This window comes from Eretmochelys imbricata, chromosome 5 (genome assembly GCF_965152235.1).
Source record: "Eretmochelys imbricata isolate rEreImb1 chromosome 5, rEreImb1.hap1, whole genome shotgun sequence".
NCBI lineage: Eukaryota > Metazoa > Chordata > Testudines > Cheloniidae > Eretmochelys > Eretmochelys imbricata.
In genome coordinates, this window is record NC_135576.1 from 84,234,445 (window position 1) to 84,378,623 (window position 144,179).

Sequence of the window (144,179 nt, forward strand, 5' to 3'; positions counted from 1 at the left end):
CAAGCCGTGGGGCAAGGGTGTTCGGTTTTCTGCAATTAGAAAGTTGGCAACCTTACTCCCAAGTCTAGGATTACAAGGGGCCAGAACAGCTAAACAGCTAAACAGGTAAAATACCTGGATGCGGGACTGGAAGAGTCCCATCCAAATATGAACAGGTCCAGCCCAGCTCAGTGCAGGATCCTGACACCATGCTGTTTTGGCTGCTGTCTGGTGGAATCCTCAGCTCTATTTTCAGGATCATGTTTATCAAAGCTCCCACTAGTTATAGATATTAGAAGGAGCAGGAATGAAGCTAGCTCTAGAGTGCTGCAGAGAATGGCAGAAAGCCAATGTGAGGAGATGCTGATCTGGGTTGTCAATACAGATGGGTTCTGTTCATAGAGGAAAGAGAGGGGAGGGTTTGCTAGAGTTTTTCAATCCAGTAGCAATATAGGGCTTATGAAACATGAATGTTTAGTCCTGATTCCACTCTTTGGTGTGATTTAGTAGTTAGAACAGGAGGGAAGCAAGGAGTCAGGACTCCTGGGTTCTCTTCTCAGCTGTTTATGGGGAGCGAGCTCTTACATGATAAACAAGAGGGTAAGTCAGGACTCCTGTAGCTGCTCTGCCACAGTTCCTGTATGACCTCAAGCAAATCACTAAAGCTTTGTGCCTCGGTTTCCCCATGTGTAAAATTGGGCTAATCTTATTTTCTCCCACCCAATAGACCAAATCCAAGCTTAGTTATACCAGTGTAAATGTGCGGTAACTCCAGTCAAGTTAATGGCATTACTCCAAGTTTACATATCAGTAATTGACCAGAAAAGATAGCCCTTAATCTACCATGTCTATTTAGATTATGAATGCATTCCTCCCACACCTACCTATGCACGCTGTAGAACAAGGGTTCTCAGATGTCCTTACACCACAACCCCCTTCTGACAACAAAAATTACTATACGACCCCCAAGAGAGGGGACTGAAGCCTGAGCCCTCCCAAGTCCTGCGGCCCTGGGTGAGGGTGCCAAAGCCTGAGCCCCAATACCCTAGGTGTGTGTGTGTGTGGAGCTAAAGACCAAGGGCTTCAGTCCCACGCAGGGGGCCTATAACCTGAGCCCCACCATTCAGGGCCCCAGCAAGTCCAATGCCAACCCTGGTGACGCCATTCAAACGTGGTTGTGACCCGCTTTGAGGGTCTAACCCACAGTTTGAGAACCAGTACCTTAGAACAAGAAGAGAGAGTATTGGCAGTGGGTTAACATGCTGTTGGGAAAGGCTAGCCCCTGGCCTCCCCTTCTGGCCAAGGGCCTGCCCCTGCCACCTATCCCCGCTGAAGCCCAGAACACACACTCCTCCATGCCTGCTGGCCCCCCGCGCAAGCCCCCAGTGGTGGGCAGGCGGATGGCATGCCGGAGCACCCTCCAGTCCCAGACAGGTGGTGTGGTGGGAGCACCCCCAACCCAGAGTGCGGGATGGGTGGCACGGTCCCAGAGCCCAGCCCTGGGCCTTGTGTGCACCGGCCCCAGCCTCTCAGCCACAGAAGAATGGGAAGGGAACTGAAGCAGGCAGAAGGGAGCATGGGGGACACGGAGCGTGGGTGGAGCCACACCAGGCTGTTTGCGGAGGCACAGTCTTCCCCTGCCTATGCTACCTGCCGCCCATGTGGGCGAGCCAAATCACAGCTGGGCTATGAAGAGCAGCAGTCCCAGCAACACAGAATCCCCTATTAGTCATCTAGGAAGGCAGGGATGACCAGGGTATGAAGTGATGCACTCGAGGAATCACAGCACCCCCTTAGCATCTGTCTGGGGAGAAGCAACAGGAGTGGGTGGAGAGGGGAGTAATGCATGCAGCACAGTGCTCCCTGGTACGAGGTTTGACAGATGGCGCACTGCCAAGGTAATGAGGGTGGCACCTGTAGCTTCACAATGCCCCCTTGTGTTAGGCTGTGGTGACAGGGCACAGCCAGGGTGGTGGCATGCCCAGCTACATAGTGTCCCTTCACAGCCAGGCTGGTGAGACAGGGCATGACCAGGGGACAAAGGAGGCTTATTGCCATTTTTTTCCTGTCCCTCAGTGCAGGCAACTTTACAGGCTTCAAATACTTCAGCTAGGATATGGGATACAGCAGGGGTTCTCAAACTGGGGGGGTCATGAGGGTATTATATGGGGGGGGGGCGCAAGCGGTCAGCCTGCACCCCAAACCCTGCTTTGCATCCATCATTTATAATGGTGTTAAATATATTAAAAGGTGTTTTTAATTTATAAGGGGGGGGTCACACTCAGAGGCTTGCTATGTGAAAGGGGTCACTAGTACAAAAGTTTGAGAACCACTGGGATACAGCATGTACCAACCTCCTTTGAATATCCTCCTTCATTACCCACATTCACCCTCTGGCATGACAGTTGACTCTAACCCCATGTGACTTCCCCTCCTAAACTGGGGGAAGGTGTCATGGGTGTTAGGAAGGGGAGGGGCAGTAAAACTTTAGTTAAGGAGGCAGTGGAGTCCTGAAGGATTTGAGGGGAAGATTTCCCCTGGGGCTGTCATTGCTCTCTGCCCTCTAGCCCCGCCTGGTCTGGTCCTCTGCATGTATCCAATTGTATCCTGCTGTGGAGCAGAGAAACATTAAATGCAGGGGACTCCATTTTGCGGGAGGAGCAGTCATGGAGGGTCTCCCCTTTGGCATGCGTGAGGAGGGAATTGGGGACTCCTGGTTAGCGTAGGCGGGAGGCCTGGGGCAATATGTTAAGATAAGGAAATGCACAGAAATACCTAAACAACCTTAACCTGCCCTGTAGTGACAAAACAAAATGGGTGTGTGTCTCATTAAAAATAAATTAAATCAACTCTGTAACCACAATCACTGAAAGGCCTTAATCATAATCATATGGTTAGTGCATGGTGTCACTACAGGGCAGAGTTAAGGTTGTTTAGGTGCCATAACTGCATTTCCATACCTTAACACATTTGGATATCTTTTAATGTCAAAGCTTAACTCCAAATTTCACAGGTTTATAATGTTTGGTTTAGGAATAATTGCCACAGCTCTGTAACAGATTTTAGCCTACATGACTGATACCTATTATTATTAATTTATATTACTCTAACACCCCTAGTCACAGGACGTCATTGTGCTAGACCCTTCACAAACTGAACAAAAAACAGCCCCTTCCCGAAGAGCTTATATGCTCTCAACCTTAACTCCATCTTTACATAGTATTTGTCTGCAAATAGAATCTGAATTTTAAATATTTTATATGTATAAATATATTAAATACTTTTCAGTTACATTTTCAGTCATGGTAGAAACATTACCTAGTTACTATAATCCTAACCTATGTAGTTAGGGTTAATTAACATACAGTTGTAAAGTGTTTTGAGATTCCCGAGTGCAAAGATGAGAAGACCCATGTATTTTTCTTGGAGAAAATATGTAGTAGAGAGAAACACGAACAATATTTCAAAATAGTAGGGGAAATAAACTAAGAACATATGGAGGAAAATACAAACCTCATCCTTGCATTTTATGGCAGAACTCTGAATAGTCAGCACACAGCATCTGTCCTCAGCGCTGCTTGTTTTAGTACGTTATGTCCTGTACAATACTGCAAGCAAAGTACATGTACGTTAAGAGAGATGAGGACATTATCCAAAAAAGTTATTGTACCAGATGAAACAATCATAGAACATTCTCTTGTCACTTTGTTTTCCAGGGCAAACCAGTGTTTTGTTTATGCAGTCAGCAGGCAACTGCAACAAGTATAATATTTCATAGCTACTTTGTTGGCTCTCTTATTTGCTTCCTGAAACAGCTCTGCTTCCCTAATATTGTACTTAGTGTTCAGGAGTCAATGTGACTCAGAGGCTGTGGGACTAATCAGAGTAATAGCATTCCCCCACATAGAGACCCATTGCCCCACTCTCACCATTGCCCCATTCTGGGTGGTAATGGTAGAAGCCATCCCCATAGGGCATACCCTCAATGCTCTTTGGGAAGGCTAGGGCCTCCTTCCTTTCCAGCCCAGTGCTTCCTTTCTTCCAATGGGCCGCGAGCCATCCCAGAGGAGAGAGGCCTCAGCCCCCCACTCCCCACAGAATACAAGCAGAGAACTATGGGTGAGTACGCCCTCCTGACACTCCAGCAGAGTGTTCTGTGTATGGGGGCCTTTACAAACGACCTCTCAGTTTGTGCTCTCTTTCCCCACTATGGTGGAGCCAATCTGTGAGGAGATCCCTTCAGGAACTACAGAGGGAACCTCTGTCATAATTGCTCCTTGCCCGTGAACTGTCACTCTTCCCAAGTGATAGAGACTCTTCTAGCATCACACAGACCTTCTACCAGCTGGACTGGTAAAACCATTTGGACAAAATTCTACTAATGTCAAGGGGAAAGGGAAACACTAGAACCCCAGCTGTTCCAGCTCTTCTGGATTTCTTAAAGGATGACCATGCAAAAACTCTGCTCTTAAAGAAAAAAAACCCAAAAATAATATTCTGAGGATAATCTTCATATTCTAGTGTTGTTGGTAACTAAGATTTAACTCTTTCTTCCACACATCACAGAAAAGTCTCTTTTTGCCTTGGCTTACAGTGGCAATGGCCCTCAAGGCCCTGAAATAAACTTGTGAATAAAAAAGCTGATCATAAGAAACAGCATCTTCTTTTGTCTCAAAGCAGAAGAAAGCTACAAATTTGACTCCTACAGAAAACATTTAACTCCCCCCCCCCCGCAGTTCTGCTGAACACAGCAAGTACAAAACAGATGGAGTTCACATCAGCTATTAAATTTCCAGAAATATAAATCAGAGGTTTGATTTCAGGATTACTTTACAGCCTGTATGCATTGTATACAGTAGATACTGTCACAAAGTATCTGCTGAACAAATTGAACAGTTAGGAATTTAATATACAGGTATACAATAGTCAGATTTTTGAAGGGAACAGTTTGGATGCAACAAAAAAGAATTGCACAATAATTTCCTGGTATAAAGTTATGTAAACAAATTCAAGAGGGGTTTTTTTTTGTTTTTTTTTTTGTAAAAAAAGCTTGCACAGAAGCAGCTGTGGGAGCTTTGGGAACAAATTGTGAACTTTGTACTTGTGTTTGTGTGTACTGCAAGTTCTGTTTGGCATTAAAATGGATACAATCAGACAATTGAGGATGACTTTCTGAGGCATGACTTACTCCATACTTCATCCATCCTTTAACCTAAATTGTGCCGCACTGTATCACTAAGACGAATCAGTACTTGTTCTACTTGCTCAATATATGCAAAAACTATGAATGGGTCAAGAATGCCAGACTCACAATCCCTAGTGTCAAGCCCTTTCACTCTCTGTGAGTGGATGGACAGAGTCAGAGTCTATTGAAGAATTTAAAAATAGTACCGGAGCCAGGCAGGGTTCTGCATTAGCACAGCAAGGATAGAGCCTACAATTGAATATATAAAGAAGAAAGGGGCTGTCCTAGCATTCTAAAAGACAGGAGCAGCCATGCAATATACAATATCTTGTTTGGCCTGGATTTTTACAATTACATTGCCAAGTGTCGTACAGTCGCTGTGTATTGCAGTGTGCAGAACCCCTACCTGATTTTTTAAAAAGTGGTTGCTAAATGAAAGAGGGCAAAATAGAAGGGCAAGCTTTTGGGTTTTTTTTTTTTTTTTGGGGGGGGGGGGCAAACTTTTCAGATACACAGTGGGCACAATTCAAAAGTTTCCTTTTACCTGGTTTTCCATTCAGCATGAGCGTAATGGTTTTAGTGATACTGCTGTTGTAGAGAAGGAATATTGCACAAACTACCACATTATTCCAAATGTGGAAAAGAAAACCATTTATGTGCACACACAGTAGTGCAGTCATGTCTTCAAAACAGACATGTAAATGTGCATTCAGAGAAGCAACTGCTCTCCTAATATTGTAGTTTTTGTCTGTGTGCCAAATTACTTGCTGTGCTTTTAAACCTTTATTTTGAAAAGGGGAAGGCAGCCATTGCAACACCTCTTCCATGTCCCTTCCCCACCATCTGGCGCTGGGCAGAAGCACTGGGAGGCTAGTGCTGCATCCTCTCCAGGGTGTTCCTCTAGCCCTGAGGGACATTCAAGGAGAGTGAATGTGGCTGGCCTTTGTGCAGAGATGCCAGGCTGAGGGAGTCTTGCACTCATTCTCATTCTTGCAGGGACAAGCTGCCACTGAAGTTGGTTACTCGTATGGCAATGTAAAGCATTTATTTTGATGGGCAGTCTTTGGTATCTGTATATTTATACCAGCTGGCTGTAAAAGAGTTCATTGAAATGAGAGCTATGAGTGTGATGGTCCATCAAGGCATTGCGCTCTGTGGAAAAGCTGAGGTGACTGAAGGGAAATGGTGAATGTGCCAATCTCTCAGCCATTCAAAAAGGTAATGACTAGGCTCAGTGAAGATTTCAGTGTATGTTAAGGTGTCTAGCTGCTTTTCACCTGAATAGGTAGGGCTAAGGCACAGGGGAAATGTGGGTGATTGCTATAACTATTACCCTAACCTGAGATAACATTCTATCAATTTAGTATAGATATTTAATACCGTTGCTTTCATTTATGTTTCTAGAGGCAAGCTAAGCTACCCGAGACAGACAGGCCACAGCATTGTTAAAATTCATGAGTGAAGCAACATTGGATAGTGCTTGGATGGGATGGGAGACTTCCATGGAACAACTGGATGCTCCAAGCAGGGAGGTATTGATTTAATAGGTGACATGCATCCCTCTGAGTCAGTACTCAAGCCCTGAAGGCTAGCTGTAATCCTTGAGGTGCTTTCCTTCACTGTGGTCATTAAAATACCCCAGGATACTTTTTTCAAGAATTAGAGGTGCATTTTCCTGGACAAAATTTATTGCAGGAAATTACATACAGTTAGCCTAAGATTTCCACTCTCATTCATTTGGTTACAATATCCTTTTCTTCTTGCCCTAACTTGTGCAGTGTGTTACTGTGTGCTCTTCAATAGCTGTCATGTTTTATCCCAGAGTTGGCTGCACTTCAATGGTAGGGGAAGTGATGGATTTATTTAATTACTTATTTTTTTCTAAATATATAATCAAAGTGAAAATGCAAATTAAATTAAAGGTAATTACAGAAAATAAGAGGTAAGGTGTTTAGAGAATGAGAGAGTATTAACAGCATTAAATCTATTCAATCACTGCCATCTGCTGGCAAGATGTGTTTCTTACAGCTGGATCAGCACAATTCTAAGTGACTAATGGATTGAGGAATATCATTATTGACCTTTTAAAAATAAAAACAGACAGTTTCAGGCGTTTAGCCTGAACCTGTTACCAGTTCTAGCTGTAATTATTTTAGTTCATGAAATTTATGGGTATTATTTTTGGTTCCAAGTTTAAAAAAATCTTCACTTGGTATATTTCTTGGTATATTTAGGGTTTATCTACACACTGGTTCTTTTCAGTTTCTTTAAGTAAGCAATGAGTGGGGATGAGTGAGTGGGACCACAATACAACTAAGTACCAAGATGCAAATGATTAAAACAGATGGCAACTGACATGATATTGAATGCTTTACATAAATCATAATCTTAAGAGATTATACTTTTTCATCAATGTAATAAATACATCTCTTCGAGAGGTGGTAACTAAGTGCACGGAAGAATTCCTCCAGCAACCTATCTGCATGTACAATGGGCGTTAGGTTGACCTAACTATGTCTCTCAGGGTGCAAAATTTTGGCCCTGAGCAATGCAGCTAGGTCAACCTAAATTTTAAGTGTAGACCAGGCCTGAGTAAGGGAATCACAATCAGGCTCAAAATAAACAATCACAGTAATTTGACAAATACATATTCACTACCTTGTATCAGTAATGGTTAGAAGACAGTAAATAAAACATAACTATATCACAGTCAAATATATTTTTAAAAAGGATTCTTATTACAACCAAACCTTTTACAAAAGAATACCTTTAATTTCAGTTTAATAATATATTCATTTAGGTCACAAAACTTTATATTCATACGCTGTAGGCTTTTAGAGCAAAGCTAAAAAACAATAAAATAATACTAATCAGGATCTTTCTTCACTTTTAAAAATGTTTTAAAAAAGAAATGGGAGGAGGTTGGGCCTCCCCAACTTTGTCACATTAGGCCATGCTCTCAGAGGGTCCGAGAGCATGTGGAATTGTAGCCCTTCTTGGTGATGGGATTTTATACTCAAATCTCACTTGTGCTTGATTTACATCCAGTTTCATGCACAGGTGGATTACCGCACATGGAGATTCTAAATTGTCTGTGCAAAAGTGAGTGCTCAAAAATCAAATAGAGGCCACTTCCGGACAACATGGCCATGCAGAAAAACAGATGCTGAGATATCTAGCTTTTCAAACCAACCAATTTATATACTGGTCCCACTTGGATAAAGATAAATAGCCTTCATTTTCAAAAGCAACTCATGGTTTTGAGTGTCTTTAAATATCAGGTACCTTTACAATGTCCTCCATTGGACACCTCAAAACTAAGGCATTGAAAAATCACTAGTCACTTTTGAAAACATAGGCCATTTATCTTTAATTTAGTAAAAAGAAACAAATGATCTCTTACATTAGATCTACAGTACCTACAAATATTTCACAATGGAAACCAAACTTCTATAACCCTCTTCTATGTTTGAAACGTTGGCCCTGTGTAATCAATTTCTTTTTCAAAGGACAAAAATACCATCTAAATTAACTTTTAAAATACCCAGTTAATGCCATGGTAAAATACATATGTTCTGAAAATACATAGAAATAAATATATCAAACCTTAAACATTATTCTTCTTTGCATACCCGTATTTCATGTAGTAAAAAAATGTGCATCCATTTATGTGCATGCCAATAAATTAATTTTGGGAACTAGTTATCTTATAAGAATAGTCTACATATATTTGGAAGGTGTAAACACCAATAATTATTTAGGATTGAATACAGGGCTCAAAAACAGTATTGGAGTATGGGGCTGTAATTAAGAAAGGGAATGAAAATTTAGGCTACATATCAGGATAAACATGGAATATTTAAAATGAGACTGGAGAAAAGTGGCAATAGGGAACAATCAGGGGAACTGAATGATTTGTTATCTTTATACACTGCCAGAGAGAGTTTGGTGCATTGCAAACAAACAGAAAGACAAAGACTCCTTCCTGAAGGGTTTACAGTCTAATGCAAGATGAAAGCTATAATGGTAGCACAAACACTAACATTATGGGAAGGGCAAAGGTAATGAAATTGAGGCAGATGGATCCCTTGGGATAAAGGGATTGGGGCTGGGGGAGGCTCTGATTCCTGCAGAGTGAGAAGTGAAAAACTGGTTGCACTTCAAATGTCTTGAGAGTTCCCTTTTTATGCAATGACGTTATTATAAAATATTAGAGTGCTGGTGCCCACATTTCAAGGAAGACATTGATAAATTGAAGGGGGTTCAGAGAAGAACCATGAGAATGATTCAAGGATAGAAAACATGCCATCTAGCTCAATCTATTTAGTTTAACAAAGAGAAGGTTAAGAGGTGACTCGATTAAGTATCTAGAGAGGGAACAAATATTTAATAATGTGCTTGTCAATCCAGCAGAGGAAGGTGTAACACAATCTAATGGCTGGAAGTTAAAGATAGACAAATTCAGACTGGAAATAAGGTGTCACTTTTTGACAGCGGGAGTAATTAGCCATTCGAACACTTTACCAATGGTCATGGTGGACCCGCTAATCACGGACAATTTTTAAATCAAGACTGGATCTCTGTAAAAGGTATGCCCTAGGAATTTTGGGGAAGTTGTATGGCCTGTGTTGGAGCTCTGACTAGATGCTCACAATGGTCCCTTCTGGCCTTGGAATCTGTGGAAGCGCGTTGTGGAAGAGAAGGAATTTGAAAGAGGAGGTGGTAGCTGTTTGGCATACAGCATCAGGAAGTCTGTTAAAAGACATAATCCATAAAAGACATCGGAGGAAGAGGACAAAGGTAAGACAGAAAAGGAGATGCTTCCACTGGCCAACCAATGCTCTCTCAGCTAATGCAGGCACAGACAATAAGTTTAATACTGAGCAACATTAACTGAGGCATTGTTACTCCCTCTTCTAGCAGGAAGCATGCCCCAAGGACTCCTCTTGTATATATGACTATTCCCCTAGACAAGCTGGAGAGTCCTGAATAGAAATGGGGGCAGGTCGGGGGAAGAGGAGAATTCAGAGGGGAATGGATGCTTCCTTGCCACACTGTAGGGATTCACAAATTCTGTTTCCCCTCTCCTTGCATTACTGCAGGGGAGTGTAGGCTTTTTACTTGAGAGGATTTCAGTGGTCCAGGTAGAGTACATTAGGATATAAACTAAGAATTAAACAGTCAAAGATCAATACCTTCCTCTCCCTGGGAGAAAAAGCTTTATCAAAGCTTGGGGACTTCTGAGCAATTTTTAGCGTAAATAACAGTAGTGAGAAAATTAGTGGCAAGGCTTTTATGCTGGCTCTGTATTCAAATATATGCATGAGAGGAAGAGAGATGAAAGAGAGAAAATGGAATTTGCAATATACATCCCTCCCTCCAAAGACAAGAAGGCTGTATGTAAAATAAAACAAACTTAATTTAGTAGAATTCTAAAGATCTATTATGCTGTCTTTGCTGCACACAGTGTAGCAATGTCTGCTTTTGAAAAGATATTTCAGGGCCGGAAATTGCACTGAAAGCAAGTAAAGGCATCTATTACAAAGGGCTTTGCTTTGAACTTTGGTACTGCTGAAGCTCTTTATGTTGTCGACACTGAAGTCATGATGTTTTCTAAAGCTAAAACTTTTGGATTTCATTTTCAGAAGGGAGCTTTCAGCAGACCAAAGTGAGCATAAGGTCCATAGTATCCACATTGTTAATGTGAAATGTCATAATAGTAGTTACGTAGTTTGAGTTCAACAGCAGAAAATCCTGGTCGGTCATCAATCCTGTAAGAGAAAGAGAGATATGACGGTATAGTAATTGGAAAGCTGTGAAAGGAATGACTTTTGGACCACTGTTCCATCTCCTTATACCCCCAGACTTTGCTGAAGGTTCATTAAATGGTGAAGATATTATTAGAATTACCACCAGAGAGAACACCAAACGGTGATGGTCACACTAAAGTACATCCAGATCAACTAACCCATCATTTCATCTAGACAATGCAATATATTACCTATTACTATATGTAGCCAGAGTCAGTGATACACCAGTGCACGAAAGGATAAAACTGCTCCCCTTTACCTTCTACCTCATTTATTTCAGATGTAAGGTGTGGAAGATAGTCCATACAGTGCACCATCTGACTCATAATGAGAGCTATGACCACAGCCCTGGAGTTGCTTCTGCTCATCTCTGAACGTGGTCCTGGATACATGGCTAGAATGAGTTTCTTTTACCCACTATTAATTCATGCAACTGATTAAATTGAGAACAAGTCCTTATGAAATTTACATTATACATGGATCCATTTACTTCATATGGGTATAGAATTCCTTTTCAAGCACAGGTGCACTGTCCTTAGCATTTGCCCTGGTACATTTATTTCACGGATATAATAATTAGTTTTCTCATAATATATTTATTCAATGATGTCATAATTAAGTGTTTAAGACTTTGCAATTAATCCTGACAGAAGTGATTCTGATGTGATCAACAATTGTTTATGGCATTCATTGAATTAATCAGGGAAGAAAGTCAGGCTGATTATAAGAAAGAAATTATATTTCTGTGAAGCTCATTATGTTTGTTGTTATTTCTAGAAGCACTGTGCTCACGAGGACTGTATTCCTGCCATGACATACCATCCACCAAATTCCGCTTTCAGTTATTTACTGATGTAAATTGAAAGGAACTTCTCCCAATTTATGCCAATGTAACTGAAAGCAGAGTTTGGCCCACTGCTTTCATATGTAGAAGACTGTTTCTTTTTGAAATGTACCTGTGATGCATACAATATGATTTTTGTCTTGTCTTGCAGGAACACTGAATTTGTAGTTGTTGTTTAAGAACCCGTCTTCTCACCATGGCTGATTTTGAAGTGTAAAAAGCATAAATTTAAATAATTTGAGTTTAAATTTGAAGACACCAAAAGACTGCATAGCCATTGTAGTCCCCATACAGTCTGATATTTATTTTATAGGCGGTAGACAAAATATAGGGAGGAAAAATCAGAATTTTGAAATATTTTGCAAGTTGTTTCTATTTTACAGAGTTCTAAATAAAGAACTTTTTAAAAAACATTTTTTCAAAGTAAAAATATTTCACATGTCAAATTTTTGAATATTTATCACACAGTGCAATAAAAGGAGTGTCCAGGTTAGGGTGGGTTTTTGTGCTTTACATTTTCAAAATTTCTTCAACTTTGGAAAAACTATAGAGTGGAAAAATGAAATTAACTTAGCCATTCTGTAACTTTTCAAAACTTCAGTCTTAAAAAAGTTAGTTCCCCCCGCCCTTTTGCCTCTTAATAACTTTTCCAAAGTTGTGGATGTTTTGAAAAGATGGGGGGGGGGGGGAGAAAGAGAGAGAGAGAATATAATGTAGAAAAAAATCTAGACTTCAGTGATTCTATTGCATTCAAGGGGGAAGGGAGTGGGAAAATATCTGATAATTGGAAATTTTCTTGTTTTCAAAAACTGAAATGGAACAAAAACTCTGTTAAAAATATCATCAAAAGTGACATTTGCCTGTGAACAATTTTGATTTTGATGAAACCCTATTTTTTGGCCAGAACATTTTTATGCCTTATTCTTGTTTAAGCAGTGTGGAAAATATCACATTTGAAATCAGATACATTTTTTGTTTGATAGGTAGATAGTAAGGGCATATAGTTCCACAGCAACTTGTGGTTATTTGAAAGCATGATGGACTGCCTGAAGATTATAGCTCATTGTTTCTAATTAAAACATCAGCTGAAAGTATATGTTTTCAAATGTCTCTTGTTTTCTTTCTACATATAAGCTAAGCTGCCTAAGAAATATCAACAGGAGGTAAAATGTCACATTACACTTACTTGTATGTCCAACACAGTTTCATCAAGTCATAGACCTCACTTGGACAAGCCTCAGGAGATTCCATTCGCTCTCCTCTTTCAATCATCTGGGCAACCTCACTTCCTTTCATTCCCTAAAACAGAACGATAAAGCCTCAGTTGCAGCTAGAGTACATCATCCGTGCTGTCACTTAGAATATGAAAGGTGTAGACACAGCAAACTTTGGAGCCACACTATAGCCCATGTGCTTCATCAAGCTTCCACAAATGGGTAGCTGGGGATTGCCCTGGCATGGGAGAATCACTTGTTGCAGCAGAATGGATCTATCAGATATGTGTGTGTGCACGCATGTGCACATATACATGTGTGAGGTTATTACTTTTCACTAACTTCGACAAAAACATAACTGAAAAAAAATACTCACCTTATATGGCTTTTGCCCAAAGGAAAAAGCTTCCCACATTAGAACCCCAAAGCTCCAAACATCACTCTTGCTAGAAAATTTGTAGAAGTTCATGCATTCTGGAGCATACCACTTGACTGGCCATTTCCCATGGCTTTGTGCCTAAAAATGAGTCACAAAAGAAAAAGCAGGCAGTGGAAACAATTACAGTTATCATCAAAATTCAAATATGCCATGTTAACTGAAGAAATGTAAAGCAATGCCATCAAATTGCTTACACATGCACACACACACAGAGGAGTTATTACTGTGCTATTCACAGTATTCCACACTCTATGTTCTAGCATAGGAATACCAGAAATACCACAGTAAAGGTAAATTTATCTGCAAATTATTTTTGGTCATGTTTTTAATGGCATCTGCTGCATGCTATTGTTTAATTTAATACTCAATCGTTTTGACACTTTTTTCAAAATAAAGGTTTTCATATCAAGTCTCAGTTGCACAACCTGAGACATACCAATTAACCTGAGGCTCATACTTGCTTCAAGGCAGAACTCGGTCTCAAGCAGAGATTCCCTTTTGCCTCAAACAGCATAGGGACTGACAGCATTGCATTATGATACTGAGTTGCAATCTAATTAAGTTATTTCTTAACACTATTCTGTGGCAATACCAAGTTATCACAAGGCAATGTCACTGTGAAACTCCACTCTGCTTTTCAGTGGGAAAGAGGAATGCACCTTTGTCATCGACTCTCAGGGCTGGTCTACACTACCGCATAAGTTGATGTAACTTATGTCACACAGGGGTGTGAAAACAACACCCCCCTGAGCGATATAAGTTACATCGGCTTAAAGTGCTATCCACACCTTGCCATGGTGGCCTCTTGCAGAAGTGGAGTAATTATGCTGATGTAGTGGGGTAGTGTAGACATGCCCTCAGTTAAGGTCCCCTCTTCACTTGAAACAAACTGTGCTTTTAAAGAGCTCATCCTGATCCCAAACATTTTACTTGTAATTAAAAACATATTTCTACTGTTTGTGGCTCCCCAACACCAATTGTAATGAGCATCCTCACACTTTTCTTAATGCTACCGCTCATGTAGCATTGCCCTCAATGCTACCACTCATGTAGCATTCATGCAGGTTGGCCCTAACTTACCTATGATGATAAATCGATTGAGTAGGACGAAGAGGAGGAGAGGACAGGGGCAAGGAATGATTTGAATTGCAAAGCCTCACATGCATATCTGGCTATTCACCTAGCCTTGGAGATGTTTTGACAAGAAAGACAGAGCAGTGAAAAACATGAGGAGAGGCTGGTATCATAAGTTCATCCAAAAATGCTTCCACAGAGGACTTGGATCTCATTTTAGCCCTAGATATTCTGCTCTTCAGGAAATACAATAGACCAGCTCCAGCTTAAAAAGGACAAAACCTTCTTGTGTTGGGAACAGGGGGAGCAAAATCAGAATATAAGATAAGGGAATTAAAAGAAGATATGATGGGCCCAAAGGACTCTCTTGACTCTCAAGGACTGTTATATTTTTATGAAACTTGGCAGTCATTTCCTTTCCTTTGGATGCAGGCAGCATAATTCACTTAAAACTGAACTGAACAGTCCCTCTATACAAGGATTTATTTAGCCATCATTTAACCAAACTGTTTTCATTCAACATCCTCCCAAAATGAATCATCATATTTCAATAACAACAGTATTAGGTTTAGTTTTGGTTGATGATGTTGAAAGAGTTTGGATGCAAAATATATGCAAATGGATTGACACTATTCTGTAGTAGAATCCATTTCTAGGGCTGGGCAAATGTTTTTAATTGAAACTGTTTTTCAACAGTAAATTGGGCTTTTGACTGAACAAAAATTTTCAAGGAAAGTGTCTGCTTTCCGTAGAAAACTTTGACTTGTAATCAAAAAACAGTATCTGAAAAGTCTTTGCCTTTAGGCCAAAACCAATCTTTTTGGCTGAAAATTCCCCGAGCCCCCTTTTTTTGTGTGTGGAAAATAGTAAAAAAAATTTCCATTGAATTTTTGTTCCCAACCAGCTCTATACAGTTCAGTAAGGCCATTCCTTTGTTTTAATTACCTACTAACAGGCAACAAAATAATAAAATGTGTTCTGTATTTCAACTTTTAGAATAACTACTTCCACTGAAAATCATTCCATAAAAAACAAAATCACATCACTATCAAAGTCATATACCTTGTACTAATCTTACCTTGTAATAATTCTCATCAGAAGCAAGAGCTTTGGAAAGTCCAAAGTCACTAATTTTGGCATAATGTTGGGTAACTAGCAACACATTTCTTGCAGCCAAATCCCTGTGTACAAAATTGTTTTCCTCCAAGTATTTCATCCCCATGGAAACCTGATGCACCAGCTCTGTTATATTCTTTTCCTTGACATGTCTGAAAGTCATAATTGGGTCTGTAAGAGGTCAGTAGTTCATTTTCATGACTTTTAATGGAGCTACTGTACAAATTCATTAAATGACCTTCCTTGCATCATATGGGTCATCGTGTTCATTTATGTTTTAATAAACTTTAGTTAGAACTGATGACAGAAGTGGTTCCTGAACAAAAATAAGAGTTGTATTCTCAGATCAACAGGCAATTGACAGTGGGGCATTTGGAAATGTTTCATTTATTCAAAAATGTGGCAGTTTCATCAGAAAATGTTTGATACATAAGAGTCTTACAGTAGCTTTCCACACTGTAGATTTAAGAGCCCATTTTCATTGGTATTCAATTTTTTTTTTAAAAAAGAACATACCAATCTCGTTTCCTTTTTTGATAAAACAATATAAAACATACTCAAAGCCAGCATACCGGTTTTTCTGCAAAAATTTGTTCAACGGTCCAAGTTCTGCCATCTCCATTACTAACATCCAGGACTCAGCTTCACATATGCCTATCATTCGGACAATGTATGGGTTATCCAGTTGCTGCATTACATTAGCTTCTCTCAGTAATTCATCCTTTACGGCTGGATCATTATTCTCATTCTTAAGAATTTTTACAGCTACCGGCTTGGCACCCCTATAAAAGAAAGTCCAGTTGTGGGATTACCTGTAACAAAAATTCTAACTTGCACATACACACAAATTTCTCAAGTGTTACCGTACACCGACATTGACACTTCTAGGTTTATAGCAGAGATTAGAAGTGGTGATACAATTGGCATGTTTGAATTCTTTTTGGCACTGAAAGGCAAAAAAGTGTAACAAGAGTATCTCTTACAATGGGTGAAGACAGCTGAATGAAAGATAGAATTGAAGGAATCATAGAAACAATGCACACGCATCCAAGAGAAGGGTCTTGTAAACAACCGCAAGATCCTCATCCCCACTCTGGCCCCTTTACATTGGATAAAAGGCCTGAAGCAGTATGAAGGGGCCCTGAAAGCCCTGTGTCTGGCTGGGGGAGGATTACCCTGGTGCAGGCACATGGAAAATAGCTATAAGGTTGCCTTCTAAGGACCACTTCATAAGCCCTGGTAAAGGGGCAGGTTGATATGGTGTTCTGGGTGGGTGGGACTGGTGTGTTGGGGGTAAACCAGGAGTATGTAGCACTCCAGAGACTCTAGTCAGCACACTGGCAGATAGGGCAGCCAGGGAAGGCTGCTGTAACTTAGAGAATGTGCAACTGAATGGGAAAGTTATTGTCTGGAGAACAGTGGTGAATGGTCATAATTTGGGCCCAACAAATTCACAGTCCATTTTGGTCAATTTCACAATCATAGGATTTTTAAAATCGTAAATTTCACCAGTTCCAGATGTTTAAATCTGAAATGTCACAGTGTTGTAACAACTGGGGTCTCGACCTAAGTTCCCTGTAATCTGTGCGGTTGCACAGCAGTCTTCTTAGCACCACACAGGCACTCAGGGAACCCACGCGGGGACCTGCTGTGGCCAGGGGAGGGGCGCCTCTCCCCTGGCCCCAACCTAGCCCGGCCCCCAATCTGCCGTGGTGCCCCTCTCCCAGGCCGAACTCAGCCCCAGCCTGGACCTGCTGCAGCACCCTTCCCCCGGCCTGAACGCAGCCCCGACCTGGCCTGCCAGGGGAGAGACACCTATCCTGCAAGCCCCAGCCCCAGAGCTGCTGCAGGGAGAAAGAGCTGGGGGGAGTCCTCTCTCCCCGCCATAGCCCTGGAGCACCCTCCTGGCACCCCAAACCCTTCATGCCCAGCCCAACCCCAGAGTCCGCACCCCCAGCTGAAGCCCTCACACCCCTGCACCCCAACCCTCTGCCCCAGCCCTGAGCCCCCTCCCACACTCTGAACCCCTCGGCCATGCCCACACCACATGAATTTTGTTATGTGCACCAATATGAAGGGCATGTGTCACATTACCTCCATATTGGTGCACATAACAAAATGCATTCCACACACGGGTGGGAAAAATTAGAGGGAACACTGGTCCTGACCCAAAAGAGGGTTGTGGGGGGCAGTCACAAGGCTACTGTGGGGGGATGCGCTTTTGCCACCCTCATTTCTGCGCTGCTGCTGCTGCCGGTGGCAGTGCTGCCTTCAGAGCTGGGCTCCCAGCCAGCAGCTGCAGAGTTTCCTGGAGTTGGGTCTGACCCGGCCCCAGGAGCAGCCTGTGCAGGGGAAGAGGAAGCGTTGTCCCTGCTCAGCGCAGCTAGGACTAGCAGCTGGAGTCCGGCACAAGGTGGGAGCTCCCAGACGGGATGCCCCCAGCCCAGCCCTGCCCCTCCCTGGCTCTAAACCCAGCACAAGGGGGTTAAAGGGGCCTTGCAGTGGCTGCGTGTGTGTGTGTGTAATGACCACGTCACTCACCTGACCATGGCAGCCTGGGCCATCACCCACCCATAAGGCCGGCCCTGGCCCCCTGCAAAAAGCGATGACCCCACCTCATACCATGCCACCCTCACGTCTGTGCTGCTTCTGACACTGGCGCTGCCTTCAGAGTCGGGCACCTGGCCAGCAGCTGCCCCTCCCCAGCTGCCCAGCTCTGAAGGCAGCACAGAAGTAAGGGTGGTAACACCGTGACCGCACCCTCTACCCTCCCCCCAGCCAGATTTCATGGGACAGACCAGATTTCACTACATCGATGTAGTGGGCACATTTACACCATATGGGCTAAAATAATGGCTGGGGAGTACATGAAGCTTATATATTTGGACACAGAGGGAGAAATGTGTGTGAATTTCACCCTCAGTTACTGTATGTAAAACATTTTGTGACACTAAATGAAATGGTAGTAAAAACTTACTTTTTCATCATATAGAGCCCTTTCTTTACAGTACCAAAGTTACCAGAGCCAAGTTCTCCTTCCTCCAGAGACAGCAGTTTTCTGTCTAGGGAGACATTTTTTGGTTTTATCTCCTCTGGATCTGCATATGGACTTTCATAGACTTCTGTGTCCATGGGCAAGGCATCCCTCTGATCTCCTGCATTTCAACCAATGAACAAGTTATCAAATTACAGGAAGTATGTCCGTTACTTATGGTAGTTCCTGCCTTCACACCTACTGTATTCACAACGTAGGTGATCAGAATTGTCACTCATACCTCTGGTTTAGCTGTATGAGTATTTGCTTAAAAAAAGCTTAGCTACTGATAGCTTCATACACATGTGGCATTACTCACATTGGGGGGCATTGGGGTAAGAATGGTGAGCTACCTCATCTTTTTATCAACTTATTTTCCTTTCTACTACCACCAGCAGTGGAAAGTGTAGCATTTGTCATCACTACCTGCATTGTCCTTGCTGGTACACTGATGTGCCATTTTTTTTGCAGCCTTGTATACATGGAAAATAAATAGACTGTTATAAATAAGTGAAGTCTTTCTGAGACAATATTTGTGGATGTACTCTACTGTGTGTGTCATTGTAAATGTTAGCCTGTGCTTATAGTCTGATCCATTGTTTAATCTTGGGAAAAAGTTCATTTATATGGTGACATCTTATTTGTATGCCCTTACCCTTTCCATTCCGCATAAATATCCACAGTCATCAACTTAAAAACACAGTGCTTTTCTGAAAAGTGACTCTGGTAAAACTGGCATCATGAACTTCTGTGTTTACTGTCAGAATGATTTCCAGATCTAATTTTCTCTGTTTAAAAGGAACATGATGTTTTACTAACTGCCAGCCCTGATCAACCTGGCATCCAAAAGTCCAAGTTGGGTTCTTTCCTTCTCTTACATCATGACGGGTGATAAAGATTCTGGAAACCAAATTAGGTGACCACTTGTACCTCTACAACCTGAGGTCTCAAAATTTTGTGTGTGTGTGTGTTTAGTGGTGGTGGGAATATTCTGCACCCTTCTTCAAGGGTGGTACAGCAGGCATGTGTACCAGGTACCATGTGTACCTGCACCTTCCCTGCAGGTTCCAGATATTGCAGAGCCCCTCTTCATCCATCTAACATGCCCGAAGATGCATGTGGTAGACTCTAGCCCACAAGTAGTAATCATTTTTAAATGGTTTGAAATGTCTTCCTTTGTTGAAACGGTCACATATTTTAAAAGTTGACAGCATTGCTGTTACTGAACAAACACTGAATTATCTGTCTGAGCTCTTATCCATACGTAAAGGGCATTATGCCAGCACTGAGCCTTGTGCTATTACTGCCCAAAGGGGAAAAACAGGCTATCCATAAATCACCCCCATGCTGTTATTCATATTGTACCAACTCCTCTGACCAGGATGCTGTGTCCATGTGTTGCTGCTCACAGGAAGAGAGCCGAGAATGTAGTGGGGTTCCATACAACCTTAGACTCTGTGTCAAGGAGCCATGGGAAAGGGAGAGAAGGATCCTCCTCTGTATGTCTGGGCTTGGTAGTGATTACTATTGGCAGGGAGAGGTAAAGGTTTTGGTACTGACATAACATATCTCTGCCTACCTTGTTCAGCTCCCATTAGAGCTCTCGTCCTCTGCAGCACATAAGGATTAAAAGATGCTGAATCATCATGAGGAATGGATGGATGGAACTGCAGCACACAAATAGAATTTTTCAGTTTGCTTAAGAAATGGTGCCCTTGAAAGCAGTTTATTTCAGGGGATTATGGCATAATGTATGCTAGAAAGATGTAGGTGGAGAATTAGAGCATAAGAAAGGGGTCAAACTAAGCTTATCTCATTCTTCAGGTTATTGCTTGAGTAAATATGCAGGCCAAATAAAACATATGCTGCTAAAGCAGAACAAGGTACTGCAAATATTTCAGAGCATTGGTTGTGAGATAATTAACTTTAATGGTTCATGCACAAATCTTATCCTGTGGTCATTTTAATTTGCATGCAGTTTTCAAATCCTATTTCAGTGTAACACTAGAAGTCCTCAATATTTTTCTTTAATTTTTTTACGCCCTGATTAAGTCTCTCCAAACCCAGGCCATACAGAAATTCTGAGCACAAAAATATATCTATCTATTGTCAATGCACATATTGTAGAAATGGCTCCAGTTCCACTATTTTGAGGAAAACAAAGGTAGATAGAGATGACTTTAATACTTTTAGGCAATCAAAGATTATGGGCCAGATTCTGTGCCCCACTCAGTCCCCTTTATGGTTGTCTCATTTCACAAAGGGGCCAGAAACTCACCCTACCTCTCCAGCATGGGGGAATCTCCAGCAGATGTAGAGCCAGTTATGCCACCCGCACTGCAAACTTTGTTGTAGGGGAGTGAATATGGCTGGAGTGCACAATTTTTTCCCCTCAAACAGAAGCTCAGGAGAAATGAGGACATAAATGGGGAAAGGGCTTAAAAATGACAAGCTCAGAATTTCTAGTGGACTGGACCTTGCTGACTGAAACTATGAGCCAAATACATGGTTGATAGTAATACAAACCTGGAGCCTGAATCATAAAGATTTAAAGCTATGAAAGACCAAAAAGTAATTAGTTTTGCATTTTGATAATTAGTAAGATATTTTGATTTGTACCTGATCCAAATTTATATATGGAAGTATTCTACCTCTTTCATTTACTAATATTCATAACCAAAATCCAATAAGTTAGCACTCAGACCTTACTAGCTAAGCAAAGACCAGACACTGGCTAAGACATTTTAGCCCCCACTAGATGGCACTAGTTGATTTAAATTTTCTTTTTTGCCAGGTGACTTGAACTTCCTTTGTTTAAAGGAATGTGTGAACTGTCTATTTTGAGTCACTGAAGGAGCTGCCAGGAAACATTTTGATTTGACATTAAGATATAAAATCAAACATGATCTATTTTTAAACTTTTTAAAATGCACATTCTAGAAACTACTGGCTGTAATTAAGGAGAAATAATAATCTTCCTAATTAATCAAGTCTAAATAAACTTTGACGTCCAGCTCAGTACGTTAATTTTTGAGCATGGGTTGTAATTTTGCATTATCATAAAACCTGCATTATTGTTGAGTACTCATAGACATGTACTGTTGAATGGCTATCAAATCAGGGTTCAGAAGCTACCTCCCATTTCCTAAAAATATCCGGCTTCCCTTACAAATATGTGCATAATAACAGAAACTGCTCTCCAGGACTGCAGTTGTCTTCACAACAGCCACACAAAAGCATCTATTTTATTTGTTAGGGTGCTATTATTTGTTAGGGTGCTATTATACTGCAGCCACCAGACATTATTTTGCTGCACAACAGACTTTCAAAATGTGATTCTGAAATCCATGTGTCAGAAGACAAGGCTGCCTTTCCTAGCACTAACTTGAGATCCACTCACTTTGCGCATTTGGGGCCCATGTCCTGCACCCTTTGAAAGCAACAGAAGTCTTATTATTTCACTCTATCTCATTTTCCCCACAATTTTTACCTTCCACTGTCACAAAGTGCATGAGAGAGACTGGACTACAGTAATTAATATGGTTGTAGCTGTTGTGTGGCAGCTTCTGGAGCCTTAGATCAATGTATGGTCATACCACTAGGATTCCATAATCTTCCATCAAATGCTGGGTTCTTACTGGGATCACTGGGAGTTATGGCATGAAACTGAGAAAGGGAAAATTTAGCCATAAGGAAAAGCTTTCTCACAATAGATGTATCCCACTGAGGGAACAGTCCTCCAAGGGAAATAGTGGAAGCACCATCACTTAGAACTTTTAACAGTAGGGTAGAGAAAACACTAGTAAATATGTAATAGCACTGAAAGGCAGGTAGTTTAGAGGAGAGGTTTTCTCTATCTGTAATTTCTATGATCCCCCAAAGCTTTTAATGTGCATTATATTGCCACAGGAAACAGAGTTGTAGTTTCCCTGAAACAGTCCACATTTTCAGCCCAAATCTCACAAGGTAGTTTGATTCTGGGCTGTCAATCTGTAACCGGCGAGATCCCGCCTGATAACCACACGCACATTTGTTTCTGAAGGAGTGAGAAGAAATCCTGAACGGTTGTGTATTAGCCATTCGTGCTAGAAGTTTAGTTCTGAAAGAATAAATGTGGCAAAACAAGAATGTCGCTAGCCTCTTAAGGGACTGCATGTTGAAGGAAATTTTTCAAGGAGAAATTTTCAAAGGCAGAAATGAGAGTTATATGCCCAACTTCCACTGAAAGCCAACAGGAGTTAGGCGCATCTAACTCCCATTTCTGCCTTTGAAAATCTCCTTCTTAAATTCTTGGACACAGACTTTGCTATGAAACATAAGATAATACAACAATACTTTGTCTTATGAAACACTATTAATGCATCGGTTAGGATGGTTGATAGTCACCTAAAACTGAATGACGGTCAGGAGTCAATGATGGTAGTGCAAGTCACCTGCAATACCACTGATTAGGAGGTGTATCGACTTGCTGAAGAAGGAACAGATAAGGGTGCTGTTGGTTGTCTATAGTATTTTGTTGCTGAGTGCTTATAGATATGGTGCTGTCCAGAAACTACTTTTTGTTCCTGATGGTACTCTCCACAGAGTTCCATTCCATGTCACCTGTGATCCAGTGTGCATGTGAGCCTACTGGGGAGGTGGATGGGAGTTGGGTGGCAAGTACTGAGGATAAATGGCATTGATTAGATAGCACCAGTAACCAAGATGGCTTTTTCCCCCATCTATGCCTAGAAAGAATTCAGACTCCAAGGAACTTATTAACCAACAACAATGCAATCAAACAAAAACACCTACACTCCTCACATTTAAAATCATGGGCAAATTTTCAGATGGGCTTTAAAATCTGTGTCCATAAGTATTGTGCCCACAAAAAAGCACATGTGCATGCAAATGGAGCATTTACAACAAGGCCTTCTTCTGCAAGTCCTCACATGGTGCCCAGCAGAGAGCAAAGGTTGTTCGTGCTCCAGCATGACAAATAAGGTAAGCACTAAGCATAGTGCTCCACACTAACCAGGAGTAAATCTCAAGCATCTTTTGTGTCTGCTTCTTTACTTTCGAGAACATAGGGTAAAAAAAGGGTGAGGTATGGGTGAAGAAAGGACATAAGTGTTATTCTCAATATGCAATGAAGCTGTTAGGTATGTGCTTGAGATTTTGCCTCTATACCTATCACTGTGCAGCGATAATTTATTGGCCATGTAGGAGTATTCTCTTTAATGCAGGATTGAGTTCTCTGGCAACCACTACCTACTTAATTGTGCTTATTCTTGCAACACTGCACTTGCACAACGCATGATCAACCCCAAGAACATAACAACAAGATCTGTGCCCATAAGTTCTGCAGAAGCATTTTAGTTGTTATTTGAATATTTGACCCTAAATGTACTCACTAATACATAAAACAAGCCAATTTTCTGATGGCTAGTAATTGTTTACATTAGAAATATAATTTTGTACTGGTATAATTTATTATTTTTAAAAGTATGTCCCTTATATTGTATCTCAGGCATACTGAAAACAGTGCTAACATTTCTGGATGTGAGGAATAAGTTATCTAAAAATACAAAACAAATCTTCTACCGTTGCTAAGGATCAGGCACTGGTTTAATTCAATTAACCAAGACCACATCTGTGCATATGATTTGTGATTAGATAAAACAAGGATTAGAAGCAAAAAAGATTATCAAATCTACACGACCAAATTGTTAGTAGCCAGACACATGCTTAGTATCAGCAAGCTGAAAAAGAAGTGAGGTTAGCCAAGTGTGGGTAAATCTTTTCACTCATTCAAAAACGTACTAAGACTGTATTATGCACCTTTTTGCTGCCAGGCTTTGGAAAGGTGTACGATTTGAGTCTTGAGATAATTCCACCTGTTGACCAAGTCTAGAAACCATAATGTCAAAGAGGAACAGTAAATGTGTCAGGAAAATATCTAACGGTAATTTATAAACAGATGTATTTTTACAAGAACAATCTTCCAAAACACTCCTGTTATTTTCTTTACTCTGTCTTTAAGTATACTTTTAAATTATTACACTGTATCAAAAAGTATGCAAAAGTAGCATGTAAAATCTCCAACAGATCTTCCTTAAACCATATCACTCCCTCCCCCTTCAAATCTCTCCTTTAGAAATCATTATATCCCAACATAAAGGAGAAAAACACAACTGTTACATGTTGACTAGCATCACTGGGATAATTTCTGCTTCCAGTTACACTCTTGCAATCCCACTAATTTTAGTGAAGTTCCATGTGTGTAGAGCAAAATTTAGTCCTTCATATTGTATAGAATTTCCAAAGTTGGAAAATACACCATACTTTGCAGAAATACAAAAGGCAAATTTGACTACAGTTATAAATCAAAGACAGTTAGGCTTTTCTCCCAGTCATTCACACAGTAAACTTCTTCCACTACTACTGTGAAATTCTTCTTCCCTAAATAAACAGGATTTACCAATGTGAAGCAAATAATACTCCACCTATAATGTATTAAGGTTAATACAGCTATCCATTTGAAGTCCACCTTGGTTTTAGAGTTAACATAAGATGGTTATTTGGTTATTTTTTAAAAAACTACATCAGCTGAATTGAACGCAAAACAGTATTTTGAAAAACAACAACAACAATAGATTTTGATTTCCACAAATGCAGTCGTGTCTATATAAATTAATTGAAAACAAAAGCAAATATGTTGTTCAGCAAGTATGTTATATGAGTTGATTAGCCTAATGCGACTGATTAGCCCTAAATGGCTTTCTCTAAGAAATAAACAGGTACAAAGAGCACACATTTAAATTTTTGAAATAGTATTGTGTTGGCCTAACGATTACACACTTACAGTTGAGATGGCACTTTGACTCCTCTTTTCAGTCACGTAAAACAGTCTCAGAACTTACTTTTGAGGTTGAAGGTTTAGAACTTTTCAAATAATTAATTTGGACATTATTTTGAATTATCTTATTATTTAAAAAGAGTCTATCAGCTGTATTTTCCCCAAAGCTTTCTTTTTAAAAGGACCATTTGCTTTCAGACAACTAAAAAAGCAGCTTTGTTTTAAAACATCAAACTTGGCCAACATGTACATATTCCTGTTTCAGGAATGGGTGCTGTGTGGTGTGAGATAAATTTTAGGACTGAAATATCAAAGTTCCAAGATTTTAAAAATTGCATATTTGAATTGGTTATTTTCCTTAATCTGACAATGTTCTCTTTCCATATGGGATCAAAAACCTTTGGGAACTTTCTAGTTATCTTGCAACAAATGAACATATCTTCTAAAGCAGTGCTTCCCAAACTTAGCATGCTGCTTGTTCAGGGAAAGCCCCTGGTGGGCCAAGCCAGTTTGTTTACCTGCCGTGTCCACAGGTTTGGCCAATCACGGCTCCCACTGGCTGCAGTTTGCCGCTCCAGGCCAATGGGGGCTGCGGGAAGCGGCAGCCGGTGTGTCCCTTGGCCCGCACCGCTTCCCGCAGCCCCCATTGGCCTGCCGCAGTGAAGTGGGAGCTGCGATCGGCTGAACCTGCAGACGCGGCAGGTAAACAAACTGGCCCAGCCCGCCAGGGTCTTTCCCTGAGCAAGCGGCGTCCCAAGTTTGGGAAACATTCTTCTAAAACGTTTAGTGTTTTTGTGTAGGGTGAGCACTGTTCATCACACTTTTCCTGTAACAGTCACTCCTTAACTTTTGACTCGACCCCTGTACAGCTGTTTGTAAGGCTTTAAAGCTAATAATGGCTAACTCACATGACAGTATTGCAGACATAAAAATGCATCCTAAGATGAATATTTGGTAGAAGTTGAAGGAGGATGGCAGTACCAGTCTAAATAAGCTGGAACTCATAAAAATTTAAAAACTAATTAGGTTTGGGCCTAGGACTTACATGCCTAGTGCATGGTAACTACTATATAAATATATTAATATAACAATACTTGGACAGGTGACCATTACTGAAATCTGGGTGCTCTAGACTTGTTGCTTCTCTGTATTGTTAGTGACTGATCTCAGGCTCAAATCCTAAACTCATTTCCTGGCCTAAATCCAATCAAGGTTTTAGGAAGATGCTCAGGGTGAAGGAATCATCCCCAAGGTGGTAGAGCCAGTGTCTGAAGAAGTTTACTTAGGGTCCCTTTACATGATGGGAAGGAAACTGTCTCTACCCTGCCCAACTCTTCAGTGGAGTACTGCTATATATGGGGATGATGAGCAGGGCTTCATGCTCTCTGTGGTGTATGCACCTCTTGTACAGCCTTCCAACACCCTGTCTCCCCTTTCTGCTCTGGTTTCACTGCAAAGGAGACCTCAGTGTGGCAGAAGAGGGAACTGGATTTTGACATCTTGTCTGGTGGCTTAGTGATAATATTACAGGAGACCCTACTGCTCTGTTAGTCATTGATGCTCCAGAGGATGAACACAAGGAGCTTCTCCAAAGCCATAAATTGTGATCTTCACTCTCATGAGCTAAGAAATATTGGAACTACTAGAGGCTTGTCTTGCAAACATAGCAAAGTCTATGACAGTATTCTTGTCAGCAAGTTAAAGAAGTACGGGCTGGATGAATGCACTATAAGGTGGGTAGAAAGTTGGCTAGATTGTCGGGCTCAATGGGTAGTGATCAATGGCTCCATGTCTAGTTGGTGTCAAGTGGAGTGCCCCAGGGGTCGGTCCTGGGGCCGGTTTTGTTCAATATCTTCATAAATGATCTGGAGGATGGTGTGGATTGCACTCTCAGCAAATTTGCGGATGATACTAAACTGGGAGGAGTGGTAGATACACTGGAGGGCAGGGATAGGATACAAAGGGACCTAGACAAATTGGAGGATTGGGCCAAAAGAAATCTGATGAGGTTCAATAAGGATAAGTGCGGGGTCCTGCACTTAGGACGGAAGAACCCAATGCACAGCTACAGACTAGGGACCAAATGGCTAGGCAGCAGTTCTGCGGAAAAGGACCTAGGGGTGACAGTGGACGAGAAGCTGGATATGAGTCAGCAGTGTGCCCTTGTTGCCAAGAAGGCCAATGGCATTTTGGGATGTATAAGTAGGGGCATAGTGAGTAGATCGAGGGACGTGATCGTCCCCCTCTATTCGACATTGGTGAGGCCTCATCTGGAGTACTGTGTCCAGTTTTGGGCCCCACACTACAAGAAGGATGTGGATAAATTGGAGAGAGTCCAGCGAAGGGCAACAAAAATGATTAGGGGTCTGGAACACATGACTTATGAGGAGAGGCTGAGGGAACTGGGATTGTTTAGTCTGCAGAAGAGAAGAATGAGGGGGGATTTGATAGCTGCTTTCAACTACCTGAGAGGTGGTTCCAGAGAGGATGGTTCTAGACTATTCTCAGTGGTAGAAGAGGACAGGACAAGGAGTAATGGTCTCAAGTTGCAGTGGGGGAGGTTTAGGTTGGATATTAGGAAAAACTTTTTCACTAGGAGGGTGGTAAAACACTGGAATGCGTTACCTAGGGAGGTGGTAGAATCTCCTTCCTTAGAGGTTTTTAAGGTCAGGCTTGACAAAGCCCTGGCTGGGATGATTTAATTGGGGATTGGTCCTGCTTTGAGCAGGGGGTTGGACTAGATGACCTCCTGAGGTCCCTTCCAGCCCTGATATTCTATGATTCTATGATCTTTTCTTCCTGCACTGCTTATCTATCGCCTTACATTCCACACAACTTTATTTCTGGGTGCTTTTTCCAAGACAAGCTGGGGCCTCTTAATCAGAAATGTTTGAATAATAGATTTTTTTGGTTCACTGGCAATAAAAATATTTTTTTGGGTTGACATGAAAACAATTTTTTTGGAAGTTTTCAAAAAGTCAAAAAAAACATTTTGGGTCAAACTAAACAACATTTTGTTTGATCTAAAATGAAACTTCATTTTGGATCAAATGAGTTTTTTTCCTTTTTAATTTTTTTTCAATAAAATGAAAAGTCATTTAAAAATTGAAAAGTGAAAGAATTTAATTTTGAAAACGTCAAAATAAAACATTTGACAAAACAGATTTTTTTCCAGTTTTTTTTTTTGATTTATTTTGTTTTTTCACTGAAACAATTTGCAAAATGGATGCAAATTCATTAAGTGTTTTTAGTGGATCCAAATCTGCCTATTTTGGCTGAAAATAGTTTCAGTTGAAAAGTTTTTCCCACTCTACCCCTAATCAGTCTAGCTCAGGCAATAGCCAAGTCTAAGAAGCAAAGGATGATATCTCTGACTGTAGAGTCCTGTTTAGGGTACTCATTGATGCATGAATCTGGGAAGAATTCCATGCAGATGTGTCTACTGACTGTGAATGTTTTTTGTGGAATAGCAGGCACTAAATAGGGTCTCTTTATGTAATATTCTCCTGTAGCACATTAAATCTCCTGCTCTGAGCACCTCCTCTTTGTTTTATAGGTCACCATTGGTATTTATGCTAAATTGAGTCCTGCATTCTTTGTAGCTTTCTCTCTTTCAAAGTAGAGGCTAGTGTTGTTATTTAAAAATATGGGCCAAAGAAATATGTGCTTGCAAGTTTAAAATAGGAGTATCATGGAAAGGAAAATGTCAGCTTCTTCTGCAGCTCAGTTGGCTGCCTAGCTATTTTCAGATCCAAACCTCCCCATTCTACTTCATGATTAAATACATCTCTCACACAAAATATACCACTCCTTTTGGTAACTTCCTCATTGCTGGTTTTTGTATCTAGAGAATTCAAGAACAGAGTGAGGAGTGGGAAAGTGATAGTAACCGAGAGGGGCTAGTGGCATGGCGGGCTTGTTTATGAATAGGGGTAAAGGAGGATCAGACTAGCAAGTGGGAGAGAAGATGATTGAGGGGATGAATAGTAACATGGGGCCAGATGAGGAGTAACAAGAGACCAGAGACTAAGGGAAGCAGCAGCAGCAGGGTAAGGTAGGAAGAAGGGAGCCAGGACAAAGATAGGTAGGTGACAGGGGCTTGTTGGAGCAGGACAGGGAGAGGAAGGCAGAACTATATGGAATAAGGAGTATGAGGGAAGGTGGAGAGGCAGAGGGAAATCTGCTTAGGTGAGGAGACCCTGTTGACTCTCTGGTTCGTGGAGATGGAGGAAGGACTTGGGCTATATGCTGGTTGGCAGGCAGAAAGAATCTGGTCTGTGGGAGGAGGGGAGTGGATTTGGCTGCCATAGTTAAAGAGAAAGCGGCAGGTAAGGGGAGGAGCTCCTTGCTATCCAGCTTTGTAAAATTAAAGGGATATAATGCTCCAGGATTTCTGAAAACTCTGATCGTAGAACAGACCTAGCATGCTATGAAAATGGTGTATTGGAATCAAGTAGATGGTTAACTGCGAATTCTACATGGTCTACATCAGTGTTTGCAATTGTTATTGATTCTTCTGAGGATGCATTTCTATCTGTGACGTTTGAATTAATTTTTCATTTAAGCCCTGTATATAAGAACTGCTGCATAAGTGGTCAGCTGAACAGTTCAAGAGTTACCGTTTCTCCACAAGGATGTCCATGTGGAATTCAACTACAGTAAGTAAACCTTTCGAGCTCTGTAGATAAAACAATTCCCTGTAATTTTCTATTTTTTCCTTTTATATTAAAAAAGCATAGAAATGACATACAAGGAACTCTGTTAATGCAATACCAATGTTCAGATGTTAATTACAGAAAAGTCTATAAATTATATATTACTGAGAATATATTCTCTTTACAGCAATAATTTTAGAAAAGGAACTAACAAGGTATGCACATAACAACATTGAACTCTTTGTTCTCCCCAACCCTCCTTGCTGTTTTACCATATGTCTAAGAAAGGGCTCAAAACTATTTCAAATTAGGTCAATAGCAAAATTTCTATTCACTTCCATGGCAGAAGACTCAGGTCTATACCTGTAAGTCCCTTGAAGTTTTAGTGTTTTGAGCCCCAGTGCTGAAAACACTAAGAATGTGTATAATTCTACTCATGTGAACAATTCTACTCATGTATAATTCATGTGAATAATTCTACTCATGCCTTTTAAACTCAATGGGACTATTCACATGAGTAAAAACACACATTTAAGTGTTTGCAGGACCAGGTCCTTAGTATGTAAAGAATCATGAAAAACTATGGAGATATAAATAACGTTAAATTATAATGATACAACTAGAATTAGAGTTGCACTGCAATTTCACTGATGAAGTGGAAAGAGTTGGGTCTGTGTTCTTTCATTATATGATCACACAACATTGGTCAAGTTAACCTACTATTCAGCTAATAGTATAAAAAAAATAGAACTACCGTTTTTTCTAAGATAACACTTTATAGAGTTTCAGGTGTTTACTTTTCCTTTATAAACTTGCAAGCATATAAGTAGTATTTTCTGTTCTTGCATAAGCTGAATTTTAACATTTTGCCTCCACTAAGGTTGTGTAAATAAGATGACTTGTGTATCACTGACATATTTAAACTTCACATTTGAATAGAATTTTAGTTACACATATGTTGTATGAGCCAAACCTCAAGACCAAGATTTTCAAAAGTGGCTAATGGTTTTGGACGCATATGTCAAAGAGACCTGATTTTCAGAAAGCATTGGCCTCCTAGTCTCTGAAAATCAAGCCACTTTAAGGTGTCTTCAGTTGGCACGCAAAAATTCAGGCATCCAATACTATGGGCCACTTTTTCAAATATTGGCCCAAATCCAGATATTGTATGATAATATAGCAGATTGGGACAGTATTCTCACAAAAATCTCTCTCAGTCTCATGGAAGTATTTCCTGGGGTTACTTCTCTGTGGAAAAAGCCATTGAACAATCTACCGTTGCAGTAAGAGGTGGATGTGTTTTGTGATGAAGGGAATGGATGGCAGGCCACAGTCATTAGTTTGAGCAGTCATAGCATCAGCACAAAAGCTAGAGCTAATCTGAGCCAGTGGGGCAGGGAAGCAGCACTTTTGAGAGCCAGGAATTTTTCTTCTTTAAAAACACAGGGTGAAGCCCTGGCTCCATTGAAGTCAATAGCAAAACTCCCACTGATTTCAGCGGGGCCAGGATTTCACCCAAAGCTTGTGATCAAGGTGAAGATGCACAGGTCTTGTTTCTATGAGAAAAAGTGTTTATTTTGTTTTTTAAAAATTACTACGTCAATCTCCCTGACCCTCCGAGGCTCCAGTAATGGCTGTGGTGCAGTCACCCCTCTAACTGGGTTGTGTGAGCTAGTCCGGGACTTGGCCCTTAGTATGTGACTAAGTCAAAGTTGTCCCTGAGGCCGGTGTGAGTATTCAAGCAGCCTATGTACATGCATGCATCAGGCAGAAATGCTATTGTCACATTTTGTGTGTTGCTTGGCAAAGGTATTACATTATTATTATTATTTTAAATATTACATTTTCCTCTCTGGCACCACTGCCTTTCATGTTCTGTTGTTACTGATCAAACACTAAAAGGCTGAACATAGGGTACCGTGCTGTTGTTTACCTAAATGCTATCACCAGCCCGCACCTCACCACAGGCTCATGTATTATATGCTCGCCTGTTTATGTGACATTTCGTTTTTAGCTGATCATCACTCATGGAGAACCAGGACAGTTTACCTAACTACTGCCCACTTATCAAGCTCTGGCTGGTATGGGCCCCTGTAGGCCTAAAACACAGTCTTAGTTTGGGTACATTGGCTCTCTCATTCTTCCCCAGAAAGAGTTTCACAAAAGCCCAACAATTTCAGACTCTTCCTGTATTGTTTTTCTGTATCTGATGTTTCCCTAACTGGAATCCTAAACCTGAGTCAAACATTCATAAGTGTCAAAGGTACGAGATTCACGTTTTAGATATTTTTAAAAACTAGTGGCATATAGGTTTGTGCCTCTGAAAGTATCCCTGTATTTTCCTAAAATATAACAAGTGATATGATTGCATATGTTTGGCGATCATGTAATTAAAGACTCTTTTGCAGTCCATATGGGCAAGCAGGGCAGTTTTGTTTGGTGTGAACCTCAATTATGAATTTCTTGTGCTTTGTATAATTAAAATTTCAAGTTTGGGGCCAAATCCTGCCCCCTGCAGCAATGAGGAGAAAAAAGAAGAAAGTCTAGATAATCTTTGACTGCCTCTTCATCTTTTGCAGAAGCAGCAGGGCAGAATATTTCCAGACAGCCCAGCACATGGGCCTGGCTGTCATCTCTGTCTGCAAACCATATCCTAAAGGGTACATAGTTTGTGGTCAAACAAGGGTGCTTCTAGCCTCCCAGTCAGCTATAGCCCAACCCAACACTCACTGAAGTCAGTGGAAAAAATCCTACTGATTTCAGCGCATGTTGGATCAGACTTTGAAAAACCAGATGTCAGCAACAAGTGTTAACTGTGGAAATAGTTTGTACTTATTCAGCAAAGTGATTCTGTTTTAGCCAGCAGGTTCCTGAAACAGAAGATGCACTGTGCAGTATCTCAGCTCCCCCTCTGCTGTTATAGGTAGTGCAGGATCTAGCCAGTAATGTTGCCATAGTGTAGCTTTTTCATATGATAGATCATAATATTTGAATCTTGTGCCTATAAAACAAGCCCAGGAAATTATGTGCTGCATATAACTGAGCATGCATTCATTAAAGTTCCTAAAATGCTAAGAAATACTAAGGATCTCACTTGCTTTTCTTAAACATAAGCATTACTGCTACTGCTTACTCTTACCTTAGGATGCGTTCCAGGAAGTGGAGGCGGACGGGTGTCAAAAATGATGTTAGCTATAAGGAAATCACACATAAGAATGACTTTGTAAGCATACAGATTGCTGCCATTGTTACCAATAGTGGGGAATATAGCAGTGAAAAATAGCAGGTGGATGGCCTCTTACCAAACTACTGATTTTACATACTATGGTTCCAATAGGTTTTACTTATGACCAACTGATGAGATATTGAACACAACAATCACTGTCTACACTGATTGGTAAGTCATGTTCAACACCATGCTAGTTATCACCATGCTACAATATTGTATTCTGATGAGAACTAATTTTCAAGTGAAGAAAAAGCCATTTTTATGACCTGTTGAGACTTTCAACCCCTATTGCTATATAAACTAGCCTTAAGAACCTGGCCCAGAATTTTTTTCTGCTTTCTGGACTAGACAGAATACTTGCCAGGCCTACTGGCCTTGAAAAGCTTGCAGACAATACTTCACCTCCTGAGAAAGAGAAACCATCCCAAGAAGAATTAAAATATTTGCGGATAGCAAGGGATGATTTAGTTGGGGATTGGTCCTGCTTTGAGTAGGGGATTGGAGTAGATGACCTCTTGAGGTCCCTTCCAACTATGATTCTGTGACTAATTGCCATCAGGATTAACATTCATTGGAGGCAAGAATATGGCTCTATATAACATAGAATCTCCCCACACCTTCTCACACTACTTACTATACCTTATATCACTATTATCCCTGAGCAATTCTTTATAATATTCGGCATGTTCCTATTCCTGTAATGAAGAAAATGCACACACCTCTTCTTATCTGTAGCAGGAACATTAGAGTTTTACAATCATCTGAATAACTTACCATTTTCTGAGCCAAGACGTGCACATGGAATTGTGAGGACCCTTTGCAGCCCATCTGGTTTGTATGAATAATGTTCAACTAACTACCAGGGCAAAAAAGAAGAGAGAATGTCAGAAGGTAATGGAGGAAGGAAAATAATGGGCAGTAATACCTGCTGTTTGTTCTTGACAAGTCATTTCACCTTTCTGTGCCTCTGCTTCCCGTCCTACTCTTTGTCTGTCATGCCCACATGCTTCAGGGCAGGCACTGCTTCTCACTGTATGCCTGTACAGTCCCTTGGCTGGGCCTGTAGACACTACTGTGATGTTAATAAGACATGTATTGTTATTAGAACTGGCCTTCGCATTTTGGGGTGGCTTTACCTGCACACAGACAGTGGAATCACAGTCATTCTACTCTCTATTGTGGGGTGGGATGGGGGAATGCAGGCAGGATTTGCAGCTCTGTTCAGACCACCACAGTACTTTCTCTCAATCCTATCTTTCTAAATTGTGCCTGTGTGTGCACAGCATCTATAGTACATATTCATTATGCGAGGGAGTGTGGGGGGGGGAAGGAGTGTGTGTATGCATTTATTTATTTTACACAGCTCCAGGATCACAGGCAAATCCTGCCTCCCACCAGTATCTGTCTGTGGTGGAAGAATTTGCTTTGCCCATACAGGTCTCCTCATCAATAGTGGAGAACACTAGTAAATCAGCATTTTTGTCAGCTTTTCATTAAGCAGGAAGGATATGCATAGTTAAGGGAAAGGCTAACTACTATATACAACTATAGACTTACATTATACACATACAGTTATAACAATTTGTGTTAATATACTTTTAAACAATAGGCGGCAGCAGAAATCTGCTACTGTTTCATTTTCTTTAGTGCTTTCAATTTACCCATATTTATTCCTTGCAGTGCCTCATCTTTATTACAGACTATAGTATAATCAGCAATCCATTCCATGATTACTTAATCTGGGCCAGGATTTAGACAGACAGTGTTGGTAATGCTGGGCAGGCTGTATCTCTCAGTTTGCCAGCTAGCGAGTCACAGAGCTAAAGAGGATTATGTGTGCCTAGCATCCTAAACTATTCCCTTTGTGGTTACCATACCAGAGTTCTGCCTTTTGCTTGTCACAAAGGATGTTACAGAAATGCCATAGAGCTATTATTTAATCTTGTTTTTACAAATGAAAATGCCTTTTCATTCAAGGAAATGTACAATTCTTTAAATATAACTAGAGCAATTTTAAATTAAGTCAAAATATTTTTTAAAAAACAACAACTACCTGTACCACTTACATAGCCTTCTATACTAAAAACTACTTCCCCCTTTTCCCCTAAAGGATGAAAATCACTAAAAATTAAGTTAGAAATATGTGGCCAATTAGCTAAAGATTGCAGATGTGCAGTAAAGTAAAACAGAAACTGCCTTATTTGGTGCTATAAAAACATGATGAGAGTTACCCAACTGACTAATTTAGCAGACCTGCCAGAGGGTATCAAACTTTTTTCCATCTGGTATAGAGAGCTTTCCTGTCTTGTCTCTGTCAATACGATAATGCAGTACTTTTCCTTCACTGAGCAGACAGAGAGCATAGGATCCATTGTTGTCCCTTTCCCTGATTCTGAAATGACAAGAGAAATATCAAAGGTTATTCTCAACTAGTAGCGAGCATCTGTATTTTGGAAAAAAAATCATATTTTCTACAAGCTTTCCAAAAGGAAATAGGGCTAAATCTGCATCCCAGCTTTTGAGGACTTCCCTTAAAACTCTCATGTACTTTTAGTGTAAATTTTATAAAATGGAATTTTCTAAAGTTTGTTTTGAATTTTCTGAAGTCATTTTCCTTTCGGGGGGTGGGGGGGATGGGGGAGAAGGAAATTCCAACATGTGGCGCTATTTGCTAGGGAGCAGCAGAATCCTGTGTTGTGCCCAACAGGCATACTATGGGCAGGTCTACACGAGAAGTGCTACATCGGCAAAGCTGCACTGATGCAGCTGGCTGCTGTAGCACTTCTGGTGAAGACGCTCTATGGCAACAGGAGAGTGCTTTCCTGTCAGCATAATTACTCCACCTCCGCAAGAGGTGGAAGCTATGTCAGCGGGTGGGTGTCTCCCACCGACATAACGCCAGTGTGGATAGCACTTAGGTCATTATAACTTGCCTTGCTCAGAGGGGGTGTCTTTTTCACACCTCTGAGCAAAGTAAGTTAGATCAAATTAAACAGTAGTGTAGACCTTCCCTCAGTGAGTCAAGGGCTCTGAATGCATGCACTTTTGTGCACTTGCCGGCCTGATCCAAAGCCTAGTGAAGTCAGAGACAGAGCTCTTGTACATAACAGTTGTATTTACGTCTCTCTAGTACCTCAAATAAAGTGGACAACAGCAGATAGGTAGATACAGTGAAAACTGATTATTCATTCTTTTATCCTATATCCTAATACAAAGATTGGGGGGCGGGGGTTATCTGAAATTAATAGCAGGTTAAGATAAGCATAAATAAAAAGAGAAACATTGAATTAGCTTGTGGTGTTTACTACTATAAGTAAGGATTATGTCATGGAGGTCATGGATTCTGTGACTTTCAGAGACCTCTGTGACATTTTCCACTTCAGCCTTGGGATGGGGGCCACGGAGTTCTGAGCCACTGTGGGTGGCAGGAGTGCCATGGAGCTGTCTGCTACTGCGGGTGGCGAGGGAGCCCCAGAGCTCTCAGCAGTGGCGGTGGTTCCTGGACCCTGCCCCGCACACAGCAGGGCTCGGACTTCAGTTGTCCCCCCATCAAACCTCCCCTTAATTTTTAGTAGAAGTCACAGATGGGTCAGGAGGTTCTGTTAATTTTTGTTTATTGCCTGTGACCTGTCCATGACTTTTACTAAAAATAACTGTGAAAAAAGTTTACCTTAACTATAAGTCATGTTCAAACAACAGAGCAGGATTTTAAAAAGCAGTTTAATTTTATTAATTATGTTAATATTTGTTAAGCAAATTAGATTTTATGCTTCTGGATGCAAAGTCTGCAGTGGATACATAAAGCATTGCACTGTTGGTTATGCACGCAACAATGATTTTCTCTCTCTGAAGTATCTCTTTATAGCTACTGCCCCAGACAGAGTGCTCATCTTAATGGACCTGTGGCAAAAAGTCAAATCCTGGTTCTGTGTCCTTATGTGTTTGGAATTCAAGTGCAATTCTTATTTATTTTACATAATACTAGGTTATGAAGCTGATCCATGTTCTCTCCCCATTATCTTCATTGGTAAGATAAGGACAATCAAAAGTTACCTAGGAGACCATGGAATGTAGTGCAAAAAAATGTGTACTATTCACATTCAGCCAGGATACTGGCTAAACAGGAGGTCTTAAAACAATATATGAAGCGCCTGCATTCAGTAGTACTGCTTTTAAAACCATACTGCACGTTGTAGTCACATTAATCCAGTATGGGTTTGTCTCCCTTCAGTGGCTGACCCCAGGAAATGGGTTGAGCATGCTACTGCCTCTATGCTGTCACACTGGTCCTTTATCAGAAAAAGTAGACTTTTAACTTTAGATCCAGAGGCCCCAGGTTCAAACACTGCTGGTAGGAGGCTGTCAACTGAATTGGTCAGTACGTTTTCTGATGTAACGTCTTCCCACTGGAAAATGCAGCTTCAACTACATTGAAACATTCTGAGGGGACGAGTCAATTCTGACTAAACTTTAGACTGAAACCTGCCTGGTTTCCTGCCACCTCACCTACATGCCTTCCTGGACTCCTGAGCAGCCCATTTGTCAGACTGCCAGGCTCCCTAGGTTCCTTGGCTGGCCAGGCTGCCCAACTCAGGCAAGTGGCCCAACTCCCAGGGCAATTGCCTGTATAGGGAGTCAGGCAGCCAAGAAAACATGCCAAAAAATTCCATTTTTGGTTCTCCTGCCTGTGAAAAATTGCAGTGTTTTGACCGTTTTCTCCCAATTCGAGACAAAGGGTTTTTTGGTTGTCCACCTCCTCACCCCCAAAATTCAAAATTTTTCATGGGTGGGAAAAATTGTTTCTCAGCCAGGTCTATATGTCAAACAGCTTTCAGAGTTTAAATGATATTGAAATGAGTTCACAGTATTAAAGAACTGAAAAGCTGAATCATTGTTAAGGTTAAGATTTTGCCATGATTATTTTTAGTAAAAGTCACGGACAGGTCGCAGGCAATAAACAAAAATTCCTGGAAGCCTGTGACCTGTCTGTGACTTTTACTAAAAATAATGGGCTGATGGAGCAGTGACTGAAGCCCGAGCTCCAATGGGGGTGGGAGGGGTCCAGCAGCTTCCAATACCACTGCAGCTAACAGCTCCAAGGCCCCACCATGACCCATGATGGCAGGGAATTACAGGTCTCCCCAAAACCAATGGTGGCTAAGAGCTCTGGGTCACCACCGGCTGACAGCTCCAGTCCCTCCACACTGGGGGTGAAGCAGAAAATGTCACAAAGGTCTCTGAAAGCCATGGAATCTGTGAGTTCTGTGACCTCTGTGATATAATCTTATACTTAATCATTGTCAACTAGTTTCTCAAAGAACTTAGAGGTAAATATATGGCATGAAACCTACGTCACATCCCATTCCCCCCCCCCCCCGCCCCACAGGGGGTTCCCTGGGAAGGCAGATCAGCACTGCATGTTGCTAACACTGTTGCAAGCATCACAAAGCATTTTGGGGAGGGTCAAAGGTGTGAGTGGGGAGTGGAAGATTCCTTTGCAGGCTGCGAGAGGCTAAAGGGGGAAGAAGGGAGAGAGCAGAGAACAAGTTAACTCAACACTTCGGCTAGCTCAGTCTGAAGATAAGACGCTGGCTCCAGCTCAAGGCCAAAGCACACAACTGACGCTCGTCGGCCTGCCAAGAAAGACGGGGGTGGGGGGCCTGGATTCCAACTCCGACCAGCCGCGAGAAAAGAAGATTCAACTGCATAAATCTGCAGCAGCTGCAAAACCGAGCAAGATAGTGAAGGCTGACAAGGGGGAAAACAACTAATGTAGTGTCCCTAAAGCCAGGATGTTTTGGGAAAACTGAAGAAGCCACGAAAGGCCGGCTTGGACCAGTACAAAGAACATGGGGAGTGAGTGGGGGGAGGCAGAAATCCCAGACTAAGATGCCCCCAAAGGACCCTAAGGTTTAAAACCCTCCTGAGAGCTGAAGCAAATTGGAGATTGGCAGCGGACCCTGGACGACCTGTGCGCACAGGACAGAACTCCTGTCCATCTCTGCCCCTCTTCTTCTTACATTACACCCAGGCCTGTCCAGCCTTGGGTAGTGCAGGTGTGAGTATGAAAGTGGGTTAGGGCTTCGGGTACTAATGCTTTCTTCCTTCCTCTGAGTGACGTGGGGAGCACCCATCACTCTCTGCTGTTATTTTATTATTTTATCAATAAAGCTTTAAAACTTAGACACTTGGTGTGTTCGGTCATCTCTTCCCTTAACGATCCTGTGGCCTCAGCCTGATCACCTGACGCCTCAGGCAGATTGGTAACAGAAATCTGTCACACCCAGACATGGTACTGAGAGGCTTTTGTTGGTGTTGTATTTATTAATACACAATTAGGTCACGTTCCTGTAACTCCATTGGGCTTTGTAATGCTTTCCTGGTTGCTGTGAAGGAAAGGGGTTTAATTCTCTTCCCCTTTCCTGGTTCCTGATGTGTGTGTTTGTTTCCCCTCTTCTCTTATACGTAAGATGGAAGGAGTCTCTCCTTTCCTCGCACCCACCATCTCTTGGCAGGTAGGAGTCCCAGCACCTTTCTCTCCTCCTCATGCCTGCACAGAAAATACCAGGTTTCCAGTGGCATTTATATGGATGAGTTTGTCCAGCACATTTTGAAATGCCTGAGCCACAGTTGTGTGATTCTCTCTTTTTTCTCTCTGCCTTCATTTCATGTAGAAGCAGCAAAGTGTAAGCCAGGTCAGGAGACCAAGTAAGAGGCACATGTTGGTCCCTGAAAAGCTGTATCCTACTTCAGAATATTTTCCTTTTCATCTGTGATCCTTAAAAAACTTATTGTAATCAGAGTCTACTCTCTCGTTGATATCTGGTCCTGAGAGACTGTATGAAGGTAACTCATTAACAGTAATAATCTCTGCACCTGTAAAATGTCAGCCTCAGTAGAGCAGATCAATATACTGGATACAGGATTGCTTTACATGTTATTGGGAGATAATAGATTATATTTCTTAATATGGTGCAAGTTATTTTCTGAATGGAGGTCTGAATTCTATGGAATGTAATGCAAAATTGCATATCTATTTTGGAGACAATGCTGTCCACTCTGAACATATATTTCTAGTTCTTTTAATTATTAACAGCAATACACAGGACAACAAACTGCAAGTCATTCTCCATTTTAGCAGAGACCTTGCTGCTCTTGACTGGTCAGTCAGTACAGGAAGTCAGTGTGCTAAGTACCTATATGTTAAGAAAAACCACAAACAATATGGTTCAGGTTTCTTTTAAAGTGGTAGGCAAGCTATTTTGGTTTCAGAAAAAAAATATCTTATTCTATTTCCCCTTTTGGCAAGTCAGTGTTCCAATCACATTTATGTTCTGTACATTTACATTTTAACCAACAAATATAACTTTGCATGCAAAATGGCTGAATGAGCAGTTCAGAACAACCCATGAACAAGCTCAAACAAGTCCCATTTGAATTCAATGAATCAAATCAAAACATCATATCACATCCATTGTTACTATATCACATAGCATTGTGATGTTAAGATGCTAGCACTATGATGCAATTAAGAGCCTGCACACTTTCAGGTGGCCTTCAAACCTGTTGTCACAGCTCAAAACTAAATGCTTGCTGCCTTTGCAAGACAGTGTGAAGTGCTCTTAGAAGCTGGGTTTCACAATTTCATTTTGGTTTTGTAATGGTAACTTGTGAAACTGATCATGGTTTTCTAGGTTAAGCTAATCCCAAGGAACTCTTGCTAAGTATATACTGCTTAGCACTTAATAAAATTCACCACTTAGTGTGTCTCCTTTGCCCATGGAGTTTGAACAAACTTAAAAATTAAAGTGAAACTAACAAAGAGAGAACTACCTAAATTGAAAATGATAACATTTTCTGAACAGCTGGATAAGTGAAATCAGCAAGTTTTGCACAGCTCTCATTGTGGCAGGGTGATACTGGCAATGCTGCATCAGTGTCGCCATGTTGGATTTGGGGTTCACCTACATTATTTTGCATACACAGAAGTTTCTGTTTAGTAATTTTCAGAACTGCAAAAACAATGTAACTGATTAGACTGTGTGTTGTAACTGGGTTGTACAATCATAGAATCATAGAATATCAGGGTTGGAAGGGACCTCAGGAGGTCATTTAATCCAACCCCCTTCTCAAAGCAGGACCAATCCCCAATTTTTGCCCCAGATCCCTAAATGGCCCCCTCAAGGATTGAATTCTCAACCCTGGGTTTAGCAGGCCAATGCTCAACCACTGAGCTATCCTATCCCCCCCTGCACCACAGCATTTATGAATCTTCAATAAATTCCCATGCAGGAGTTCAGATGATACAATAATAAATCCCTTGCCAAAATGGTTTTCTGTAGGCATTGTACATTTTTAAACTTTTTTAAAAATCAAGATCAATTAAAGAAACCAGTAGTAGAATACTACCTGCTCCTCCATCCCAACACTTACATACACCCAGAGAAGTAAAATATAACATTTAATGCCTGGAAACAAAAGATTGCTCCTATTCCTACTGAAGTCAGTTCTCATAGATAGCAATAACAGGTGGAATCACACTGGTATCCAAATGTTTTGTACTAGTTATATTTTAAACACCAAGGTTACAATGAATTTGCAACCAAAAATTAAGTATTGAGTGGTGCAGTAAAAACAGAATTTATTCATTCCATTGGTTGGAATTCTTCCACTCAATCTGTCCCTTGGATTTCTTAGGTCCTTACGACTGTAAGGTTAAGTGACAATTGATAGCTATTTCAAGGATAAATGTAAATCCTGTAGGCTCATTTAAACATTTTCTGGGATAAAGTCTCGATTTTATCTCAGTACCTTTTTCTTCCAAACAAAGCCAAATGATCCCCTCTGTAAAAAAATAAAAAAAACTTGGGGGAAAAAAATATTGTATATATAATGTGGAAAATTCATGACCTTCTACCGTTGGGGAAGTTTGGAAGAAGTTAGTGACAAAAGACTTGGTTTTGGAATGTTGTGGAACTCAAGGATGCTTGAAGAATCACAACTGTGAATTGATTGGAGGCCCTCTCAAAATATTGGGTTCCTGCTTGGGTCTTTGCAGACCCCTAAAGAGCAACCACGTGAAGCCATTACAGGGACTGTAAGCAAGCTATAATTTATACAAAAAAAATCACTGACACCAACTTCCAACCCTAGTAGTCAGTTTACATTTTGAAGGCTATATTTAGCACTAAAAGGGGCTGGTAATTTTGTGGGGGAGGAAAGTCCCTCCTCCCAGTTAAATATTGGTGGGGACAAGTGCTCCCTACATTCCATTGGGTCCAACACCCATGAAAGTGTAGCCAAAAAAAGGCTGACAGTAAGTCTGGTGGAAAGTGAGAAGAGAGGAGGAAACATATAGTGTAGTTACGCATCCTCTTTTCATGCTCATGTGTATGTGTGTCCTACCCCCAGGCCATAGAATAGAGAGAGCTATCTGGCCCACAGTCAACAACTAACATGATCCTGTAATACCTTTATCAGTGGAATAGTTGGGTAGAATTTTCCAGTTCCCTAATTAAAGTATCATAGATATTTTTATTTTCATGATAGCCAATGTCAGCAGTTCCCAGTCCTATTTATAGATACAGAGCTAATAAAAATAATGCAAATGTGCATTACACAATTCAGCACCATATAGTTTGGTCAGGCAGTATTTCAAAAGAAAAGCAGACTGCTGAGACTAGATTCCCACTTAAAAAAACAGCGTCAATTGTTCCAGTACATGAGAAAAGCATTTAGTGTCATCAGGTATAATATCACATCAAATAATGCTGGGCAGGATGCCATTAGTCATTTTAATGGACTAGACTAGCTTTGCTCGGCCTTGGCAAGCTCAGAAGATACTGTAGGCATCCTTGTGATATTAAAATTATGTTTTGGTTCCTTCCTGGTACTTCTACATGGATGTTCAAGCAATATACAAACTATATGTGGCTGTGAACCTTCTGATAAGATGTACACGATCGTATGTAATTACAATAATTAAAGAAGCTGTATGTTTTTGTACTGAATGCTGAATTTAAAAGTTTATAAATGTGTTAGAAATTACATATCTCATTTCAAACCGAAAGATTTGAAGCTGTACGGCTAAATTTCTAAATCTAGCCTTTATGTCTTGTAGGAGTTCATCTTCTAAACACATGCTTATAAAACTAAATTTACCAATTCAAAGTCAGGTGTATACTGGCTACTATTGCTCAGTTAGGTGCTGGAGCTCAAGCAATTTTTGCACATTCATAACTGATGCGGAAAGCCCAGAGGTACTGGGGCCATGAACTGCCAAACCACTAATTAAGCACTGCTGGCCACCACTAACAACAGCAGCACAGACAAACAGATACCACAGGTATTTTCCATTGAAAGTGCAGGAGAAAACTGGCATTTTTGATATGGCTGGTTTGTACTTGTTGGCAAACGTTTATTGTATTTCTTAATGGGAATTTACTGTGACCACGCACAAACCTGTATTTGAAAATTGATAGACTTCTGATCAAATTTTAGAGCCCCGCAGAGAGAAGAATGAAATAATAAGAAAGTTGACAAGTATTTTACAACAATATCGCAATGAACTTTCAGTCTATTCTTCATTTAATGAATGCCACCTGTTGGGGTGGTGATGAGGCCGTAAAATTTCCCAGACCTCTTTTGTTGCAAAGAAAACATGTTTCCATGTTCTGAAATGGAGAAAATGCTTTCTCTAGTTCTTAAAAATGCTAACTAGTAAGGCTATTTCTGCAATAAATGAGAAAAAACCTTGATTTGATCTTCTACTCCTCAAATGCTAGTACATCATCTAGGAGTAGAAATTAGATCTCTCTGCATCTGGGGCAAAGTGCTAACACAACCAGCCACGCTGTTAGAAATTGAAAAATGATCTGCATGAAGCTGAGGGGGTAATGAAGCAGTTTTCTAGTGACTACATCACATTATATACCTAACTCAGTTTTTTTTTTTTTTAGAACAGGCAGATCAGTCAGTCAGGGAGGGTTTCAAATCATAGAATCATAGAATCTCAGGGTTGGAAGGGACCTCAGGAGGTCATCTAATCCAACCCCTTGCTCAAAGCAGGACCATTCCCCAACTAAATAATCCCAGCCAGGGCTTTGTCAAGCCTGACCTTAAAAACCTCAAAGGAAGGAGATTCCACCACCTCCCTAGGTAACTCATTCCAGTGCTTCACCACCCTCCTAGTGAAAAGATTTTTCCTAATATCCAACCTAAACCTCCCCCACTGCAACTTGAGACAGTGCTGTCATCTGCTACCTCGTTCTGTCATCTGCTACCACTGAGAACAGTCTAGATCCATCCTCTTTGGAACCCCCTTTCAGGTAGTTGAAAGCAGCTATCAAATCCTCCCTCATTCCTCTCTTCCGCAGACAACAATCCCAGTTCCCTCAGCCTCTCCTCATAAGTCATGAAGAACCTCACAGAAGTCATTCACAGCAAGTTCCCAGAAATTACCACTTTTAGTGAAACTATTTTACTGCACATAAACATCACTTAAGCATCAGAAAATTACTCACTAGTAATTCTGTTTGTTATAGTTCTCTTCCTCCCTCCTATCCAGTAACAGAATTTATAGACAGTGGATGCTACAAGCAATGAGCCAAAGAATGTAAGTATACCTAATGGCATTTGGAGTACTTAATGGCCAATAAGTTTCAGAAGGGAATGACAAAGTCAACTAAGGCTATGTCTACACTAGCACTTTTGTCGGTCAGGGATGTGAAAAACACACACCCCTGAGCGACATAAATTACACTGAGAGAAGCACTGGTGTGGACAGCACTATGTTGGCGGGAGACCATCTCCCACTGATATAGCTACTGCTGCTCATTGTGAGTTGTTTAATCATACCAAAGTGAGAGAGCTCTCTCCCGTTGGCATAGAACAGCTACACAGGAGACCTTACAGCGGCTCATGGGAGACCCGTGCTATTGTAGGGTCTCTAGTGTAAACATAGCCAAAAAGTACACTGAAAAAAACCAGAGATGCTGGGTAGTCACTTTACAAATTCCAAAGGCAGAACCTCCTGTCCACTGAGCCCATAAAATCACTATACTTATGTGGGACTTCACAATTTTGGATGTAACTGTTCGGCCTGGCCTTAAGGTAATGGGAAATAATTGTTAATCCACTAGTAGCCTTCTTTCCCTTGTTATAATCTCAAAAAAATTAATTGTTAACTTTTTATAAATTATGAGCATGATTTATGTAAAACTTCTGATCTCACTCATCTCTGCTGCAAAGAGACATTGCAACATAACATATTTAAAACAAGAGGTTAATTGACACTAAATGGATTGTTTTGGGGTAGAGGATGGAGGGGGAACCCCCCCCCCCACCCAACCTCAGAACTGAAGGAAAGAAATGAGCAGGACACCTCTTCCTCCATTCTGCAAGCTACATTGATAGTAACTGAAAATTCTCCCTAAAGAGAAAGAAGTTCTTATGTGTCACTCTTAGTTTCCTACAGTTTCTAAAGATATGGCTCCTAAAGCTTTGAATGGGTTCTACAAGTACCTGGAAAACCAATCGTAGGATCTATTGAAGAACAAATGGTCAATGCTTAGGTCTCCTCAAAAGAAGAGGACAAAGAAGCATTTGGATATAGGGAGGAGAATCGATTTCTCTGTCTTGATGGGACCATATAAAGATGAAATGGCTGAGGTGGACTTGCACAAACTTGATTCAGAGACCTCTTCAGAAACCAGCCATGAAAAAAACCAAGAACTTTCTGGGGGGAGCAGGAATACACATCCAGTCACGCTCAGAACTTCTCACTGGAAAAGGTATTGCTAATCCAGGAATAGGCAAGGGAAGTCAAGTGCAATCCTCTGTGTGACAGTCAGCAAACTCTTTCAAGAAACTCTCATCTCTGAACCAGCACTACTCAATATTCTGCCATCAGACCAAAGTGTCCCAAGGTATAGAAGAAGAGCAGACCTGTGAGAGGAAGTCTCATCCACTCGGAAATTTTCTCACCATGGTTAATTCTGTTCTGTCCATCAGGGAAGCAGGAACCTTGACTGCAAAATACACAGAAAGAACCAGAATAGCACTAAACTACTCCAGCAACAAATCACTGGACAGACTGTTTCTTTTCTAGAGCATAAGAATCTTCTTCCACTCAGCTTCTGAAGACAAAGCCTGCAGTATCTGTGCACTTCAGTATGTGATTACATTTTCTGAACAGATAGGAGCATAAAATGACCTTTGAGAATTCCTAACCCGAACTACCTACAGCTATTTATATACTTATCTGCTTGTTCTGGGGGCAGAGTACTTGAGTTCTGGTGGTATCTGTAATCTTCTGAATTTAAACGGGATAGGAGAGCCTTCTCTCACCTGCCATTCCTCAATAATAAGGGGAGCCCTTGAAAAGTCTTCTTTCTGGATTATCTTCATATTTCATAACAGTGAAAACTTTCCAGGTTTGATAACACCAGTTCTCCCATGAGATACTCCTGAAGGGATCTAGACGTTAGACATATTCAGACTCAGACCCTTTTATTGGACACCGAATCAAGAGAAGTAGGAAAAGTAGGAAGTGCAAAGTTGGTCAGGACTCTGACAGATTTCTTGGGTGTATAAGCTCTGGAGATGGTTGCAGAAGAGCATATAGCAGCACTAGGAATCCTCCAATCTTAGCTACATTTTTTCTAAAGGGAAAGGCAGAATGGTTCAAGAAATCATATGACAGCAATTGACGCAAGCCTACTACTGAGTCGGATAGTGTGCTGAAAACCCTTGACATACCTTCCTTCTACTAAGCCCTAGCTTTCCTCAACCTCCTTCTCTTCTAATTTCATGTTGACTTCTGGTCTCTGCCACACCAAGTGAGCTCCCTCATTGCTAAGTGTGATGGGGTGCTTGCCCCACACTCGGGTCTAAGGGATTAATAGAGTCCTAGGGAGGCTGCGCAGGAGGCAGCCAATCAGAGAAGGGCTGAAGGAAGCAGCCAATCAGGGGCAAGAAGGCCAATATAAAAAGGGAGCTGCAGGGCAGAGGAAGGCAGTTCTCTGCTGGGAGCCCAGGGAGGAAGGACTGTGTCTCTGGAGGGCTGAGAGAACTGCCAGTACCCTGGACAGAGCAGTGCTGTAAGCAGGGACCTGGGGAGCAAGAGACAGCTCCTGGCTGGCTGTTGGGGTTTGCAGGCTGAGGCCTTGAGGCAAAGGCAAAAAGGATGCTGGGGCCATGAAGAAGTGGCCAGACAATTCACTGCAGTAGCCAGTAAGGGAAGTGGCTGAACAGTGGACTGCAGGTCCCCCAGAAGGGTGGGGGGAGCACAGTGTGTGGCATGGCCGGAGGACTGTGTCGCTGAAGAGGACACTGCAGTCCTTGGAGAGACATGGGCCCTAGAGCAGGAGTGATGGTGGTGAGGCACCACCCAAAAGGGTGCACTGACATGCAGAGCTAATTCACATGATAGATGTCAGAAGGGACCAGAGTGGTGAGTGAACCTCATTACACTAAGCTGTGTGCTGAGTCCAGGTTCTCCAATAAAGCTGCTGAGAACCATCTCAAGCAAGCTGAAGCCATAACTGCCCAACCCCTACTGGGAACAGCAGATGTTCAAAGTGACCAGAAAGCACTTATCTCCACTGAAGGCAAAGAAGTGTTTCAGGAAGGACAGCTCTTGCACCTTCTTCTGTTTGTTGTTAGGCTTCTTCTGCTTTGGAAGCTGCTTCCATGATGTGTGTACAGATTCCGGAAAATAAAGACAGCTGCCACAAGCAGGCTGCCGGCGTTGCTCAGTTGCGTGTCTTAACTCAGACCACATACAAAGTAAATTCCAAGAAATAGCAGGAAGAAGATGAGAACACCTATTGAGAAGGCACAGAAATTCTACACTCCATGTAGCTGCCAAGCTTGCCTGTCTGTACCAGCAAGAGAAAAAAACCACATAATCTGTTTTAGAGCAGCTACTGTCACAGAAACAAGTGTATACAGTGCTTAGTCTATAAATACAAGGTAGATTCTTATACACATTGCTATATATTGTTGTTTGGGAAGGAATATTTATGTGATGTGTGTGACTTGTAACCTAAAGCTTTGTTTCCTTTCTATCACTCACAGAAGTGTTGGAGTTCCTGTTTAATAAAGGAGTGGTTTATTTCTCAACTTCTACCGTGGAAAACACATATTGGGCAAATTATTACAGAAACCAGGAAAATGACTCAGGGCTAGATTGTCACTTTGCCCCCTATCCAGTTTACAGTGTGTAGCTGCATTGGTCCAGGAGCAGACCAGGGAGGGAACTGTGACTACAGCTAGGCAAAATTTGTTCGGTGAATAGTAAATTAATCCGAAAATGCATTTTCTGAGGCACCAGAACAATTTGTAATTCCGGATTGAATTCAACCCATAAAATGTTTTGATTGAGTCAAATTAGCATTTTCCAAGAGAAAACTGTCCCATTGGAAAATTTTCAGCCCACCTCTTCTCCTGACAAACTAGCTCTGATTAATCATTATCCCAAATGTCTTGTTTGTGATCAGGTAAACAGTAGAGGGGTCATATGAGTGGATAGAGAAATAGACACAGAATGGAATGATAAAGTGAAAGGAGCATTATTTAATTACATTCTTGCTGCCACTTAGTTGCAGAACAAAGTATTGTCATTGCCTCCTTGAAAAACAAATAATAATTATGGACACTAAATGATAACATAGTTTACTAGTATTTTGTATTTCTTTGATATCACATTCAGTACTATACCCTCAGTCATAATATAAAGCTGAATGGAATTTTCTTGACACTCTGAATTCCTCTGCTGCTTCATACAGATTTAACCTCAATGTCTGCTTGAACAAAACATGACCCTTGCTTTCACTCTATATTTTCATTTGAGTAAAGGTGAAAAACTAATCTCGAAGACATCTGCTTAGCTTTGGAATGGTTAGCAGCAATGAATGTCACACTGCATTGGGCTTTCCCACAGTGAACACCCAACTCCTTTCTCACAGTCTCATTCATGATTTAGTTATGGAAGAGGTGCAGCAACCATGGTGGCAACTGCCACTACCAGAGATGAGAGTACTCACAAAAATTTTCCATTGGTCCTTGTCCCTAAAAGAACGCGGTGCTCTGATTCTTCCCGAGAGATCTTCTCATGGAACCAAGGCATCTTCTCATGGGCAGTAGTGGCAATCAGTTTCTCCAGCTGTGGTTTTTGACTAATAATAGCTTGTTCGAGGGCATTACCCTGCAGAGTGGGAAAAGCACAGAAAGGTCAGTTGTACTGTTTTCTGTTACAGTGCAAAAAACAAAACAAAACCCAACAAACACAACATCATAGTAAATGCCAATTACTGGACTGTGTGAGACACATCCAAAGTCTGTGGATAATCAGAGTTTTAGATCAAATTAATCTGGTTACTATTCAAGTTTTGGACTCATAGGGCAGAAACTAAATTCAAACAGACAATCCGAAATTCAGACATCTGGAGTTTATGTTTGTGATAGATATTGCAGTGGGTATCTTTGGGAGACCATATTGTATAAAGAAAAGGAGTACTTGTGGCACCTTAGAGACTAACCAATTTATTTGAGCATAAGCTTTCGTGTAGCTCACGAAAGCTTATGCTCAAATAAATTGGTTAGTCTCTAAGGTGCCACAAGTACTCCTTTTCTTTCTGCGAATACAGACTAACAGGGCTGCTACTCTGAAACCTGTCATATTGTATAAGTTTATGAATGGTTACATATCATTTTGGGCTAGGAATTCTTTGGAACTCCAGTAGGTGGTAAGGCTAGTCACTGAACCTGCAAACAACTCCAGTGGTGTACTGCCCCTTCAGGTTGCGTGGCTATACTGGTTCAAATGGGTTTTCACAGACCAACAGACCAAGGCTTTTGGTATAAAAATGCTGTGTTTAAACTCTCAGTCATGTAGCAAGAAAAGTTCCTGTTCTAAATTGTATATAATCTAAATAGACATACAAACAAAGCAGGCCAGGAGGGGAGGATACAACACAAAATAACTGTGCGCCAAGCACAAACATACACTCTGTATACAACAGCTTCCTTTACAAAAATGTGTGTGTTTAACAATTACCTATTTTCCTTTTTTTGGTTTGTTTTCAATCCTGATTGGCATAGAGAGATTTGGTCTTATAACACTTAAAAAATAAATGATAAACTGTGCCACATTTCAGGAAAGAATACATTTATGGCCAAACTAATACAATGTACTGAAAAATAAAGGCTCATAAAACACAAGCAAATACAGCAGCGTTAACACAAACCTAACCACTACACAGCAGTAGCAATGGGTTGTAACCCATATAATATTGACTTTGTAAAAATTCAGAGTGAAGCATCTCTATTGTAGAAATGGGATTGCATTTACCTGTAGGTTCCAAGTTTGTTTGACATATTCCCTGATAAGGGTCTCTTTTAAATCCTCAAATGGCCCTGTTTTTGGCTCAACACCTGGTGGCCGGTTGCAAGGTCTCCTCAGTAGACAAGCAAGACCATCAGCTTCATCTGAGTGATAGTTAATGAGTTCAGCAGGACTCAGATGTGACTTCCCTCCTGCAATGGCATAAAAGCCACTCAGCTCTCTTTCAATTGTGTAGTGATGAACCTTCCTTCCATGTGCCAGGGACAAAGCAAAGCCACCCAGGTAGTTTCGACTCTGGCGCAACAGATATAGTCCATCACTCATCCCTCCTTGCATCAGGTAATCTTCTGCTTCTTCACGTGTAATATTGCCAAAGAAGTAGGGCAGATGATTAGCACTGTTAGCCATGTTGGCGGCCATAGCTTTTCCTTTTGATCAGCAAGGATTAATGTTTTGTACCTGAAAGGAACGAAGGAAAAATAAACATCCACTGGAAAAAACAAAAGACAATACTTTGAGGAATTTGGTAATAATCCTCCCCCATTTAAGTCAAAGGGAGTTTTGCCATTGGCTTCAACAGGAGCAAGATGGGGTCCTAACAGTTTTGTCACTCTACAACACAGACATGAGATTACTATTTTTTGGACCAAAAAGGCATAAGGCCATTTCCTGCAATATTTCATGCAAACCTCCCATTGAACTCAAAGGGCAGTCTGCATATGGGATGATGGCAGAACATACCCTAGAATCAATTGCATATGTGGAGTGCATGCCATGTATGCCCTGGGAGCGGCTAGGCCCTCAGAACAATTTTGTCTGGCTCCTGAACTTGCATGAAGGATGCCATTTTGTATATTTAGTTTTTTGTTTTTTTCTAATAAGGTGACTGCATTGAAACTGCTAAGTCTTGCACGTGCATCATGAATTCACCATCTGAAAGAAAGCTGAGCACTTTGAGTTTGAGAGTACAAGATTACCGAATATGGGGGACAGCATGTGTTTATATATAGTAACATACAGACATTACACATTACATTTGAATAACTGTTTCCCTTTTGCACATCCAGTGCAAATACTTCACATCTGTATTGACAGAATCATGATTTATTTGTTTTTTAATTAAAGCAGTAATAATTTTTTCTCAAAATAAGAAAGGACACTCATAATAACAAAGGACCAAATTCTGTCCTCAGACATATTTGTGTGACCCCCCATAGTTGTAAACTGGTGTTGTATGTATGTCACTGAGGGCAGATTTTGTTTCTTGCTGTTTAAACAATTCATTAATAGTATTCACTTGATACAATGTTTCAGTTTTAAAAAGCTAGTGTTTTGTTAGAAGTAGAAACAATGGGCCTTGCTGAAGTTAATGGAGCAATGCTGACAAACGTACACCAACTAAGAATCTGACTCCATGTTTAATCCATAGTACTTACACTGGGATGCTGTTTTACAAGTTTACTAGTCTGTCTACAAAAAAACAGTGGATTTTATAGGCTAAGGTAGACCAGCCTATTGCATTACTTTGGACCCTGCTGTGCCAGGTTATTTCTGGCCAGTTCAAAGATACCATCTGTGGATCCCACTGGACTGTGACATCTACAGAAGAATATTCAAGATTACAGATGCAGAAAGACACCTCCCACTTTTCACTTCCACTTTGTTCCACTATGGGGGACCAAAAAATAGGTGTTTCACTTTTCAAACTAGCAGTAGACTATATATGACATGACCAAATATGTCTTTTTATAGCACTGCAGCTGTGGTTATGATTTCATGAGATTCTTTCATCCAAGTTCCTATTGGCAGGTGCTTACAATTTTCAGATAATATATATCCTTTCGGCTAATTTTTATATACTTATTTTCAGCTCAAATGTGAGATACAGAAATGTAGTGTGGCTGCTTCTGAGATAGCCCAGCATGGAGAGAGGAACATTTAAGAAATTTTTTCCCACATATTTTCCCACATTCCTTAATAAGAAAATGATTTTTTTTTTGGAGAGACTACAGCCTCAGTGAAGAAGGGATGTTTTGTTAAGTCTGAAAAAACCAGCTGTGAAGTGAAGCGGTTACAATTTACTGGTGATAGTGTGCGGCATGAATGCAGTATATCCTTTTCTTTAGGCCGTGCCGTGTTTATAGTACAACCACTACAGCATCACAGCTACAGCACTGAATCTGTGCTGTTATAGTGCCGCAGCGTAGGTGCTTCCTACGTCTACATGATAGAAAGTGTTTTTCTGTCAGTGTCGTTAATCCAGCTCTCCAAGAGCCAGTAGCTAGGTTGACAGATGAATTCTCCTGTTGACCTAGCCACGTATATACCGGGGGATTAGGTTGACCTAACTATGTGGTCAGGGCACAACATTTTTCACAGTCCTGAGTGATGTCGCTAGGTCAATCTAATTTTTACATTTAGACCAGGCCTCAGAGAAGGGCAATTCCTGACTCTGTTGCTGTGCAGGATCCCCAGCAGCAGAACTAGTGTGGTTTCAGTGTCAAAGGGAAGGGGTAGGATTCTAGGGAGTCTATTCAGGGGATCTGCAACCCTTGCATAACAGGGTTCAGGACACATATGGGACTGGGACCAGGGCCAGGAGATCTATTGCTATGTGAATCTTCTTGTCTTCACTTTGTGCCGGGAAAGGGACACGTTGGAGCTACAGAGCTACTGCAGCCCCACACAGCATAGTGATATGCAGTGCAGTATTTACTACCCTGATTAGTCTGAAACAAAAATCTGTGGTTTAAGAGAGTCACTTGCTACACACTTCTACTTATACCTTGCCTGGGATTTTTGGTCACCCACAGTGATGACAGGTTCCCTATACTTCTGAATAGCCTGATGTTTGGACATTTATGTTCTTAATCTTAAGAATCTATTAATACAGTTTTTATGCATTAAATATGAAAGAATAAATTTAAAAAAATTAAAAAGGCATAAAATCACCAATGAAAATTGAGAATTGATTTAAGAACAAGATAAATGGTGATGTATAAGGGATATCAAATATTGATTTCATACAAAATAACTATTCACAAGGCTGAGACTGTCTGCACAAGATGAAATCTATGAAGGCTTTTCTTCAATGAATTGAATCCATTGGGCATCTAATGATAGACCCAAAGCTCTTACGAGTGAATATGTGAAGTCACTCTCACATAATACATTCAGTAAAGAGACATTTAGGTTAATAGATGCTTAAAAGTTGATCTTCTTATGTGGTTTATTATTTCAACAATATATTTGCTTCCCACTCTTGCCGTATTTGTTATACTTTGGACTCATTAGACCAGTGTCAGAGCCTGCTTTCTGAATTTACCGTGCAGTTATTAAAATACAGTTATGTTCTGGGATACATGATATACACAACATGGAAAAATAACAACACAAATTAGGATGAGAAAGTGAAAGGAAATGTAGGGTAAATAAAATAGAGTGAAAGTAAATTTGAATTTTATCTTGTGCTTTGAAGTATATGAAGAGTTTCTTTCTTGCTATCTACCTCAGAGACCACTCTAGCTATAGGCAAACTAGGCAGCAACCTCACATAACAGATTTCTGGGAGAAGTGATTTTACGCGGTACCACAAACCGGTCTACGGAGATATGAATCGCAGAGCACCTTAACACATAGTGCTTTAATTGCCCCGTGTGGACCCTCCTGGAACTGCAGTGGTGTAGTCTGTTCACGTCAGACCAGCTGGAAAGGCCCCTGCGCGCACACACGGAAGAGTGCTCGATTTGAGGGTGGGAAGCAGAAATGGGGAAGTGCCTCCCATTTTTCTGGGCTCAGCAGCTATGAGGCGGGGGGCACGTGGGCACCTGGTACTTGCTCCTGACAGGGATGTGTGCGGGGGAGGGGGTGAGAGTGAATCAGGGATAACTCTGCTTCTCCACCTCCCACGCAACTCCCCCACAACCTCCTATAAACACCCACCATACACCATGTTCTTCCTCCAAATACCCCCCAACCTCCCACACAATCCCCCTAGTCTCCTGCAAGCACCCATCATGCACTCCCTGCTTCTCCCAGACACCCTCCACCCCCAACCTCCCACACTGCTGGTGAATGCTGTAGCGGTCATCGCCCTCGGTCGCACAATAAAGGCTCTCTGGACTGGGGGTGGCTCTGAACTGCTGGGGCACCAGGTTGTCTTAGGTGGTCTCTGATCCACAGACATCGTTGTTTCAGTTATAACAGCCTACAGCAGACAAAAATAAGCCACACACACATATTTAATCCATTATTTGCTTGTTACAAAGAATTTTGTGTTACAATAAACACACTAAAACTTATTACTATTCTGAAGTGTTGAAGGGCAAAATTTCATTTCTTAAAAATAATTATCTAAAACAAAACTAACTATTTTACATTAAAAATGCTCTAAACTGCAAAATTGGATGAACACCCATTCACACTTCCACTAGCACTAATAAGAGTTTCCAGGAATAACTCCTGCTCATAATATTTATTTCATCTGTTTATATGATTAAACTAAATACAAAATCTGAAGAGAAGGTATATCAACCATATACAATAATAATAAAAGAATAGTAATAGCATCAAAAACAGACCACACTCCCAAAACAGTGAGTTACAGACTTGTCAGAGGAATGAGAAAACCAAAAGGGAAGTGCCCCCAGAAGGTGTCAGATATAAATCTACTGAACTAAATAGAACTAACAGAGGTAAGGCAGCCAGCAATGGAGTCCTCCAAGAGCTGGTTCTGCCAAAGACCCTTGAGTGACCCTTGTCACTGCCTATAGGCAACAAAATAAGCAGACCATAATTAGCAGGCTGTTAGGTAAGGCAAGGGGCAATCATTCAAGGACCTAGAGCAGGGGTGGGCAAACTACAGCCTGCAGAACCGTTTTAAGCTGGCCCCTGAGCTCCAGACGGGGTGCCGGGTCAGGGGTCACACCAAGCAGCTTGGCCCTGCTATGGCGCTCCAGCCGGGGCGCCAGGTTCGGGGGCCGCACCACGTGGCTCGGCTCCACTCCGGCGCTCCAGCCAGGGCGCCGGGGTGCCACGGCATGGCCCCACTCCAGGGTTTATTTCCAAACTGAAATATACATAAACCTTGTTTCCAGTGTCTTTGCCTCTTCTTACAGCATCATTACAGCACCATTTCTAGTAGCATGATGCATTACAGCACCATTACATGTATTACAGCACCATTTTTAGTAGCATCATGTTTGTAATTCATGTAATGGTGCTGTAATGCATCATGCTACTAGAAATGGTGCTGTAATGATGCTGTAAGGTGAGGCAAAGACACCGGAAACAAGATTCAGAGTAGCAGCCATGTTAGTCTGTATTCGCAAAAAGAAAAGGAGGACTTGTGGCACCTTAGAGACTAACCAATTTATTTGAGCATAAGCTTTCGTGAGCTACAGCTCACTTCATCGGATGCATTCAGTGGAAAATACAGTGAGGAGATTTACATACACACAGAACATGAAAAAAATGGGTGTTATCATACACACTGTAAGGAGAGTGACCACTTAAGATGAGCTATTACCAGCAGGAGAGCTGGGGGGGGGGGGGGCAGGGGAGAGAAGAAAACCTTTTGTAGTGATAATCAAGGTGGGCCATTTCCAGCAGTTAAAAGGAACGTCTAAGGAACAATGGGGGGGGGGAGGGGAGAGGAAGGGTTATGTATATTTCAGCTTGGAAATAAATCCTAATAAAATATACTCGAGTATTCCGCTTTAATTGTCCCCAAACGCTACAGCTGACAATAATGTTACTGCAGTGTTTTGAGCTATCACTGTAGAACACCACACCATTCTTAACAAGGGAATCACATGGGCCTATTTTGGTTAGTCTTCTGATTTGTGAATGCTTGGAGTTAGTAGTACCGCTATTTGGCAGTGGGGAAGTACCATGTCAGATTCTGCTACATCACCACTCTGTCCCTTTCTCAGCTAACCACTGAGCAGCAGCTACAGTCCCACAGCATTCCCTTAGACTTAGCCAAATTCAAAACACTTCACCTCAGAATCCTATATACTTCGACTCTCTACTAAGGGCTTGAACAATCTGCATGATCCGGAAAAACCTAAAAATTGTTTCTCTTTTTGGAAATTGTTCTGGAATATGAACTGGACTCTCAGCTACTAGTTTCTAGAATTTTCTAGCTCTGGCCCTAGCACCAGCTCTATCTCTACTTTTCCTAGCGTGGGAATGGACAATGCTGAGCTTCCTGGTTAATTAAGGGCATGATCCAATGGCTACAGAGGTCAAGGCTTCCTTTCACTTCAATGAGCTTTAGATGAAGCTGTAACTGGGGAGCATTATTTCAGATTCAGACATGTCATTTCCCCCTCACGAGCAATCACCCAGAGTCAGACCCTCTTCAGAGCCCTCAGGTTTTTAGCCAGTTTAATAACCCTGCCTGACATTCTGATGTCAAGTTTCTATGTTGTTGTTAATTCAGAAACCTAATGAAAACAAAGTTTCAGAAAACTCTCATTTTATTCTTAAAAAGTAGTAAAGGATTCTGAAGTCAGTCACATTAAGTGTGTAGCAGTCACAGGGCCAAAATTTTCAAGAACGCCTAAGTGATTTAGAGGCCTAAGTCTCAGTGAAAGTCAATGCTAAATGCAAATACAATATGCTGGTTACAACAGACACTGCCTTCAGCATATCTAGATACAGAAATGTAGGTTCCACGCCAATGGGGGCTGTGGGAAGTGGCGCGGGCCGAGGGATGTGCTGGCCGCAGCTATCCGCAGCCCCCATTAGCCTGGAATGGCGAACCGCAGCCAGTGGGAGCGGCGATCGGCCAAACCTGGGGACGCCGCAAGTAAACAAACTGTCCTGGCCTGTCAGTGGATTTCCCTGATGGGCCGTGTGCCAAAAGTTGCTGATCCCTGTTCTAGAATGATTAAAAATCCAATTTTTTTCAGTAAAAACAATGGATATAAATTATGGCTTTTTATTTTAGCTGCCTGAATAGATTTCTGGTATCAAAGTCCAAAGGAATTTTTTGTATATGGAAAAATTATAGGGATTCAATATTCTGCCTAGCAAGTATGTTTTAATATCCATATATATGTAAGCTTATTTAAATTCATTCTGCAATCAAAGAACATATAGTACAATTTGTAAAAGCAATTTTCTACTAAAGGAGAAAGCAGAAAAAGATCTTGGAACTTTATTCAACAAACGCTTAAGGAACTGTTACTTTGAGTTCACTAAAAATATAAATTTGCTGTTGTCTGTTCTCCCTTCAGTACTGATGACACATGACACCATTAGCTTCCTTTTTAATAAGCCCATTATGGACTGCCTAGCTAGACATTTTATTATCTGAATGAGAAATAGCTAGTTAAGACTCAACTCAAAGATAACAGAGGTGCTGCTTGTGGGTAGAAGAAAATATTTTGAGACTCTAGCAGGTGGCTTGTGCATGCTTATTATTCAGGAAGTACAGATGTTGCTTTTGAGACTGCCTGAATTTACGGGTCACCCTTGACTACCTTTCTCAGAATGGAGGCCAGTGCTGCAGTAATGGTCAAGAATGCTTATTGCCTTGTATTGCTTAACCAGAAGGTCCACCTGCTTCTCTCTGATGCACATCTCACCAGTCATTTATCTCTCCATTTTATCCAAGGTAGGCTATTGTCATGTGTTCCTAACTGGGCTTTCCTTGAAATTGATAAAATGGTCTACAACAGTTGCAGAATACAGCAGCTCACTTATTTCTCAAGGCCCTTCGTCAGCAGGCCATCACTATTCAGCAAAGCACGTATGTAGGTCATTAACTTCAGGCATGTGCTTAGGTCCCATTAAGAAGACTAGAGCATGTGCTGAGGTGCTTTGATGAAGAGGGATGGACTTAAGCACTTGTTTGTATACTTTGCCAAACTGGGGCCATACATCTTAGAATAGGAATGAAGGATTTATTTACACCTGCCCACCAAAATCTAAATTAGCTGCCGATACACCATAAGGTAAATTTTAAAATTTTAACATTAATACACTCAACCATTTATGTTGTATATAGCATAATTTACCTTATTTAAATGTAATGAAGTTTTCCAATTAAACATTCAAACTAGTCCTTTATCACTTTTTGAACCACGGTGTAAATTTCAGATACAAAATGTCACACTTTCAGTTTCATCCCAGTACAAGTTAAATGACATACCGCTATATACTCATACAAACTATGGTTCAACTCTCCAGTCACTGCCTGACCATGACCCTGCAAAGTATATATGCACATACTCAACTTTAAGCAAATGAGGAATACCAAAGTACTATAAATGAGATTAATCCCATGCTTAAAGGTAAGTTTGTGTACAAATACTTTGCTGGATCAGGGGCACAAGAGCAATTCCCAGTGGAGTCAGTCCCGCAAATATGCCCAGGAATAGTTCTACTGAAATCCATAGAACAACTCACCTGCATAAAGTTAAGCACAAGTGCTTCTGTAGATAAGGCCAGATGGTATACTGGGCCCATAGGTGCTGGAACTAGGGGTGCATCACTGGCTTGAAGTGGTTTCCATCATTTACAGCGATGTTTCCCAAACTTGGGATGCTGCTTGTTCAGGGAAAGCCCCTGGCGGGCCGGGCCGGTTTGTTTACAAGCCGCGTCCGCAGGTTCAGCTGCTTACGACTCCCACTGGCCACGGTTTGCCGCTGCAGGCCAATGGGGGCTGCGGGAAGCGGCGGCCGGTACGTCCTTCGGCCCATGCTGCTTCCAGCAGCCCCCATTGGCCTGCAGCGGTGAACCGCGGCCAGTGGGAGTCGCAATCAGCTGAACCTGCGGACGCGGCAGGTAAACAAACGAACTGGGCCCGCCAGGGGCTTTCCCTGAACAAGCGGCGTCCCAAGTTTGGGAAACACTGATTTACAGGATTTACAGTTTGGTTCAATGGCTTTCAGCACCCCTGCAGTACATATTGTTCCAGCACCCCTGTCTGGGTCCTGGAACTACTCATGCTCAGTCCTGGGTCTTTCAACAAAATAAACTCTTATTCATCCAGTTTAACTAGTCTCTACTGCAAAAAATAAATTATACACCCTGCATTTCTATTGGGTACTCTGAATCTAAGAAACAAGAACCAGAGGAAATGCTGCTTAGTATTTTGCAGTGAACAGATAATAACACTCTATACAAGTGGATATAAGAAAATTCATTAATTAAGAAGGAGATAGATGCCTCCTTTTCTTGTCTTTTCTTCTACAAAGAAGGGGGAAAGTAATTTAATTGACTGTAAGGACTGGTATAATGTCTGCTCATCAGAAGGAAATGGAGGCCCAAATTCATCAGCTTTATAATTCAAACAAAAGTTCAAGACTTTTAAAGAAATCTCTCAGGCAACATGGGGGATTATATCAACATAATTAAAACCAAGCAAAATGGCATGTGAAACAAGCTGCAAAGAATTTCATCTACCATTGTGGGCAATTAAATTACATATAATTGTACTAGCTGTTTAAATACATCATTCCTAGAAGATTTGGAATGCAAGTTATTCAAAGATTAATGAACATATAACTTTGTAGAAGGTAAAACAATTGAGAGGGAAGGGATACCACAGGGCATAATCAGCATTTAAGGCTGCATCTTCCTGTGTACAGCTTTATTTCTGCATTCTTTCATTTCAGAACACTGTCTTCTGCACTACACAAGAAAACATACCAGACCATGTGTCTAAAACCTTCTTCAACATAGCTTCCAAACACAACTAGGTAATATGTGCTGTAACTTCCATTAATTTTGTGCACTTTTGTATAAAAGGTTGACAAATTATTACAGCTGAAAACAGTATTTAAGAAAATGTACAGTTTTTTATATTGCACCTGTACCAATACAGAAAAACAGCTAGAGGGTTTCCATTCCCACCACTGTATATGCTTTAAAACCCAACTCTTGGAAGTGCTCTGAAATCCAAATAGTTAACCGGACTGCTATGAAATTTGATGTGCCTCATGGGGGAGGGCTAGACATCCAAATTTTGGATAATTTCACCAAGGGATTCTCAAGTTACAGCCCACCCTAAAAGCCCTAGTTTCCTTTTGCTGCCTTGTACCGTTAAACTGAGAGGTACTAATGACTGGATGAATAGGAGACCTCTCGATTGCTCTGAACTCACCCTTCAATTAACTAACTAAGTCTAGGTTAATCACATGTCCCCATCTAAGACAAACTGAGTGTCAGCTGACCGGCTAGAGTGTCAGCAGACCGGGATGTGAGCAGTCTAGTTTTGTTGTCAGGGTGGGCATTAGGAACCAAAGCCAAGGGTCAAAAAGGAAGGTAAGAACTATCTCTTTGAAACAATAAACCAGCTGAAATGTACCTGGTTTGGGATTTCACATGACTTTGAAATTCACTAAGGTTTGGGAAACATTATTAAAGTCATGGGCAGACCCAGAACCTTCTCTCAATCTACCTGGACTCTGATCCAGCAGACACTATCAGCCATCTGCCTTGTGCTATCTACTGGCATAAGAAATATCTCTAAGGATAGAGCAGGCAGCGTGCCCATTTCCACAAGCACTAGGAAATGGTCCCTTTGTTCTGCTGCTATTTGTGAAATGCTCTTTACTTTATTCTGGGGCCAGTGAGCCCCCCAAATATACTCTCTTAATAAACTGATATGTTTCACTGGAATTTGCTTGAGGTTCATTTAGAATTCCTGTGTTCATATGGACCTGAAAACTCCAAGTAAACTTTAAGAAATATGAACCTAGTTAAATAAATTCTGCCATTTTAGGTTCAGCAAAAACTAAAACATGTAATCCAAAAGCAGTGGATTTCACACAGGCACTTTTAAGTGATAACTTTCACAGTGTCTCAGGGAAAGCTAAACATGTCCAAGTGTCGCCTGGCTACTAAAACACATCCAGAACACAGAAAATATCTGCTATTTATTCTCTCATATAATTGTCATAGATACAGAATGGTATACAGAATTATTTGATGAAAGTAACTGCAGCTTGTTTTATTTATTTTGCATTTGCCATTACCATGTTACTGTTTTAAAATCAATAAAGGTGTTCTAAAATGAAATAAAAATAAAGGCAGTATTTTCTTGGTATCCATCAGAAATTTCAGATAACACACAGGATTAATAAACAAATCTATTAGTGTTGCAGTATTTCAGTTACTGACATTTCTTAGTTTCTAGGACTTTTAGCTATAAGGTAGGAGTCAGTATTTGAATTTATGAAACCCCATCTCTATGAAAATTCATCTCTGGTAGTTTTCCAAGGATTTAGTCAAAGCTTACCTGTCTGATTTTAGTATCTTGTAAAAGAGAGACCTCCTTTCAGTGAAAATGCTATATGCCATGAGGATGAGAACTGTTGTTGGCAAAGGAAGTGATTGGCTGTACAACCACAGTATAGTTCCTAGTCTAAATTAGTCACTGAATTGGTTTCTTTTTAGAAAATGAAGTACATGTGTTTAATACAATTTAGTAATAGGTGCATTTTCAACATAAAAATCGAAGAATGTGAGATTCTCCAGGTCACTTTCACCAGTGTGGTTAAAGCCCAAGATAAAGCAAAAGACTGAGTTGGAATTCAAACGAAGGGGGAAAAGTATGAACCAAAAGGAAACTAAGTTCAGAACCAGGACTCATCCCTACTGCTACACCTACAAACAAAACAGAAGAAGACTTTGCTAGCTTGTTGGGTTTTTTTGCAGGGGTGGAAGGAATATTTTAAGTTCGATTTAAACCTATATCATTCCATCAAGCAGCATCTTTCAAAGGAGGTGAGAAAGGAAACATTCTTCTATTTGCTCTGGAAGAAGAGCACTCACAAGAGCCATCAAAGAGGCTTCACATCTACTGGAGAACAGAAGCTCTTGGGCTATGCAGCTATATGCTACTTCTAAAGGGGTACTTCCGCCTGGGCACTGATCTTGGAATAATATTACCTAGCCCTTATATAGCATTTTTAGCATGCACATTAAGTATTATAAAAGGGCCTGTGGCATCCCCATTCCCAGCACAGAGTCATGAATTTGAGCTGGCTCAAATATCATATTGCAACTGAGCTAACTGAGCTTAGGGGAATGGTGTTGAAGGATGCACTGAATGTTTTTGGTTTGTCTTTCCTCTTGCAACCTCTAAGTGAATACTTAGGATCAGACTGTGACTGGCCCAGTGCAGGTGTTCAAGGAGAAAAAGAGGATGCAAGAAGCCTTCCTCCCAGCTTTGTGTAGCTGTGCAAGAGCCAGTCATTGCATGGCTAGAGAGAATAGGCAATGTGCAGAGCTAACCTCATCTGTGGCACAGGACTCACCAAGAGGCAGTGCCCCTGCCACCTCCCTCAGTACTAGTTCGCGCAGATGCTGGGCATGGAAATGAGCACATGCTCAACCCTCCCTTGGGGTGTCAGAGTTGGGGCAAGGGTGAATTATGCGAATGTCTACCAGAATTCCCCTTGAGGAGTCCCTCACATGCCATCCAGGCAGGAATGTGGCTTTGAGTTAAAGTTTAGCTCTGTGTATCTCCCCCAGTAGTGTGAGAGAGCATCAGTGAGGCACGGAAGAATTATGAATTGGTTGCAGGTTTACAGGCCAGATTCTCAGCTACTAAATATTCATATAGCTCCACTGACTATAATAGAGCTACGCCAATTTACATCAGATGAGGGTCTGGCTCTAGATCTCCTCAGTGACAGCTCCATCCAGAAGTACAGCCAGGAAAGAATGAGGATTATTAATACTATACAATGGCAACTGGGGCAGGGAGAACCCCCTTCCTAGGTAAAAATTATGTCGCATCCGTTAAGCCAAGATGTGATGATCTGTCTCCCCATTCAATTATGGCTCTGCTCTGTGGAAACTCCTAGGGATTTCATGGTCACAGAATGAGGAAGACAGGCCACTCACAGGTTAGGAGGTGAAAAGTACAAGAGACAAGGAGCTCATTCACAGGAGCTCTCTTCTCCTCCCAGGCAGCTCTACAGCCACTTCTCTCCAGCAAGCTAGTATTTCCCCTAAATAAGATGGTCCAATGTGGATCCCGTATCCTTAACCTTCTAAAACCTGGATAGCTTGGAAAGCCATGCAAATTACATTCTGGATAGGCTTTCTATATGAGTAAATGCATAAGTTTAATGTAGATAATAGTTGAAACAGGAAGTTTCTTATAACCGTTTCTGTGAAATACCCCACTGAGATTTGGTTGGTTACTCTCATAATGTCACCAGTGCATTGCTTTTCTGCATTTAGATGTTTATCTGTCCATACATGTAACAATCTCACAGACCTTTCCATTTCTCACTGCAGCTAGTGGACACACAAAAGCCACATAGTTTAACCAAGAGACAGCTACACACCCTGCACAGCTGCACTGTGAATGGCTGAAGACAGAATGCTAGGACTGGCCTCAGGGACATAGCATTAGTTCTTAATTTTTTAGAAGATGAAATAAAGATTGTTACAGCACACAAAAATAAGAAGTTCCATTTAACAAAAGCTGAAGATTTCTCAGTCATAACAGAAATAACAACAGCAAGAATCCTTATAGGCCTCTTTAATATTTATAATCCATTTATTCATAACTATAGCAGAGAATCACAAATTAGACATGAGTTTGCAAGGTGATATAGTAACTTTGATAGAGTTCAGTAAGAGTTTCTTCGGTATGCCTGAATTCTTCTTCAAGAATTGTTAGGTATATTCAGGTCAAGTGACAGTGTTTAAATGTTTGATATAATGGCACATAGATATGCACCGGTACAAAAACACACATGAAACGCATTAGACAACTTCTCTCTCTGGAGTTGTTCCTTTTACAGTGGTTTCCTACATAACTGACTTGCCTTTCTTTCTGGGATTCAAATACAATGATAGGATCAACAATCCAGTCGCAACTAAGAGAAGTTGATTATGGCACAAATCTTACCCCTCCTCCTAAACCACCGTAGGAGCCCAGTGTGTTTCCCTCAAAATCATCACTTGGCACCCTACCAAGATTCCATCCAGACTAATGTGGAGTGGGGGGTAATGGGCAATGCCAGGACAGGGTAGGAGAGGTGTGAGGGAATAGCCAAGGAATGCATAACAGTGCAGACCAGAACTCCATGCAGAGGTGCACATGCGAATGTGGAGGAGAGCTAGGGAAGATCTGTCTTCCCCAGTCCTCAGGGAACTATACTGTGCAAAGCCCATTTACTTCGGGACAGATTCTGGAACTCTTACTCACATGGAGTAGCACCTTAATCCGCAAGTAGTCTCATTTATTTCAATGATCTACTCATGGCATTAGGCACTACTCAGCATGAGTAAGAGTTTCATAATCTTATCCTTAGTCTTTTCACAGGGGAAAGTATTTGGGCCAGAGTGAGAAGGGAAAAAAAGTACCATAACAGAGGGCAGGAATACATAATGTGTGACTTTAGAGCTAGCTGCAGTCCATGAACCTTAAACTGCCCTACCTGTGAAACAGGATAGTGAGGACCAAGCTATCAAGTGTGGTGTTTTACTTATGGTCACTCCGACAACAAGCAGTGTCGATTATTGTGAAAAACGGAGTTAATCTGTAACAATTTTATAAATGTGTGACCTAGCTATTAAGATAACCCCATCTGGCTCTGCATTGGCTATTGGAATATGTGACTAGACTGGTTCAATTCAGTAGTCAGTATGGGCCTGTTGGGAAACAAAACAATGATTATAAATAAGATATTGCGGGGGGGGAGAGGGTGAAGCAGGAAAAATAATTCAAAGGCCCTTAAGAAAAAAATGAGTGGGCTATTAAGTGGAAAGTGCCTACCTACCCCGGGCCTGGCTCCCTTAAGATTAGCAGGCTTATATTTCCAGGCTGGGGCCCAAGATCCACAGGAAACCGAACTGTAAAAAAGGGAATTTGTAAGTGAGCAGCAGCTACTCAGAGCAGACACTGCAGGAGAGACACTAGGATAGAGAAACTGCAGCAGGGCAGTCTGCCCCCACACCTCCAGCCCAGAAGTGTGGGTACCTGGGCTAAGTAGCACTTACCAAAATGTGCAAGGAAATGAAAAGATCCAGGCATATAGACCTTTTGTTATTTTAACTTTGTTGGTTTGTTATATCGTTTGGGTGAACAAACAATACACTGATTTTGAAAAAGCTATTGTGAGTCACTTTAATCAGCTGCTGATCATAGGCTCTGCAAGAAAATTTCTTGCAGCTGCCAAATACAGTTAGGTCTGTCAGGTTAACACAGTTGGGAAATAGGGGACTGCAGCCCTGAGATTCAGTCTAAGACTGATTGAATCAGGAAACAAAGTCTGTTAACCAGAGGTCTGAGTTTAAGAGGGACAGCAAAGGGGTCTAAGTATACACCTTGCCCTGTAATTGTGACAATAATCTATCAAAGAAGATAGTACTATAAGCAAATATTATGGTTGGTTTAAATTTAAATATATATATATATATATATATATATATATATATATATAAGCAAATTAGGTGCCACCATGGATGGGTGGCTGGCTAAGTTACCAATAAGGCAGTCAGTGTTGCGTACCCCTGCCGTATGGCAAACAGCATAACATCAGGGAAGTAGGTCTTTCCACACAGACTGAGATCATATACACATCCAAAAAACAGAAATACAAAACATAAATTATACTAGAGTTTAGTGGCACATTAATTACAGTCACAGATAATACTAATTTGGAAGAAGTTACAGAGGAGCTATGTCTGTGTTCCCTCCCCATTATGACATCCATTATGTCCACCTATTGCCTCTTCTACTTAGGGACCATCTTTCTGTGATACATTTATATAGTACCCAGCACAACAGATCTGGCACCTATAGATGCTACCAGAATAAAAATAATAAGAAAATCAGTAAGGAGAAGAAACAATAATGCTGAAAGAAACCTGGGGACAGCAAGTTAGTCTGCTCTTGCAGCCATAATCTCAGAAGTAAAGGAACTGAATTGTGAGGGAATATTAAAAACGTGGCTAACTGGCAATAAAGTGGGGTTTTGCTTGATAAAATCTGTACATATTTGAACAGCGTGAAAAACAAGGGTGTAGAGGAATTAGTGTAATGCACAAGGATACAGCTGGGAGTAATAGGATGAAATTAAGAAAAAAGAAGATGTAGGCTGAATATCTTTAACAAAAACAAAAACTTTCTACCAACAAGATGTAGCATGCTGCAGTGGACTTCCAAGGAAGTAGTGGGAACTCTTATAGTTTGGAACATTTAAAACTAGACTGCACAAAATGAATATATGCTGACAGGGACAAGCCTCTCTTAGCAAAAACATCATTCAACAGATCTTTTACAACTTTAACTTTCACAATTATCTGATTACATATTGAAGAGAAATTTGAATAGCATTAGTGTACAACTTTTTCCTAAAATATTTTATGCACGACTGCTTCCTATATTACTCTTCCAAACGAATTAGATACTGATTTTGAGGAATTCCTTTGTACTCAAAATGATAAGTCAGTATATGTAGGATTTTGGCCTAGTTAATATTCTTTCAAGCAAAATTAGCTAATTTGCAAACAGTACTCCAATTTTTGGTCTAACAACTAGGTGTATATTTTCTCCTTATATAACACCCATTAATACTTAAAGGAGTTAAACATGCTTCTAAAGGAGAATATATATTTGGTGGCAGTTTCAACACTAGCCGATCCAGCTGTGAGCATTTCATACCTGCTCTGCATCAGCCTCTATTCTGTAGTGAACTGGTGTGACAGATTATTAAAAACACGAAGCGATAGCACTTTGCTATTTGTAAGTAAAAGGAGCCCGATCCTCAGCTACTGTAAATTAATAGCTCTGTTGAAATCAATAAAGGTATGTCAACAGAGACCAGCTGAAGATCTGGACCAAGATGAAATATACAGTATATTACACATCACTCTGGCCTCACATCAGAACAACCTGGTTAATGCATTAAAGTCCATAAACTGCCCTTGATCCATGGACAGAAAAAGTGTAGTAGGATTAGCATGCAAGGGAACACCCGCAATATAACATTTATAACACACAAGGATAACATCCAAATATTTCTCACCATTAGCTATCTATATCTGTGAATTGTGTGTGGATTGAGGTTAATATATAGTCCATAGAATTCTTTAATACTACCTTTGATGCTGTTGTAAATTGGGGTAGATACAGAGGTGCTATAAATCCATACTTATTTTTTCCACTTTGAAAGCAGAAACTTACATTTTTACAGTATTTTTAACAAGTATGATGGATTTAAAATATCAGTAAGTCAATTCTCATTTCTCATCTTCATATTTTTCACACATGACATATTATGATTACTAGTAACTTTCCTGTGCCTAGATTATATTGTTTAGATTATATTGTTAATTTGGTTCAGGATTACCTTTGTTTTCACTGTCTACTATAAAAGTGAGTTTTTATTCACAATAAGCCCAAGGAAAGGAAAAAGGGAAAATTATCCAGAAGTTGAGGAACTTAGTAGCTGTTTAATAATATGCAGTTTAGGAGAGTAACTGAAACTCAGCCATGCAAACTGGAATGACTACTTTTTCTATTTATTACACAAAATCCCTGGGATCCTTAATGATCACAAGCGGTCAAGAGTTAGATTTTATATCTCATCCAATAGACGGCACTTCCTCACAATGCCCCTGAACATCATGCTGAAACATAGTTCAATACTGATTCAGGGGAAAGAGTGACCTCCATGGGATCCACAATAAATTTCATGTAGCACACTGGGGTTTCCTTGGAGGGCTGACTGCATTATGTATGAAAGCCTAAGGCAGTATGTTTGCAGACTTCACCCAGTGCTTCTCCACCCACCTCAAAGCCTGCAGTCACCTTCACCCTTTCCCCCACCCCACCCGCCCAACATTTGGTTTCCCTGCTCTCAGTGGCAATAAAGCAACTGGTAGATAGCGATCTTACTCTTGACCCAAAGTAGTTCCGACCACTTCCATCCTCTTTGATCGCTTTAAGTACTAGGCTATTGTTTCTGACTCCAGTATCACCTAACTTCTATTGCAAATGTTCAATTACTCTTTATTTGTCTCTGCTGTTGATTGTAATTCAAACTCTAAGATACTCCTTTCTTGGGTACCAAAAACTTTCCTCATTGCATAGCATGCTGTCCTTTGCACCTCTGATTGCTACATTCTGAAAGTCTATTGACAACCCTAATAGCAAGTTCCATTTTTACCACTGCCTCAACACTTACTCTGCTTCCATACTTTTGAGATAAAAATCATCTTGTTTGAGGGATACCCTTCCTGTGCATTTTCATACTTTAAAGTAGTTGAGTTTCAGTTACATTCACCCTTAACTTTGAATTGCCTGAATTTCTTGTGGTTGCTTCTAAGCTGTAAATGTTCCTGTAAGCCTTTAAAAAAAATAATTTAGGATAGTGATGTGTATTCTTAAACATAACTCCAATTTAATTAAGTTTTGGACTGGGAACAGGACATACTATATGCTGACTCTTATACAGAAGAAGATCTTTGAACCACTAGTCATATCTTGGACCCAAAGTTCCTCTTTACTGAAGTCAATGGGAGCTTTGCCTTTGACATCATTGGGAGCAGGAATGAGTTTAAGGTAATCTCATGTCTCTGAAATTTGGGAATGTCCTTGTGTTCAGCACCTGTCCCAGTGTATTTTCTCAGATATACAGAAAACAGTGTTTTTTCCTGGTTTTTTTGTGACACATCATGGACAGCCCTTCTCCTGGCCTTTCACATATTGCAGTATTGCCAACCCCAAGCATTCAAAAATCATGAACGGGTCCAAAAAATAATGATATGTTAAAGAAAAAACATTTTGTGTTTGCCTTCTGGTCTCTGAGCCTTTTGGGTTCACATTGTCAAGCTTTTCTCTGCAAGCACATGGACTAGAAACTTCCTTTTTATTTTAAGTGAAAGTTGAGATTCTCATGTAATCTGATGACTCCAGGAGATGGGGATTTAAAAAGAAATAGCAAACATCACAAGAGTTGGCAACACTGTACCTCCCACCAATAGGGTGAGTAGAAACCCTGGGGGATGAATAGCTCAGTGGTTTGAGCGTTGGCCTGCTAAACCCAGGGTTGTGAGTTCAATCCTTGACGGGACCATTTAGGGATCTGGGACAAAAATTCGGGATTGGTCCTGCTTTGAGCAGGGGGTTAGACTAGATGACCTCCTGAGGTCCCTTCCAACCCTGATATTCTATGATACCTGGAAAAAAAACAAGAATTTCCTGATTTTTTTGAGAGCTCTCCTGGCTTTGGGTTATAAAAAAATGGGACTGGTTTTGACATTTATAAAGCTGTTTCAGTGCTACTCCTAGTGCTTCTGTGCTGAAGCTGGGGAGAGGAGAGAGAGGAGCAGAACCTCACCTCACCTCAACCCCCCCCTTTTGATCCCAAAATTCTCCCACTTGAATCTTCACCTCCCCAACAAGACCATGACTGGTGGACTCTCCCCTCTCCCACAACCCTTTGACAGGTGTTGGTTTGAAAATCATGTCATCCTAATCAGGTCCTTTAAATAAAGCAAGTTATTGAAAAATTGCCTGGCATTTGTGCCTCACATAGTGAGTGTCCCCTTGATTATATCTTTTTTCAGTGGGGCAAGAGTAGGGCCCTACTATTTCCTTTTACATTTAGTTTAAAATATTACTTCTGCTTTTTTAAAAACAAATCACATATTTAGTGGTTATTAAATCATCCTTTTGCTACCTGCCTAGAGAATACTTATGCTGACATGAAGCATCCAGTGCCTCTGGCAGAAAGATGCCCTCTATGAAAGCAAACATTTCATCTGGGACACAAATTGCAACATTTGGATAGAAGAATGATCCCTTATAGGCAAAACGATTTTCAATGCATGGTATCCACTCTGCCAGCTGCCAAAATTAGGACCTGATGGGGATTTGCTAATGCTGAACGGAAAGCATTTCAGTTATTTCTGGTGGACTGTCCTGTAGACTGGCTACTCCTCAATACTTGCACATGAATGAGATTTTCCTGTGCATTGACAATTAAACAAGCATACCAAATACACCAGCACCACAGAGATGTGTAATGGGTTTGACACTAGACCCAGTGCACAGCTTGAGTAAATGGGGTGGAAAAGGAGCAGGATTTGCCTCTAGTTGCACACACAGAACTCTCATTGACTCCAACTGATGTTGTGTGTTCACAATGATTACATTGTAATAATGTTCATTAACTCTTATTCTACGATCAAGCTGACAATACTGACAAAGCCTGTATTGGGGAGCACAGTAATATAATCAGTTCATGGAACCAACAGCCAACCTTAATTCTTAAAGAATTATTGAACTAAATTACAGTATATGCAAGCAAGACTTTTTATGATACCTTGTGTCCATTTTTTGTTATGAATTCAGTTCCACTGTAGGCAAAACACTTGTTTTCTAAAATTGTTACACTATCATACAGTGTATTGTCATACACTGAATAATAATACTATATAATGTAATAAGCATAATTACGTATGTATTGTAAAGTCTGAGAATATATATATATATATATACAATTATGGGCCCAATTTTGCTCTTGTCAAAGACAGAGGCAGAGCTACCACTGACTTCAAATAGAGCAGGTTCAGGCTGATTGATCTCGAGCTTTGGATCAGGCCCAATGGAAGACTTTCCATTGACTTCATTTAAACCCATAGTGAGTATTAGAGGCATAAACTCATATTTTGAGATTTTAAATAACAAAGACATAAATGTTTGCCCAAGGCTGAATCTGAATATATAATATACTGTAGTCCCAGAGAGAACTTTTCAAGCCAAGTTTAGTTTAAAACAATTAATTCTATGATACAGCAAGCACTTGGAGGCAGAACACTGCAGAGAACTGTACAAAAACAATAAGAAGATAAAAACATACGAATGGCCATACTGGGTCAGACCAAAGGTCCATCTAGCCCAGTATCCCATCTTCCGACAGTGGCCAAAGCCAGGTATCCCAGAGAGAATGAACAGACAAGTGATCTATCCCGTCACCCATTCCCAGCTTCTGGCAAACAGAGGCTAGGAACACCATTCCTGCCCATCCTGACTAATAGCCATTGATGGACCTATCCTCCATGAACTTATCTAGTTCTTTTTTGAACCCTGCCATAGTCTTGGCCTTCACAACATCCTCTGGCAAGGAGTTCCACAGGTTGACTAAGTGTGACTTCCTTTTGTTTATTTTAAACCCACTGCCTATTAATTTCATTTGGCTGCCCCAGCTCTTGTGTTATGAGAAGAAGTAAACAACACTTCCTTATTTACTTTCTCCACACCAGTCATAATTTTACAGACCGCTACCATATCCTCCCTTAGTCGTCTCTTTTCCAAGTGGAAAAGTCCCAGTCTTATTAATCTCTCCTCATATAGCAGCCATTCCATATCCCTAATCATCTTTTTTTGCCCTTTTCTGAACCTTTTCCAATATATCTTTTTTGAGATGGGGTGACCACATCTACATGCAGTATTCAAGATGTGGACGTACCATGAATTTATATAGTGCCAATATGATATTTTCTGTCTTATTATCTATCTCTTTCTTAATGATTCCCAACATTCTGTTTGTTTTTTACTGCCCCTAAACATTGAGTGGATGTTTTCAGAGAACTATTCACAGTGACTCCAAGATCTTTTTCTTGAGTGGTAACAGGTAATTTAGACCCCATCATTTTATATGTATAGTTGGGATTATGTTTTCCAATGTGCATTACTTTGCATGGACCAGATATAGCCTCGATGAAGTTGCACATGATAGGAGGAGACAATGCAAGGAGCTTTTCTGCCTCTTACTAAGGGGCTATCAGAATTCCATGGGGAAGCATAGTCCCTTATCCATTCTCATGCCCCGGTCGCTTGAAAAGAGGTAGGACCACAGCTCCATCATTGCACTGTCCAGGAGACCCATCTACATATAGAGACGGAAGTATGTTGCATCATTTTCAAGGGTGAGGTCGCTGCCCCACTGGTGTGCGCTCCCTGAGAACCCTCAGGAAGAAATCTGGCTGACTAGATTTTATTCTGGATGCTCTGGCTGCTGTATGGCCTCTTTGCACCCCTTCTAGTATGCTTAATGATGCCTAGTTTGCCATGTTTGAACCCACTTGATTTCTGGTCATACTCTGGTATAAAGTGAAGTTTGTCCTCTGCTGTTTTCTATGCCTTATGTTTAGGCACAATTTATCAAAAATGTAAAGTACAGTAGCACAGAAAAGAAAAAAAAAGCAGCAACTGAAAAGGATACAAATAAAGAGAAATGCTAACACATAAAAAGTGAAAATAAAACAACATAGTTGGGATGCTAAACATAGAAACCAAAAGAAACCATTACAGCAGAGTGGGGTGAACTGCAAACTGAACTTGCAGAATTGGGAAAAGCAGTTTAGGAATTAAACAAGAACTTTCTCAGTACATTTGCAAGGAGAAACACTAAAAATAACCATAACTGTCTATCCAATGCCCTGGATATTTTCAGGACCAGTGAGGCAGTAAATATGGCAGTGAAGCACATTTCCAGATGGAGCTTATTCTCCTTTTAGAGGAGATCAGAATTGTAATCCCGAGGCCATTATGACAAACCAGTAAGGAAGGATAAAATACAAATCAAACTTTCACCCAACTCTTTTATGGAGGTTAACTTTAAAGAAAATTGTTTGATGTACCCCTGTGCTTCCTGGGTTCATGCGGGAGAAGAAACTGAAGCACTGGAATGCTGTAGGAGAGGAACACTCAATTTCCAGAAAGACTAACCTTGGAGATTTTCAGCCTGATTGCCAAACAAAAGAAATAGCAACAATGCTGAGCACCTCCTTATAGTGGTGTGCATCCTTAACTCCCACAGATTGCAACTGGTTGTGTGGCTGCTTGGCCTCATTCAGGATCGACTCAGCACCATGCAGGCTCAGGCCCTAAATCTGGATGTGTGTGCACACCATCCCTTCAAACCCTGGGTTTGACTCATCCTTGTTTATGACATTCTAGCATGGGCTCCAGGAGACTAGCTACCCCTCTGAACGCAAGTGTATCAACTCTGGAAGCTGAGGCTGCCTAGTAAAGGAGGATCTCACCAGAAACAAAACAGGAGATGGGAGAAAATACATGCACTCCCTCAAAATGAGAGGTGCTTCAGCAAAAGCTGAACATCTGCTTACTTGAAAAAGAATTGTGCAAGGGCATTACAGTGGGTGACATGCATGCACAGCCTTATTTAAATGTAGGCCGAGGGCAAAATTAGTGGTGCATTTTTTAAATTAATCAGTGCTACAAGGGTCATTTAGAAAAATTTGGTTGGAATAATGATCACATTCCTTATAATAATACAGTGTCCTATCTGGCCCAGCAAAGGATTTCACAGCATCTTTTAAACCAGTAGTTTCAGGCTGAGATGTTCAAAGTTGCCTCAAGAATTTTGACTCCCATTCCCCTACTCAGCTTTGAACATCTCAGCCTTAAATTCAGTTCTAAAAACCCTACATATAAATAATAGTGTTCTCCTTAAATAAAGAGGTATTATCAACCACCATAACCATGTATTCTTAAAGTAAGAAGGCTTAAATCACAGGCTAATTCATTCATTGCACTGAAACTTGCTGTTAAACTATTTTCTAGTGTTGAGTCTCTCCAGGTATTTTTCTTCTTTGGGTTGTCTCTCAGATCACATCAAGTCAGATTAATACTAAACTAGACAGGCATCTGAATGGGCACTTTGCTCACTTTAGGCCAATTTAGTGTCCTTACCTTGCCTGAGAATTACCTTGCTCTGTGAATAGTCATATTCGACTAAGATTCAACTCAATGAAAATACAAGTGGCAGAATCAGGCCCTTTCCTCATTCAGAGAGATGTCACCTGACACAAGATCTTTACTGATAAATTCGCAGTATCTTATTTAAAAGTGTGTTAAGTGCGAAACTAAGATGGGACTTGCACAAACAAGTTAGTCTGCCTTCTCATCTCCTAGGACAGAAAGGATTACAGTACACCGAAAAGCTTATTCAGCAATGTTCCTGGTAAACTTTGCTGAAGTATACTGAGTTAGTCTAATTTTTCTAAGATTAAGGTATCAACAGGTGAAATTAACCCTCACTGGTGTAGAAAGGGTACAATTTACATTTCCCTGTGTCCATGCAGACAGTCATGCTGGCAGACAAGTTCAGTCCCAAAGGAAAGGGTTCCACCAAGAAAGAGCCAAAGAAAAAATAAAAATGTTGCTAATAGAGGATGTTATGGCTAACGGTTAGTCAGATTGTGAACATCAAGGGTTGGTTTCTTAAGCAAAGCCCAGATAATGGCTTCTGTAAGAGAAGCCATCAACCTGTCTCCCTAAAAGAGGCATTTACACTTTCCTCCAGCAGTGGAGCCAGTTCTTCCTGCCTGCCCTTCAACCAACCAAGACACATATCTGGAGGACATGTTGTGGAATGAAAGGCTTCTAACCACTCCTAGTACTTCAGTGTGTCACCAGTCTAAACTATTCTAGAGAAGATCTAGCTTTGTGTCCTGTGGACACTATTCTGTATCCACAGAACAAACAGTTCAGCTAAAACTGCTGAAATTTATTTGTTTTACTTTATGAGGCAATCAAAAATAGTTTCACAATGGGAGGAAAATTTCTCTTGATAAAGGCCCCTTTCTCATTCTTGGCAGAAAGAGGATGCACCTGGCCCCAGAGCGTTCTGGGCCAATAGGCAATATGTTTCTAGTTTTTGCATTGCTGCCATTATAAGAAGCTGCCAGGCGGGGAAAATATTTGGTAGCCAAAAGTGTTCTCTTGTGCTGTCTTCTGAGCAATATTAGCTATTGTGTTGCAAATTGTAAATGACTGTATAGTGCCCACTACATCAGGTATGAAACAATGACCAATACTGGTACCACTGAGGTTCATTCTATCCTAGCTGCTGGATCTGGATCAGAGTATTATGATTACCTGGCACCTGTTAGATCTCCATATCCCTAAAGCTTCTAAAATATTCTCTAATATCTGCTCTTGTTTTCCAAGCTGCTCTTGTTCCCTCATCCTCTAATCAATCCCGCTCAGAACATCTTCACCACTGATTGGCTGGTCACTTTCTTTTTCTTTCTCCTGGGCTTATGATGGTTTGACTATCCTTGAGGTCACTGAGAGTTGCTGGAACACCAAGTCAGGTTACTTGCTGACTTCATGGTCAGTGCAGCTCGACACTTGCCAGAAAAAAGCCAATATAGGAATTTGCTTCTAGAGTACTGATGTTGTGGCCCTTTTCCTTTGTTTGGGCATGGGATGCATCTACTAAACAGTAGCCACGCCTACTGTTGCTACTACACATAAAAATATCCAGTGGATATTATGGTGGAAACTGTGCCCTCCTCTTTTGGCACTTTTTTCTGTATCACTTCTCTGGGGATTTTTATGTCCATCAGATCCGTACTATTCTTTCTGTCCACTCATCAAGTCCAGTTTACCCAGGCATTGCATGACACACAAAGCCCCCATCAGAACTGAGAATGAAAGATTTACCTGTCACTCCAAAAGAGTTCCCTCTTTACCAATCACTTTTTCCATATATGGCTTCCTGGCACCCTGACAACCTCAGACCAGGGACTCTATTTTAAACAAAAAATGGTCATAGTTTGGATAAAAATAACATATTTCTTGTCAATTTATTGGACATCCTCTTGATCTAAAAGGCAGCTAACCCAGGCATCTGATTTACAAAAATAATTGCCACATGCTACTATCTGTTTTACAGCCCTCCTAGCAAAAGGTATCCTATTGAATTCACATATCTGCTTTGATGTGCAGTAAATTTTCCCCTTTTAACTCAGGCATATACTGCATTAATTGTCCATCATCTTCTTTTAAATGTATCACATGTAACAAGGCTTAGATGTTGGAGGAGATTTTATATTCAAAAGTTCTTTCCACCATGTCAAAATCATCGATTTGATTGAGTGAAATAAACAGTCCGAGTTCACACATAAATGATACAGGCCACATTTTCAAAAGTGGGAGTACTGCAATACACAAGAGCTCTAAGAGCATGTACCTGAACTGGTTGAGTGCAAATCAGACTACTGTGCATTTTCCTGATCTTTACATATAAAACTCCCACACTAGATTTTTAATGTAAATGTTGCTGTATCAGAATATAGTACAACTTTGAAAAACTATCTGTGCTTTGGGCCAAATTCTACTCTCAATTCACTAATTTAAATTAAAAGTAACTCTAGAGAGTCAGTTTCCCTCTGTGACATCATTTTAAATTGACAGTAATTCCATCGAAGTCCATGGAGTCCCTCTTGATTTAAAATTTGTGTAACTGAGAGCAGAATTTGATCACTTCTAATTCAGTGGTGTAAATTTTAAATTAACTACCTTAAAGTCTGATTCTGCTCTCAGTTACATAATTTTAAAGGGAGAGGAACTCCACTGACTTCCATACGACTGTGTAGATGAGGTCAGAATATGGATCTTGAACGTAATCTTATCTCACTTACCCCAGCAACTTAAAACAACACATAACCAAGGGGTTTAAAAAAGAATGTGTATATGTGGGGGAAAGAAAGCACTGCTAATTGTGATGAATCTGTACTATGAGGTAAGGATTTTAATGCAGTTTTTAAAAAGATTTAGGAAATGCTTCTGTGCTCTATAATCCTTAAGTATTTGTATAATTCTATAATACTTATTTCCCTGGTACAGTTTTTATTCTTACATTTCCTGCCATTATTGCACCTGCTTCCCCAACCTATCTCCACCCACACTGGGGGTTCGTGACAGGGTAAGCTGCATTACCAACGTAAGAGCTGCTTCACTACAACAGGCTGAATTTTCATATTGCAAATTTACAAATCTCACCGCTTTGCAAAAGGATAAAAACACACAGCAGCAAAAGTGCAAGCCAAATGAAATCACGTGCAGTTATACAAAAACGCAAACCATAAAGTTAAAATGCTTTTTCTTGCAGTGCTCACCTAGTCAATTTGACTATATGGACAGGAAGTTATAACCTATTTTTAACTTTGGAATGTGAACAATAATCAAAAGAGAGGCTAAAAACTTTATAACATAACTTCATTCCACTGCAGTAGGTGATATTTTGTATCAAATGTATGTATATTTCTCCATAATCTTATACTACAGTGAGGTCTGGATTGATCTCTCTGCCCTACAGAAGCACAATTTGCACCTCCCTGCAACAACAATGCCTCGTACACTCTTAGTGGATTCACCCCCAAGGAGGGGAACTTTAGTTTCCACTAAGGTTAAAACATCACGGTAATGAAGTGTTGCAATTGCTCACTTAAAATTACAAAAATTCTGGGAATGCAAAAATGAGAGGTCTAAGTGCAACATTAATTCAGCTATAAAGCACACATAGTACTTTGTCTTTGTTTTTTTCTGGTTAAATGCATATCTTTAGCTGTCATTCTTTGTAAGATGTAAATCATAAACACGTATACCATATGAGCAAGTTAATATTGTTGTTGGAAGCTTAACTTCAGCATTTTATTTCTGTAATTTTAACTATAACTTTGCAACAAAATATCTTTTTGCATTTCCAAAATTATAATACTAACAAAACCAGTAATAATTGCTCAGTGTATTCCTTAGGTGTTCCACTATGCAGATAGTGTGCAAGGTCTGATCCTGCAAAACTTAATCACAAGATTTGTCTTTACTTATGGGAGTAATCAGTGAGACTACTCATATACCAAAAGAGAAGAGAGGATTTTCAGTAACTGTAAGGTGAGACATTTAAAAAGATGTTCTTGTTATTTCAAATGAAAACAGGATTTGTAATGTGAAATTTCTTTTCTTATAATAAAACAATATTGTTCAGTTTGCAATTAAAGGACCTGACTCTGCAAACCCTTGTCCATGTGAGAGAAGTCTTTACTCACGCGACTGGATCCATTGACTTATGTGGGATCAACAGCTCTCACTGATAAGATATTACAGGATCAGGCCAAAACTGAATAAACGATCATTTGAGCTAGACCTGATGAGATAACTGTCTAGGGCCTGATCCTGAGAGGTTTTAAGCACTTTGGCCCCAATTCACAAAGTACTTGAGTAGCCTAATTGAAATCCCTGGCTAACTAATTATGCAGGGCTCAGTTCTTTGCTCAGTTTCACCAGTGTGTAAATATGGAATATTCCACTGCTATCGGTGGAGTTACCTCACTCAAATGAGAGAAATGGATCTATAATATTCCATTAACATTCACATATTTTCTAAGGGCCAAATTTTGCTCTCTCAGTTACTATAGTAGCTACATTCATTTCCTTTACTTCGCTGGGGTTACTCTGAATTTAACCAAATGCAAATGGAGGAAGTATTTGGCTTAGTCACTCCCTATCCTCCTCTGCCTCTAGGGCCTGATCCAAAGCCCGGTGACATCAGTGGGAGTCTTTCTAATAACTTTAGTAGGTTTTGAATCAGTCTGTAGATCAACTAATTAGGCACACTTACAAAATCGAAATTAACATAAATAACATTCTCAAACAGCATCAGACTCATACAACATGAATACTATTGCCAAGTTTTATCTCAATGCAGTATATCATATCAGCATTTGGAAAGGAAAAGAAAAATGTAATTTGCCTTAAAAAAATCTAAAAGTTGCATCCTCTGACTTCAACAGCAGTTTTACCATTGACTTTAGTGGGAGCAAGAGTAGGCACTTACACAGCAAATGGAAAGAGAAAAAAGGAATCAACTAACAAATTTATCTGGCATAAGCTTCCATGGGCTAGAACCCACTTCATCGGATGCATGGATTTTCACTCCATGCATCCAATGTAGTGGGTTCTAGCCCACGAAAGCTTGTACCCAGATAAATTTGTTAGTCTCTAAGGTAGCCACAAAGACTCCTCCTTGTTTTTACTAAAGTTGAAAACATAACATTAATACTACTCTTTTAACAGGTTTTTTTTTTTTTTGTGCTCCTAGTATTTTTTAAAAGACACTTATTAACCTCTTCCAAAAATAACTTGCCCCCCCCGACTTTAGGTCAAATTCGCTCTCAATTACATAAGTATGACCATGATGACTTGAAAGTAGAAATGTAACCGAGTAAAATTTACAACTTTCATTTTACTGGGCGTTAATATTTTTCAGTAGAAACAAAACCTGAAAGCTTTATAAAATACTGTTATGGATTTTAATGATTCCTTCAACTGAACATGAAAATAAGAGCAAATATTAGTCATTAGTTTAGTCATTCTGATCTTCCTAAAATGGTTTACAAACATTTATTCCAAGTTGTTTTATCTATTCAAGATGAGGCCTTCTTCATAACCTTCCTCTCCACAAAAAACTGTCAGAAAATAAAAACACTCATGTCTCAAGCTTCCTTCTTTCTGCATTTATCAGTCTTAAGCTTAACAAATGGCTGAGAAAGGAAAGAGTCATAGTTCCTGTAAAAGTACCCCCTTCAAGTGCTCTCAGGCTGTAACAGTTTATGGCCCTGATCTTCTTATCAGATCTGTGCAGGGTCAATGCATGTGGATCAGACTGCACATTTGGGTCCAAAGGTCCAGAAAATGAAAATACTTTGTACAAAGTATACTTTGCAAGACAAAGCCCAAAATAAAGGATATTAACAAAAATTATAAGTGAGAATGTGAATGGCTTGTTGAATTATGGAAAAAAAATTGTCATAAGAGGGAGATGCTTTCCAAAACTACTTTATAATTAAGCCAAATTAGGGAATTTGGGGCTTGATCCTGCTCCACTGAAGTCAGTGGTATTTGTGGCTAAGAAAAGAATGTTGGATTGGCCCAAAAATTGGCCTGACACACCACTTGCTATTCTCCTCCAGTTTTACGTACCTGTGACTCTATTAAAGTCAATGGAGTTTCACTGGTGTAAAACTGAAATAAATAGTGGTGACAGCATCCAACTCATTTCAGTGTGTCTAATGCTAGTCTGTCATTTTTTTCCTTAGAAAAAATCATCAAAGACATTTGACCAAAAAAAATGGTCAGGCTTCAAACCCCTGAATTAGTACATTGTATTTAGAATCCCTGTAATAACTTCATCCCATGCAAACTGTGAGCATTGTTTGTTATGTTTACAGAACAAATCAGTCTCACATTCATGTATCTAAGTAGGCTCATTTACTTGAATACTGGTTTGGGTTGATTTCAAAGACAGTTGTAATTTACAGAGGTTTTTGTTTGCTTTCAAACTGGTACATTTTATTTGTTTTCAAAGTAAGCAGTTTAGTGGAATATGCCTCCTTAAATTGCTTTTTGGTGTTATTTTTTTCCTTATGACTTTATTAAGTATTTTTAAAAAGTGTCCGTAATAATTTTGTTTGACTGACTAATTCGTATTTTTGATTTGCCATGGGTATGGTGTGTATTTTTCCCTGTATCATTTACTCCACCGTTTTTCAAATTATACATGAAAAGTAAGCATAGGATGCAACAAAGAAATCTAGTTGGGGAAACTTTTGGCTTTTAGGTGTGAAGGAAATTTAAATGTTATCTTAGGGATGGGCCCAAACAAAAACTGCAGATTTGAACACCTCAGAACTTGGCGCGGCGGTGTGTGTGTGAGGGAGTGTGTGAATTTTGCAACTTGGGGCCCTCTACTAAATGTTTCGTTACTTGATGCAACCCAACGTACTAGGAACGGGCCAAAACATCCTCCCAGGCTGTATTTAAAGGGTGGAAGACGCTGCGACGGGCAGTTAGGCATAAAGCACCTTGAAGGCGAATGCGGAAGAAATCGATCCACGCTCATCCCGTGCGCGCCCCTTTCCTAACGTGAGCCTGACAACGGCAGCCCGGTCCAGCCGCGAAGCTTCCCCCGCTCTCCGATCCGCTAGCGACGGGCTAGATGCAGGGCCACGAAAGCGACAACCCGCGTCCTTGCCTTCGCAGCCAGCCGGACTCCCGAGCGCGCCCCACCCCCCGCCCCCGCCGGAGCAGGCAGCGCCTCTTACCTAGGCACGGCGCACGGGGAGTGCCGCGGGCTGGCGATCCGCCGGGATCCTGGCCGCGGGGCGGGAAACGGCGCCCTTCCCCGGCTGAGCGAGGCAGCCGGTGGCCGCGGGCAAGCTGCAGCTGAGCCCCCCGGCGAGCCTGCCGGAGCGTCCACACCTCAGCGGGGCGGGTTCCCCCGGGGGGACGCCCCAGGCCAGGAGCAGCACAACGGGAAGCGGAGGCAGCAGCCGCTGTGCCTTGCTGCCGGGGTCCCGGCTCGACCCCAGCGCGCTGCTTCCCAGACCTGCGTTCAGGGTGAGCGAAACCTTCGCTTCCTCATTTTCTGTGGTAGCCCCGGCTACTTCCTCCCAGCCTGGTTTCAGCTCACATACTTCCTCATTGGGCAGGACGGCAGCTGCTCCCCCCTCCATTTGCTTAACAGCCTTGACACTTCGAGGGAGGCCCGCGGCTTCCCCAGCCAGGATGCACCAGCTCGGCGCTCGGTGGCTTTGCCTCAGCTGTCTTCTTCTCCCTTTCCTGTCTGCAGCCTCTAATCCGTCCCTGTGAAACACTTCCCCTAATTCCACACCTCCCTCTCTTGCCTTTCCCCCAGGCCAGTTTCATCTGCAACATAATCCTTCCCACTTTCCTTTCTGGACCAAAAGAGTTCAAGGGAACCCGCCCACACTGGGTTTCATAGAATCAAAAAGGGGAAAAAAAAAATGTAGGACTGGAAGGGGCTTGGAGAGGTTATCAAGTCCAGCCCCCACTGGCTGAGGCAGGGTCAAGTAAACCTAGACCATCCCTGACAGCTCTTTGTTTTCTAACCTGTTCTTAAAAACTTCCAGTGAGAGGGATTCCACCACCTCTTGGGCTAACTTTTTTCTGTGCTTACCTAGCCTTATCCTTAGAAAGTCTTTCCTAATATCCAACTTAACTCTCTTTTACTGGACATCCAGCCCATTACCTCATCTTACCTTCAGTGGACATGGAGAACAGTTGATAACCAGACTCTTCATAACTGCCCTTAATGTATTTGAAGACTGTTGGCAGGTGTCCATCCCCAGCCTCTTCTTCTCTAGAAGAAACACTTCTTTCGGTCTTTCCTGTTTTCCAAACCTCTGATCCTTTTTGTTACTTTCCTCTGGACTCTCTCCAGAGTGTTTACATCTGAAGGTGTGGTGCCAAAAACTGGATATGATACACCAACTGAGGCTTCACTAGTGCCAAGTAGACTGAAACAATTACCTCCTGGGCCTTACAAATGACACTCCTATCCTGACATCCCAGAATGATATTAGCCTTTTTTCCAACTGCATCATATTGTTGATTCATATTCAATGTGTGTTGTATGTGGTCTACATTAAATAATTATAACGTGGGTGCACAGCTAGTTGGAAAAGTGTACCCAAAGAGTAGTTAAGGGGTACAATGGGAGCTGTCTGTTACTATTCAATATTTGTATTAACAACTTGGATAATGAAGTTGAGAGTACACTTATAAAATTTGCAAATGACAAAGGTGGGAGGAATTGTAAATATTTTGCAGGATTAGAATTCAAAATGACCTTGATACATTGGAGAATTGGTCTGAAATCAATGAGATTTAATAAAGACAAGTTCAAAGTACTGCACTAAGGGGGAAAAAAAAAAAAGCCCAATAGGAAATGGTGAATAACTGGCTAGGCAATGGTATTGCAGAACTGGATTAAATCATATCTTTTAAAAATGTCTACTCTTGTCTTGAAGACTCCAAGCAATGGTGAGTCCACCACCTCTTTGGGTGAGCTATTCCAATGTTTAATTATCCTCAGAGCTAGAAAACTGTACCTTATTTCAAGGCTGAATTTGTCTAACTTCAGCTTCTAGCCCTTGAATTTGTTATGCCTTTGTCAACAAGAATGAAACGCCCCTGCTATTAGCTATGTTTCATGTGTGAGTGCCTCGACACATTGATCAAGTCACCTCTCAACCTTCTCTTTGATAAGTTGAATAGGTTGAACTCTTCAAGCTTTGTAATGTGAGGCTTGATTTCCAACCTTTAGATTTCTTTTGTGGCCTTCCTTTGAACTCTCTCCAGTGTTTCCATATCCTTCCTGAAATGGGGGTACCAGAACTGGACGCAGTTTTCCAGTAGTGGTTTACCAATGCTGTATATAGAGCAAGATCATTCCCCTACTTCATCCCACTTTTTATACATCTAAGGATTGCGTTAGTTTTTTTTGCCACAGTGTTATACTGAGTTCATGCTCAGACATTGTGTACAATGACCCGCAAATTCCTTTTCTGAGTCACTGCTTTCCAAGACAGCCTCCCCACCTGTAAATGTAGCCTGTATTCCTTGTTCCCAGATGTATTACCTTGCATTTAGCGGTGACCATTTAACTAGGCTATTCAGATCACTCTCTAATAGTAACCTGCCCGCTAGTGAAAGCTCCTTGGGAAGCTCAGAGGTTTCTTCAACCTTTCACACTTGCTAATGGAGGGAACAGGATCTTATTTTCTGTATAGGAATCTACTTATTCTTTTCTTATCACAACATGGAAGAAAAACCTTACAAACATGAGAGCCTGAAAGTTCTAAATTCTGGCATCTCCTGACTATACTAAAGGAGGGTATTTATCTGAGCAGTATACCTCTGTTTCTAGTTCTTTCCGATTTTGCAATCTTCCTGGCACTCATTGTGCTGTAGGCCCATTGCCCATAGGCCCTGCCTAAACTATGCAAAAAAAAAAAAAAAAAAAAACACTATTCCAAGAAACCATTTAAAAAACCTGATTATAATTTTGAATGGGACAGTCCCACCCTCCCTCTCTGAATGGAACATAATCTGGTTAAAATGTCTTTTGAAAACCATTATCAAGATCAGGGGGCATATTGTACCATTAACTTTTAAGCAGAAATCACCATTGAAATATATGGTACGGAATGATCCCAGGTTATGTATAAGCAATACAGGAGGATTCAAGCAAAGGAAATTGGAATTCCATGAGGCTGTCTACATTTTTCCCCCTCAATTTTTTTAAAATCATTGTTAGCATTTCACATGAGACTTAATGCAAGTAAATGTAAAGATGTACCTCAAATACAAATATATTGACTTTTTTGTGGGTGGAGGGGAAAATCTTCAAGTTTGTTAACCAACAAACTCTTTCTACTATGTACTATTATACTCTGTGCAAAGGATGCCAGCTATCAGTCAATTCAAATCATTCATCTTTTTGTGGAAGTGTGTAGCTGGCTAAAGAAAACACAGTATGCATGGTGCTTCTGAAAGTATTTGATAGATGTTAGGAATCTGTGACCAGCTACTTCAATGTGAATGCACAAAGGGGACACCAGTGTAACATAATCAGTAATTAATTTTGTATTTCTCATTACATTTCATCTGCAGGAGGAAGTCCCAAAAATCCTTTGTCTTTGCAATCTGATCCATTTAGACCATAGCACTCAGGGCTGATTTCATCAGGCTGTACCACTTGTGATTGCAGTGGGCCCCAGCTTGGGAGATGCCCCCACAGGAATGCAGAGACAGTTCAGAGAACACCTGCTCAGCTCTTCACTTTGAGATAACTTTCAGCAAACTGAGCTGAGCCGCATTTGCTACTTTGAGCAGCCAAAGCCACATAAGCCTGGCCAAGAATGTGGAGCTTCTTAGAGAAGAGATCCTGTCTTCAAAACATACAGGTATAATGGAAGTGGCATCAGTGTCCTCATTTGCCCACTGTAGCAGACCCCACCTTCTAGCACTTGTCTTGAGCTGATCTTCTGTTCTTCCCATTTCTCTCGAGTTGCTCCTGCTCCCCATGGCTTCTTCTACTCCAAAGTAAGGTTCCTCTGCTTCCCTTGGAGTTGCTACTGCACACAAGCAGGGTTTCCTTTGGACACCGCCCCCCAGTAAAGGACTGCTCCTCATTTATCTCCGCAGCTCGTTCCTGCTGCTCCAGTACAGGGGCTTCCTCCACCCTCAACACTTTCCTGCCATTTCACTAGAGCTGTGCAAATAATTGATTTTTTGGCTCTCTGGCAAAACCAAAACCAAAGTTTGTTTTGGGTGAGCCAAAGCTATTTGTTCAACCTGAAACAAGACAATTTGGTTTGGGGTGTTTAAAAAAAAATTTTTTTAAAGAAATTAGGCAAATTTTGAAATGAAACCTTGAAATATTTCATTTTGAAAGTGAACATACCTGGTGTAGCACTTACTGCAGTGACTAGCTCCATTTAAGTAAAAGGAACAACTCATGGGAGGAAGCTCTATGCCAATAGAAAATGTCAGCAGGATTGGGCTCCATTGAGTGTACAGAGGAAGAGAGAAGCGACTAATTTTGATAAGGAAAAGAAAAATTAAATCAAATTTATTGAATTCAATCACATTGTGTACTAGATATATATCAGTTGAGAGTTATTAACTACTGAAAGAAGCAGTAATTCACTGTTAGTACAACAAAAGTAAACAACACTGGAGAAAATTAAAAGCTGATAGCCTGAAAGGGACATTGTCGCACAAAAACAAGTATTAGAGTCAGAATGAACTGAGTTTTGGACTTGGATCACAAGCAGCAAAGAGTAAGGGTCGGATTCTCATTTACACTAAGGTTTCTTTATGCTGCCTGAGCAGTATAAAAGAGTCTAACTGTTAATAAGTATCAGGCCCTAAGAGATTCCATACAGTACAAGTACTAACTTTTTATGTTGCTATTGGGATTTCACCTACATATAGTTGGATGTGAGGGGACTACAATGGTGGCAGTCTATAGGGAAAATGAAATGCCGTTAAACAAGAATTAAAGTGAGGAAAAACAAAAAATGAATCCGCCAGCCTGCTAAGATACATAGGCAATTTGGGTTTATATAGATTTGCTAATGTGATTTGATAGTGTGGGGGAAAACACAACAGACAATATCGCTTGCTGTATAATATCCCATATTTTCTACAGTAACTCCTCACTTAACGTTGTAGTTATGTTCCTGAAAAATGCGATTTTAAGCTAAATGATGTTAAGTGAATCCAATTTCCCCATAAGAATTAATATAAATAGGGGGGTTAGGTTTCAGGGAAATTTTTTTTGCCAGACACAAGGCATTATATACATTTTAAACAATTTTAAACAAGCAATTTAAAATAGGTATTAAACAGGCTGGCAGCCCCCCTATCAGCTCCCCTGTGCTCCCGCGGATCAGCGCCTTCCCCCTGCTCCCCCCACCTCCTGCCCGTGGCAATCAGCTGGTTTGTGGCGGTCAGGAGGCTGGGGGGAGGAGTGAGGACGTGGCGCGCAGCCTCCCCCCTCCGTCCCCCGATCCTCCTGAACACCGCAAACCAGCTGATTACCGCAAGCAGGAGGAGGCTGCGTGCCGCATCCTTGCTCCTCCCCCAAGCCTCCTGAACGCTGCAAGACCGCTGATTGCCGCGGGCAGGAGGAAGGGGAAGCATGGGGACGGCACTGATCTGCGGGGTTCAGCAGTGGGCGGGAGGCGCATAGGGGGGATGCCAGCTGTGGACAAAGCAGGCGGCCAAATGACGTTATAGCGGAGCATTGCACAGCTTTAAACGAGCATGTTCTGTAATGGTGAAACCTAGGTGTCATCGTGGACTACCCAATGAAAACTTTTACTAAATAAGCAGCAGAAGTCAAGCAAGCAAACTATTAGGATGCATGAAGAATGAGAAAAGAAATAACACTAAGAATAGTACTAGCCCCATTATATAATTCAACAATATACCTTCACTGCAAATACTATTTTCAGATCTGATGACTATCTCTGAAAGAAAAAAGTTGCAGAAACAGCAGAAGTTCAGAGATTGGTAATAAAAATGATTAGAGACTTGGAAGCAGTGAAAAGATTAGAGCTGCTTAAGTTTGAGAGAAGATGAATGAGAGGAGATGAGAGCTGTATTGATAATAATGAATGGTATAGGCCTTGATTCAGCAATATTCTTATTAAGCACTGACCTAACTTTAAGTTAATGCATGAGGCTGAATCTGGACCATAGCAATAAATTAGGCAATCCTATTTACGCAGCCTTATAATATAGGAACAAGAGGACATCCAATGCAACTGAAAGACATACATTGATAAAAGGAAATGCATTATGGGGGGGAAATGTATTAGCCCATGGAACTAATTGCCACAAGGTATCATTGAGGCCAAAACTTTAGCAGGATTCCAAAAATGATTAGATATTTATATGGATAATGAGAACATGCACAGTTAGGTTGGGGTCAGGAAGTCAGTGAATATTAGTCTAGCTAGAAGAAAACTACAGACACCCAAGAGGAAGTAGGTAAGCTAAGGACGCAACCAATGATTTTCACAATCGAAAATAACTAATGACATGTGGAGCTTCTTATCCTTATTTTTACTTTCAAGTGAAACATGACTGGCTTGACTAATTCATAAATATGAAGTAGGCTTTAAAACGCCACACACACTGAGTTTATTTCAAACTGACTTAAATATTGTCAATCCAACATCATGACCTAGTTTTCTTTTTACATTCAGCATAGGGTTTTTCATAATAGTAAGAGTCCAGACAGATCATTTCAAGGTTTCATTGTCAGTTTTGGTTTGTTTGCTTGTTGCTGTCAGGTAACCGAAGGCATGGTTACCTGAAATTTTGTGATCTTGAGACGTGAACTGCTATTTATGTCTTTTAGGTGATTAAATAGCAGTTTTCTTCTGCATTTTGGTTTCTGAGGCTTGATTCAGTACTGAAAGAACAACAACTGATTTGGTTCTTCACAGCTAGTCTCAGAAGTTTTCAAAAACAGTTAAGTTATAACTGTTAAAGTTTATATATACACACACACCGTTATATTAAATTTTATTTAACAATAAATTTCTTTCTTACTATTAAGAGTGGTTTGAATACTATAATCTCTTTCTTGTAGTGGAACTGGTTTGTTGGGTTTCCCCTGCCATTAAATACTGTATATGAATCCACACATGCCTACAATTTGGGGAACGGGAGACAGAAAAATGTACACTGTTAATCTTTCAGAAGCCTGTTCTGGTGAGTATGTTGATTATACAGAGTCATTCATTTAGTCACATTTGATGAGTCACTGGGATTCTTCCCAAAGGGACTATGTGTACAGTGTGTATTTAAAAAAAGGGATGTCTTAAAGAAGGCCTAACTTTAATTCCAGTCAAATGTTACCATCTCTGAAATTTTAGTCCATTTAACTGCTTGCTTTTTGTTCAACACCATAAAAGCAAGTGACAGAGAAAAGACAGAAGGACAGAAAAATGGTAAATTATAACATGCTTTTCTCTGTGTGTATGTGCACACACTAAGCTTTTATCTGACTAAATAATTTAGGGCTCAGTGTGCCTTTAAGGCATAGCTTGCTGTTGGCAGTGGGGTAGGGGAGCTTTGGGAGGAATTATTCGCCCTGTACAGCCAGCCAACTGTTTGGTGCATATGCGAGATGGAAAGAGCTGGAGTTAGAAAGATGGTGCTTTTCCTTCGTCTTTGGCACTAGAAATTAGGGCTGACTTGCTTGTGTGATTATGAACAGCAATGGAGGAAGAGCAAGAGTCAAAGTCATGCAAAGCTATCTCTACAGGGCTCCAGAATGGAGCTAGGAAAGAGTCATTTCAAGCTCAAAACATGAACCAAATATGACAAAGTCAAAAAACATTTTGAGTGAACCTTGAACTGGAGTCAGGTACTGGGTGAATTCTTTCTTTATTCACTGCATGAGCATTGGAGAAATTGATTAAAAGCTGAAACTGCAGAAGAGCTTCACTCGAAGTGCAAACCCATATATAAAACATCTCCTTAACTCCCTAAGAACCAAAACTGCTGAGAGTCTCATAGCTCCACTACTGTGTCCCTTGAATAGGAAACAAAAGTAGGCCTGATTCTGATCTCACTTACATTGGTTTTATACAAGTGTACCTACTGTGACTTCAGTGGAGTGTGTGTCAGTTCCTCCTCTATAAAATGAGGAAACTACTACTTTCCTACTTCACAGGGAGCTGTGAGATAAATACACTGAAGATTATGAGGTGCTTAGTCATGAGGATCATATAAGTACCTGAGACACACACAATCACTTTCTTTGCTATGTATGATAAAGGGAAATGTACCAAAAGATGCAATTTGTGTTTTGTTGGCACAGATAAGCAATAAAAGGGATTATGCAAATCCAAGAAAAATATCTGTCTAGGTTAAAAAAAGTCATATGGCTGATGGACACTATACTGCAGAAGGCCCTGAGGAGAATGGAAGTAACACAGTCTATGGTATGTCCAGCTAGCTTAACCACATGTGAGGAATATCCTTTCCTGTGTGCTTGGATCCTCACCACAGCACTGCTACAAAACTGCAAGAGAGAGAACCTCCAAATGCTTCAACACCTGTTTTTGTTAAGTGTTGTTTTTATTATTCCCATTTTAGAAATAGGGAAACAGATGCAGAGAGGCAAGGATTTTCAAAGGAGTTTAGGGGAACAAGAGGCTAAATTTTTAGAAGTATTTAGGTGCCTAGTGGAATTTCAAAAATGTCTAGGCATTTAACTCAGACTCAAGTGCCTAGGTGTGTTTGAAAATCCCACTAGGCACTTATCTGCATCTTTAGGCACTTGAATACTTCTCAAAATCTGGGTCTAGGTGCCCAAATCTCATGATTTACAAATGAGTTGGATGCCTAACTCCCTTAGGGTCCTTTAAAACTGCTAGCCTAAGTCACTTGTCCAAGGTCTCACAGCCAGGCTTTGACAAGCCTAGAGCCCATTTTTAACACTCTGTTCAGTGTTCTAACAACTAGACTACATAGCTCCAAGACTCACTAGCTCCTACGTCGCCACTCACATCTAAAGGAGAATAGATTGCTCTGAATTTTAAAAGGTTATATTTATAATAGTATATAGTACACCCACAAAAACACAGTATTGTTCTTGGGAGAATATTGTTCTGTAAAGGAATACAAGTTGCATACACATACACACACAATATTAAAGTTGGAATGTCTAGCACTCAAACATTTGGGCATTTCCTAAGTAAGGTTGCCTATGTAGGAGCTGGAAGGTGTGTCATCCTGAAATCCCTTGCCTCATTCATGAAGTAAAAAGGATCTCATGATTACAGTTGAATGACACACTGGAGAACTTGATCCTTTCTCTATTTCTGCCACAAAATTCCTATGTGATGCTAGACAAGTCACTAAACCCAAACTTTTCACAGGTGGTCACTGTGAGTTCATTTTCTGGATGCTCTACTTGAGACCCTCCAGCAGGATTTGCAGATGTGCTGAGAACTCACAGCTGCCACTGACGTTAATGGGATTTATACTTTGAACACAGCAAGTGCTAAATAATGCTAAGTACGCCAAAAAAAAGATCTTAGTGAGTTCAAATTGGACACCCAAAATTAGTGGACACCATTTCTCTGTGCTTCAGTTCCCAATCTAATCAAATGCGGATAATGATTTCCCCTCATTTGCAGGAATTATGTGAAAATAAATTAATGTTTGTGGAGCACACAGATAGCACAGAGATGTGCACCATTAAAAAAAAAAAGTCCTGAAGAAGTTGTTAATTCTGTCTTTAGAGCAGGATTTGAATGGTGGTCAGTAAATAAGGTCATAGGCCACACATTGAACCAGGAGAAAATAAAATATTGAATGGCTATGCAGTAAGTGAGCACTATCGATACTGTGCACTGCAGGGTCCTCTGGAAAAAAGTATGTGATCATAGAAATGTAGGGCTGGAAGGGACCTCAAGAAGTCATCAAGTTCAGCCCGCTGCACTGAAGCAAGACCAAGTAGACCTAGAACTTCCCTGACAGGAGTTTGTCTAACCTTTTGTTAAAAACCTCCTGTGACTGAAATTCCAATTCTTCCTTCCTTCCTTCGTGAAGTATTTTGCACTCGTCTTTATTGAATTTCATCTTGAATTCAGACCAAAGTCTCCAGTTTCGCAAGGTCATTTTGAATTGGAGGAATTCTGTCCTCTAACCTGCTTGCAACCTCTCCCTGCTTGGTGTCATTTGCAAATTTGATAAACGTAGTCCCCACTCCATTATCCAAGTCATTAATGAAAATATTGACTAATACCATACCCAGAACAAACCTCTGTGGGATCCTACTGGATACACCTTCCCATTTTGACAGCAAACCATTGATGACTACTCGTTGAGTATGGTCTTTCAACCAATTACGCACCCATCTTATAATAATTTTTTAGACCACATTTCCCTAGTTTAAGAGAATGTCATGTCTGACTATGTCAAAAACCATATTAAAATCAAGATATATACAGTGGCACAGCTGCAGCATTTTAAGTGTAGACCTACCCTCAGTGTCCTTGCTCACCCTGTCCCAGTCTTCCCCAGTCTTTGTCCCAATTTACTCTTTCTGCTATCTCCCTCCATAGTTGGAGCTCTTGTCTTTTCTAAAACTCAGATCCTCCAAACTGCCTCTGCACAGCAGCTGGAGACTGGACAAACCATTTTAGCTGAAGCTTAAATTATATATATTTTTAAAAAATGACAGTGTGAGACAGACACTGAGCATGAAAAAATTCAGCCTGAATGATTACAGTTTAGTAAAGTTTTAAGTAACTGACAGAGTTGAAAAGCGAGATAACTTATTACATTAATTTCTTTCATTAACAAGTTTTGTAACCTTTTTCCTCTGTGACAAAGTCAGGCCGGATGGCTGCAGGAGGGTCCAGGAAAACAGGTATGTTAGCTCTAGATTGCTAAAGGCCCTTTTTCCTACAAGCTGGGAAGGGGTTACTTCAGGTCAATTAGAGACACCTCAGTGCAATTAAGGGCTGCCTGAAACCTGTTATAATATCTCTCCTGGGGGGAGGAGACAAACTGTTGCAAGGCTGGAGGCAGCAGAGAGATACGTTTTCTCCAGTGTGAGAGAGTGCTCTCCTCCCCATAGGGGAGACACGCAAGACCCAGTGCCCGTTTAGGGGAAGGACTGACACCCTGGGGCCAGCGATCGGACAACACCTGCCCCAGTGAGGGGGCCAGGGAAATGTATTCCCCTTTTGTTTCGGTGCGTTATAGACTTTTTCCCTTTGTTTGGCAGAGGAGCACTCCTCAGGCCTGCCCCAAGGCCTACCAGGAAGGCTCTGAGAAACAAACCCCAAAGAGGAAAGACAGACATGCTCCAGCGTAGGGGGCTGATTTACCCCAGGCCCTGCCAGAGGAGGGAGCACTAAGTCCAGTGAGGCAGAAGGGCTGTCTTGCCATACCTATTATAAGACTGTTCTTAAGTAATCAGTGCACCTTCTCTTCATCTACTTGATGCCAAATAAAAACAGTTCTAGCACCAAAGTGGTTCAGTTGCATACCATTATATGAACAATTCAGTCCCAGAAATTCAAGCTACAGCAGCGACAATGTACATATATCTCAAGTAAGAAACACATTTTTATTATATTAATTTAGTGTCTCATTGATTTGTATGTACTGCTTAAACATAGACATGTCTAACTTGAAAAGGAGGCCAACATCCCAAGGACATTTGTTCAAATTCAGTCTAAATGGGTGGATGGCAAAACACTGGTACTATCTGATTGCTGTTTGATGGCTTATGTGGAGTTCTTAGTCCACTTACCAATGGCCGAATATCTACAAAATGAAAGCCAATACCTCCGCAATCGGTTTTAGTTGTTTCCTTTGTTGGCAATCTCAGCAGAGAGACCAAGACTGAGGGTCAGAGGGACTAAATTATTTTGACCTCCAGAGATGGAATGAGAAACAGTAGCAGAAAAGTACTGAGAAGCTTTAATTTGTCATAGCCCATGCTGTACAGATCTGTGAATAAATGGAAGACTTAATTCTCTGGGACTGCCAGCCTAGCACCATTCAAGACCAATACATTCATACACATTTTTTTCAAATGGACTGCAGTCCGAGTTTATTCAGAGAGAAGCTCAGGGAAAATGTTTTGAAACAGCTGAGGGAAGTTTGGACAGAACACCACGCTCTCCTTTCCTTTGTATTTGCTAAAAGAGGTTTGCATTTAGTCAACACAAGATGGCAGGGTACAATAGTCACCTACACAAACGTTCATTAATTTTGAAAGTATAGGAGCACAGAGTCAGCTGCTGTGACAAGCAGGATTCCTTTTCAGACTAGAACACCCTGCTGACACTTCCGCCTATTCTGTAGGATCATTACAAGAGGCTCTGACCTGTCCTTTCACTGCAGCACACCATTCTTTAAGTATGCTGTGGTGTGAACGAGATTGCCTTGGAAATGCCAATGAGGCTGAGAGCTTTTATGACACAGTAGTGCAGTTCTCCTTAGTAAACCTCTATAAGTTATTGTTTTATCAATCAAATGTGGCAGCTTGGACTGAGAAAGAAACAGTTTGGACAAAATAAGATAAAGCTAGTCTGTACAAACAAGAAATTCTGAAACAGTCACATCTTGCTACATGGTAGACGTTTAGGCAACTCAGCCTGTAATTGTCAGTTATAAGTGCTGTATATTGACACAGCAGTTGCAACAAACATAGATGGAGGATGCTCCCAATATTTATGGAATTCTACAAGATCATAAAGATGAAGCACAGCCAACATCATAATTCAGTGCAAGTATACATTTCCTTCCCTCCCCCATCCCCTTATACATATCCCTATAGCCTCCCTAGTTTGTATGTTTCTTCCAGCAGAGAGATGGGTGAACTTGGAAAGGTGACTGTCCAAACAGCCAAGAAAATCCCATTATCTATTGTTAACCAACATCTTCCCATTAGAAAGTTTAAGCTACACAGCTTGTGTCAGTTGTTCACCCCTAACAGCATAGTTTCCTGTCAAATATATGAACTGTCACTTCTGACGCCTGCTACTTATCAAAGTCTAATCTCCTGTAAGTGTGAATACACATATGCATGTGTGTTTCTGACCTTACAGGCCAAACTTGAGTGGACATCTGGTATTCTAGCAATGTCTGCTTCCAACTGGGGCTCTCCTTTGACAGCTATTTCTGATAGCACCATGAAAGACCCTGTCAGCCACAACCTTTCTGAGCACCAATCCTGTGTCACTGGGCTTATCCACTTCTGACCCTCTGTGGTCTCACCATAGACTAATGATATCCCCCCTGAAATCTATTGCCCCTTTAAGGATGGCTGAGAGTCCCACCGTTAAAGACTATACTTTCATCACCTGGTCTCACTCTCAGCTGTCTCCATAAGTCTGGAGGGGAACTTTCCCTTTAAGAGGAAGCCTTGAGAATTGCTCTCTGAGGTCTCTCAATGCTGATTTTTTGGTAGCAACCCAGCTAGTACTATTTCTGTATCCACCAGCTAAGCTCTGCAAATGCTGTTCAAGGCAGAACTGGATTATGGCAGCCTGGGGCCCTAGACTACAGGCCCCACTCCAACCCAGGCTCTGCCTCTGTAGCCTAGCCCCCATGCTGAGTGACACCCCCCCCCCATTGGTATACACAGTCATTAGACTTCAGTCCATGCCTATTACTGTAAGTATGAGTTGGTTATTTGTTTGTTTTGACAAACAAAAGTTTCCACTTAAAATCCACCAAAAACTGTTTTAGCAATTTTCAATTTATATCTTTGGTTTTGTATTTTTTTTAAACGCCCATGCCACCACTACAAAGATACTGGGCTAAATCCTGCAATCTTTACATAAAGTGAATTTCCATTGAGTTTTACCTAACTTTAGGCTTTACCATATTGTTAGAAAATGTACAGCTAATGGTCATAAAACTGTGTGTGCATTTTGATTTACCCTCTATGTCCTGTAGAGGGTAGTGCAATTCCATGCTCCTTATTTTCTGTTTCCAGCAGGTGGCATGGTGTGTTGCAGGAAATATTAAATACAGATTCGCAAAATGGTTATGATTCTCAGATTTTGTTGATTTCACCTGGAATGAGCTTTTGGGTTGTCCCAGCTTCTGAAATACAAGCCACATACTGTTCATTCCAATGTACAAGCTGTGCAATACTGTCAAACAGTTTTTAATAACCATTTCTTATAAAATTATCTCAATGCACAAAACAAATCAAATAAACCTTTGTCTTTTTCATAGGTAGTATGTTACTTTTATCAGAGTTTATCACAGTAGTAGTACAGAGTTCTTTGTCTGAAACTTACTGAACCTTGCTTTTAAAGAACTGCAACCACATTGTAATAGTGAAGCCATATTGCTGAATGACAGTAACATTCAAAGTCTGATAACCATTTAGCATTCAAAATATCAATGAACGTTTCCAGTTTCCCCTGTTTTACCTTGTAGAGTACCTCGTGTGAGATAATATTAAAGGCCAGCACGAAAGCATTACAGACGTTAAATGCAAAAGTACCTAGCACCGGATATGTTCTTACCCACTTGCACTCTTATCCAGTACATTAGGAGATTTTTATTACAGCTGGAAGAAAGGAAAGGGTCCAGATACCCAAGGTCAAAGTCTTAATTACAGGAGTTCACACAGAATAATCCCTAACTAAATATGTATAGAGAGATTGCACAGCTAGCCTTACTCATGGGCTCTAGAACCGAGCATGCCCCTGTCAGGCTGAATCTTTCTTGGAAAGCAAACAAAAATCTTTTGTTTTACTTTACCTCAAACTCCAATGTGTGTGAGAGCAGTATCCCAGCTTCACTGAGATCTGAGAATCAGTTTATCGCATCTCCTTCCCACTCATCTTGGTAGTCTACGGCTAATATAGTTTAAACATAGTTTACCTGGCCAGTGTGGATTTAAAAACAAGTTCCATTCATGGAGCTCCAGTGCCATGTGTGGAAGACACGATAAGGCTCAACCCTGTTCTAGAAGGAGCCCTGCTGATATGACAGGATAATGTGTTCTCCAAACACCATTCCTGACTTGGTCTTTCTTCTAAGAGTCCATACTGCTTTAATTTTGGTACCAAACTGGGTTGGACACAAATTGGTGAGGCTATAAATTCCATTTATTATACCAATTATTGTACCGTTCAGTTGCCCCAGAAATTATGCACACATATACATACGTTTGCATTCTATATTACATATGCTAATGAATTCCATTGTCATTAGTGCCCCGAAATAGAGAGAACTTAAAACTAAAAAATAAAATTAGTTAAATTAGTGTAAATGGCTGCAAAGCTGAATGCACAGGCACAGAACAAGTTACTCACTTCTAAACCCTTTGAATGATTTTGTCTGTCACTGACTACGAAAGCACCTTTTTCTTCCTGTGCAAAGCTGTATGTTCATTGTAGAATGATACTGCCCTAGCAAAGTGAACTGCATGGTAACTCCTAAATGCATATATCTAAATACTAACAATAGAAAGCCTGCGCTTTGTTTGCTATACAGTTCTAACAGCTTTCTAGAGAGGAAGACTAATGGAGCAGATGAACAGGTTAGTGCATTAGCCTGACACACAAGAGACCTGAATTCAAATCCCAGTTTACTCATAGGTTATAATAAGTGAACATTAATGTTCCTGTTTCGCCTTAGTCCACAATTGTGTTCATCACTAAACCACCACGTGACTGGCAGCCTCTGCCCTCGAAAGGCCAAAGATTGGGAAAAAAGGTGCTGCAGGTAAAGACTAGAGTAAATTGACAGAATTCTTGTGGAAAAACCTGCCAATCTATTTGACCTCTATCTTTAGGTATAAGAATTTACCCCATTGCTGTGGCAACTGAAGACCAAGCAATATTATGCCTAGTTCAAGCATGTTCTTTAAATCCTTTTATCCCAGCACTGAAGCCTGCTTTTCAAACCATCAATAAACTAGGACTGTATGCAAAAGTGTGTGCGCAATTGCATGTAAAAATGCACATCACTCCATGCCTAATTAGCACTACTCTCTGAACAAAACACATATTTATGTGCAATCAGCTGATTAAAAGCCTATCATTTATGTGCACGTACATCTCATTTATATGCGTGGTAAATTACACGTGAAGATAAGAAATGTCATACATTTTGCGTATTGGGTTTTGAAAAACAGGTCCAACATTCACTCAGATTTTTAGAATACAAAGCACTCCTCCTCCACGTGCAATGCAGATGTCTAAGCAAAAACAAGACAAGCAAAACCAACAGATATCAGATGTAAAAATCAGCTTTTCATACTTTGGTTCACAAGATGCAGGTAAATATCTCTTTGATCAAGACAATGAGATTCCTTGTACTTCATACATGATTTCCTCAGAAAGAATTTTTGGCTAAATTTTTGCAGACAGACTTGTTAAGGCAAAAGAGCGAGCAAGAATAGATCATTTGACAGGCTTTAGCCCAGTGAAGTCAGTGGGTTTCACAGATGTGAGAACAGAATGTGTTCCTTCATCTCTGTGAAGTGCTGGGGATGTTTTCCAGGGATTAACGGTCTATGACCATGTTCATTTTCTAAATGTCTAGAAAATCTCTCATAATAAACCAGGGTTAAGGGTTACCAGAGTGTCATATTAAAAATGCGTCTAGGATTAATTTAGAGAAATATTGTCATGGAGTGTCAAGCCAAGTATGCAGCCTATTTTTAAAATTACACAAATTATTCTGTTGACCCGTAAACGTCCCGAGGTTGCCTAAAAGCAAGAGCTCAAATTCTGCTCTTGAAAATTCTGCTCCTGAAACCCAAAGGAAGGCAGTGTAGGTGTTGCAGAGCAGAGTTAGACCCCGGGATTACGACCGTGATATAAGTCTAGCTTCTCAACTAGGATGATCACCAAGAACCAACTCGGTTTCTTTATGAGTGCCACAGCATGCTAATTCTTCGTTCTGCCTGCCTGTTCTGTTTTTATGAGCATTCGGAGTTCTCTCTCATGAAATACTGGAAATGCACTCATGCACTTCAATACCCTGATCATTACAGCAGAGCGCATAAGGTTAAATTCTGTTCCCATGGATATCAGTAGGAAAACTCCCATTGACTTTAATGGAGCCAGGATTTAACCAGTAGAGTAGAAGGGGCAAACAAGAGGCAAATCTAGTTTTAAGCAGGCCTAGCACCTTGACAACATCGCGTAAAGAATTACTGTTGTTGCTAATGTTGTAATAGACTGCTCTGCACAGTGTTCCCATGACTGGTATGGTACATCAAATCCTTTCAAATACCTGATAGAGTCCTGTGTGGACTATAAGCTGAAATGTTTGCATTGTAATGGTCAAAAACACTAGGCCCTATAAGATCTTGCCTTCCTACTAAACAGTTTCACACACATAGCACGAGTTGGAAAAAGGAGCATAAATATCCTCGGTACAAAGACTTAGTTAATACTATATTTTCTGATACATTAATGTAATACTGATCAGACCCTCTAGGAAGAAGTCCAGTAGGAGAATACAAGACTATCGTTGTCGTCAAAGCTTGTTTGAGACCCTAAAATTCATGTCTCCTCTATGGTCCTCAGTTCTGAGCTTTTTAACTGAATGAGCTGCATTTCAAAATCTTCAACACCCATCCACTGAAATACAGACAAATCCAAGTCGCTTCCGTTGAACTTTTCAGGTTTAATTTGAAAAGGAAGCATTGGGCCAAATCGCTTGAAATCTTGAAATCTGTCAGAAAATTCTGATTCCAGTTCTTGCATGTACATTCTAATCTCAATGTCAAACTCAGTACGCTGTTCCACGTGGCATGATAGTGATGTACACAGCAAATCAAGACTTAAAAATATCCCAGTACAGTGGTGCTGTAACAATTTTTAAGGTGGGGGTGCTGAACTGTGCCCCCTCTTGTCCCTCTCTGCACCCCTCACTGCCCCAGGTTGAGGCCAGTGGGCCACAGCTGGAGGCAGCTGCAGAGCCCCAGGCTGACGGCCAGGACCCCAGGCCAGCAACAGAGGCCCCCGGACCGGTGGCCAGGACCCGGGACAGTTAGCGGGCTGAGTGGGGCCAGCGGACGGAACCCCAGCTGGTAGGGGGCCGGCGGCCGGTACTCCAGGCCAGCAGCGGAGCCCCCGAGACCAGTGGCCAGGACCTGGGCAGTGTGAGTGCTACTGAAAATCAGCTCGCGTGCCATAAATTGCCTACCCCGATCTAGTCTGACCTCCTGCACATTGCAGGCCACAGAACCTTGCCCACACACTCCTGTAATAGACTCATAAACTCTGGCTAAGTCACTAAAGGCTTCAAGTAACAGAGAATCCACTATTTACACTAGTTTAAAGCTGCAAGTGACCTGTGCCCCCTACTGCAGAGGAATGCAAAAAAACCCAACAACAAAACAGGGTCTCTGCCAATCTGACCTGGGGGAAAATTTCTTCATGACTCCAAATATGGTGATCAGTTAGACCCTGAGCACGTGGGTGAGACCCACCAGCCAGACAATTGGGAAAGAATTCTGTGTATTAACTCAAAGTCCTCCCCATTTAGTGTCCCATCATTAATATTTATCAAGAATATTCCTTCTGCTCCACCAGTATTTCCAAAGGGGCAATGTGAAAAAACAAAATCAGCTAAGAGTAAGATTTCTTAGACTGAAAAGTCTTTGGGGGTCCATTTCTCTTATTTGTTTGTACAGTGCCTTGCACAGCAGTGCCATAAGTAATCCAAATAATACTAGGGGGAGGACAATTATGTAAGTTCTTGAAAATGAGGGGAAGCTTAAACTTGGTACAGCAAAGTTGGCATTGGCTCTGGAGTAATTCAAAGGTTGTCAGATCAAGGGGCAAACAACAAGATCTTAATGGCAACATTTTGAATGGACTGAAGAGGGAAATGCTGATATCAGGGAGACTAGAAAGGAGGCCGCAGTTTTCAAGATGTGAAATAAGGGCATTGGATGAGAATTTTTGCTGGTGTGGAGTAATGAAAAGGTCAGATTTTGAAGATGTTGTGGGTAAGACGCAATATGATCTGGATACAATCTGGATGTAAGGAACCAAGGAGAAGGGAGAAATCAAAGATCTGTACAGACTTGACGGACAGAGTTGATGGTGGTGGAGTTAGCTATAGTGAGAGAGAATGGGGGAGTGGAGGAAGTTGGAATCTCAGACACCCAGATACCAAGTTGAAGAGGGCTTTATAAGTACCTAGATAGATCAGGCAAATAGATTGTTCAGTTTTAGCTATGTTAGGCAAGATCCTGTCTTGCACCAGAACTCCAGTCAGCTCTTAGGGAGATGAAGAAGGACAATAAGGGAGAAGGTTACATCTCTCTCATACTCAGTCTCCCCTTAGAGTTGCCCAGCAACTCTAATTTTTGCCACTGACGGATGGTTCTTGTCATGATAGCGGAGGATTGGCATAGCAGAACTCTCCACCATCATCTACCCTTTATCCCCTCAACATATCCCTGCACTGGTGGGTGCCAGATCTAACACAGTTACACTAGGGAGTTCTGCCAGAGGAATTCTCTGCTGAGAATATGTAGATAGATTACAGCCACTTCTGCCACCCGGAGTAGAGGGGTCATAACTCACTTGAGAATTGAGCCCTTGAAATAAGTTGATGGCAAGATATCAACAAGCTTGTTAAGTGGCTGAAAATAAAAGAGGTAAGGGATTCCAGGCAGGGCAGTATATTCACACACTAGTCTTATACCTCTAAAGTCCTGAGTTCAGAGCTCACAAGTGAAAATACATTTGATCATCATTCTAGTCTATAGCAGGGTTTTCTCACATCACGAATTCCCCACGCAATATGACATGACTAACAGTTTCTGCTCAAGAGGCTCAGGATAGGAACAGTGGAGGTGTTGTATTTGGGACTGAGATGTACTGGCAGAGCTGTGTGGGGACAGCTTATGCACCAGGCTATGCAACTAGTCTTTGATTTTCGTGAGCAACAAAAATCACACACAAAGTTTTGTGGGTGGAGAACAAGTGCACATTTGGTTTACAATAAAAAATGAGCCTAAAATATTAGAGAAGATCTGCAGTAGGAAATACCAGCAAGAAATTCCATTATTGTTATTCCCCTTCTCTCACCAGCCAGAATCCCCTTTGTAACTTCTGACTTTCCTCATCTTCCCTGTCTGTTTTAACTGCTGCATCTGCGATTTGGACCCAGAGACCAAATGCCATGTCTCTCCTGTCTATTCAAGTATCTTCGTTAGGTCCCTGATGTTGCGTACCAAAACAATCTGATCATTCATACTATGTCTCTCTTCTCCTTTAACTCTAATCTGACTCTTATTCCCTCCACATACTATACCAATTGTTAACTACAACATTGAAAAGGAGCACAGGGTCAGATGGTCTATTTATCTGAACCAAGCTATTTTTTTGAACCTATACAATTCATTTTCCTTGATCTGTATGCAGAGTATAGTCCAAAATTAACACATGAGCAACTACTGTAGTCCATGGCTTCAAGTACCTGTTTTGATATTATTTGCCTTCATCTAACTCTAACCCGTGTCTAACTGTTTCAATTTATTGAAAAACGCTTGCCAAGAAAATTGTTGCTATAAGAAAATCTTGGAGGAAATATTCATTGAAGCAGTGACAGGCTGTGCTTAACAACCATTCCACATACTGATTAGGTGCATGGGTCATGATTCTCCGCCGTCTCTAGCGTCCGTTGCTGATGGTCACTCCATTGCAATGGTGAACTTCTTTCTAATAGATACTGATTTGATTCTCTGGCCAAGTCCCCAGTTCAGTCTTCCCCCTTCTGAGGGCGCAGGAATAAAGGAGTCCAAAAAATATACAGGTAAGTCCAATGTTCCACACAAAAGTCTTCAGCCCATGTCCAGATCTCTGGGGGCAGTGTGGCCTAACCTCAGATCTTACAGTGTATCTGTCCCCCTTACCTCCAGGAGGGAAGGGATTTGTGCCCCCTTTGCAGGATGGGGAATTGATAGAAGAGCCAAGGCCCAACCTCACCACTGAGCTCTGGTCCAGAGTCCTCCAAGAGGCAGCAATTTCAGACACCTACAGGCTCTTCAGGGCTGCCTCCCTAAGCCACTTTCTACCATTTACCCACCCAGTCCAGGGTGTGGTCAAAAGTCTCACAGATGATCCACCAGAAGATGGAGTGAATGGTTCCCTAGTTCTAGGAAAGGGATAGTTCCTCCTCTAGGGCTTGGGTTAGCTGCTGCTTGTAGCCCTTTCCAGTGCAGCTAGGAGTCTAGCTGGACCCTTATTCAGGAACTCCCAATATAAGTCTCTGCTACTATCCTTTCTGCCCCCTTCTGAGCTGTCTCGCTCCCTTTTAAGCTCCTCCTCCAGCTAGCACAGGCTCTGCAGGTGCAGCAGGACAGAGGCACGTGGACCCTGCTATCCCAGTGTGGGGTTTATATACCCCATCACAGGAACCCTGACTGTTACTGATTTAGTTACAGACACTTGCCTTCTTACATGAGCATATAAAGGCATCCAAGGTTAATTTACTCAGAATCAACATATTTTGCACGTCTCCACTACAAAATAAAAGAAAGAATAAGATTTTCATTGGTGGTTCATTAAAAATATTATTAAATGATTAATCTGAGACAATTACTATAGATGAGTCTTATTATGTAGATGTTGATTTAAATGGATTTGCATTCTAATTTTCATCAAGTTTTTCCTAATCAAGGAAGTTCAAGTCAGGCTTACTGAACAACACAGTTATTTCAGAATCACAAAATAGATGATCATTTCTAAAGAACTCTGTCTCATTGATACTTAGTCCCCAACACTTAAAAGCCCTTTTATAATTAGATGGAACAGCACACAGGCACAAAGGAATCATCTCGTCAAATCCTGATATAATATCAATACATTGTAACATTGCCTTGTTGTTAAATCCTTTCTTCTGTCCCAAAAGTGTGGTAGGGAATGGGATGTAACCTACTCTGGGGCTCCTTGCTCTCAGTGGGAGGAAGGGACATGGAACTAAGGGATAAGTTTCCAAAGTGCCCATGAGGATGCAAAATAGCACATAATCATGGCATTCTTAATAGAGCTTGTTGAAAAATTGTTAAGAGAACAGTTTTCTGTCAAAAAATAGTTTCATCAAAATTGAAATGTTTTGCGGGAACATGTGGATTTTGACAATATTTTTAGATGGGCAAGAGTCAAAACATTTTGTTCCAACAATGTCAAAAATTAATTTCAATAGTGTTGTTTCGATTCATTTTGTTTTGACTTTTATATTGCATTAAATTAAATGCTGTATATATTATAGGTACATAATATTAAGTCAACTACAATATATAAATATAATGTAATCTTCAAATTAATATTTTAATATAATAGTCAAAATGAAATTAATTGAAATGGCAATGTTGTTCAGCACTGCTGAAATTAAACATTTCCATAGTCCCTAATCAAAATTTTTCAGATTTTTTTTTATCATAGGAAATTTTGAAATTTCAGCATTTTGTTCTGCTTCATAATGAAAAAAATATTTGAAACGTCAGAATTCCCCCAGCATGAAAATTCTGGTTCCTGACCAGGTCTGATGATTTAACAGTTGGCATAGGCAGTTTGGCTACACTGCTGAAAATAACCCCAAGATTTTGGGGTTGCGGTTTTTGCATGTCTATACATGCTTAATATGTGCTCTTTCAACAGCTATCCAACAATGGCCAGACAATAAACGACAAGGCAAGCACATTTATAAAACACACTAGTATTCTACCACAAAGGTTCCAAAGACTGTAGTAACACTTCCCCGCCCCCATATTTACTCACTGTCTGCTTCATACACAAGTGACAGCAAAATATACGTTTCTAGGACTATGTCATCTACAATACCTATGAAAAAAGCAAAGGAAGACTTGTGGCACCTTAGAGACTAACAAATTTATTTGAGCATAAGCTTTCGTGAGCTACAGCTCACTTCATTGGATGCATTCAGGGGAAAATACAGTGAGGAGATTTATATACACAGAATATGAAACAACGGGTGTTACCATACACACTGTAACGAGAGTGATCAGGTAAGGTGAGCTATTACATGCAGGAGAGCGGGGGGGACATACGACCTTTTGTAGTGATAATCAAGATGGGCCGTTTTCAGCAGTTGACAAGAACCTCTAAGGAACAGCGGCGGGGGGCGGGGGAAGATGGGGGGAAGGCGAGGAATAAACATGGGGAAATAGTTTTACTTTGTGTAACTATTTCCCCATGTTTATTCCTCTCCCCCTCCCCCCCGCTGTTCCTCAGACCTGTATACCCAGTGGCACTTGCAGCCCTACATGTTACGCACACTACTTACTATTGGCAGTGGTCTAGGGTTGCTATCTGGCCCGTAGGCGCTGACTCCGTGGGTGCTCCGGGGCTGGAGCACCTACGGGGAAAAATGAGTGGGTGCTCTGCACCCACCAGCAGCCACGCTCCCCTCCCCCCCACCCCAACTCACTTCTGCTCCGCCTCTGCCTCCTCCCCTGAGCACGCTGCGTCCCCGCTCCTCTGGCTACTCCCCAGTGCTTGCCGCTGCCAAACAGCTGTAGCAAGCTCCAGGAGGGAGGGCGAGGAGCGGGAACATGGTATGCTCAGGGGTAGAGGCGGGGCCGGGGCAGGGATTTGGGGAAGGGGTTGGAATGGGGGTGGGGCAGGGGTGGAGTCAGGGCAGAGGCAGATTGGGGTTGAGCACCCACTGGTGCAAGCAGAAGTCGGCGCCTATGATCTGGCCGGTTTTCCCCCTCTGTTCCCAGTTGCTACTTTCCTGTTGTAGTGTGCTGGGTTTTTTTTTTTAATTTTACAACTTTACTGTTCTTGCAGCAGGAAATACCACAAATACCCAAATTCAGCCAAATATAAAAGGGGAGAGAAATGTGGATTTTTTTTTTTGTTAACTACTATCGTATGTATCTAACTATATTGAGACATAAATGGTAATGCAATGCCCTCAAATTCAGAGAGGTCCATGATTCATTGACTACTTAAGCATATTTTTCAGCCATTTCATTCATTCCAATTATTTTAAGACCACGTGGATAAATAACTCCACCTTTCAGCAGTGAAAACAAACAAGCAAGCAAACAAAACATGCCAGGGCATTAATAAAAGTCATTTCTTAACACTGAACTTAATTAGAGAACAAACCCTCAATTTGTCTCTGAAGTCTGAGGCAATAATACTCTTTACAGCACCTACTCTATATGTCTAATTGAAATTCTCCTTGTGTGTTCTCCTTGATTTTTAAAACAATTTTGATTGAAAGGTCAACATCATGGTTTGATACAAAATTAATCCATTTGAACTTTACAAAATAGATGGTATGAAAAGTGATTAAAACAATTTATTTAGATAATATAGAGAGTATTCATATGTAAAGGTCAGCAATGCAACTTCCACCAGAGTGGTTAGCTGGTTGTCCTGATGTAATGCAATCCCTACAGAATGAGGAAGTTGTGCTTATGTAACTGAGTAAAGCATTTGGCTCATTCAGTTCACTGAGAGAAGATCAGAGCACAATTATTTTACAACCTCCACAACTTCTGCTGTGCTGTATAACTGTGCTACAAAGACACACACCTTCATCTTTGTGCTTGTCCTCTAATACATTTGAGCCCAAGGCCTAGGCAAAAGCAGGACCAGGAATTGAACATTAATCTGTGGCAGCCCTCTCTGAAGGTATGCCACTGAATATAGCTTAGTCTCCTGGGATATTACCACATTCACTGGAACAAAGATTTGAAGACTCACTGGGACTTAACCAGCAAGAAGACCAGTGAAATAGGAGCAGCAGAACTTCCTCTTAAAATCATAGAGCAATGGGGTTAGAATCAAGCAAGGCTACTGATCTGGAGGTCAAAAACAGAGAAATGCCTTTACAAACTAGGCACTTTCCCCATACAGCTAATAATAATTGAGGAAGTGAGGGTTCATTAACATTTCCTTCTTTCTGTTGGAAAGCTGAACTAGTGCTGAGGGTTCAATGTTCTATGCTCCCTCTCCACTGAAGAAAAAAAGAGAATGTTGAAGAGTTATTAACAAAGCTGTGTACTGAAGAATGGGTCTGCACTCAATGCCTCTAGTATGAAAAGTTTTGGGGACTATGAAGGCGCTTTGGTTTTCCTTTTTGAGGTCCTCCTTCAACAGATTAGAGCCCTGGAAAAGCAGTTATACCAACTACCGATTTCTTACGAAAACTTGAATTCCACCCCTTGTGTCGTTCACATCTGCAACCTGTGTGGACCTTTACAGCCAGGCAGGTACCATAGAGCTCTAGCACTGATAAATACAACTAGTGGTCTAATATTTGATACCTGTCTGTTAAGTCATGGCCAGGCATGATCCCTGAGAGGTAGGCTAGGTTTAAATGCATAGCCTGGTAATGGATAATGAAGTGTGAATAACAACTCTAAGAGCCACTGATGACATCTCAGAAACCTCTCCACGTGATGCCACTTCCCTATTGATTGCATTTTAATAATAGCCATAGAATCAGCAGGGACAGCTGCATTAGAGAACTCAAACACCATGGGAAAATAGGAAAAGTGAATAATCCTTGGAACCAGAGGTCTAGGTTGAAAATGAATGATGTGATTGGACACATATATAGGCTAGATTTCTCTACTCCCCATCCAAGGAGTAGCTGGGGATTCACCTGACACAAAGAAATCCTCTGGTGGTGTACAGCTGGGTTCAAATGAGCTGGATGTCAGTTATATTAAACTTTTGTTGCAGATGCAAAGATTTTGTGATTAGCTAGTTTTCTAACCAGACACCATCAGTGTGACTTTCAGAAATCCATCTTGCTGCTAAATACATTATTTCAGAACAAAATATAGTTTCTTAGATACTATCTCTTTTGGGGGAATGCTTACCTCTTTGTACAGCATCAAGTACAATGATGCACTCATCCTACTCTGGGCTTCTTGGCAGTATCATAATAGAATTATTCAATAATAATAGCAACAGCAGGCCTCCATGATAGATGGAAATAACTAAAGGTACTTTCATTCCTTTTGCAGATTTTGCTTCTGTTCTTTCCCTTTAAGACTTACTCAGAAACAGGTGAGCTAAGGATTGGCTTGTTCCATCACATATTAATGACGGTTCTTTAACATTTTCCAAGGATGCACTTTTGCATCAGAACAAAACTGGTTGTATTTTATTTTTGCATTTTTACCAGATTATAGTTGACCTTTTATTGTATAAATAGACCAAAGTGCTTTTGAAAACGAAAGACTCTGACAAAGTGGTGATTAATATCTTCAGATGTGACACTTTGGCAGCTTGATGTGTGTGTGTGTATAAGGACCTGTTGCAAAAGTGCTAATTTTTCATGTCTTGATCTGGATTTTAAATTCTTCAATATTTAGTTCAAGGATGGCATTTTGTATATCTCATTCATCCCTGGTTATGCACTTTGATAAAGGAGATTGCTAATCAGCATTGTACACTAATCAGAAGAATAATTTATGATTAATGAAGAGATTAGAAGAATGTTTAGAAAACAGAAGGTAAATGAATCCATAAAACTGTAATTGCTGCATTTTGTTTTGCCACTGTAACACTTTTTCAGTACCACATACCCCTTTTCTTATGCAACAAAATATCTCTGTGACTAATTTGTCCAGTTTAATTACAACCAGGAAGACAAGGTTTATTTAATATGAGATGAAGGGGGGTATCTCAACCCTTATGTTGCTCTGTTTATAATGTATAACATAATCCAAAGCTTCCTCCATTTTCTTTATAATTAATTCTACCTTTTATTATGACTCACTTAAAAAATGATGGCTCTAAAGAAAGATGTGCAAAACAATTGACTTGAACCTAAAATGCATTAGGAACATTTTCCCATCAACATGGGATACATACTTTTTTCTCTGTCTGGATATTCAAACATTTTGATGCTGAAGTTTATCAGGGTAATTCAAATTCAGATTGTATTTGCTGGGGAAAAACATCACATGGGGAAAGCCACGTGGGACTTTTACTGTCCACAATAAACATAGCCATTGGTCCCAGGCAAGTGAAACACCATGTTGTCTCATAATTATCATAGCACAAGGCAGGCAAGTAGATTTTGTGCCTGGGCTGATTTATGTTAACAACAATTTTGCAAGTCTGCGAGTATACAGATAATACATCTCAGCTGAGGCAGGCTATTGGTAATAATATAAGTGCAGAAAGGAGCACAGTTTGATTTCCCAATTCCTACCTGACTTTTCCAGGCTGACTATTAGGAAAAAGTGTCTTACTGGTAAACTGAGCAAATACTAGTGTGGCCTGAAGTCACCAAGAAGCAGTCCCACAATACTATTTTTATGGAGTCATTCGTGGTGGTATAGCATTAGTTTAAATGTACAATGCCATATGCCTTTTGATTTACTAATATTCATGTTCAAAAGACATGTTTTATATGAAAATTTGCCATGCAAATAAATTAGTTGAATGTATAATCTAAAGCAGCATCTTCTTTGGAGTTAATTCTGACATCCTATGCTCTTCCAGGCCCATGTACATCTGGAGCTGTTCAGCCCTAGAGCAATCCAACCTATAGCACTCAATACTATGTTTCAATATTGCATGATTATGAGGCCATGATCTCTGCTTTCATTTGATCCTAAAAATACTTAGACATACCTTGAATATGTTCAATTTATGTACAGCTCTTTTTGGCAAACAGATTTTGAGACCATCAGGAAATTAAACATCTCTGTTAGTTTACGTAGGTTTCAGTTCCTAAAAGCACTCTCATGTGAATAGATTTCAGTAGTACATGGTTGGCAAGTGTTGACTTGGTTCAAATTCAGTTATATCAATTTTGTCACACCCTCTTAAGCCTAAAAAGCTTTGCAAGGCATTTTTATTCACTCTACCACCATACTCTAACAGGATAAACAGGCTATAGGATCTGTGCTAATTGTATTTTCTTGATAATTTTCAAATGCTGGATGAACCAGCCTTTCAAAATGTTGCTTTTTTGCTGACTGACCTGTGGGGATTGAATATGTAAAAACACAGTACAGAGATAAGTAGCATTGATGTGGAACCAGTAGTTAACACAGCCTCAGTGATCATTATTGTGGTTGAGGTTCTCAAAGAGCCATGGGTCAATATGCATTCAATGAATAAACAAGGCATCGGAAATGTTGGCTAAATCCCTTAATTGAACTGTCTCAGTTTCCCTTGAATATAAAATGGGGATAGGGTGGCTGTGAGGATTAAGTAATCAGTGAATGTACATAGTTTTGAGCATGTGAAGTGCTAATTATTAGCAGCTCAATATCATGCTTTGGATATCTGCAATAATGAAAGATAGTTAAATTAGAATTTGTGGGAGTGACTATTGTTTTGGGGCAGTACAGTTCTGTCATATTTATTGGTATCTCAGTAAAATATCCTTGTTTTATAAGATTTATGGGGGGAAGGGGCCTGAGATTATTTTTAAACATGAAATAAATAAATCTGTAAAAGGGCAAAGGCATATGTGAAATTATTTTCCCATATTTGATAAACATTAAAAATCACTAACACAAAAATAAATCTATGGGGGAAATCACTGATTTCTGGTTTAGCATAATCCCATTGGGTTAAATTCTGTCTTCAATTACAGCCAGGCAACCCAGACAATAACTGAAGAGAATCTAGATAAAGATGAATAATTAGGTCTTCTATCCCATCTAATAGTGGAAACACTATTAAATATTACCTTTAGGCTAATGTTCCTATGCAGCTGGAAGCACCTGCTAGCTCTACTTTGGCTTCAATGATTTCAACTGCCTTCTAGCCCCTCTGCCTTGACCTCTAGAGCAGAAACCCATCTGCACTTAATTCATACGTACATGAATTCATGTTCACGTACACTTCTGTTTATATGTACCCAGACTTCATATACAAACAGGAAAATTGGACATGCTCCACCCTGAATAACTTTGGATCATTCAACAGGGGTTAATTGGTAGAAGTGAAAGAAGAATTTGGTCCTAGAAGTAATTGCATGTGTTACCCAGGAATTACATGTTATCCAGGTGGAAATAAAAAGGGCCCCATTTACAATTAGACCCCTTTACAATACTCTGACAATATAAATGGGCTTTAAAATGGTTGTAACTGCAACTTATTCCCATAGGTAAATGAAGTGCAGGCCTAATTTGTTTGCTTTGTCCTGGTTTCTAGTTTGTTGATCAAGGTAGAGTGCTGTATAATAAGGCAGCATATGAAGGGACAATTGGGAAACTGAGACTATCAACAACATTAGGGAGACATGGTAGGTCAGGTAATATCTTTTATTGGACCAACTTTTGTTGGTGCAAGGGACAAGCTTTCAAGCTTCATAGAGCTCTTCTTCAGACCTGCAAAGTTTGAAAGGTTGCCCCTTCCAGAAGTTAGTCCAATAAAAGATATTACCTTCTCCACCTTCTCTTTCTGGTATTCTGGGACCCATGGCTACAACACTGAAAACAATACTAGGTTCAATCAACTATGGTAGGGATAGGATGAAAACACCAAAACAAAAATAATAGTTACAGTGTCACTGTACCTGGTTGATACTGTGGTGTCAGAATGTTTCCTGAAATGTGTAAGGTTATTAATAAACAGTCAAAGGCCTGAAGTTCAAAAGATCTTTCTGTTTGTCAATTATGCTTGTAGCTTTCACAACATGAACTACAGCACTGTTTATAGATGTAAACCACTTAATTTAAACAAGAGCATATGTAGTAAATTATCCATTGCCCTTAGCTTAATAACGACCCACTTTCCTCAGCTGCTTCTGCTCTCAATTACCTGCCAAGACACAAAACAAAACACGGAGTCATAGTACAATATACTTTAGTTTGAATTTCCAGCACTGCTCCATACATATTGTAGTATTCTGTCATGCCACATATTTTTTGCTTTACACAGTAAAAGAAACAGTTATAGTGAAACAAGCCACAGTATGTCAAAAGAAACAAACAAAAATCATACATGTCAGATAATTATTCTTAACGCAAAGATGAACTGGCTGATGCAATTTATTGCCACCAATGATTCAAACAAACAAACCAACCCTGCACTATTTTTGAATTCGTGGCAAACCTGTTTTTGACTGCCTGCAATAACCTAGCAGATTCCAATATAGCACATCTCTATTTCTAGTTCAGACAAATGAGAAATAAAATCAAAACATGAACCCAGTGCACAGAGAAAAGCCATTTCCTTCATAGCTCTAGTACCGATGAGATGGAAGGTATTAGAAAATTAACTGAGGAACATGTTGGAGAATCCAAAAAAACAGTACTAGAGACTAAGGACCATATACTTGACCTTGTTCCAGCCCTTTTGTGCCAGTCTGGTGGCACAAAGGGGCCATAAAGCTGGTTTAAGCAGTCTCTTAAGGAGTCTCATGTCATGGGGGAATCCCCAGGTGATAAAAAGCCAGTATAGTCAGCTCCACAATGTCCCTGTTTTGCCCCTCACTGTGTACAGGGGCATGGACAGGGAAAATGGGGAGGCGCTGTAGTACTGCTGTGCCCTGGCAGTCCACAACTGCTGGAATAGCTTATAGGGTCTGTGAGCAGCTAGACGCAATTGGCAGCAGAACTGATACTAGTCATGTCCCCAGTTAGATATCAGACACAATCCAGGAGGTTCACACAAACAGACTCTTCTTACATCTTCTCTGAGGTTCTGAGGCCTGCAACACAATGGGATTCAGCTGGTTTACTTCCTGGTGTGTACCACTGCCAGGTCTATTGAAGTTGCTCTGGGTGCTGATTCAGCTTCCAGTGGCCCCAGAACTGGAGGCATGCAAAGATGACATAAAATCTCCTTTGCACCCTTCTGGGCCCTGTGATGTTAGTAGAACTCAGCCAGAATCAAGAGGCCTCAGTCTTCCAAATAAAAGACACATGGGAACTCATTCTCCTCTCATGCTGGTTGTATATATACAGTGAATCTGATTCAGCACTCACTTACACCTGGGCTTTACACAGGAGAGCTTCCTCATTTATCCTAATGTAACTGAGATCTGAATCAGGGCCCATATAATTCTATTGACTTAAATGGAGTTACTCCTGATTTACTCTTGAGTAAATAAAAGGAGAACCAGGCCCATACAACATATGAATATTCTAATGAAGTTATCATGTTATCAGTTGTTTGACTAATTCTTAAATACCAAGAAACTCAAAGATGAAGCTGAAATTCATAGAATCATAGAAATGCAGGGCTGGACAGGACTTTGAGAAGTCATAATGTCTAGCCCCCTGCACTGAAGCAGGACCAAGTAAATTAAGCCATCTCTGACAGGTGTTTGTCCAGCCTGTTCTTAAAATCTGCCACTGACAGGGATTCTACAGCCTCTCTAGATAATGAGTTCTCATGCTTAACTATCCATATAGTTAGAAAGATTTTCCTAACATCTAATTGAAATCTCCCTTGCTGCACATTCATCCATTCCTTCTTGTCCTATCATCAGTGGACATGGAGAACAATTGCTTGTGGTCTTCTATATTAAAGCCATTACTATATTTGACAACGGTTATCAGGTCCCAAGACTCCATTTAAGTCTTCTTTTCTCAAGATTAAACATGCCCCAAATACCAGGTCTCCTAAACCTTCTATCATTTTTGTTGCTCTCCTCTTGATGCTCACCAATTGTCCACATCTTTCCTAAAGTGTGAGACCCAGAACTGGACATAGTACTCCATCTAACGCCTCACCAGGGCTGATTAGAGCAGACACTTACTTCCAGTGTCTTACAAACAACACTCCGGTCATTACACCCCAGAATTATATTAGCTGTTTCTGCAACTGTATCACATCTCTGACGCATATTCACTTTGTGATCAATTATAATCTCTAAATCCTTTTTAGCTGTATTACTGCCTAGCCAGTTATTCCCCATTTTGGAGTTGCGCATTTGATTTTTCCTTCCTAAGTGAAGTACTTTGCACTTGTCATCTCGGTGATTTCAGACCTATTCTACAATTTGTCAAAGTCCTTTGAATTCTAATCCTGAACTCCAAAGTGCTTGCAATCCCTCCCAGCTTGGAGTCATCTGCAAATTTTATATGCATACTGTCTACTCCATTGTCCAAGTCATTAATGAAAATATTGAATAGTACTGGACCCACTAGATACATCCTCCCATTTTGATAGTAAACCATAACTACTCTTTGAGCATGGTCTTTCAACAAATTTTGCACTCACTTTATAATAATTTTATTAGACTGCATTTCCCTAGCTTGCTTATGAGACTGTCATGTGGGACTGTGTCAAAAGCCTTACTAAAATCAAGGTATATTACATCTACTGCTTCTCCCCTATCCAACAAGCCAGTAACCCTGTCAAAGAAGGAAAGTAGGTTGGTCTGGCATGACTTGTTCTCGATAAATCCATGCTGGCTATTACTTATAACTCCATTATGAATTCATCCTGTCATGCACAGGGATTGTATCACTTTTGATGTGAAAGACCCACGGACAAGTTTGCAGATCCTGATGTTACTGAGTCTTACAATAGTGGGACTTCAGCACTAGCGCTGAATTTCCATGCTTTTCTGGGTTAAAGTCCGTTTCCTGATGTGCTTTTTTACCAGCTTGATTTTTATGACAGTGTCAGAGAGAGCAAGAGAGAGTGAGTGTAAGGTTGAAGGCTATTCTGAAATACACTTTGGAGTCTAACTTGAGAACATCTTCCAGGATTGCTGAGACGGTAGTGTGTAAAGGGTCCAGATTCTCCTTACTAATTCTCTGTTAATTATGGCTAAAGAATCACTACATCACGCCACATGATTATGTTATAGTTTAAAATAATCTGTGAAATGTCACCTTTGGGCCAAATTCTTTCCTCGTGTAAGTCATTTGAATTCCATTGATTTCAAGGGAGTTTTATTGGTTTACACCTCTTCTGAATGTTGCTCTCTATCTCTAATCCTTCCTTGAAGAATTAGAGGAAGCAACTAGAATGAGTGTTTTCACTTCTAATTTGTCAGTTACATTTTAGTTTATTTCCCCCTAAACTTGCCATGTTGTAGGGTGGTTTTTTTAAGATTTCAGAGTTGCCGCAACAGAGGACATTCTGGATTGCTATTATTGGCTAGTTAAACTGTGAAAAGCTGCAGAAAAGGGAACAGACAAAAAAAGTTTGTTTTTTTCACACTTCTAAGAAGGCAACTTCTCAGACGTGGCACGAACTTCCCTTTGCAGCATTCTTAGTAGGCCAGATGAGAGGAAAACCTATTCTGGTAACAGTGTTCTTAGCTTTCTGTGATGAATTTCCAAAAAATGCTGATTCCCACAAAGAAAATATGGTCTAAAGCAACCAATGAGAAATAGTTGCTTTTCTCCTTTGTTAGAAGTGGAACTGTACATTCTACTTATTAAAAATGCTTACAACATAGACTGTGAAGAAAAGGTGGAAGGAGCTGAGCATCTGGCCTGAAAACTATAGAAAGGCTTGGTACAAGTTTTACTCTAGATACAGTAGAACTGACTTATAATTAACTTTGATGTACAGTGAAACCTACCTAAAATGACACACACAAAAACTCAGCAAAACTGGCCAGACTTTATCTTTAAATAAAAGGAAAACCAAGATTGTATTGAAAACAAAGGGGTAACTTTATTGTCTTTACTTAGCCACAGGGTCAAGTCCCTCCGATTGAGGAAATTTTGTTATTTGATAGATAAAAATCACTCAGATTCAGTCTGTACGGTCTGGGAAGAAAAGGCAACAGCTTGACAAGATAAATGCTAAGTCTGTTGTGCTAGTTTTGAGTAATATTTTTCACTAAAGAGACGAGGTGCACAGGGAAGTTTATGCCACTTTCTGTGCTCTGGGCCCATGTCTTAAGTCCACTATGTGCCTAAATTTTCACTGATTGGCATTTTTAAAGCTGCCTAAGTGCTGCTGATGCCCCACAGCTAACAAGTGGCTCAGAGCCATAGCTCAAGCTAAAACTCAGAAGTCTCCTAAGCAGAATTTTTAAACTAGGCAGGAGAACCACTATCTTGCTAGCAGGGCCCAATTCTGTAGATATGCTCTGAGCATGCCTAAAACCTGATATCTCTCAGACTTCACAGCAGGAGGCTGGACAAAGACCAAGGATGTGGGTGGTGGTGGGGGAATGACACAGCATCAGAGGCGCTGACAACAGGCAACAAGGCCAGGTTGTCATGAAAACAATTCTAAACATGTCTTTTTCAGCCATTCTTTTTCCATTCAAAATTTAAGTCAATAAACAGTTTGCCTGTTTCCAGTTTTTATGCATCAACATAGTTCTTCTTGTTATTTATGTTATATTGAGAGTATTTTATAAAAGGAAACACTTAACTTCCCTACAGAAATGGAATAGGGTTGTCAGGTTTATCTGGCAAACTTCAGCAAATTCAGCAGAGGAAGAACGTTTGTTAGATTTAGTGAGATCATGTACTTGAAGAAGGATGAAGTGGCAACAGTTAATGCAAGTTAATTCTCTCTGCCTATGCCAACAAAACTGATTCAGGTGCAATATACCAGCACTCATCCTTGTTGCAGGAAATCAACACTTTACAGATTGGAATGTTCCCATTTAGTTAGAACACACACAAACAGAAAGGGCCAGATTCTCAGCTGGTGTGCACTGGCCCAGCTCCAACTTTGACTTCAATGGAGTTATGCCGATTTATACCTGCTGAGTATTGGCCCCAAGTCTCCAGCCTTACCTCCTGTACAAAAGCTGTGCTGGAAAGGTGTGGACTATGAGACAATTTTAGGATGTTCTATAAGATTGGAAATAAAATGTCTCACTGAGGCATAAAAGTGTTGTCATCTTAAATAAAACTACTGGTGCTTCAGTTCATGCTTAGAACAACAACGAGGTGGAAAACTGCTCTTATTTTCACTTCACCCCTGGTGTTATTACACTGTGTGCCAAGTATTGTTGTATTTGAAGTCAATGGCATGTGGGTACAAACAAGAGCAGAATTTGACCCTAGAAGAATAGTTTAGATTAACATGTTTATGATTTTATAGTAATTATGTAGACTTGGTGGGCCAACTTCTACTCTCAGATATCACTGTTTAATTCTGGAGTGATTCCATTGATTCCAGTGCAGTTATGCCAAATTTACACCAGTGTAAATGAGCAGATTTTAGCATAGCAAATCCAGTGCTTTAAACTCTTACATTGTAAAAATGCCAGGACCTGGGAATATCTATGTCATGCCTGCAACTTGGATTCTGAATGACCAAACATTGATGATGCCTGGGACTTAATCCTAGAATTATTTTTCAAGAAAAACTTTCAATGACATTATGAGTTTTGATTGAGCAAACTGGTTGTTTGGTTATCTATACAAAATAACTTAGTGCGCACAGTCCACTTCCTAGTGGTCATTTAAGTCCATTAAAATATCCATGTTGTTACATGTTAGTATTTTACTATACAGTAAAAATTGCAGTATCCTTTGTGTAACGAGCCTGTATTTCATTAGTGGTATAGTGGGTCTTTGTCAGTGAATTTTCTTTTTAAAATTACATTATTTTCTGTAACACGGTAGGAAAAGCAAATAGTATATATTCCTGTTGTGTTTGCACAGTATTATAGCCCACAGCCTGCACAGTGGGTAATTTAAATGAACAGTGGACAATCAAATTAAACAGAAAAGGGCAATTACATTTCAAACAGGGAACATTTTTATTACAATCACATCCCTAACATGCTACAGTAGATAGAAAAACTTTGTTTCCAGCTTAAACAAGTGAGGCAACTAGCTGTGTGTGTGTCTCTGAGATACCTGTATTCATGAACTGCTCCTGGGTATCTCAACTTTCTATTGCTGATATACTTTTAGTGTACATCAAGAAAAAAACATTTTGTACTCAAGAGCCACAGCTTGAATTGCATATAAGAGGCCTGATATTGTTCACTTACCTCTGTTAACTTTCTCACATCTAACCTCCTTCCCCCCCATCACCACCACCTATTCAATATAAAGGTCATAGGGATTACATTTTTTTCAGTTATGTGGTCCAGCTGACCACCATTGAGGTTCAGTGTATGGGTGTGATAGCACTAAAAAGAAAGGACCCAAATACCATCCAAAAGTTTTAAAAGAGCTGGCTGAGGAGCTCACTGGACTGCTAATGTTGATTTTCAATAAGTCTTAGAACACTGTGGAAGTTCCAGAAGACTAGAAGAAAACTAACGTTGTGCAAATATTTTAAAAGAGATGACACTGGTAATTATAGGTATATCAGTCTGATATCAGTCCTTGGCAAGATAATGGAGTGGCTGATATGGGACTTGATTATTAAAGAATTAAGTGAGGGTAATATAATTAATGCCAAACAACATGGCTTTCTGGAAAATAGACCTGTCAAATTAACTTGTAATCTCATTCAAAAAAGATATCAAATTTGGGTGATAAAGATAATAGTGTTGATGTAACAGACTACTGTAAGGCATTTGACTTGGTACCTACTTTGAGAAGGTAACAGATTTTTTTAGACAAAGGAAACACAGTGGATCTAATTTACCTCGATTTCAGTAAGGCATTTGATACGGTTCAACATGGGGAATTATTAGCTAAATTGGAAAAGATGGGGATCAATATGAAAATTGAAAGGTGGATAAGGAACAGGTTAAAGGGGAGACTACAACGGGTCCTACTGAAAGGTGAACTGTCAGGCTGAAAGGAGGTTACTAGTGGAGTTCCTCGGGGATCAGTTTGGGGACCAATCTTATTTAATCTTTTTATTACTGACCTTGGCACAAAAAGTAGAAATGTGCTAATAAAGTGTGCGGATGACACGAAGCTGGGAGGTATTGCCAATACAGAGACGGACCAGGATATCATACAGGAATATCTGGATGACTTTGTAAACTGGAGTAATAGTAATAGGATGAAATTTAATAGTAAAAATTGCAAGGTCATGCTTTTAAGGATTAATAACAAGAATTTTTGTTATAAGCTGGGGACACATCACTTGGAAGTAACAGAGGAGGAGAAGGACCTTGGAGTATTGGTTGCTCACAGGATGACTATGAGCCGCCAATGTGATATGGCCGTGGAAAAGCTAATGCGGTCTTGGGATGCATCAGGCGAGGTATTTCCAGTAGTGATCAGGAGGTTTCAGTACCGTTATACAAGGCACTGGTGAGACCTCATCTGGAATATTGTGTGAAGTTCTGGTCTCCCATGTTTAAGAAGGATGAATTCAAACTGGAACAGGTACAGAGAAAGGCTACTAGGATGATCCAAGGAATGGAAAACCTGTCTTATGAAAGGAGACTCAAGGAGCTTGGTTTGTTTAGCCTAACCAAAAGAAGGTTGAGGGGAGGTCTGATTGCTCTCTATAAATATATCAGAGGGATAAATACCAGGGATGGAGAGGAATTATTTAAGCTCAGTACCAATGTGGACACAAGAACAAATGGATATAAACTGGTCATTAGGAAGTTTAGACTTGAAATTAGACAAAGGTTTCTAACCATCAGAGGAGTGAAGTTCTGGAACAGCCTTCCAAGGGGAGCAGTGGAGGCAAAAGACATATCTGGCTTCAAGACTAAGCTTGATAAGGGGATGGTATGATGGGATAGCCTAATTTTGGCAATTAATTGATCTTTGACTATTAGCGGTAAATATGCCCAATGGCCTGTGATGGGATGTTAGATTGGGTGGGATCTGAGTTACTACAGAGAATTCTTTCCTGGGTTTTGCAATCCTTGGCTGGTGAGTCTTGCCCATATGCTCAGGGTTTAGCTGATCACCATATTTGGGGTCGGGAAGGAATTTTCCTCCAGGGCAGATTGGTAGAGGCCCTAGGGGTTTTTCACCTTCCTCTACAGCGTGGGGCACGGGTCACCTGCTGGAGGATTCTCTGCATCTTGAAGTCTTTAAACCATGATTTGAGGATTTCAATAGCTCAGACATAGGTTAGGGGTTTGTTACAGGAGTGGGTGGGTGAGATTCTGTGGCCTGCATTGTGCAGGAGGTCAGACTAGACAATCATAATGGTCCCTTCTGACCTTAAAATCTATGATTCTATGACATTTTGATTAAAAAAACTAGAAAGATATAAAGTTAACACAACACAAGTTAAATGGATTAAAAGATGGCTAACTGACAAGTCTCAAAATGTAACTGTAAATGGGGAGCCATCATTGAGTGGGTATGTTTATCGGGGATCCCACAGCGGTCAGTTCTAGGCCCTACCCTATTCAACATTTTCATTAATGATAGTGAAGAAAACATAAAATCATCATTTATAAAGTTTGCAGATGACATAAAAGTTGGAGGAGTGGTAAATAATGAAGAGGGCAGGTCACTGATAAAGGGTGATCTGGATCACTTAGTAAGCTGGTTGTAAGCAAACTATCTTCATTTTAATATGGCTAAATGTGAATGTATACATCTAAGAACAAAGAATGTGGGTCATACTCACAGGATGAGGGACGGTATCATGGGATGCAATGACTGAAAAAGATTTGGGGGACAGGGTGGGTAATCAGCTGATCCTAAGCTCCCACTTCAGTGGTGTAGCTAAAAGGGCTAATGCAATCCTTGGATGCATAAAAAGGGAATCTTGAGTAGGAGTGGAGAAGTTATTTAATGTTTGTATTATAGATTCATAGATTCACAGATATTAAGGTCGGAAGGGACCATTATGATCATCCAGTCCGACCTCCTGCACAACGCAGGCCACAGAATCTCATCCACCCACTCCTGCGAAAAACCTCTCACCTTATGTCTGAGATATTGAAGTCCTCAAATCATGGTTTAAAGACTTCAAGGAGCAGAGAATCCTCCAGCAAGTGACCTGTGCCCCATGCTACAGAGGAAGGCGAAAAACCTCCAGGGCCTCTTCCAATCTGCCCTGGAGGAAAATTCCTTCCCGACCCCAAATATGGCGATCAGCTAACCCCTGAGCATATGGGCAAGATTCCCCACCTAGATACCCAGGAAAGTTCCCAATGACCAGTTTATATCCATTTGTTCTTGTGTCCACATTGGTACTGAGCTTAAATAATTTCTCTCCCTCTCTGGTATTTATCCCTCTGATATATTTATAGAGAGCAATCAGACCTCCCCTCAACCTTCTTTTAGTTAGGCTAAACAAGCCAAGCTCCTTGAGTCTCCTTTCATAAGACAGGTTTTCCATTCCTTGGATCATCCTAGTAGCCTTTCTCTGTACCTGTTCCAGTTTGAATTCATCCTTCTTAAACATGGGAGACCAGAACTGCACACAGTATTCCAGGTGAGGTCTCACCAGTGCCTTGTATAATGGTACTAAAACCTCCTTATCTCTACTGGAAATACCTTGCCTGATGCATCCAAAGACCACATTAGCTTTTTGACAGCCATATCACATTGGCAGCTCATAGTCATCCTGTGATCAACCAATACTCCAAGGTCCTTCTCCTCCTCTGTTACTTCTAATTGATGCATCCCCAGCTTATAACTAAAATTCTTGTTATTAATCCCTAAATGCATGACCTTACACTTCTCAGTATTAAATTTCATCCTATTACTATTACTGCAGTTTACAAGGTCATCCAAATGTTCCTGTATGATATCCCGGTCTCTCTCTAAATTGGCAGTACCTCCCAGCTTCATGTCATCCGCACACTTTATTAGCACATTTCTACTTTTTGTGGCAAGGTCAGTAATAAAAAGAACAAATAAGATTGGTCCCAAAACTGATCCCTGAGGAACGCCACTGGTAACCTCCTTTCAGCCTGACAGTTCACCTTTCAGTATGACCAGTCTCCCTGTTAACCATTTCCTTATCCACCTTTCAATTTTCATATTGATCCCCATCTTTTCCAATTTAACTAATAATTCCCCATGTGGCACGGTATCAAACGCCTTACTGAAATCCAGGTAAATTAGATCCACTACATTTCCTTTGTCTAAACAATCTGTTAGTTTCTCAAAGAAGGAGAGCAGGTTGGTTTGGCACGATCTACCTTTTTTAAAACCATGTTGTATTTTGTCCCATTTACCATTGACCTCAATGTCCTTAACTACCTTCTCCTTCAAAATTTTTTCCAAGACCTTGCATACTACAGATGTCAAACTAACAGGCCCGTAGTTACCCGGATCACGTTTTTTCCCTTTCTTAAAAATAGAAACGATGTTATCAATTCTCCAATCATACAGTACAACCCCTGAGTTTACAGATTCATTAAAAATTCTTGCCAATGGGCTTGCAATTTCATGTGCCAATTCCTTTAATATTCTTGGATGAAGATTATCTGGGCCCTCCGATTTAGTCCCATTAAGCTGTTTGAGTTTCGCTTCTACCTCAGATATGGTAATATCTACCTCCATATCCTCACTCCCATTTATCATGCTACCATTATCCCTAAGATCCTGTTTAGTCTTATTAAAGACTGAGGCAAAGTATTTGTTTAGATATTGGGCCATGCCTAGATTATCCTTGACCTTCACTCCATCCTCGGTGTTTAGCAGTCCCACTTCTTTCTTTGTTTTCTTCTTATTTATATGGCTATAGAACCTTTTACTATTGGTTTTAATTCCTTTGGCAAGGTCCAACTCTACTTGACTTTTAGCCTGTCTCACTTTATCCCTACACGTTCTGACTTCAATAAGGTAGCTTTCCTTGCTGATCCCTCCTATCTTCCACTCCCTGTATACTTTCTGCTTTTTCTTAATCACCTCTCTGAGATGCTTGCTCATCCAGCTTGGTCTACAACTCCTGCCTATGAATTTTTTCCCCTTTCTTGGGATGCAGGCTTCCGATAGCTTCTGCAGTCTTGACTTGAAGTAATCCCAGGCCTCCACCACCTTTAGATCCATAAGTTCTTCAGTCCAATCCACTTCCCTAACTAATTTCCTTAATTTTTGAAAGTCAGCCCTTTTGAAATCAAAAACCCTAGTTGCAGATTTATTTTTGTTAATCCTTCCATTCAGTTTGAACTGAATTAGCTCATGATCACTTGAACCAAGATTGTCCCCTACAACCATTTCTTCTATGAGGTCCTCACTACTCACCAAAACCAAATCTAAAATGGCATCCCCTCTAGTCAGTTCAGCAACTACTTGATGAAGGAATCCATCAGCTATCTCATCTAGGAAAATCTGAGCTCTATTATTATTACTAGCTCTCGTCCTCCAGTCTATATCTGGGAAGTTAAAGTCTCCCATGATCACGCAGTTTCCATTAGTATTTACTTCATTAAAAACATTAAAGAGGGCTCTATCCATATCCAAATTAGATCCCGTCGGTCTATAGCACACCCCAAGCACTATCCCAGGGGAGGCTCTAGTAGTTTTCTTCCCCAATGTAATTTTTGCCCAGACAGACTCTGTCTTATCCATTCCATTGCTTCTTATTTCTTTACATTCTACCTCATCATTGATATACAATGCTACCCCACCACCTTTACCTTTATTTCGGTCTTTCCTAAACAGCACATACCCTTCAATACCCGTAGTCCAGTCATGACTACTATTCCACCATGTTTCTGTTATCCCTATAATATCTGGTTTCACTTTCTGCACCAGTAGCTCTAGTTCCTCCATTTTGTTACCTAAGCTCCTCGCATTGGTGTACAAACATCTTAATTTTTGCTGTTTGGCCTTGCTCACATTCTGTACCCAATTAGGCACGGTCATTCTACAGCCAGTATAACCTATTAGACTGGTATCCACACTGCCCTTCCTCCTTATATCCATTCTCCTACCCACGGCTGTATCCTTTCTTACTTTGTTTTCTTCCCTCTCAATGCTAAAATTCGGCGTGGAGATTACCTGGACATCTCCCAACCATCTCCCCCAAATTCCTAGTTTAAAGCTGGAATAGTGTGTCCAGTTCTGCAGCCACAATTCAAGAAAGATGTTGACAGAGTGGAGAGGGCTAAGTGAAGAGCCACAAGACTGGTTACAGGGATAGAAACCATGCTTGATACTGATAAAATAAATAGATTGAGCTCCTTGAGTCTAACAAAGAGAAGGTTAAGGAGTGACTTGATACAGTCTACAAGTACCTACATGGTAAATAAATATTTAATAATGGGCTCTTCAATCTAGCAGAGAAATATATAACACAATGCAGAGCCTGGAGGTTGAAGCTGGACAAATTCAGACTGGAAGCAAGGCATAACTTCTTAGCGGTGACAGTTATTAACCATTAGAACAATTTCCAAGGGTCCTGATGGAGTCTCCATCACTGACAATTTTTACATCTAGTTCAGATGTTTTTCTAAGATTATTTTGGGGAAGTTCTATGGACTGTGTTATGCAGGAGATCTGACTAGATGATCACAGTGGCTCCTTTTGCCCTTGGAATCTATGAAAATAGAATGTGGTTGTGGACAATAAAGGCGGGATTTTCAGAAGTGTCTGGGTCCAGATTTTCAAATATAATCTGGTGTCTAAAGATGCAGGTAGGAACCTATTGTGACTTACAAAAATATCTCTGTTTTTGTAAATCCCACTAGATGCCTATCTGCATTTTTAGACACCTGAATACCTTTGTAAATCTGGCCCTAAGTAACTGAGTGGCAAAAATCCTAATGAGATTAAATGGGACCTGTGCACTTAGGTACTTTTTAATATCCCACCCCAGGTTTTACAGTCATAGTGAATAGCTATGCAGTGTGGCTTTGTGAATAGAGCACTAGACTGGCATTCAGGAGAGCTAGCTTCAATTCCTGGCTCTGCCATTGGCCTGCTGGGTGACCTTAGAATCATAGAATATCAGGGTTGGACGGGACCTCAGGAGGTCATCTAGTCCAACCCCCTGCTTAAAGCAGGGCAAATCCCCAATTTTTGCCCCAGATCCCTAAATGGCCCCCTCAAGGATTGAGCTCACAACCCTCGGTTTAGCAGGCCAATGCTCAAACCACAGAACTATCCCTCTCCCCTGCAAAGATTGAGGGGGAGTCAGGGGATGAAGAATCACAGGATGGGCAGCACTCTGGGATCTGCTTGAACCATCCTGACAGGCTGCTGGTGGAGAGCAGAGCCTCGTAGATCTGTAGAATCTGCCCTGCACTCTGTAAGAAGGGCACTTTGGGTCTTCTGAGCTGGAATTGTATTTGCCACAGGGCAAGATGAATGGCAGAATCCATTTGCTTAAATAAAGTGGATGCTTCAGGTGAGGTTTGAACTCACAACCTCAGCATCACTCCATGCAGCACTGTTCTATAAGTACTGTTCGCTAACAAATTGCAGAGCCAGTCACTTCACGTTTGTGCTTCAGCGTCTCCCGTTTGTAAAATAAGGAGTCAGACACTTACCTTAGTTTGAACAGTGCTTTATAGGAGGTATTATTATTATTATTTGGTGATAAATTCCTCTTTATGGGGTACCTGCAACTTCGCCCCACAATCTATGCAAGTTTGAGCAATATTCCAAAAAGAGATGGATATTGTCAGCTACCCAGAATGTTTTTCAGAAGGGTAAATGGTGGTTTCCACCCTCATCCAAATGAGTATGCAAAACAGAGGTGCTGCTGCTGCCAACAAGAAGCCATACTTATCTTAAAAATGCCCTTCAGAAAATTGCTTTTCATGCACGTCTCCTAGAATCATTTAGGAAAATAAAAGCACCCTTGAGTGGCTTTGAATTGTGTAAAGCACACTAAACATTCTACTCTTTTATTGCTGCATGCTTAGCTCATTAGGACACATTTGTGAGCGTTGCCATTTAGTTTTGGGACTGGGATCAGATATCATAATTAGTGAGACTGGTTGATGTTCTCAGGAAGATCAGTGAACATAAGAGGTTTGTTGATTGCGCATGACTTTAGACTCAGCCAGAGAGACAGCAAAACAGGAAGTCAAGTTGTGTGAATTACATGATGGATAGACACATTGGACAGAGTGCATATGACAGGGGTGGCCAAACTGTGGCTCATGAGCCACATGCGGCTCTTTTACAGTTAAAATGTGACTCGTGGAGCCCCCCAGGCCTCCCCTATTCTCTGCCTACTAGACTCGGGGGCGTGGGGGAGAGCTCAGGGCTTCTGCCTTGTGGTGGGACTAGGGGCGTCTGCCAGAGATGACTGGTGCCTGCTGAGAGTGGGGCGGAAGGGTGTGTGTGTGCATAATTTAAAGGTGTCATGCCCCCGCACCTTTCCCTCAGGGGCCCCTCCCTGCAGCTCCCCGCTGTTTGCCATTGCCTCTCCCCACGGTCACAACTCCCAGCTTGCCGGCCCCAGCAGTTGCCATGAAGGGAAGGGACTTGGCGGCACTATGTGACTGAGCAGGGCCAGCAAACCCAGTCAAAACTCTCGGGGGGGGGGGGGGGGGGGATGTGACCCCACATGACCCCGCCATGCATCCCCTCTGCCTGGAGCAGGGGAGGTCTCAGGGCTTAAGCTGGAGCTCGACACTTCAGCAGGAGTGGGGCTGAAGCCCTGAGCCCAGGAAGGTGCTTCCCATGGGGCTGAAGCCCTGAAAACCCCTCCCCACAGGGCTGAAGCCCCGAGCCCCAGCTCTCAAACTTCTGAAGACTGTAGTATGTGGCTCGTGGGGTCAGCAAGTTTGACCTCTCCTGCCATACGATGATTACAAGCTGCAAAGGACTTGCATTGACTTCTGATGTTTTCAGAAAGATTCCATATGCCTAAAATATCTCTGCAACCATAATGAAGGTTTTAACTGCACCCCTGCCTATAAAATAATTAGTGCCCAAGAGGTGTTAGATGGTGCAGGGAACAATTTGGGAAAAGGCAATAAAGCAATAAAGGACTTCTCCCTCCATCATGACACGTCTGTTTTTATGTGACTAATATGCTTCATCTCTCTTACTTCTGAATGGAAGGGAGCATCTGACCTGAAGGATTTAAATGATGTAGGTTGCCAGAAAAGGCCTTCAAAGAGAAAAATATCAGTGAGTTTAACAGACTGAAAAATACTGTAATGGCAATAGCTGAAGTGTTACACTCAAAGGGCCCTATCCTGCCATTGCGAAGCACATGGAAATTTTGCATAAAAATAAATGGCAGCAAGATATGGCCCAAAAGGGACCTAGCATAGTTAGCAGGCAGGCCTTTTCCTATCCATCAATTATTTACCAGCTTGTTCGTGTTAATCACATGTACCATATGCAGTTAACACATTTTGGACCGGATTGTGGTTGGTCCCTTCACAGGAGCTCCAACGACTGGGGAAAGACTCCTTGAGGCCCTGGAACCAAGGATAGCTGTTGGTTGTTGCCATTGCTAGTGCTAGCCTCCTCAGACAAGGCTGGAATACTGATCTGCTTAACCTTCACATTGACAAGCAGAGCTAGGCTGAACAGGCTGACATAGGGGAGGGAGAGGTGAGCGTGCAGTTCATCCTGCACAAAAACAGCAGAGCTGCCACGCCAGCCTTTGCATCACCAGGGACCCTGGGGAAATTCTAGCTGAGTCAGCCAGAATTGCTAAAAAAGCGTGCAGCTGGTTATTGCACTCTGTTCTGCTATTTAAAATGTGGCTGCTAATGCAGAATCTGAGTGTTAATCTGCTAAAAAAAAAAAAAAGGTCAGTGTTTCTCACAGCAGCAGCAGCAGCAGCAGCAGCAAAAGAATGTTAAATACTGGGCTATTCTTAGCAAGGTGATGGAGCACTACTTGTTAAAACACTGCCAGCGAGATGCAAGACCTCCGTCTGCAAAACTGCTGAGGAGGTTTGAACGGATAAAGTGAAAGGTTGACAAAACGGGCTGTGGAGGGTGAAGTAGATGATTTCAGCACTATAATGGATGACAGTGAACAAGGGAAGGACATGTTTTTAAGTCAATTTTGTATTTGATTCCTAATTCAGCAACTGGGCTATGATTACACGCTGGTAGCAACATATTTGCACACAAGATCAAATCCTGCCCTCCTTGCCTACTATGGAATTGGTGTGATTTCACTGCAGAGCTGAGGGGGCAGGATTTGGGGAGTCAGCCCAAGGACTGAGACTGAGAGTACCCTACTTAGCTGAATAGACACATTAGGAGGAGCAGCTGTGAGTGGTTCTGATACCGCCATCTAGGTAGTAACGTCACTGCTGAGCTGAATCTATAATAAACAATATACTCTGAGTCTCCTTATGCAGACCCCACAAACACTACATGGTGCCAGGAGTAGACCGATAAGAGTGATTGCAGACAGACAGACAGACAACAGGGATAAAGAAAGCCGAGCAGCTGAGAGCTCCACTGGCGTTGAAGTTATCTGGGAATGAAGCAGATAACCAGAAGACATTTCAACAGAGATTCAGCCTGTACATGCAAGCGAGTGGCTTAGATGAATAAGAAGATAAGCAGAAGGTAGCTATCTTTTCTAAATTACTGCAGAGCAGGAAGCAGTAGATGTTTATTATAGGATGCAGCTGTGTCAGACAGAGCAAGGCATGCTAAAAGATGGTAATGCACAAGTTTGAAGACTACTAAACACCAAAGATGATTGAAACTTTTGAAAGATGCAAATTTCACATGAGAACTCAGTGAGGAGAGTCATTTGAAGAATTTATGTTGGATCTCACACTGCTGAACCAAACATGTAATTAAGTACAGCTCACAGATTCAATAATCAGAGATCAAATTGTGCTGGGTATTCAAGATCCAAAGATTAGAAAAAGAAAGACTGTTGGAAGATTCAGATTTGAACCTGGCAAGAGAGTAAGAACATGCCAAGCAGCAGAGGTTATCCAGAACAGATGGACACTTATGGATGGAAAACAAGACACTGCTTTGATGGATAGACTCACAAACCCTGAATGCAAAGAGAAAGCACAAAGGCAGTGCAGAGCAGATATGCAAAAAGTGAGTTTACAAAAAAGGAAAGGAGTACTTGTGGCACCTTAGAGACTAACCAATTTATTTGAGCATGAGCTTTCGTGAGCTACAGCTCACTCCGATGAAGTGAGCTGTAGCTCACGAAAGCTCATGCTCAAATAAATTGGTTAGTCTCTAAGGTGCCACAAGTACTCCTTTTCTTTTTGCGAATACAGACTAACGCGGCTGTTACTCTGAAACCTGTCATTATACAAAAAAGGAGTTTGTTGAGGACAACATAAAGAATTGCACAAGGTGTGGAAGCAAACAGACTTCATCATTGGCCAGGCTTTGGACAATGTTGCAACAAGGGCAATGAAGTCATTTTTCAAGACTGTGCAAGTAGGAACCGCAGGTGGACAAAAAGAAACAATGTATGCATGCTGTGTAGCGGGAGAACAGTGTTAGCATTGTGTTAAGGAGCTTTGAATGAAGCAGCTGTACCAAATGTTTGGAAATGAATGGAACTTTTGGGACCATGGACACTTCAAGCAAATGTGGTAACAGAATATATTTTAAAGGGTCTAATGAAAAAAACTGGATAGACTGACAATAGACAGGTAAAGCTAAGGGCTCACAGTGGAGAGCTCCTTTCTACTCTAGGTACATGTGAACTAAAGCTGCAGTTAAAAGATAAGATTGAAATAACAATTCTGTAATTATGCCAGGGGAAAAAAATGTGCCTATACTGGGCTTGAAAACAGGTCAAACTCTAGGTATATACAGAGACTATACTCATTAGAGGGATAAGGGGACTCAGGTATTGAGGAGCAGCTTCAGGATGTCTATAAGGTCATAGGAATACTGCCAACAGAATATCAAAGTGAATTGTCAGAGCCTAATTGTCCTAAAAATGTTCCTTTAGCTCTGAAAAAAGCTCAAAAGATGAACTACATAGATTAGTGGCACTAAAGATAGTCAAGAAAGTAGAAGCACCTACAGAATGGGTTTATTCATTAGTAATTGTAGAAAAGAAAGATGGAACACTTAGACTTAGACTTGAAAGAACTAAACATTTTTCCATGTCCACTAGGGAAGAAATTTTTGGAGAAATGTCCGGTGCTGAATATTTCTCCACATTGGATGCATCAGCAGAATTTTGGCAAAATCCCTTACATGAGAATAGCACAAGTTTATGTAACTTTAATACACCATATGATAGATACTGCTTTTCCAGACTGCACCAGAGGTATTTCATAGGATAGTGCAACACATAGTTGAAGATATAGAAGGAGCTAAGGTATTTTGATAACAATAGAAGAATATGACTGCAGGTTACAGAGAGCATTGGAAAGGGATAGGGCTAAGATTAAACTTTAAAAAAAGAAGAAATGAAACTTTTCGGTCCAAGATATCACATACCTGGGAGAAAAACTTACAGAACAGGGAGTCCAAATAAATCCCAACAGAGTTAAGACAATTACAGACACGTCACCTCCCAGTAGTCAAAGGAGGAGTGCAAAGATTCTTAGGAATAATCAGCTTTGTGAGAAAGTTTGTACCTAATTTGGCTGCTAAAACCAGCAATCTTAGAGCACTCTGGCACAAAGATTATCAATGGACATGGGATGCCAATTGGCAAAAGGAATTTGAAAACCTGAAACAGCTAATTAAGTGGGCTCCTGTCCTTATATTTTACGACTGCAAGAGGCAGCCTAAGGTGTCTACAAATGCCTCAAAGGAAGGCATAGGGGCAACTTTACTGCAAATATATGATGTACACTGGAAACCAGTGGCATATGCTTGCAGGGCACTCACTAAAACTGAGTGTCAATATGCACAACTTGAGTAGGAGACTTAGCTTTGGTGCATGGTTGCAAAATTTCATGTGTTTGCCTTCAGGCAACCAGTTATTGCTGAAACAGGCCATATGCCTTTAATATCCATCTCAATAGAGATACTTTTTATTTGTTGCAGTTATATGGATTTGAAAATAGAATATAAACCAGGAAGGGGTTGCAGATACTCTGGCTACAGCTTTTCATAATACTGCAGCAGAAAATTATTCAGAATCTGCTTTAGTGCCTGTGAACCTTATAAAGAAAAACTACCCAGTCTCTGACAAAATGTGGACTTAGTTTGCAGCAGCCACAGCACAAGGTGAGACCTTGCAAAGAGGGATCAAACTTATAACTGTCGGTTGGCCTAGACACCAATATTCCTAGTCCATATTTTCACTGCAAAGAACTTTCTGTGATTGATGGCATTTTGCTTAGCAGGAAAAGATCAATTGTTCCCAAAGTGTTACAGCCTGACATGCTTATTAGAATTCATGGAGGACATTTAGGAATTGAAAAATGGAAAAGAAGGGTCAGAGATAGGTTGTATTGACCTCAAATGAATGAGGATACGGAAAAAAAAACAGTTAAGAAATGTAAAACATGGCAAAAATTCCAGCCTAAGTCTGCAAAAGAACCTATGCTGGTACATCAGGAAGCTTTAGAAGCCTGATATAAAGTTGGTATTGATTTATTCTATTATGCTGGCAAACATTATGTTTTGATTTTAGACTATTACTCACACTTTCCAGAGATTGCTTGAATGGAAAATATCACAGCAAAGCATGTAAGAATGTGCATTAAATCAATATCTACTTGACATGGTATTCCGGCAGTGGTAATGTCAGATGACAATCCACAATTTGCATATTTGCACATTCAAAAAATGTGCGATAGACTAGTAGTTCAAGCATATTACAGTGAGTCAAATGGTCTAGTAGAGAATAGTGTAAAATTAATAAGAAGGCTACTGGAGAAAGCAAAAGCATCTAACCCAGAACCTTGGCATTGATTAACTATAGGACAGCATCCTTGAGACGGGTTGTCTTCTGCAGAGATTCTGTTTAACAGCAAACTAAAAACTGACTGCCTCATTTTGTAGAAATGATCTTAAGAATGAACATGATGTAAAATGGTTGAAGAAAACTGATCAAGAAAAACAAAAACTGTATTACGACTAGAACTTTGCAGCCTCAGGATACCATTGTATATATGATGGAAACTGATGGGAACAAAAGACAGTAGTTACTTGTACAGTGGCTCCTAGGTCATATGACGTGGTCACTGCACAAGTGGAGCATGCAACAGAGCAGCTGACTGATGCAGAGACAGTTCTGTTGTCACACAGATCAACCAGACTGTCTAGAACACCTCAGATACTTCTGGTGCTATTCAAATAATAAAGTAAAAAATAAAATATAGCAAATTATGGTTTTGGATCCAGTATTGCTTCTGAATTCCCAGGTGGCACTGGTGGATGAAAGCTCATTTTTAACTGCACCTGGTAAAGTAATTACAACTATTTCTCTGTTTGACCTAGACCTCGTCTTTGTGACCTCTAAACTGGATTATTGCAACATCTTCTTTGTGGAGCTGTCCTTGAAAACCACCTGGAAGTTACAGCTGCTCTAGAATGCAGCTGCCCACTTCCTTGGAGGTGTGAGATGAAGGGACTATATTACAGCAGTTCCCTGAAGACAGCAACGAGAGGCTAGTGCATTCCTATGGAATAGAAGGAGTTCACACTGATTGTTAAAGAACTTATATATATATAGTTTGTTTCCTGACTACTTGAGAGAGAACCTCTCTGTCTCTCCCAATGTGAGCCATGACATTTGTAGCTAGAGGGACTGCTTTTACTCATAGTCCTTAAATGTTGAGGGATAGAGCAATTTTAGAACCTTCAACTCTGAAATTTGCTCCTCCTATTTTCTACCAACATCTAACACCTTGTGCACAAATACATTTCTGCACATAGATTTGCTCACACAAGTAGTCTCATTAAGCCCCGTGGAACTACTTAAATGCTTAATATTATCCACATGTGTTTCCTGGATCAGGCCTCAAGTTAATTAACCTTCCAGCTGTAAAGTCCACTGGTGTGGCTTCTCTCAGACTTTTGCCTGACTCGGTGATTATGCTTTAGAAATTGTTGAGTGCTGCACAAGCCTTTTCATACAGAATATTTGGTTTGCAAATTAGGAGCCTGCCCATGCTCCTATTCTATTATACTATTTTCAAAATATTATCCACTGCCGAATGCAGGAGTGCTTGTATAAATTAAGAAATATTGGTAAAAGAGGGCTCCTAGTGGATCAGATATTTACAATATCCTTATAGTTATGGTGAGCCACTGTGTAAAACAGCAGTGAAGTTCAGGTCTCATAGCAAAGTAAGCTAATTTAAATGGCCTCTTTCTAATAATCTACTAATATCAAACAGTCATCTTTCTTTAATAATGCAGACCTCAAGAGATGAAAGGAACACAAATCAGTTCTTTGTGGGCTCCGTACAAAATGAGCTGCTTTATAATCTGGCTTGGTTACTGTTTATTATAAGTTCTGAAATCTGTATGTTAAAAAAATGGCAGTACACTCTATTCAGAAACTTCTCCTCACTTCACAGTAAAATGTAATGAATACAAAGCTCAGCAAGAAATACCTTATTTTATTTCTGTATTGGCACAAATTTGACTAAGGGTTAGGAACAAAGACAATATGTGGGTTTTGTCAACATAGAAATCCAGCTGCTGATTCTTTTCCATATATACCTAAAGGGTTCTATTGTGATTTTTAGCCATCACCCTGTGGCGATGGTTGTGTAAAGCCTCCACATCCCAGCAAGGGCACTAGGAGACACTGGGCTACAGGCCGGCACAGTTTCCACAAGGGGAGTATTCCCACTGCCACATCTCTTCAGGGAGGCAGCAGGCTTTCTCCTGTGCATCTGGCCCGCTCTGCAGGCCAGTGTAGTGGGGACTGAGCCATGGCTCTGTCTCTTCGTCATCGCCTTTGTAGTATCTAATGCCCCAGAGGGTACATGCAGGGAGCAGTCCCTACACTCAAGAGTGGATGATAGCCCTGTTGTGGAAAATGATTCACACCATCTCTTTGGTTTAAACCAGTCTGAGGTCCTTTTATTTGAATACAAGCATGCAGGGAGAAGGAGACAGAGATGGTCACACGCAGGTGCCACCCTGGTCTCTCTCTGTCCTGCCCTATAATACCAGTCTTATATAGTTTTTTTTTCATTCAAGTCAAATGATACATTTCCTTAATTTTTTATCACTCAAGCATTGTTAATAAAGCCTTATAAGGAGCCAAAGGAAACAGTATCATAATTAGCACTGTGCTAATGCACTTCGTTATTATCAAGGTCTGCGGTTTGCTTGTGGCAGCGTTTTGTCTAGGGGCTTTTGCAGGTTTGGGGGGGGTTGCATATAATGGAGAGCTAGGGACTTGAGCGAGGCTAGAGATTGGCCTAGTTTGTTATCTGGGTCAAAATACCACGGCCCAGCATATGCAAATGCTCTTAGCTTAAGCTAAGTCTTACAGGATGCAGGCCTGTAGGCCTCTTGCATTACCGCTCTTGCCTATGCTGCATACAGTGCAAAAAGAAAAGGAGTACTTGTGGCACCTTAGAGACTAACCAATTTATTTGAGCATAAGCTTTCGTGAGCTACAGCTCACTTCATCAGATGCAAGTGCATAGATCTTGTCACAGGGTGGGATGGGGTCAGGTCAACAATACTTTCCCCCCACAGCCCTAATCCTGCTTCCACTGAACTCAATAGCAATGCTCCGGTAACCCTCAATGGTGCAGAATCAGGCCCTGTGATTGTGGCCAGCTCTTGTGTGGGAGATTAGTGATAAAAATGCTCCTTGTGCCTGCCCATTTCTTCAAGAGCCATGTATGATCTGCCCCAAAATTTGGAGGTTTTTGGTTCTGACCAGCACAGTCAATGAAACAGTCAACCAACAAGTTCTCCAATTACTAGTCATCAATTCATACCAGTCACAACTGCAACACAAATATCATATTACAGGTCTGGGCAAGTAGCGCGAGTAGTATAAAGTAACAGAATTTTGTCCTCCTGATCAAAAGCCCACTGAAATCAAAGGGAGTCTTTCCATTTACTTCAATGAGATTTGGATCAGGAGGAGAAAATTCTCAGTTATTTTGAATTTGATCCTTTAAGGCCTCTGATCTACTAACTCCCACTAATTTCCATGGGAGTTGCACACATGGTCAGTTTTCAGGAACAGCCACTTTGTTTTGAAAATGTACCTGTTGGTAATATGCCATGTGTAAGTCTATTTATTTAGGGCCAGGTGCTGACAGCCCTATTCACGTTGAGTGGTACTTTCTTCCATGAGCACACCCTCTGACTTCAATGGGACTATGTGCAGAGTAAGATACTATTCAATGGAAGGGAGTTAGAATTGGTTGCTGCATGGTTGGTGAATTAAAGAGCCTGTATGTTTATTAGTAATAGTTATTAAAATTTTATTAATGAAGTATTAATGTGTCATTTCTCTGACATAGATGTTGTCTATCTATCTCTTCCAAAGAGACATTGACAACCAGATACTTGCTGAAATGCCAATCAGGTTGTTATACTATATATAAAACACATTCGATAAAATCTATCCCTGGAACTCCAGTCAGTAGTTATTCTGGAATAAGTGCTAATGCAAATGAGAACTGAATCTAGCGCCCCTGAGTTATACCTAAGATGAATTTGGTCTGTCATTCTATGGCATTTTTATACATTTTTCAAGTGTCTTGTTATAATGCTCGATACGCACCCAAATATGAATTTGTAGTCAGACCTGTTTAATACCTCTGATGTAGTGTTGTATTTCAGTAATAAGCAATCCACTGTTCTAATGCATTTTATTATATTATAATGCAGTCTGATCTGAGTTAAAAGTATTACATTTTGGAAAATGACATTTTTTAAAGTAGAAGTAGTAGTGGCTTAACATTTCACACTTATGTAGGGCTTTACATGTTCAAAGCACTGTATAAACAATAAAAAGAATGTACAAACTCCTCACCTGATTGACAAAATGCTGGATGTTGTCTAAGAGTGTCCCTCAACTCCTGTTCACTTAAGAAAAAGTTGAGATAACTCATCACCTTGCAGGATCAGACTAAACAATCCTGTAAAGCAGGTATTATCCATGTTTTATAGATGGGAAAACTGATATAAAGCAAGGATTAGAAGTCAACTTCCACTCAGGTCATGCACCAACCCCATCTACAGTTCTTCAGATCACACATGCATTAGCACATTGCTGATTTCTTACACACACCTCGTCTTCCAACCGCCTAAAAATAGATCTCAGTTGGGTAGGTGCAGCTGCATTTTAAAAAAAATCCTCGGGCTCAGTTTCTGCCAGTACACTTTGTGCAGTCACTTACACCAACACAATATATGATTTGATAGCATTGTATGGCCACTTTGCACTCATCATGTACTTGCATAAATGACTGCACAATGTGCAGGTCTGCAGAGAATCTTCCTTCACTACAGACCACCAGCAGAGACACCCTGCTATCATAGATAAGCACTCTTCCTTCCAGCCTCCTGCACATCTGATGGAGAAGGTTGAAATATATCTGAAGAAAACCCTAGTAAATGTTTCTGGAAAGTCAATCTCTGTCATTATTTCTTAGCATCCTTAACCTATTACCCGCCTTGGGCCAGCTCCTCGATTTTGGTTCAAGCTTCACTCAGACCAGAGCAGGGGGAAAGGAAGTAGCATTAAGCCATCTTTACACATCCCTCCCCAATTCTTGTGCATCTGGTCCATGATATAAAGTAAGGCAGCCTCAGGACTGTTCTACAGTATATGGCTACCCAAAGCCCCCAAAGATCTTTCCAACAGGTATTGACCACTGGAGTGCAGAGTTGGCTTGGAGATGCCTTCTTTTCTTTAGGCATGCTCCTTACACCAATGGTCAAGGGGGCGGGGGGTGTAAGAGAAGCTATGGCAGCCCTATGCTTCCAGAGACTGGATTTAGTAAGGTTGCAGCAGCTTCACGTCACCGTATCAGCAGCATGGCTAATAATCTGCTTAATAATGATTTTACTTTCAAGATTTAGAGTACTAAGATCTAAGTGGCTTTTGTTTTCCATAAATCACAGCAAGTGCAAATACAAAAGGACAGAAAAAAAATGCCTTACAAATGGCAGATACTGATTTCTTGCACATGGGCCAGCCCCAAAACTGGCAAGCCACAAAGGGGCCACAAAATCCCAACATCTTCTTAGGGCCTGGGCCAAAGGCAGATTAGCCAAACCAGAGAATCAGGGCTACGGTCTTCCTTCTTGTCTGTGAAAGGTCTAAAACTCTGTGAGCTATACAGATACATAATAAAGTAAAACAGCAATAGTAATAATGAACAATATACACACTCCCCAAAGTCTGGTACTGGATATCAGCAGGAATGAATTGGGCAGAAAATGAAGCCTGCCTAGGAACTCATGGGACTGATCCAAAGTCCCTCAAAGTCAATAGAGCATTTCTATTGACTTCAATGGGATTTAAATCAAGCCCCAGTGGAGTATTGCTCGGTGTATTTACTAGTGCTCTGAGCACCAATGGCAACCCGGTCAGCTCCTGTGGAGTTGGGCTAGCAGCATAGAGCTGATGAGGGTGGTGTAGCTTTCTGTACCCTATTCCTCTCCCTCATGCACTCACCCAAGACAAAACTGAATGTAACATTTGATATCTGATGCCGCTTCTATGTGGGAATTTTGTCCTGCCTTACTAGGCGGACAAACAATTTAATGGGTGTTTCCAATCTCTATCTACTGTGATCCCAAGAGACAGCTGGAGATATGCTCATTTTTACATAGCGTACACGTAACATGGATTCAGTGTTGACCAAGAAGCTCTGTCTTTTATTAGGACCTTGCACGTTTGACTCTCTAAATGTGTGCACAGACTTTAGACAGTCCACATTTTCCTAAGCAGGTCACTTGTTCCCTGAGTTCTCTCTCTAAATCAGGAGTACAATGTTTATGCTTTCAGCAGCACAGTGATCACACAGATTGCGTAAGACTTTCCTCTGTGTATGAGGCTTTTAATAGTAAGATTCTCCCAGGGCTTTGTGCCTCTGCCTCCTAAAGCCTCCCTGTCAATTGGAAATGAATGAGATGTACATGTACATATTTTAAAATTTCACAGCAATATTGCTTGGTGCCTTTTGGGGCATTCTTTAAAATGAGTAACAGAACTAGGTCAGTGTTATATGAAGCATGAATTAAAAAAACCCAACACTGTGCACTAGAGTGAAAAAGGCAGCTGTTCCCTTTGCCATCTCTGTAGTCTTGGTAAATTGAAAAAAAAAAGGCTTTAGGATAGGCATTAAGGAGCAAATCCAGCCACTGTGACCACACAGGCTCTCTTTGTAGCTGTGCAGACCTGGTCTTCCCTGTCCACACAAAGGGCATGTGGAGCCTGTCAGACCAGTCCAGCCTGCACCACAAGCTAGAGGAAGAATTCCTACCCTCCACCCTGACGACCAGCTTGTGTGCTGCTGACCAGGATTTAGGTCTGTGACATTTGCTGTAGGACATTTATACTAATGAAGTATTTTTACTTATTATGTGGTGATGTGTGCCTGAGATTCAGAATATTCTTTACAAACGCTGAGCAAGTTCTGCCCTCCTACACACCCCAGCAACCACCCCACCTCCCCCAAACTCAGTGGGACTGCATGAGTATCACTGAGAGCAGAATTTGGTCCATTGTGACTCCTTACTCCCCTACAAGGAATCAATAGATAAATGTTATCACATAGTACACAGGTGTGCACTCACTGAAGGTGCGCCTTCTTGTGCCTGGGTCTGCAAATTAGATTTCACCTCCTACGGTGCTCCCCAGCGATTGGTTGCTCATGTTGTGGCCCTTCTCTCTGTCCATGAATTGGGACACTCCCTCTTCATGACATGATCCTCTGGCCAAGTCAATATAGAGTCCCACCCTTCCATGATAATAAAGTCCCATTGGACAAACTGTCCGGATGCTTCCTCATATGGTCTTCCATTGCATGTCTCCAGGTCCTGTGCCATTTTTGATGTTGCTGGTAGGACAACCCAGGCCCTCCTGCTATTCCAGGTTCCAGCCCTGGGACCCTATGACTAGCAAGCTAGGTACGCTCAGTCTCCGATCCTGTTGCTGTTGCCTGAGCTCCTTCCTACCCCACCTCTCTCTCTCTCTCTTTTTGCCTATCGCTGGGTTTACCCCCAGAGCTTCTTCTATTCCCCTGGCTACTTCACTGCTCTAGCTCTCCTGTAAGACTCCCTAATCCAAGGCAGGGCCCCAGGGCTTACTCTCCTCCTGAATCTCCTCCTTGATCTAGCCAACTCCATTTCCCACTACCGCGGAACTGCAGATGTCCTCCTGCAGCCTCTTCTTTTTCCTTTCCTATCATATGACGGCACAGCAGCCACAGCATGCGATGCTATGACCACCACCTACTGCAGTTTTTGCATATGTAAAAATCTACATCCTCTCATGCAGGCCTGGATCCTTAAAGTGCCACAATGCTTTTTAAAGGCTACCCCACTTTCCCAGTACTCTCATCAATACTTTCAGGCTGTACTCTTTCACTGTAAGCACTCTAAATATAGTTACTTCACTTCCTTTCTCACATCTATTAAGTATAGCATTATCCTCCAGTTTAGGACATAATTCATAAAACCTTGGTCCAAAGTTCTTGGCATTTCTTCTTACGTTCTACTTACTCAGAAGAAGGATCTCTATATCAGCACCCTCAATTTTTAAGGCACTGTTTGCATCTGCCATTTCATGTCCTAGTATCCTGACGTGCCGGAATCTACACTGTTACAATATGTACACCTAATTGTACTATCTCCGCAGTTAAGAACAGTATTTCATTGATTCAGTCATTCTGGCTTTCTGAGGGTCCCTTTCTGATTACCACTATACCTAATAAAGAGTCAGATAGTTTAGCAGTCACAGTTGGACGTACCTTATCCGGGTCAGTACCAACAGTATGCCCATCAATTCAGCCATCATAATGACCACAAAATTAGATCTCTTAATTCCAAATTCAGGGATACTTATGTCATCACCTCTAGAGCCGTCACTGTAGTTTTAACAATGCTGACCCCATTTGCCATGTATAAGCTCATAAATCTAAATCATATTTGACAGTCCTGGTCTTCCCTTTGTTTAATCACATTATTTGAAATCCACAACGAGAGAGACAACTAGCTGTAGTTTGATTTCCCCTTACTAAAGATTTTAATTTCTTCCAGACCTTCATTTTCACCCAAGTATTTTACCCACCTGTTGACTGTGTTAGCATGTGGGAGTTTGTGGCACCCAGTTACTTCTTGTTTATTTAATTCCCAACAGTCCTTGTATATTCATTAGTGCTCTTATCTTCACTATTTCTATTAATCATAGCTCAAAAGGTTAAATATAACACTTTCATCCTTCAATTTATAGCCATTTCTCCAGTTGCTACCTGCAGCACACAAAATGGTGTCATAATACTAATTCCATATGTGATTTGCAGAGCTTGGGCTTGGATTGGCTCTGATTTTTTAAGTGTTGATTTAGAAGCTGAATTAAAGGCTTGGCATCCATAATTTATAGCTGGTTTTATTAATGTTCTACACAGCATCAGCAACATGTTCTTATGTGCACTCCAATTCTTCCTGCAGTACGTTTAAGCAGATTCATCCTATCTTTACACTTAGTCTTGATAGTATCTATATGACCCTTCCATGGTAGTTTGTTATCAAACAATTCCTAAGAATGTAAAATTTTGAAATACCTGCCTTTTTTTGTATAAAGATATAGGTTGTTTTCTTTCCCAATCTTCCTTTTTGTGAAGATAATTCCCTTTGTTTTAGCCAGTGAGAATATCAATCCCTGAGTATTTTCCTATTCTGAATTCCTCCTGAGTGGCTCATTGGCCTGCATACCAAACATCTGCAAATAGGGTAATACCTGTTCCTGCCCATGTGTTCTCTGGGACACAATTAATCTTGTTAAACAGGATTGGGCTGATAACACTCCCCCATGGAGTGCCACGGTAAGTTTATAAATATTCGACAAACTTGCCCCCACCCTGTCTTCTATGGTTCTATCACTTCAGAAGTCTCTTACACACCAGAACATTCTTCCTCTTATTCAAGTTGCAGCTAGTTTGTACAGCAAGCCTTCCCTCCATACCATGACATATATGCTTTTTCAACATCCAAAAAGATAGCTATCATAAACTCTCTGTTCCTTGTGGCTTTTTGTATTTCTGTTTCTACTCTTACAATATGATCAACTGTGCATTTTCCTTTCCTGAAACCATTTTGTACAGTTTATAATTTCATTTTTTCCTACTGTGCTACTTATCTCTCATTTATTACTCTTTCCATAAATTTGCCCACATATTGTGTGAGGGCAATAGGTCTATATGCATCCTGTCTTGCACATTCTGTGGGTAGTATGCTTTTCCCTATTTATATAATTATATAATTATATAATTTTATTAAAATGCTGGTAGGTGCTTAAGCATTGCATTACCTATGCTCTCTTTACCTGGGGCTGTATTTTTACTTTTGTCTATAGCTTTTCTGAGTTCTTGCATGCCGAAATTTTCATTGAGTACATCATCTTATATTCTACCCAGCCTTGTAAGAGCTCACAGGTTTCTTCAGCAAACATACTTTTTTTGTTCACAAAACTCTTTACTTTGATTTGTGTCACTACTATCTTTCTGGAACTTTTGCTAAAATGTCTGCTTTTCCTAAGTTAAGAGTTTTCAACTTTATCATTTACTATAAGACCAGGTATAAATTTGTTTTTACTCCATGTACCATTTCATTCTTTTCACTTCTTTATATATATCTGAAGTGTTGAAAGCTTTGTTCATTTTGCCACAGTACTTCCTCCAACTCTCCTTCTTTGCCTTTTTAATAGTTCTTTGTGCCACTGCTTTACATCTTTTATAGCTCATTAAGTCCTTGCTATTCATTGCACTTTTTGATTGTTTGTATGCCTTATTTCTTTCTTTACTTGCTGCTTTACAATATTCATTCCATGCAGAAACTGGATTTCTGAGTTTGTGGCAATTTGACATCTTGCTTATCGTTAGGTTGACTGCTGCTACAACTCCCTTTATTATATTATCATGAAATTCTTCTAAATTATCACTTATACAATTGGTACTCAGATACTCAGCACACTTACTCTTAAGAGTCCCCAGTTGGCTTTTCTAAGGCCCAAGGTATGAATTCCTTCAGCGTTTTCAACATTACCATGGTCGTGATATGTAAGTGGCATAGAGAAGTGATCACTTCCCATTCCATTTTCTTTATAGATTTCCCAGCTGTATTTGCTTGCTATATTGCTTGTCGCAATTCTCAGATCTAAACATGAAAAGATTCCATCCATCCACCTAATTAAAGCTAGTAGGTGCTCCACTATTGAGCATTACCAGCTTATGCATGTCAATGAACTGTTTGCCATTATAATCAGTTTTCCGATTTTCTTACAATTCATTATGGTTATTAAGGTCTCCACAAATAATACATGGGCCTTTGACATCCTTAACTAACTCCTCCAATTCTGGATTGTCTAGTTTTTCCACATGGGTTGTAAACAATATAGATGGGTATAAAGGTACTGTTATTCTGCGGAAGAATCTCAACAGTGTTGTACTCAACACTTAAATTCTATACATCTATTTCAATGTAATTAAGACCTTCTCTTTATAAATATACAGAGCCCTCCTCCACTTGTTATTTCTCTATCACATCTGATTACATCATATTCTGGAAGTCTAAACTATATTTTCTCACTAACCATGTTTCTTGTACACATAATGTCAGGTTTGTCTTCCACTTCAAAAACAGTTTTCTTTAGTTCCTGACCATGTCTTATTAAACTATGTGCATTCTAGCAAAAAAAATGTTAGAACTATGATGTTTAAATGACACTATTGCTTTCATTTAAAATTGTGATGAATGCGGTCTATTGAGAGATTGCCTATATGCCAATACTTTTCTGCTGCTTTTGTTATAATTTTTATTTTTTCAATCTTCTTCCCTGTCTGTAAAGTGCATTTAATCAATTCTTTCATAAATGCTGTAAATTTATTTTTGCCTATAAGCACTACATTTTCATCTATTCCCCTTATATTATCTTTCCTGCCGTAAGCTACATATTGTTTTACCAGTAGCTCTTTCTACTGTCACTTCCTGGCTTTTATATTCCCTATCCCAGCTCCTCCCGCAGCTGGGTTTCACGTGCAATTAGTGCTTATCAATCCCTGGCTTCCCTCCAAGTACATCATATAAAATTAATTGGCCCCTTCTGGTTGACATTAATACACTCAGGGTTTATGTGGGATGGACACCTTGTCACACATGGTATCCCTTTCAATACAAAGATTAATGGCCCACGTATATACAGGCAAATCTCCTGGTAATTTCAATAGGGATATAGCCTGAGTAAGGATTCCAGGACAAGAACTCATGCATGTCAGTATAGGGACTTATCAATCATCTCCAAAGGAAAAATTAATTTTTTGGGTATGGGAGAATCACACACATTGACCAAAGGAATATTTTGGACAGGAAATAAATTGAAAAGAATGGGAATCTCAAAAGGACTTTTTCTTAAAAGCAGATAACTCTGATTAGAAAAATATTCCACTGAAATGTAGTTCAACAGTTAAATCTCCAAGCCATGAATGAAGTTTGAATGTGCAAAAAACTCACAGAAAGACATGGCTCATGAAGGGCTTGCTCCTGCTCTTTCTCCCTTTGAAGTGAATGGCCAAATTCTCATTGATTTCAATGACAGCAGGGTCACAATTCAGATATGTAAACTGGAAAATTATTCATTACAGGCTGTGCCTGCATGCCAATACAGAAATAGCCAAGCTGAATCTGGAGAAGTACTTGTACTCTTCTCTGTCTGATTCAAGCATACGGGGCCAAATTCCACTCTCACACTATGGGGGGATTGCACCAGTGGATCTGAGAGTCCAAGTTGACTTGCTGTATTACAAAGTTCCTAGAGCATGACACTTAGCTATGGAAGGGTGCTTATTGCCGAGCTGGTTACAATTCTGTAATACCACTGGGGCTCAGAGTCACGATCTCTTGTTGGGAAGCACGTGGGGTAAGGAGGTAGGAAGTTATCTGTACCAACCCTAGGTGCAGATTGCTTCCTCTAGGCACATTAAAATAGTCATAATCTGGTTAAATTTCTACTGTGACACATACATCTACTGGAAAAACCTTTCATGTATGTGTTCAGCTGGTACCCATTAAGATTAATAATGGAGTCATGCTGAAAATAAGCAAAACAAAACCTCATGAAATAAGTGGGTCATTGAATTCCAAACATCAGACCAGCCAGTGCAGCCATGGTGAGTTTACCACTTGCCTCCTTCAGCAGCCATGCAAGGCCTGAAAACTGACCACCTGCAGACCCATTGTGAGGGGCAGACATAGCATAGAAAGGCTGCTCTAGGGGACTTAGCACCACCTGCACCCTGCAGAACCAGTGCTCCATAGCGGCACATTCAGAGGCATCATTTATTGGAGGGATGAGCACAAGGCCAGTTCTTTCAAGACTTCACATGCCTACATATCACAAGCTCTGAATGAAGGGTTGAGGGTAGAAGATACTGGTGCTCCAAGCCCTGCCGCTGGGTTATGGAGTGGTTACTCCCCCCCACCTCCCCAACTGCACAGACAGCCTGTTTTTTTGGTGGCTTTTGCAATGGGTCCTGGGATTTGGCCCTGAACAAAAAACTCTTCTGAATGTTAAAATGGGCATTAGTATGGAAGAGAAAGGGAGTGACAGCCTTTAGATCAGATTTTCACAACTAATCATGAATATTTACCAGTGCAGGTATAAAATCTATTCATTCATTTTAATATGGTGACTATTCATAAAGAAAAATGAAACTATTTTACTTGTCCCCCCAAAATACCAAAAGCAAACAAGCAAAAAACCTCACTTGCTTCAGGTGAGTGGAATTTTGCAAGGCTGAGTTAGACCATTAGACCAAAAAGTGATTTTTATTTCATTTACAATAAATTATTTTATTTCATTTTTCCAATAAATCTTTGCCAGAAGGGGCCAGTTCCTCACCTGATGTAGATTAGCACAGCTCAAGTGACCTGAGTGGTGCTACACTAATTTACACCAGCTGAGGACAAGTCCAAGCATATCTTGGCGAG

At 40.8% G+C, this 144,179-nt stretch overlaps 1 protein-coding gene across 1 annotated transcript; it reads right to left on the bottom strand.

Annotated features, from left to right (window-relative positions):
• Positions 1-7,948: 7,948 nt before the first annotated feature.
• SYK (spleen associated tyrosine kinase) lies at positions 7,949-81,924 on the bottom strand. Its single transcript, XM_077817425.1, has 14 exons — positions 81,671-81,924; positions 50,771-51,223; positions 49,464-49,624; positions 35,671-35,809; positions 34,192-34,273; positions 33,328-33,380; positions 24,516-24,584; positions 20,275-20,362; positions 18,639-18,816; positions 16,234-16,443; positions 15,624-15,813; positions 13,409-13,549; positions 13,005-13,117; positions 7,949-10,935 (listed from the first exon to the last, which is right to left on the bottom strand). Exons 2-14 carry the CDS (start codon positions 51,182-51,184, stop codon positions 10,863-10,865), a joined length of 1,911 nt encoding a protein of 636 aa, XP_077673551.1. The 5' UTR covers positions 51,185-51,223; positions 81,671-81,924; the 3' UTR covers positions 7,949-10,862.
• Between the last annotated feature and the right edge of the window lie 62,255 nt (positions 81,925-144,179).

Excerpts from the sequence above, each read along its gene's own strand:
- SYK (XM_077817425.1), bottom strand. The coding sequence starts at position 51,184 with ATGGCCGCCAACATGGCTAACAGTGCTAATCATCTGCCCTACTTCTTT. Across the intron at positions 34,274-35,670 it reads AGTTTGATACCCTCTGGCAG|TTAGTTGAACATTATTCATA; the intron begins GTCTGCTAAATT and ends TTGCCCTGGTAG. Across the intron at positions 13,118-13,408 it reads TTGGGCAAAAGCCATATAAG|GGAATGAAAGGAAGTGAGGT; the intron begins GTGAGTATTTTT and ends GTTCTGTTTTAG.